The 120,617-nt window shown below is 43.8% G+C and overlaps 2 protein-coding genes across 7 annotated transcripts; both read left to right on the forward strand.

Annotated features, from left to right (window-relative positions):
• The first annotated feature begins 13,082 nt into the window (after window positions 1-13,082).
• Window positions 13,083-35,224, forward strand: WDR44 (WD repeat domain 44). Its single transcript, XM_069868082.1, has 20 exons — window positions 13,083-13,219; window positions 19,259-19,292; window positions 21,053-21,127; window positions 21,604-22,234; window positions 22,837-22,967; window positions 23,065-23,157; window positions 24,077-24,213; window positions 25,229-25,312; window positions 25,588-25,694; window positions 26,677-26,828; window positions 27,069-27,207; window positions 27,303-27,367; window positions 27,823-27,936; window positions 28,753-28,875; window positions 29,803-29,994; window positions 30,148-30,249; window positions 31,320-31,435; window positions 32,770-32,897; window positions 33,564-33,695; window positions 34,136-35,224. Exons 1-20 carry the CDS (start codon window positions 13,143-13,145, stop codon window positions 34,228-34,230), a joined length of 2,727 nt encoding a protein of 908 aa, XP_069724183.1. The 5' UTR covers window positions 13,083-13,142; the 3' UTR covers window positions 34,231-35,224.
• Window positions 35,225-42,094: 6,870 nt separating this feature from the next.
• Window positions 42,095-117,588, forward strand: DOCK11 (dedicator of cytokinesis 11). 6 transcript variants are annotated; one of them, XM_069867628.1, is made up of 56 exons: window positions 42,095-42,237; window positions 59,474-59,590; window positions 59,814-59,903; window positions 60,610-60,692; window positions 61,811-61,880; window positions 63,751-63,846; window positions 66,900-67,034; window positions 68,235-68,412; window positions 68,861-68,940; window positions 69,484-69,567; window positions 70,481-70,621; window positions 71,317-71,526; window positions 71,699-71,821; window positions 72,796-72,878; window positions 74,062-74,184; window positions 74,362-74,438; window positions 75,071-75,255; window positions 75,348-75,413; window positions 75,584-75,676; window positions 76,081-76,204; window positions 77,144-77,265; window positions 77,472-77,558; window positions 78,777-78,866; window positions 80,106-80,224; window positions 82,079-82,148; window positions 82,226-82,351; window positions 82,591-82,662; window positions 83,052-83,198; window positions 83,673-83,756; window positions 84,246-84,357; window positions 86,440-86,478; window positions 87,985-88,163; window positions 89,838-89,954; window positions 90,574-90,649; window positions 90,950-91,053; window positions 93,005-93,116; window positions 93,245-93,311; window positions 93,822-93,869; window positions 94,071-94,136; window positions 94,376-94,518; window positions 95,128-95,243; window positions 97,029-97,166; window positions 102,096-102,278; window positions 102,959-103,072; window positions 104,806-105,021; window positions 105,103-105,160; window positions 106,591-106,697; window positions 107,580-107,702; window positions 108,817-108,930; window positions 110,647-110,793; window positions 112,011-112,221; window positions 112,552-112,742; window positions 113,347-113,447; window positions 114,465-114,603; window positions 117,006-117,018; window positions 117,110-117,247. In XM_069867628.1, the coding sequence occupies exons 1-55, from the start codon at window positions 42,136-42,138 to the stop codon at window positions 117,009-117,011; spliced, it is 6,204 nt and encodes a 2,067-aa protein (XP_069723729.1). In that variant the 5' UTR covers window positions 42,095-42,135; the 3' UTR covers window positions 117,012-117,018; window positions 117,110-117,247. The 6 variants fall into 6 exon arrangements, with proteins under 6 accessions (XP_069723729.1, XP_069723723.1, XP_069723724.1 ...); XM_069867622.1 differs by lacking the exon at window positions 117,006-117,018 and having other exon boundaries at window positions 117,110-117,588; XM_069867623.1 differs by lacking the exon at window positions 117,006-117,018 and having other exon boundaries at window positions 77,475-77,558; window positions 117,110-117,588.
• Window positions 117,589-120,617: the final 3,029 nt, after the last annotated feature.

Genomic DNA, 120,617 nt, shown 5'->3' on the forward strand with positions numbered 1-120,617 from the left:
CAGGAGGATTCTATCTTGTGTTTCCAAGTGTGTCGGTGGGATACACAGCCTGCAGCCAGAGGGGAGCAGCTCCAATACCGTCCTACTCCTTCAGTGCAGTAGGTTGTATGTCTTACCATGCCGAATGGCACAGTTGGAGCATTGCTGGCTGAGCTTTCATCTGTCCTGCTTATGCTGCAAGATTTTACATTTAAAAGCAGTGACAGCTGTACCTTCTAGGAAGCAACAGAAAAAAAACCAAGGTCTTCCAGAGAAGCATTTGACAGAGGAAATAAAAACCATAATTAGCATAATTTTCCATATGATGGAAGTTACTTTGTCTCTTTGTGCTCCCCAATCGCAATTACAACAATGCACAGAGGTCCTTCAGTTGCAGGGAAATGCGTTGAGCTCACAGGAGTTAAGTCACTTACACAACTGTCCTACTGTAGGATGCTGGACAGAGTCTGGACATCAGTTCCAAGGTTTTCTCTCATATACCCTGTGCTGAGGGCAGACGGTGCATTCACCACTGACAATTGCCTGCAAGCATATCATGGATGAGCACCTGTTAATTTCCACAACATTATTTGGGAGATCTAGAGGTTGGGATGGTTGCAAGAGTCTTTGCTAGGATTATAACTATGCATTTGCAGTAATTTTCCTAGCATTAATGACAGCAGTTGATAAAAAAAAAGTGGTTATAAGCATAAGGCATCCAAAAGACTTCACAGAGTGTTCCCATGTAGCCCACTCACACTTATCCCTGGCAATCCTTGCAGAATTTACTGGGCTGCAGCAGTACCCATACTTCTGATGGTAGTACAGCCCTGCAAGCACTATGCTGGGTAGGAGCAGCCCTCCATGGCTTTGCAAATTGCCTTCCGAATCATTCAGACAAAACTCCAGCAGCCTGTATGCCAAACGGAACATGCGTGGGGGCCTGATGCTGCTTTGACTCTAGAGACAGAACGAGTCCACGGGGGATCTGGCAGCAGAAATACCCCCCGCCTGCAGCGTGACTCTTGCATTCGTACACACTTCGTCTCCCACCGTGGTTCCATCTGCTCATGGCAGTGCTGTGGCACTGTGGAAATACCCAAACCCAGGTGGCAGGAGGCAGGGAGGAGCCCAAGGGGTTATCCTCAGCACGGCACCCACTGCTGGACACCCTCCTGCCTCAGCTACCCAGGGGCTGCTCTGCCCAAGCGATGAGGAAGGAGGGAGTTCCATTTCCACTGCCCAGCCATGAGCTCAGACAGAACCCCCTGCAGAGATGAAGGTGGTAATGGGCTCCCAATTGCCTCAGACCCAACAGTGACAAATGCACCATGTTGTCCCCAAAAGCCAGCAGAGATGTGTCTCTCACTCCTCCAGTGAAGGTCACTGCTGTCCTGCACGCTGGGAGACACAGAAAGGATGGTCAAGCATGCTGCCTTCCTGCTGGAGAGGGCATTTCCCTTCTCTACTAAATATGGGAGCAGACATAAGAAGCTCTTCTGTTCTTCCCAGGGTTGGCTGGGGCACAGAAAATTGTGGAGGAGGTTTTTCCTTAGCCTCCACTCCTGGCCACCTCCCTCCCACTTCTGGCAGGGCCAGAGTGGGTGTGATGGGGAGGGCTGGCCTTTTACATCCTGCTGCTTCAGAAGTTCTCGTTTTCCCTGAATATATCTCCTTCATTTTCACTTGGCTGCAGCCTTTAAAAGTTCAAACTGTTTTTGTTTCTCCTGGTGTTAGTCATACACACAGATTGGGAGTCTAACCTGTAATTCTGGCTTTGCTGCTGCTATAAAACATTCACACTGTGCTCTTCTAAACCAGGAGCAGAAACCTTTAATTTAATTCCACTAGAGGAGTTTAATCTGGGACTACGACATTTCAATTACTTAGCAATGCACATTTAACATTTAGCTGTACACATCTAAAATTAAACCAATAGAAGGAAAAATGTTGCATATAAGCAGTTACAAGGATCTTATTAAAAGCCAGTAAATGCTGCAAATTTAGAATAAAGATCTAAACAAAGACATTAAAGTAACCACTTTTGCCTATTAGGCTGTGTGATTTGTGGAGCTCTGTTAAAAATGTCTGAGATTTCCATTTCTCCATAGTTTTGAATTTTTGGCTAATGAGAGACAAAAAAAAAAAAAGCCTAAAAAATTACAAATTTCCCCAAGATGGGAAAACCATTTTTGTGGGACACCTGTTCAAGTCTGGAGCACACCAATGTTCCTCATCCTCAGGGGTTTGCTGCAGGAAACCAGACGGGTTTGTTCCCATTGCTGCTGAGGGCCAGGTGTGCTGGTTTTCAGTCTAGCAGTCCATAAAATAATGGGATAAACAATATGCCAGTAGTTTTCCCTCTCACACAAAGAACAAAAGCACATTGTTTCCCTCTATGGCTTTGTCTCCTGTTATCTATAGGTCCTCTCTTGGTTTTCAGCGATTTCTGTAGGATGAGGTGTCTCTCACTGTCCCATAATGGTGTAGATGCTGATCCAGTGAGGCTGCTTATCCAGAGGTTGGCATCACTGTGCTGCAAGACATGAAGTGCTCGATGCTTCAGCTTGCTCATATAACAGCATCATTAAGAAATGCCTTCAATTTTATAGTCTTTAACACTGCTGCTTTCTGCATCCCCATAGATGATTCTTTATTGCCCGCTGCCAGTGAGGTTTCTGCTCCTCTATAAAGAATGCACATTATATCAGGCTCTTTTTTTTTCTGTCCAGAAGTTATTGCTGGATAAGGCTTGGTTTCATAGAATCATAGAATCACCAGGTTGGAAAAGACCCACCGGATCATCGAGTCCAACCATTCCCATCAATGACTAAACCATGTCCCTCAGCACCTCATCCATCCATCCTTTCAACACCTCCAGGGAAGGTGACTCAACCCCCTCCCTGGGCAGCCTCTGCCAGTGCCCAATGACCCTTTCTGTGAAAACATTTTTCCTAATGTCCAGCCTAAATCTCCCCTGGTGGAGCCTGAGGCCATTCCCTCTCATCCTGTCCCCTGTCACTTGGGAGAAGAGGCCAGCACCTTCCTCTCCACAACCTCCTCTCAGGAAGTTGTAGAGAGCAATGAGGTCTCCCCTCAGCCTCCTCTTCTCCAGGCTAAACCACCCCAGCTCTCTCAGCCGCTCCTCATAAGACTTGTTCTCCAGCCCCCTCATCAGCTTCTTTCACATCCATGGTGGTCGGTGCTGGGGATCTCCAGCCTCTGGCCTCACAGAGCATTGCAGGGGAAGCCCAGATGCAGCCATGGCCCTGAAAAGCCCATAGAGCAGGCGCCAGGCATGCTCGGGTGGTGAGTGAGCATGGCAGAGTTGCTGACCAGCCAAGGAAAACTGAGAGTAAAAGAAGAAATCCTGCTTGGCTGCAGTGGTTTGGAAGCAGCCCCACGGCAACAACTGTTCAGGGGGAAGAGAGGCTTCCTGGCTTGGCCTTACACACACACCAGCCCACCATGAGCAGGACTCAGCTGGGTTTCTGCACTTCCTAAATATTTCTGGGATTATTGTTTTTTTTAAAAAAAAACGACACAGGAAATTAAGGGAGATGAGAATGGCGGGGCAGGTGTCAGCAGAGGAGGTGCTCTGCTGTTTCTCACTCAGGGTGCAGCAGGGCCCTGGAGCTGCTGGGTAAGCCACAAGCTGCTGTTACAAACGACTGCTGATGTCTCCATTAGCTGCCACAGCAGATATCGACACGCGCAGAATGAGAGAGATTTATCCCCGCTAATGATGCCAGCAATGGAGACTCTGATGATTACTGTTAGCGTCATCTAAGAATAAAACAGCCAGGCCACACAGAGCCCTTCTAAAGCTCAGATGTGATGGTTGTGCTAAAATTCACCACCAGGCTGCTCTCCTGGCTGCCAGAGCATACAACAATGTTAATGTGGTCCTCTGCAGTCTTCAGTGGAAAAATAAACACTAACTCTCATTAAATATAATAACTTATAATAATCTGATATTCATTTACTTAATGTTCATGCTGTTAGGAGCAGATATTAACCCAAATGTGGGAATAGCCTTATCCAATGTTCTATCAACTACCATTAATCTTTATCACCTTTGTGGCTGTGTTCAGGAAACTCCCTCGGGTATGTTTCCTGGGCACCGCTAAACAAATGAATTGTTTCTGCTGGCTATAATTAAAAAAATATATTCAGCAGTAAAGAGGCACAAATGGAAGTGTAAATCAGGAATTCATTGAACTCAGTGTTATCCTTCAAATAGAGTGCAATGGTAGAATAAGGCACGCTCCCTGCAGGCAAGGAAAAAGCAGAAAAGAGAAAGAAATTAAACACAAACTAGCTGCAGTGTAGGCTCTGGGGTGCCCCAGAGATACCATAGTAAATACTTTGCTGATATGGGAGGGCTCTGGCTCATTTTTCCCCAGCACCTCTGCTTTCCGCTCTGGGACCTGCAGTCCAACAAGAGAAAAAGCAGCAGCAGAAGGCACTGGAAGTAAATAGAAATTATAATCAAAATACAGATATGTATATATATAAACTGGGGTTAAACTAATACTAAGGTTGAGGCAGAAAACCATGAATACATGGGAATTCAGATGTGGGGCTGCCATGGCAACCCTGGGCATTACAGCATTTCTGTGGGACCTCCCAGAAAATGCTAACGTTCGCTCAGCCTTTTATGGACATTTTAGGGACAGGTAATGGAGCTGCTGGGGAAAGCACACGGTGCATTTGTGGAAAAGGAGACAAGTTTTGGGGAAGGATTTGGAAACCCAGTCCTGGAGGGTACAAATAGGTGTACCAGTAAAACCAGTGTCACAGGTGGTGTCGCACAATAACTCCTAAGCCCTCAGCCCCAGCAAGACTCGGGACACTAGAAGTTGGTTAGGAAAGCAAAAGTTTTAGTATTGATACTAGGGACACTGAAATACCAACTGCAAACCGTAAATCAGAGCCAGGTCCAGCACAGATCTTGCCTACAGAGCTACTAACTTAAGCTCCCACTCTGCCCAGCAGACACTTCCGTGTGATAAAACAGCTTTATTTTTCCACAAGTAAAGTTCCTCACAGTCATTCTTCTCTTCATGCAATCAAGTCCTGTCAGCAATTGTTGTGTGGAGGAGCAGAGCCTAAGCCAGAGCCTAAGCTGATAAAATCTTAGTTAAAACATTGACCTGCTGCTTGTAGCTCAGGAGAGTCTGGGTTCTCCCTGAGCCACATCAGAGAGGCACCATCCAGGCAAGCAGCTAAGGATTATTAAATACAAGCATGAAGACAGGAGCTAGGGAAGAAGTTTTCTTATGACAGACTGGCTTTGAGTTCATGGCATACATAAAGTTATAACTTCCAGGCACCACAATACTTTGTGGTGCTGTTATACCTTTAGAAATCTAACTGAGTTTTGTGAGCATTTTTAGAACACAACCATTTTGGTGTGAATTTGGGTCCCATGCCAAAAATGAATGCAATATAATTCTTTCACTGTAATGTTATTTTCTTTCCTATTTCTACTTTCCTTTCAAATGCAAGAGTGTTCCATAAAACCCCGTTAGTCAAAGCTACTCACTTTTTTTCTCATTCAAAAATTGCATCAATTATGGATTCTTTTTAATCTTCACAGGTAGCAAACTGCCTTTTCAAAGCTGACAAAATTCAGTTCAAAGCAAGCTGCTCACAATTCTTCCTTACAAAAACAGCAAATGCATCCTCTTTTAGTGTGCATTGCTTTCATCTTTTAGTGAGCTGCAAGGAAGAACAAAGTGGCTCTCCAGAGGAAAGCATAACTCACAGCTCTGCTATACAGCGATGTACCAAATCTGATTCATAAACTAGCAGTACACTTGTAGGCATTTAAAGTCGGAGCATAGAGAAAACAAAAAGGTATGAATTGTACATGAAAGCATATGCATCCACTGAGCATCTTCAGACAAAAATAAAACATGGCAATTCGGAGGACAGAACATTTGCATTGGCAAAAGCTGAGACACAACTCATCTGCACATGCAGAAATTGTCAGTGTGCCAGGAAGAATGAATAAAGAGCATGTCTGTGTAATTAAATTGGTTTATTTGTGGGAGCAGATGATGTAGTGCAAGTCAGAGCAGCAGGAAAATTCTTTGAATACAAATCCATGTGCAGTCTGAGTTTTGGGGGGGCATTTCAGGAGACAGATGGAGCTTTCTGAACCATTTCTTCCTCCATCCTGCTTCATTACTTTGGGTAGCTCCCCATAAAAATAACGAGGATATTTCTCTTCCAACAAACCAGCTTGATGGTTCTGGATGGAGGGAAAACCCTCAGACATTGCCATTTTTTGTCATCCTATCCTGGCTCCTCCTGGTGAGGAACCAGCTACCACTGTGCAGCTCCAGGCTCCACATCCCCACTCCTGCGGGGTGGAGGCAGGGATGCAGGCAGGGGCCAGTCTGGGCTCACCCTGTGCTGGGAGCAAAAAGGCACCATTCTCCTGGTGGGCATTAACTCCTCTTCCTCCCATCTCTTGGGCCATGGATGCTGCATTTGCCCAGGTTGGGACTAGCCTTTGCAGAGAAAAATCAAGCCAACGATTTCAGCTGCATAAAAAAACAACATGCTGAGCACCTCTGGGTGTGGGAGGCACAGCCCTGTAAGGAAGGAGGCTGCAGCCCTGCCTGACTGCTCCTCTCATGCCTGCAGGGCTGTGCTGGGACTGTGGAAGGACCGGAAAACTCATACGATGGGAAAGTCTCACCACCCATCTGGAGTCATCTGTGTCTCAGGTGATGTTTTTCTGGGATATAACTCTTCTAGCCTGTTATCTCAGGAATAATGGGAAATCTGCCTTTGCTTAAGACCTCCTACTTTATCATAGCTGCAAACAGAAGAAAACCAAGACTAAAGAAGGATTCTGTAGCCTATCTTGTGCACGTGGTTCAGTGTGAGCCTGAAACCTCCAAAATAACCAACTCTGTGAAGTCTCTTTATGTCAGAACACTTTTTCCTCTTAATCATGACAAGAAAAGACTACCCAGTCTATTCTGGAAAAATATTTTCCGCATCTGCATTTCACAGCTATGTGGGATATCTTCTTTCCTACAGCGTGCCCGGTGCTGAGCACTTCCCAGGCTTTCAGAAAGAAAAGACACGTCTTCTAGCACCTCTGTCAGCTTCATAACCTGCATGAATATAAACCTGTTTCATCACTGCTGGTGTAAACAGCCCAGGCACAAGTCTTGCAGCGTGACTTAATGATCAGCAGCCACTGAATGCCACCGTCTCTGTTTCCACACCCGACACACACAGTCACAGCCACAGTCAACACTGCCACATCTCTCTCCCCTGACACACCTTCTTCAGAAAACATTTTGCTTTATACATTTTTGTCAGCATGTTTGCAATGATCTGATTTGGTATTTATGGGAGTTTTGTCAGTGTTGTTACCTGGATGCCTGGGGAGGATTGTGTGGGAGCCCCCAGCTGGGTACAAAGCATTTCCCAGCACAGGTTTTCCACTCCTCTGTGCCTGAAGGCAGGTGCTGAACCACATTCCACCGATTGTCCTCGTGTTTGCATTTCTCAGCACATTTCTTTACCCCCTTGCGTGATAATTTCAGCTCCTCCACAGCGTTTGGCTCCCTGCTCATAGGGATCCTCCCTCCCTCCTCCAGTTTCCCATTCCCTCTCATTGCCGATACTCTGCCAAAGCTACTTGCCCCTCCTCGTTCTCCTGCATCCGTCTTGGCTCTCCTGCACTGTTTTGAGTGGTGGCAATTACTGGAGGTTCTGTAACAGCCTGCAGCAATGAGGTTTATTAACACGCTGGGATAAAAACTAGGAGAAGCATATCTGCTGGGCCACCACCTAGGACCATGGTGGAGGAAAAAGAAAAGAAAGGCAAAAGGAGATAAAAGTGATGGAAATCCAGATGAAAACACACAAGTACCTCTGAAAAGCTCTGTCCAACTGCCCAAGCAACGCACAAGCAGCAGTGGGATGATCATAGCTGGGCCACAGCTCCTCATGGTCTGCTCAGCATCATGCTGCCTTGCTCCCTGACATGTTTTCCTGGCACGAGCTGTAACAACATGTTGCAAACATGAGTGTCTGCACACCTACATGTGTGTCTGTGTGTGCACCTATGCATGCACACACACAGAGGATGAAATTTGCTGCAGCAGAAGCCACAGGACACCTCTAGGGAGAGGGCCAGGCTGTTGTTAGCTCGGTACATAGTCAAGCCTTACCCTGTGTGAACACCATTTGCACAAAGCTGCCTGTGCAAGACAGTCGTGATCCCACCAAACCTCCCAACAACCCTTCTCCTGGGACAGCGTGGGGGCTGGGGTGCTGCCACATGATGGCTGTGGTGGCAGGTGCTGTGGGAAGCTGCCTGAGTGGTGGTGGTGAGTCAGCGGCGGTTTGCAGTCCTGGGAAGGAGCAGTTCTCACAAGGAGAACCAGAAATCATGATTTACATCAATGGGCTGTCAAATGAGTTGGCACAGATAGATGCTCCTGCATGCGTGCTCAAGGTATGTAGCTTTTCCTGTTTTCCTGGCTGAGACCAGCGCAGGACTTTAAATCCGAAGGAATCACTGCCTTTTATCTGACCTTGATGCCATTCCCAAGCCACATCACAGCTCTACATAGTAATCACTGCTGGTCATCTTTGCCACTCCTACTCTCACCAAACTCTGTATCCCAGGGGAGCGAGGTCACACAGATAAGCATCCCCAAACCCTGGGATGTGATGCAGGAGGTCTCGATGCAGTTCTTGGTTCAACTACACGTTTTGGGCTTGACTTTGACCCTTTTTTCCCTGCAGATGATGAAAGACAAGCTGTTCTTCCAGCACGTCTCCTCCTTGCCTCTCCCTGTGCCCAGAGGAGAGGCAGGAGATCGCCCACTGGCTATCCTGCTGGAGGGAACCAGCTCCAAGTTCTCTCCAAACATAATTCTTGCCCGTATTTTATTAATGCAATGATAAAAACAATTTTTTTGCTTTAAGAGCTTATGTTCCCAGGTGACCAGATGAATCAGGAGACTGGTAATATTTTGCAGATGCTGCAAATCTACCCTGTATCACTCTGCAGTGAGTATATTAAGATCTAGTGGGAACAAGACCTATCTGCCAACATCAGCACTGCTAGGAAGTGAGCTAGGAAACAACGGAAAGGGACTTCTTTGTTTTCTGAGCTTCTGAACTAGAAAAGCAGCAGTACATTCACTTAAGCAGACACAACCCTTTATGCTAGGAATCAGCCTGGCAGGGGCAAAAGGTCAGAAAGCTTCACATCAGCAGTGATTTTGGTAGGATGGTCCTGCTGACACTGCAAGGTGCTGGGGACAAGCTGACATGTGAGCTCTGATTCACAAGGATCCTTGGGGGAAGTTCATGTCTAAGCCAAAAAAAATAAGAACTATCATCAGCCAGCGAGGAGCAGAGTGGGTATGTAGGACTTTCAGGAACCGAGCACAGGGCTCAGCCACAGGGTACTGGGAAAGCACTGGGACCAGTTTGTGCTAACTTAGGTGTGTAATGCCCAGACTATCTGTTAAGCAGTACATCGAAGCCAGAAAATAATTCAAGTAATTCAACTGTGTATCATTTTATGTTAGAAAATCCTAGCAAATGTGCTATCCATTATGCCATTATAAGGATATGTACCTAATACCTCCTCTTCTTCCTCACGTGCTTTTGGTTTTTGGGACAACTGGTCCAGAGGTGATGTTAGGCATAAGTCTGAGGATTTAACAGCCTTAACATAGTGGTCCATTGCAGTCCCTCCAAGCCAAAGCTCATCACTTCATGGCAAGGCAAGATACGCCTTTGCTAGCGCTCATTGCCACCCTGGTGCTCATCCCTGCCAGCAGCCTGGGAAACGGCCGTGCCAATCCTGCAGAGAAAACGCCTGGGTAATTTGTAAACACTAATTATAACCTTTATCATCTCTCTCTGGAAACTTTGTCCCTGTTACACCTAGTTGCCCTCTTGCTGATCTCTACGAGCAGGAAAGTTAAGAGCACTGAGCCCTGGCACTGCTCTGCAAAGCGCTAGCAACACCGTGCAGTGTTCCTAACTCTGGAGTGTAACCCCACCAGCACAGCCACTGGCAATAACGCTGTTCTGCTCAGGCTCTGTCTTGTCCAGTGGGTTTTTTGATGCTTATATAAAACCTTCGTAGACAATATTATATTTGTCTCCATGGACAAAGGCAGTCTGGGCTGTGTCACAGTGGAGCCGTAGTTATAATCCTTCTGGTCCAGGGTTTTAATATCCTCTGAGAAGCCGCTCTGATGCAAAAGGCAAGTGTGTTTGGAGTGGGAAGGCCGAGATCACTGCACTCAAGCTGAATTTTAATCACCATGTAGGCCTGACTAAATGCCACAATCTGGCTTTTATTTGACTGTTCCTCTATTCTGCAACTATATAATTTCCTCTGCCTAACAAAACATTAAGTCATACAGCTGCTGTCAATTACTGACAAACTAATAAACAATTCAAGATGCTTTTCAATAGCATTTTTTTTCCCAGTTTCTAGAGCTGCCTGCCTTCCCAGCTAAGGTTACATCATCATTGTCTTTAATAATTTAGAGACCATCCTACTTACGCTAATGCGGTTGTCGTGTTTGGCTGTCAATTAGAACAGGAACAGTGAGCAATAAATCGCTTTTGCCGTTCTACTTATTTGCCCAAATTCTTCAATGTTAAGAGCTTAAGGTTACACTAGGCTCCTGCTTCCTTGTTTTTAAGAGGAATCAGAAGAATTATTCATGTGTTTCCAATTTTTTCCCTTCCTGTCATCCCATTCTGCTGGTTTGGCTGAGAAGCTTCATAATTTTTTAAGGGAATTGGAGAATGTGGCCTCGCTCCATGTGCACGGGCAAGGGCAAGGGGTAGGGGGTGTATGCTTGTATATGTGCAAGCACCTCTCCACCTCTCCATGGAATAATTTGACAGTGGTAGCTGTGTCAAATATATTGATCCATTTTACAAAAATAAGTGCGGAGACAGAGAGCTCTAGTTTGTGTCACTGTTTCGGGGAACCATGTGCTTATTATAGATCAGAGAAGGCACATGAAAAAGAGCTGTGATTCAGCTAAGGGTGCCAGAGGGCAAAAAGGATGGGAGGTCAGCACACAGAGAACATTGAGGAAAGCCTGAAATTATAATCAACTTGTCTTCGACACACATGTCAATAAAGGAATATGCTTTGGCTCAGAAACAGGTACTTATCGCAGTGCAGATATTAAAAGGAAAAGCATTTCAGGTTTCAAAGGGAAGTCTCTGCTTGGTGAGTTATTGCTATCTGATCATCGATAATTTGGCTGCAGAAGAAAAATGAGTGGAAGATCACACGACAATTTACTAGAAAGAAAAAAAAAGGAAAAACAAATATGGAACCATATAATTTTATTTCTGCTACCAGAACAAAAAAAACCAAAAACCATTCATTCATTACAGAAGTTAATAAGAAAAAACTTCTCAGCAATTCGTCTAATAGAATACCTTCATTCTCTGTCATTTGATTCTCACTATTACCTTCACTCTGGTTTCCCTCTATGGCCAGGCTGATAGAGCAAAATCAGATTTTAGAATGGTTTGGGTTGGAAAGGACCCCAGAGATCATCCGGTTCCAACTGGGGTGCGTGGTGCTACACAGGCTACCCGGGGTGCAAGGCACCGCGCTCGATGCACGGCGCTGCATGGGGTGAGTGGTGCAACACAAACCACCCAAGGCTCACGGCGCTGCCCCCGCTGCACGGGGCCATACAGTGGGCACGGTGCTACCCTCGGTGCACGTGGCTGCACAGGGTGCACTGTGCTACACAAGCTACCTGGGGCACATGGCGCTGCCCGTAGGGCACGTAGCCGTATGGCATGCACGGTGCTGCATGGGTTGCTTGGGGCTCATGGCGCTGCCCCCAGGGCACGTAGCCGTATGGTGTGCACAGTGCTGCATGGGTTGCTTGGGGCACGTGGCGCTGCCCCCAGGGCACCGTATGGTGTGCACGGTGCTGCATGGGTTGCTCGAGGCACATGGCGCTGCCCCCAGAGCACGTAGCTGTACGGGGTGCCCAGTTCTACCCTCGGAGCACGGGGCACATGGTGCTGCCCTGGGGCACGTAGCCATACGGGGTGCCCGCTGCTGCACAGGATGCCCGGTGCTGTGCCCGGTGTACGTAGCCACACAGGGTACACTGTGCTCCACGACCTACCTGGGGCACACAATGCTACCTCCGGGGCACGTGGGCACACAGGGTGCATGGTGCTGCCCTTGGTGCGCGGGGCGCACGGCGCTGCCCCCAGGGCACGTAGCCGTATGGCGTGCACGGTGCTGCATGGGTTGCTCGGGGCACATGGCGCTGCCCCCAGGGCACGCAGCTGTATGGCGTACACGGTGCTGCACAGGTTGCTTGGGGCACATGGCGCTGCCTGCAGAGCACGTAGCTGTACAGGGTGCCCGGTTCTACCCTCGGAGCACGGGGCACATGGCGCTGCCCCCAGGGCACGTAGCTGTACGGGGTGCACGGTGCTGCATGGGTTACACAGGGCACATGGTGCTGCCCCTGGGGCACGTAGCCATACAGGATGCCCGGTGCTGTGCCCGGTGTACGTAGCCACACAGGATACACTGTGCTCCAAGAGTTACCCGGTGCGCACGATGCTACCTCCGGGGCACGTGGGCACACGGGCTGCACGGTGCTGCCCCCGGGGCACGTAGCCGCAGAGGATGCACGGTGCTGCCCTTGGTGCGTGGGGCGCACGGCGCTGCCCCCAGGGCACGTAGCCGTACGGAGTGCACGCTGCTGCACGGGGTGCCCGGTGCTGCACCCAGCGCATGCAGCCGCACAGCGTGCACCGTAAGCTACTCGGGGCGCACGGTGCCGCCCTCGGTGGACGGAGCCGCACGGTGCCCACGGCGCCGCCCCCGGGCCACGTGGCCGCGCGGGGTGCACGCCGCTCCCCTCGGCGCACGGCGCTCGCCTCCCCGGGTCACGTGGCCGCGCGGGGCACACGCGCCACCCGCCGCCCCGCCCCGTGACGTCACCGGCCGGGCGAAGCCCCGCCCCCCGCGCGCCGCCCGCACTTCCGCCCGGCGGTTGGGGAGGGGGGGGCGCGGCCGCTCTCGCGAGACGCGCGCGCCTCCCCGCCCCGCCCTCCGCAGCGCTGCCGGCGGCCGCGCCCGGCCCGGCGCCGCCATGGCCTCCGACAGCGACACCGAGGAGTTCTACGACGCGCCCGAGGACGTGCACCTGGCGGGCGCCTCCCCCGCGCCGTGAGTCGCCCCCCCCCCTCCCGCCCCTCGGCGCGGCCCGGGCCCGCCTTCTCCTCCCGCGGGCCGGCGGGCGGCCGAGCGAACCGCGGGGGCGCGGGCGGGGCAGGAACCGGGGTGTTCTCGCTGTGCTTTCTCAGGGGGGCGGCGGTGGTTGTGACCCCGGTGAGCCCGTGTCCGCCTCCCCGGGACGGGCGGCGCGGGGCTGTTGGAAAAGGCGCTCGGGGCGCGTCCCCGGGATGCGCTGGAGCGGCGGGTTTGTGAGGAGAAGGGAGGGAGCGCGCTCCTCTAGCAACAGGCTGGGTATCGCCGCTCCTGGAGCGGCCCCGGCCCTGCCGGCCTCGGGCTCTAGTGGCCTCGCTTGGATGCTGCTCATGGTTCTCTGCAGTCAAGTTCAAACAGCGTTTTGTGATGTAGATTCCCGGTGCTGTTACCCCTAAACTGACCGTGTTCCTGTGCTGTTGATGTTAGCCAAAACCACTCCCTCTTTTTAAATTGTAAATATCTCTTTCCGTTTGTGTGCTGAGCAGGTTATGGCTTGTGTTGTACTTTTTTTCATGGTGTCTGGACCAAACCTCTCCATTATTTGAGCCTGCAGGATGAGGTTTTGTGTAGCTTTGTTCAAAGAGCGATAAGATATGGATTGCGGGTTCCATCCATTTGAAGCTTTAATAATTGACTAAGGGCTTGTTTTAATCTGTGTGGCAGTGGTCGCTGAATGCCTAGAACAAAGGAAAAACTAGGTCTCTTCTCCTTACCCGCACATCCTGTATCAAAGCTTTTCTGAACTTAGCTTTTTTCATAGGCTGGTGAAAAGCATGTCTTGGCAGACAGCTCTGTGAGATGTGGTAAACCAAGTTAACAGCTCTTGTGCTGAAACGAGGTTTTCCTCCAGTTCCTTACCTTGCTCTGGCACCATTGATCATCAAACTCTCCTATGAGTTGCTTCAACTTAAAGTAATTGCAAACTGGCAACAGCAAAAGCTATTAAATAAGTTAAAATAGCTGGAACTTAGCAGAGTGAGGACAGGAGAAGGTGAAGGTATGGGATTGGTGTAGCTAGCAACCACAGGCAGGAAAGGAGAATCAGACCTTTTGGTAGGAGTGAGCTTTTAAATCTGGCCAACTGCACATCCTACCTTTTATTTGATAGTGATAATGCCATATAACCTGACTTTGCAGGTTTCCCCTGTATCAAGTCCTGTATCTAAGCAGGACTTGATAATATGAAATTACTCACTAGAAATTAAAATGGAAGATGCTTTTAATTTTTCTATTATTCTTCCATAGCTTGTAAGGATGCATCACTGATTCAAGCTAATAGAACTCTGTCAGCTTGAGTAAGGTAAGGAGGGCTTAGTTTGCAATACAGATACTGAATTTATGCTTCAGTCTGCTATTGAATCTTCTAACAGTAGGAGAGTACTTTCTCTAAATAAGCTTTGAGATTTTTCAAGAGCTAGTTTCATCTCTACATTGGGCTCTTCTTGGAAACAGGCTTGTAGATTGTAGTTTTGAGACCCGTGCATGTGTAATGGGACACACACACAAAAGGAAAAAGCAAAACCTTCTCATGGGAGAAAACTGTAAACAAGTGCTTACTGCTCTCTGCAGTTCGAGGCATTTCCTTATGCATTCAGTGTCCTGATGATCAGCAAAACCACTTGGGAAACCTTTTTGGCAGCATATGCTGTAGCCAGTTTTTAGCAAAGCGATGTAGCTGTATTTGCCCTCATTAAAAATGTGGGGTTTGTAGTTTCCTGTCTTGAGTTCCATGTGTTTAATCACTGCTAATAAAGAAATTCTGAAAGTAGAGACAACTGTTCATGTAAACTTTCTCACTTCTTTGCTATTTTTCTGCTGTAGATCTTGCCTTTTGTATTTAAATTGACTTCTGACAGGATGTGTGGAGAGTGGCCTTGTGTTCAGTAACTAGGTCGCAAACAATGGCTTTTTCTATATGATTTCTAACCCCTAGAAAAATTATGTGGCTGCCTGTGTGGACCGGTCACTGGAGGTATTTGTTGTGTAGCCAGAGGAGGGGAGAGGTAGTGTGGCAGCAGGTGCCCTTCTTTAAGCTCTGTCATTCTGCTTTCAAAAGACTACAACCACGGAAAACATTTAGAATAAAACTCTGAAATTTAGAGGAATGAACCATACCGTGAAAGAGGATGTCAGTTTTGAGAGAAGGAAAATACGAAGTAAGGCAAGCTTAGATGCAGGCATGTGACAGACTCTTATATTTTATTTATAAGAAAAATGATCCACCCACTCTGAAATCAAGAACTGCCAAACCTTATAGTTCAAACATCATATGCCTAACAGTACAGGGCAAGTTTGTTCCTAGTGTACTCATATTCTAAAAATTATTATGAGAAAACTAAAAGGCCCTGGATTCAAGAGATGGTGTCGGTAATGAGAAATATCCTCTGGTACCTTAATTTAAACTTGAATTTAGCTTCAGTAGTCTGATCTATAAGTTGCTTTAATGCTTTTCTTGAAGAATCGAGTTTTCTTCTATGTAGGAAGCTAGATGATGTTAAATTGTGCCCTGTAGACACATGGGACGTGCTTAGTGCAACTTTTTTGTTCATTTATATTTTAGCCAACATGCAAAACTGATCTTGGCAGCAAACATAGGGAGTGCAGGGTGTTAGTTATGTCGTTATAGTGACTTGCAACACTGTGGACAAGTTTCTGCATTCCGAGTTAGCTCAAGTTCCCAAACACTTTCCAAGAGCAGCCCAAACAGTGCGTTTTAGTCATGAATCTTTGTGGTTTTGAAAGTGTGGACTGCCACGGAGAGCTGCAGCAAGAATAATTGTAGCTTCCAGGCCTGCTGTAGGTTAGAGGGAGGAACACATCGTGTGCAAGCTGAAGGACAGCGGTAAACAGAGTTACTGAGCTGACTGTTGAACCTGTATGTTCTGTACAGCGTGCTGCTGCTATTCCTGCACTTTAAACCTCTTTCATCTGCCTGTTAGCACATCTGCTTTGTAACAGTGTACATCCTCCAGGAAAGCAGACAGTGCAGTTCTGGGATTTTACCAAGGCCACTCATTCATATAATTGTGAGGGGTTTTTTTTTAAGATCTAAATGTTTTCTGTCACAAAACTTAGCACGTTGAAAATGTGAAGCATAGTTCAACTAGTTACTGGGTGGGAGCTACCTGATAGTGGGAATGGCAGCTTCCTATAGTCTGGTAGGTATTAGGATGAATTTGACAGCTGAATAAATACAAACCAAAAAAAGTTCTTCATAATGTTATTTGACTTGCAGATTAACCAGACACCTGGCTATGTTTATGCAGGCAAAATGGGATTTTTCTTGAAATTTTGTTTTATCTTTGTAGAGAGCCTTGAACCTCTCATTTGTTAAACTCCTTTAACAGTGGTATCATGTAAGAAAACTTAAGTTAGAAGTTTTTGTGAAAAACAGTCTGTAAGATCTCTTGTTACCAATTTTGAAATCGCAGTATTTACTAAACAATCACACTAGACAACAAAATTAAGGTTTTTTAGCGTTACATTTTCTGTGGCATATGTCAGTCTTCATGTTTTACCTGCCAACCCTCTAAAGCTACAGATCAGTGTTTGTTCACTGGATTGATCTTCATAAATCTTTCCAGGCAGTTTTAGCACTATATATACTTTCTAAAAAAATGCAAGCATTTTGGATACTGTGTCCATAACCTAGTGGCCCTTAAGTAAAACTGGGAAGTGGAGGACACTGGGAACTTCAGGTTGTTGCGAAGGCAAGACCGTTACAGAGTAATGTTGAGCTAGAAGAGACTTAAGTTACCAAATTTAGTCTGTGATTGACTTTGTCTTTATAAATGTAATGGCATATAAACAGCAACTAATCACTACTAAAGGAGTGACAGTGCTTATAAACACATAGCTTGGTCTCAGGCAAGCCACTAAACTTACTTGCCTGTGAACTGTTATGAAAGTAGTGTTATTGCCAAATAGTTGTGGAAGCTTTGCAATGTTTTAAAAACATGTAATGTCAATGATAAAGCTTCACCTTAAAATAAGATGTGTATGTGTGTTTTATCAGCACTATGATATATTATGCACTCGCTAGCTCTGCAACCTTTATCACTTGAGCAGCTTTTTTCCCAAGGTATTGAGTAAAGCACGAGAGTGGTAAATAACATCTGTTTTAGCTTGAGCATGGTTTTTTCCACAAAACTTAATTGGCCAAAGAAGTCTGAAAGGGTACCATTGTCTTTTGAACCTTATGTTTTATGTTACCAGTACAGGAATGATTTGCTTATACCAGAATAGAAAACTAAAGTATCTATTTGCAGTTGAGGGATTTGCATTTTATTTAGGTTGTAAAGTCCAGGCAGTGCCTTGTATGGTAGGACCCTACACCTTGCTGAAGCCCAGGTGTTACTGTTGTAATTATATATTTCATTGCTAAAGTTATCTGGTGGATTTAGAGAATTGACATATATTTCTGCCACTATTTATAATGAAATCCAAGAGTTGATAGTGGAACTGAAAATGTTTCAGTAACCAGCACTTCAACGCAGGCTGTGGCCTTTCCTGGCAGTGTATATTGGGAGAAGAAAGATGTGTTTGTTTTACAGGTCAAAATACTTGTTTTGTTCTTTTTTGTGCATTGGAGTCAGTGCCTTCTGGGAGCATTATGCCTCAAAACACTGTTATAGATACTCTGCATCTTAAGGGTCGGTATCTAGACAGAAGCATCAAGATTTAAGGTATTAGTTACAAATTATACAGTCTTGATATATCAAGCCACTGTACTTTCTTGTTTATTGAACTCTGCTATATAAATATTATCTTTTCGTTTTGTGATTAGGTGATTTCAGGTAGTAGAGAGAAGAACTGAAATTATTAAGGATGAAATGGAAATAACTTTTTTTTTCAGAAGGCATTGTCCCTTGACACCATTGTTTTGGAGGCAGGAGGTGCAAATTAGCCTGAGATCTCCATATTTGTCTGTATTGCTCTGCACAAGACAATACGCAAAGTTGTTGAGTGTCACTGACCTTGGTAGCCAGCTGGGATGCTTCTGTGGTCCAGGTAGTCGTTCATTTGATAGTAAGCTTTTAAGGAAGTAACTGGGAACTTGGTCTATGCTTGTGACTGACAAACTAATAGGATAATAGAAGAGCCCACATGTAAAGGGACCTCGAAAGATCATCTGGCTCAACCTTTCACCTTCTTCATATGATTAAGATCCTGTAGTCAGAGTAAGCAGCGTGACTCAATATTTAAATATCTTCTAGAATTCTGAAAGTCTTGTGGAAAATGAAAGTTCAGAATATAGTAAGAGTTGACTGTTCGCTGATTGGATTCAGTGGTGACCTGAGGAGAAGTAATTAGTTGATACCATTCCCCTAAGATACCTTGTTCGTGTAATTAGTGAAATGAGAGGTTATGTGTGAGTGGATGTTAATGCAAGTTCACTGTTTCAGAGTACACATTCTGGAAAGTAGTGCAAAGCTGGTTCCCTCTTGGTTTAATGTGAATACTTACATTTATACTGAGCATCATGATTAGAAACAAGACCTCATGTTTACCGGGGAGGCTGAAGGGCAGAATGGCTGTGCTAGAGTTGACCCTACAGGTTAGGATTCAGGCACTTCATTTGCAAGTTACTAGAGGTTGGGGTTGTACTTCAGCTTTCTGAGAGTTTTGATTTCTTTGATGTCCACTCTGTGCTTCCTGTACATGCTAATTTTGAATACTCTGTAGTGCAAAATGTTTTTAAACGTGTACTTGGAGTAGCATCAGTTTATAAGAAAAGAGTGGTAGAAATATGATTTCTAGATTCTGCTGCGAAACTTTCAGGAATTGTAGAAGTTGTGGATCTGTGTGTTGTAGACAGTTGGGAACTTTATTTGGACCCTTTTAAGTAAAGGAGTGGTATGTGAAACATTCATTTCGTCGCATGTCTAAAAGTATCGAGTATACGTTCACTGGGCAGGAAGATGCTACTATGGTTTAATATGAAGAGATCTTTTTTTTTTTTTCCTTGTACCTGAATCTGTTTTCTCTTTCTAACAGGTCACCAGTGAAACTTGGATCCCATGCATTAAAAGTGAGTTTCTTCTTAAAATCAATCAAATGCTTGTTGACAAACAGTGCTGAATTCTACCTCAAGTAGGTGTGCTGCAGTAGTCCTAACATCTGCACAGGGGTGAAATTGTAGGCTTGCCTTGTAGGTAGCAATTGTGCTTATGTCTTTTGAAGTTTTCACTTTACTTTCATTTAGGGTACGTTAACATGTCTTGAAGCTAATTTTATTCTGAAATGTATACGTGCAATATGATTGAGCTCTGCTTAATTACTAGACTATCCTCTTTCAAGTGAGTTGTGATTATTAAGCAAGTCCCTGCAGCCTTGGGTTTTGGTCTTGATTTATATGAAATAGTTGGCTATGTTCTCTTCTGTCTTAAAAATAAGAAAAATCTTAGTGTTTGTACTTCGAAAGCCTTCCCTCTAGGTTATGTGATGATAAAACACTATATTTAGCATAATGAGACAGCATTGCCACTTCCCACGCAGGTAATTGGTATGCTGCATCTGTGCATAGTGACATTGCAGCTGAATCTGGCACACGTTAGATAGGCAAGGAGTTGGAACCTTGTACAAATAACACTGTCCTCCTGGTCTCAGAAGGGCCAAAGGCCATGCAGTGCAACACGTTTACATAAAATAAGAAGACTTGACGTTTTGTCCACGAAGTGTTGGGAAATCATAGTGAAAATAGTGTGTCTGATTTATCATTAGCACTCTGCTCTCAATCAGTGACCTTTTTACAGTGATGCCATACCTTACCTCTTACAGAAGAGACATTTACCCTCTATTTTGCGTTCTGTTTAATGTCCCTTTAATGATTAAGTATTACATGTGTAAGCCTTTCAAAAATGTCACTCTAGCATTCTGACTAAATGCAGTCAATGAACTTCAAAACTAACTTTATTGTCTTGTTGACTGAATTATTAGCTATGAAGTTCTGTATGTTGCTTGTCCAGTTCTTAATTTTTTTACATATCTTGCTAAGTAACTTGTTCAAAGCTAAGTCTTTGAAGGTAGAAGGTGTACTTCTCTGCTTATCAGTTGAGTGAATGTTGTGACTAATGGTATAGTTTGTCTTGGAATGGGTAAGAAATATTTCCTGAGTCCAAAGTTTAACAGGTGTGTGAGTTATATGTCAATAGAATTAGAAATTAATAGAGCGGGCTTCTGTAGGCACTGGTTACACTTCAGTATTAAAGTCGTCATACCATTGAAGATAGATTTTAGTAATAAAGCAAAGTAGAACTTGCATTTAGACTAGAAAAACTTTGTGGAAGGAGGGGGAGGGAGTAGAGAGGGGAAAAAAAAATTCTGTAATTGCAGCTGTCTCTGCAGATGTCGTTTCTTAAGGTCAGAGCTCTTCTTAAAGATGGATGTCTACAAGAGTTGTGAATTTTTTGCAAACATTGTATTATGTGAACATGCTATAAGATTCATTTTGATTAGCCAAGTGTCTAAAAATAGTTTAAGGAGGAAAGCTTCTACTATATGTTGTGATAATACAGTTCTTGCATCCTTTTCCAGCAGCTGGTGTGTTTTCCTTGCTGCAGATGTGTATGTTTCTCTAAACAGGCTTTCTCTCTGTTTATGGTGGTGTGGAATACCCTTCATGTGTACTGTGCATTACTGTTCAAACATCTGTCTGGCTGCAGTACGGTGTGAAAATGTAGCAGAGTTCTTGACCTTTATGGTATTTAATTCATTGTAGCTATGTTTTTGCTTCATTATGGTACTGAAGGACTTGCTACTATCATCTTATCCCCTTTTTTTTTCCCATAGGATACAGACAGCAAGCTGCACAAAACTGGAAATGAAGCCTTTGTGCAAGAAATGAAACAAGATGATTCAAAAGAGGTTAGTTAAATTTGGTTTGCACTTCTAGCATCACGCTACAAATATTAAATAATTTAATAATCAGTCTTCATGCTAAGCTGATATAGGTTAGACTTTGCTAATGTTAAGAATGTCCATCTAAAGGGTAAATATGCTTTCTAAAAACATATTTAGGATTGTACAGTTTTGAATTATTTGTTTAATTTACAGGATTGTATTTAGCAGTGCGTGAGAACTCAGAAAAGTGAATAGCTCTTGTTTTCAAACTTTCTTTCAAAGTATGTTAAAGAGAAATGGAAATTAGTCAGTTTGTTTTATTTTTCTATTATGCCTATTTCTGCACCTAGGTCTCCAGAATTTTTAAGCAAAATATATTTTGTATACAAAGCAACTCTTCAGTGGAAGAGTTCTTGTGGATGTTGTACAGACTGATTGGTAAGTGTACCCTAGAAGTGCCTTCTATTTAACCACGGAATGGTTTTGGCATTGGTTTTCAGATCATTGACAGTATTATAGAAGAAAGCCAGAAGGCACAACAACTGGATGATGATTCTTTAGCTTCTAGAGGAAAAGAAATGACTGTTGCAACTTCAGATGCAAATGCTTGGATTTCTGGAGCGGATGTTATTGGTAGTATTCCAGAAGTATTAGCTGCTAAGGTGTCATTACAAGAAGACCCTGGAGAATCAGTGTATCAGAGTGTGTGTAAGGACACTGAATTGGTGTCGGGGAAGCTTTTGTTTACTTCTGAGCAACAGGAAACTTGTGAACTAACAAAAGTACCAAATGCAACTGACCATAAAATTGATGAAACTGAAGCACAAGAAGAAACATCAAAAAAGGAGGACACAACAGACAAGAAAGAGGCAAATACTTTAGAGCAAGTAGCTTCAGATTTATCTACCAAAGACCTTTGTACAGCAGAAGAAATGCCTCCAGCAAAACCGCCAAGGCAGCTTACAGTAGAACCTGATATAGTTGCTAGCACAAAGAAGCCTGTCCCAGCACGACCACCACCTCCAACAAATGTTCCTCCTCCAAGACCACCACCCCCTGCACGGCCAGCTCCACCGCCCCGGAAGAAGAAGAGCGAACTGGATTTTGAAGTGCAGAAACCTGGTTTAGAAGGCAAGTGTTCTATTTTAGATGACTTCAGTTACATACATGCTTACTATTTTTGTGTTTTGAGTGAAGAGTCATTCAGTCTTGTGATTTCAGTTTAGTTAACATCTGAATGAGCAACAAAAAATTTTTCAACGATCTCATCTTATAGTGGAGAGACACCTTTACATTACAAGTGTTCCTAATTCATTCTTTCTTGTAAACTAACACTTCCTGCCAAAATAGTTACTTCTGTAGCAAGGAGAAGTTGCCTCACCAATACAGAAACTAAGAGAAGTTACATGCTTCAAATTAAATGCATGCCTTCTGTATTTGCATAGAAGTAAAAGTCAAGATGTAGACTGAGGTCTCATGAAAACGAGTAGTCCTAGGTTATTGCGGAAAAGACTAAAATAAATTGTTAATAAAACTTGGGAGGACTAGGTGTGAAATTGTTCCTGTGCCTCCAACTGAATGTGAAATATGTAATTGATAAGGCAGATTTATTGGCAGTTGATGTTTAGAAGGTCAAACTTATCAGAAAGGGTGTTCAGGATGCTAGGATTCTAACAATCTCTAGACTGTATATGGCAAGTTTTGTGCTCTTTTTAATATGAATCTCTTTTCAGTTTCTCGGGAGAACTTTACAGCTGGTGGTCTTTTAACTCCAAGTACAATGACAGAAGGCATGCCCAAAGATTCTCAGCCTTCTTTGGATTTGGCGAGTGCAACTAGCGGAGATAAAATCGTCACTGCACAGGTATCGGGAAATAAAGATTTTAAGTTCAATAACTGTAACATGTTCTATCACTTTAGCGTTACACTAGAAATCATGTGTTCTGTCTGCAAAATTTCAGGAAAATGGGAAAGCAGCTGATGGCCAAACAAGTAATGAAGTGCTTGGACCACAGAGACCCAGGTCTGATTCTGGAAGAGAGCTCACGGATGAGGTATTAATGAATGTGGTCTGCACATGGTACATTCTTATGTTTGCTTTTCCAATCTGTCAAGGGAATTGGAGTAATCACACGCCACTCTCTGTGGTCTGAACCACAGTATGCTGTGACCAGGGGCACAAACAGGAGCGATAGTGTGCTGGCTTTGTGCACCAAAACACTTCCCTGTGTCATATGTAGTATTAGTGTTTGAAAGTATGAACTGTAGTAGATCTGAAATGCTATGAGTTTCTTTGTAGCTATGCAGACGTTTTATAAGGTTTCAATGTTAGGGAACACCAGCAAACTTGACGTTTTGTTATGTATCTGAAAGGGGAAGGAGTCAGCAACAGGAGAATGATTTTCCTTATGTTAAGAAGTAGTTTCTTCAGTTAATAACTTCCATTAATCCCAATTATGTTATCGAGTTGCTGCCATTTTTTGTGTTTATCTACATACAGCTTTTTTTGCTGTTGCTAAACAGATGTACGATCATCAACACGTCATGAGGTGCTCAAAAACCCCTTTTCCTTTGTGTATTAGTAGTTAAGTCTAAATGCTTTTTCTTTGGAGATAAAGGTTGTCTTTGGCTAAATCTAAGCTACAGGTGTTAGAATATCTGAAAGGTAAAGACTTAGAAATCTTTTCATTACATAATATGTTTGATATTGGCACAGCAGTGGCTGATATCTGTACAGCTGCACTTCTGATTTATGAAGCTGAAGCTTGTGGTGACATGTAGTTGTCCATCTGTGTCTAGTGGTTGATGTTTGCACTAACACACTAAAGGCAATTTTAACTTAAACTTAGTCTTTGTAAAATAAATATATAGTGAGCTACAGAATTTCCCATTAAGATCAGATGATTTATACTTTGCTCTAGGTTTTGGAGTCTAATCAAGTCATCTTGATTTCACATCTTATTTTTTCCGTAGGAAATTCTAGCAAGTGTAATGATAAAAAACCTTGACACAGGTGAAGAAATACCCCTGAGTTTGGCAGAAGAAAAGTTGCCAACAGGCATTAATCCCCTGACTTTGCATATCATGAGGCGAACTAAAGAATATGTCAGGTATGAATGACGATAACTTTCGGCTCTTTCTGATACTGTTCTGTCATAGTTTTTGCATACATGGAGGGAGCTCTTATGCAAGTAAACCAGAGTCCCAATACATCTGTCTGACTAATTCCTGGTTCTCTATGAACTAGGCTGTTTATTGAATTCTTTCAAGTTGACTAAAAGTTTGATACTGCTGGAATTTGACAGGCAAGTATTTGACAGGATATGAAAATCCACCTGGACAGCACTTAACACTTGGATGTGTTAAATGTTGTCATTTCTATATTGAATTAAACACAATTGATGTTCAAGTACTATGTTATTCATGCTACCACCTCCTGTAGCTTTTTCAGTGTTTAATTTAGTAGACATTGGTATGATGAAGATTTGTGGTCATCAGTATAGCTGATAGGTTTTCCTATCCTCAGCAGGGCTTTAGACCCTTTTAATATTGAAAGCTGAGTCTTTTTGTAAACTTTGATAGAAAAATACAGTTTCTTAATGATTAGGAAATTGTGTTGGTATAGATTTCTTTTTCAAAGACTTAAATTTGTGACTTACACATTAGACAATTTTAGGGTGGTGGTTTGTTTTTTTTTTTACATTGCTATATTGTAATTGAAAACTCACTTCTGTGCAATAGTACTCTTCTGTGTACCAAGTTATGTTTCAGAACTAGCTAGTATTGATTTCTTCTATGGAAAGCAAGGTGGCATTTTACCAGTTCGTGGTAACATAATGTATTTTGTCTGCTCTCAGCTTTCAAAGCATCACAAAAAGCTCCAAATTTTGAATTTGTGGAAGGGAGTAATCTGTCTTTGGCATCTGGAGTGTGTATACAATTTCACTATCAAGATGCCTAAGAACTGAAAGATCTTTTTCACTACGTAATTAACATCATGTCCATGCATTTCCAATGTGTTACCTAAAGGGTGAATCCTAAAATGCAGGTCGTACTTTAATGATGTTTCATTCAATTTAGATTCACTATGATTTTGTGCTAAACAATCACTTCTGTATTTTCTAGTAATGATGCAGCACAGTCTGATGACGAAGACAAAATGCAGACACAGCAAACAGATTCTGATGGAGGGAGGTTAAAGCAAAAAACGTAAGTTGTTGTTTCGTGTCCCTGTAAAGAAAAGGCAGGTTTTGTTTTACTAAGCTGAAGTCCCTTGTGACTTCTGAACAACTTACCTTTGAAGTACAAGTAATATCTGCTCTGCAGTTGAATTTATTGTGACTGCTGGCAGGGTAAATGCTTATTTTAAGAAGCAGTAATGGGAAGCAATAATATTGCGTTTCAAGTCAAAACTGCGGATTCATAATTAGAAAAATGAGAATTTTCCAGTGTTATGTATTTAAAAAGTTCCCTTGCTTTTTAAGGACCCAGCTGAAAAAATTCCTTGGCAAATCTGTAAAGCGAGCAAAGCACCTTGCTGAAGAATATGGCGAACGTGCTGTAAATAAAGTTAAGAGTGTTCGAGATGAAGGTCAGTGACACTGACTTTTTACAGTTGTTTTTTTAATAGGATAGTCTGTTTATCATTGGACTTCTAGGAGTCAAAGCTATCTGAGGGGCTTATACTGCTGTGCTCTTGCTACTGACATGGCTTTTTAGAGTTAAAGCTTATAGCTTAGTCGGCATTCTGAGACTAGCAAGTTATAGGGATGAACTCTTGTAAAGTAGTAGTGGAGAGATCTTTTCAGCTGAACCAATTGAATACTATAATTTTTCTTGAAATCTGTCTGGATATCAAAATGTAAACATTTTGGAAAGTTACTCCAGCAGAGGTAGAAGTTGGGGTTGTCTTCATTACCTTAGTAAAATCATATCGGTTTCTGATAACCAGTGCCACCATTAGAATTCTTATGTAGCTTGAACTCCTATTACATTTACCAACTAAAGAAATGTATTCTCCTCTTCTTGTTTGATCAGTTTTTTTTTCAGACAGACTTCTAGTACTGCAGTAAGTAAATCCAACCACAGCCTGAGATATAAGTGCCATGGAACTGCTGCACTTTAGCATCTCTTGTGTTGCCACTGGCTGTTTGCACTAGCTCTTTTACAATTCTTACGCTTCATGGGCAAATCACCAGGCCGTTTCAGCATATTCAGTCAGAAGAAACCAATGCAATGAAGTGGATGATTTTCAGCAAGCATTAAACTGACAGAAATCACTTACTGCAGGTTCTGCTGAATGCAAGACTCAGTGCAATGAAAGAGGCAGAACAAAAATTAGTATCAGCTCTTATTTTGAGTGTTCAGAGTTTAGGTTCACTGCAACCTAAACTTAGTGTAGATGTATTTTTGGACCTTGATGTAACTGTTCTTATTTTGCTTTAAGATCTTAATATTGACTGTAAAAATTTGCTAATGCAAGACTAATCTGCTTCCAAGAAGTATTGACAATTGCTTACTAGTAGATTAAATGTGTGCTGTGATGTGTACTGCTGAATTTGTGTTCTTCTTAGTCTTCCATACAGATCAAGATGATCCCTCATCCAGTGATGATGAAGGGATGCCATATACAAGACCAGTTAAGTTCAAAGCAGCACATGGCTTCAAGGGACCCTATGATTTTGAACAAATTAAAGTTGTTCAGGATCTCAGTGGAGAGCATATGGTAGGTCTCTCAAATTTCACCTGTGATTTTGTGTAATGTGTTCAGCCCAAGATTCAACTTTTAGTTTTCATCTACTTTGTGGCCTTTAGAGAGGACTGTCAGGTTTATTCTTCTTGAAGAGCAGTTTCATTTTGGAAAATAATTTTCTGGCAAGAAATGAAATTTTGGCTGGTTTGATGAGATCTTCAGAAAAAGTGTTCTGTAGATCCTCAGTAGATATTCATCTTCTTATTTTGACAGGGTGCTGTTTGGACAATGAAATTCTCTCACTGCGGTCGATTACTTGCATCTGCAGGACAGGACAACGTAGTAAGAATATGGGTTTTAAAGAATGCTTTTGACTATTTCAATAACATGCGAATGAAGTACAACACAGAAGGTATCTTTCTGTGCATTCCTAGAGCTCTAAAACACTAGAAATCCTAGTTCTTTGGTGACTTAAAGTTGACCATGATGTTTCTGCCTGTGTTCTAGGCCGTGTCTCTCCCTCCCCGTCTCAAGAGAGTCTGAATTCTTCGAAGTCTGATACTGACACAGGGGTATGTTCACTGGATGTTGGCAGAGGAAGAGGTGGGGTGGTTGCCTTGTTCAGTAATGCTGGATCTTCATTGTTGCTTCATCCAAACATATTAAAGAGCTTCTGGCCTGTGTCTGAGGCATGAACAAACTGTCTTCACCAATAGACATCTTCAGTCAAATCCTGTTACCCCAAGTTAGAATTTCTGTTGTGCTTTTGTTCCAAAAGCTTATCTTAAGATTTCTGCTTAAATAGCTGTCAAGCTTATGTCGTTAAATAAAAACTGTACGGAAAATGTAGACCTCTTAATTTTGGAATTTTAAGATGATGTTTCACAGCTGATTGTTTTTGAAATTTACTTGTGTTGTTTATCAGTTCTTCAAATTGTTAATGACTGTACTTTTTGTAGCAGTAATTGTTTTATTTTTAATTCTTCCAGCTAATATTTTCTCCTGTTTCTGTACACTTCTCTGATAGATTTGCAGTGGAGTTGATGAAGACCCAGATGATAAAAATGCCCCATTTCGTCAGCGACCGTTTTGCAAATACAAAGGGCATACAGCAGATCTTCTTGATCTCTCGTGGTCTAAAGTAAGGCACCTTAATACAGACGACACAGCTGTCCTGTATTTTCATTATTTTTGATTGCCGTTGGAACCATACACCTAAACGATATGAGAGTATCTTTGAAGTTAAGAGAAAAGGTTTATAAAGACAGCCCTTATTTCCAACTGAAGTAGTTGGGATAAAATTAACAAAGTTCTTGGGCTCTTCTAATTAAAAGTCTCTTAAAAAATTAAAATCAAGCTAGTAACAATTACAACTTTGTATTTAATAGTGGAGTTAAGTTGTTTAGAGTGGAAGGAATTACCACTTAACTGTATGATTTCTAATGTATGGTATTATTGCTTTTCTTATCTTCAGTATGCTTCACTGCTTTTATGCAGTGTACCATTTTTGAAGTTGCTGAAAATATACAAATATCTTAAAATTAGAAAATTACCTTGTGTTTAACTTTCAAAATGTTTCATGTAAAGCTTTTTCAGTTAAATATCCACATTGGAATACAGCTGTAATTTTATGACCACTGTGTGGCTGAAGGATCCTGGGCACAAATGGCTTTCACCCTTTCTCTGAAGCCTGGTGTGCTGTTTCTTCTCTGGATATTTCAACTACTCTCAAGTTAACGTTTCCATTGAAATTCTTGCAGAATTTTATTTGTTACTGAGCATCAGTGGAAGCACCAGTCAGTAATGATAATTTGGGTAAAACATTTAATATGAAAAGATAAAAATGTTGAATTTCATGGCAACAGAGAAGTTGGTAATATTTTATGAATCAGATTGCTTCTGGATTTCCTGTTACTCATGTGTCTATTAATAACCACAGAATTCTTGTATTTCACAGAATTACTTCTTGCTTTCTTCTTCTATGGACAAAACTGTCAGATTATGGCATATATCAAGAAGAGAATGTCTTTGCTGTTTCCAGCACATAGACTTTGTCACTGCTATAGCGTTCCATCCAAGGGTAAGTATAATTGCTCTTTCTCCTACAGAGGCAAAATTAGGAAATACAAGAGCTCTCCCCCTTTATTTTCAAATAATAATAGTAATTATAATTTTAAAAAAATACTTTGTGCATTGCAAAAATGTCCTCATTGGATGATATTCCAAAACCTGAAGTGTTCTTAGCTTTAAGTTCTTCACTGACCTTCACAAGGAATGTTCATGTGTTTTATTTTAAGCAGTTGTAGGCATGATGTGGAAAGTGAATTGTGTGTAACATCTCAGCTGATATAGTTTTGAGTAACTTTATGAAAAGTCAGAATTTCCAACGAGAGATGTTGTGGTTAAATATTGTTGGAAAAAAATCATAAGGAGAAAGAATAAATTATCTAGAGACCACAAAATCATTGGGAATTTTTAAAACTTTACAGGCTATAACCCTGAATAGCCTAATCAAACTTTTGAGGCTGTACTTGCTTTGAGCTGGGGAGGTGGATCAGAGACCTCCACAGATTCCTTCTAATCTGTCTTATTTGATGATTTCTAAAAAAGACTGATAAAGCTTCCTAATATCAAAACTCAAGCAGAAGAAAATAGTTTTTCAATGTTCCCTGAACATCCGTAACTAGTAGATATCTCGGGAACTCTGAAAGGAGATTTCAGCTCCTGACAAGGTTAGTGTTTTTCTAACTTATGTTGAGAGGGTAAAAATTAACTGTGGTAACAACACACAATTTCCTGACTGTAGGTGACTGCATGTGTGTAAGCTTGTCAAAAATCTGCAAGAAATGTTGTCTTTTCAGCCTTCTTAAACATTATTATCAACTCCTCTGGGAGCTCTTATTTGGGAGGTTCTGGAGAGAAGCTGTTTGGGAATGGGGCAGAAAAGTTTTGAAGAAATCAGAGCATACTTGTAGCACTCAGAGGTTAATGTAGTTTGTCTTCTCAGGATGACAGGTACTTCTTAAGTGGTTCATTGGATGGGAAGCTCCGACTCTGGAACATTCCTGACAAAAAAGTGGCATTATGGAATGAAGTAGATGGGCAGACAAAATTGATTACAGCTGCAAACTTCTGTCAGAATGGCAAATACGCAGTCATAGGCACGTATGATGGAAGATGCATCTTCTATGACACAGAGGTAGGAAGTTTTTGAGACTCTGTTTTTTTCATGTTAAATAACAAATGGATTTCAAAGTTATGCTTATGTAAATATCAAGAAACAAACTTAGAACTTGAAGCAAACTAAGTTTTTACGCATTTCAAATCAGGATAAATGTCAATATCTTTTCAGCACTTGAAATACCATACACAAATACACGTGCGTTCTACCAGAGGCCGAAATAGAGTTGGAAGAAAGATTACTGGCATTGAACCCTTGCCTGGAGAGAATAAGGTACTGTGTTTCAGTGCAGCTTTTGTTTGGTATGGGAGGCTGATACTTACATCTAGTGCTTAGCAAATTTGTGCTATGTCTTTAAAGTCACTGACTTAACTCGGAAGCCTTTTAGCAGTACTCAAATGAGCACTACTCTTGCCTGATTTAGACTAATAGAGTACTAAATAGTGGTAAAATAGTATTTTTTTTATTATTATTTACGTTATGCTTTGGCCAGTGTAAGGTTGATTAAAGTGCTTACAGATGACTTTCAGTGAAAAGTTCGTTGGCATAACTAACCTGTCTTGAATTTCACATTCACTTGGAAATACACTTCATACAGAAGCTGAAAAAATGCTGAAAGCTTAGGTACTTGTACCCAAGTAAGTGTCCTGTGCTGTTTAGAATCTCCTTTTGTTTGGCTTCAGTCTAAACTGAAGCCTTCTATTGAAAGGGTCAAATTCTCATCATGCAAAAAACCATGGTATTGAGTATTAAAGTCATAATCTAAAGCTGAAGAGTTTCTCATTTGCATACAAAGTTTCAGAAGTGATGAGTGGTCAACAGCTGGCTCTATTACAGTAGCAGATCACCAGCTGTTATCACCTATTAGTATGTTTAAGCTTCTGATCTGAAATATGTGAAGAGGAAGCAAACTCATATTAAGCAAGAGAAAAGTCCAGTTTGCTTGTAAGTAGTAGATAGTATCCTCTGGATGGTGCTTTGTGATTGATAGGTCACAACTCTTTAGAAATTCATCTCACTGGAACAACTGTTCTGCTATGTTATAGCGGAATGTGTTCCAAAACAATTTTTGCAAGTTGATAACTGTGCTTTGAGCCCAGATTTTACTTTAGTAAAGAGAATCTGTTCTGGTTCAGACCGGTCAGGATGATCTTGATAGTGAAGTTGTCCTGCCCATTGACAGAAAACTGGAAAGAAAAAGGTTTGGGGGCTAAATCTTGTTCTGCTGCCGTGTTACATTTTTCATTGAAAGAACAGGAATTCTGACTGTTTGAATGAACTCTTCTTCTTGGGCATGCTAATGGTTTCCACTTCTAAATTTTGTTTCTTTATTTCATTTCTAGATACTAGTGACATCAAATGATTCCAGAATCAGATTGTATGACCTAAGAGATCTCTCTTTATCTATGAAATACAAAGGTTACGTCAACAGTAGCAGCCAAATCAAAGCCAGCTTTAGGTAAGACGGTGTTGTTGGATTGGGGAAGTAGTGTGGCTGAAGTACAGAGGCTTTTGTTTGAAAAACAGCCTCTGAAATGTCACTTGGCTAGGATTACAAAGGTAACTGAAAGCTCTGTTTAGGAGTGAGAAAGCTGCCTAAGGTCAGGGAGACTCTGTGAACGAGTGAGACCTTTTGTATTAATAGTATCATGCATGTCCATTACTGTTGCTGTAAATGCAGGTACTGTGCTAGAACTGGTGGGATTGGAATACCGCATCTTTTCTCTCCTCGGTGATAAGTAGCTTTTATTTCCTTAATTTTGTCAGACATTGTTGGAGATGTGTTGGTTGACCAACTGTTGTTTGAGGCTGTTGGTCACTGCCTGTGGATCGTCACTGTCTGGAAACTGACAGTTTGGTTTTTCCTCTGTACTGGCTTTTCTGAGTTTGAGTGTATTACCGTGACTGTCATGGAAGTACTGGTTTTAGAGTTAGTAAAAGAGAGGAAGTAGAAGGCAAATTTGTTCTGTTCCCTCTGAGTCTTGCAGAAGCCAAAGGGGAAAAATGCTTGGGTATGTTTAACCTGTGTGTCTGAACAGAGAAGAGCAGCAGTGCTTAAGGAATAATGTGAAGTTTGATCGTGATTGTCAGTTATTGACCTTTGAAAGCATCTTTAAGGCTGGCTTAGTATTTCACAGAATGGCCAAGGTTGCAAGGGACCTCTGGAGGTCATCCTGTCCACCCCACTGTTCAAGAGTAATTTCCTAAATTAAGTCAACTCTACTTACAGGGCTGTAGCATAGTTAGTGTTAGAGTTTAGATATGTGACATACTCATGCAGTAAGCAAATTAAAAGTAAGTACTTGAGTTTGATTTGCAGGTACTGTTTTGTCAGAGTGCATTATGCAGTCATCTGGTTAGTAGCTTTTCATCTTCCACCTATGTAGGTTTCTTTTTGCCCCTGATTGTATTGTAAACAATTCCTGTTACACAGTCTTGGGTGTGCATACAGGTTCCAAGCTCAAACAGATGCAAATCGTACTTAAATTATGCCATTTTCTTTGTTGCTGAGTATTGCTGTTAGACTAACCCTCTTCTGTATTGGAAGCTGTGAGAGAACAGGTGTTGTGCGCTCTTCATTAGAACTCCTCTTTCTTCTGCTTGCATCAGGAAGCTTGCATGCATGTTCATTGAGGACTGTATCTTTTTTTGAGCTGCATTCACTAAAATAAAGGTTCAGTTTGAATTGTGAACTTAGCCCGATTGCACTCGTAAAGCTGTAGGTCACCTGGAGAGTTATTGTAAGGGTTGCTTGAACAGTTAAGTAATGTTTTGCTATCTTTGAATCTTTAGCCATGACTTTACCTACATTGTAAGTGGTTCAGAAGATAAATATGTTTATATTTGGAGTACATACCATGACTTGAGCAAGTTTACTTCTGTAAGAAGAGACCGTAATGACTTCTGGGAAGGCATTAAAGGTAAAAACCACCTTTTGATCTTTGTTTTATTGAAGCTCATATGATATAAAAATAATTTTTGATCTTCTGTTTTTTATTTGCTCAGCAGTGCTTTCATTTAGTTTGAACAAAGTACTAGCAAGATGCATTGTAATTGGTAGATTTTCAGTAAGTGGACTCTGCCCGAAAACCCTGTCCACAGGAAACTTTCTACAGATGCATGATTGGGATGGCAAGAGACAGAGTACTTTGTCCAGCTTCACTAAGAAATTCTGAATAAATGTAATCTTCCCTTTTGGAACATGGTTGTATAAGTGTAGTAATCGAAATAACTATCAACCCTTAGATCTTTTATGGAAAAGTGGCTTTGAAAACATGCAAACTTTTTTTCTTTCATGGCAGGATTTAAAAAAAACAAACAAAAAGCAACTATCATATACATACAAGCAGTTTGGAGGGAACGTGGGACCATGTTTTGGAGCTCTTGCCAATTAGTTTTGGGCACTTACAGGAATTTCTGAGATCCCTAAGCTTATAAAAGGATGGCAATTGCTCCTTGAATTATGAGCTTACCTTGTGCACTAGCACTGAGGTTCTTGGGTGTTTACTAAAATCTCTGCCTGCTATTCTTGTAAAAATAACAACTCCTTGAAACACGGTAATCAAAGTTGAATTATCTTTTTGAAGCACACAATGCAGTGGTCACATCTGCGATTTTTGCTCCCAATCCTGGTTTGATGGTATCACTGGAAACTTCTGAAAAGCAAGAAGCTGAAAGTAAGGGAGAAGATTCTGAAACGTCAGACACTATACCCTCTGGTAGGTGTTTAAGATGAGCTCTGCTTAATACCATGATCTCAGGAGGAAAAGATTATAAAGAATACCTTCAGTTTGGGAGGGAGGTTTCTTGGTATCAAAAGCCCTTGCAGTGGCATGGTTATATTCCTACCTTAGCAGTTGAACATTTTGGCAGCTGTTGCACTCTTTAAAACCTGGGAGGATATGAAGTGAGTGGCATAGCTCTTGTCCTGTGCACTTTAGGATGGGTTTTACACATAAGCTGTTACTGTATCTACATAGAACGAAAAAGACTCTCTCCTAGAAATGCAGGTGTTGCTTGAAGTATTGGCTGGATAACAGGAATGTGATAGAGGATAGAGGAAGAAGGGTGTCACAGAGACAGCTTATATTTTAATGAGAGCTTGATTTTTAGTTTTATTTTTTAATGAACTAACAACTTATTCTCCTTCCTTATTAAGGAGCTTTGAAGATGGATCACACGGAAGTGCTGTTATCAGCTGACTTTACAGGAGCCATCAAAGTCTTCATTAACAAAAAGAAAAATGTATCTTAGTTGTTTTGCAACTGACAGCATAAAGCTATGGTACTGTGGGATTAAAATTCCATAAATAATGCGGGCAAAAGCAGAGTATCTAATATAATAATGTTACAGGCTGATTTATTTTTAAATCATCATTTTAAGGCTACTCAGATATTGGATCTTTGGAAAGCAGTGTCTACCTATTAACACCTGGGCTTGTAGAATAGAAAGGAATGTGTAAGAATAATCCTGCCAAACATGAGACTTTGAACTTTCTAAGAACAGTTGTTTTGCAACGTAATTGTGAACCTGCACAGGTTTCTGCACGAAAATGTATTCAGACATGTGTGTGCCTTTTGGTTACATGCACTAATTTGAACATATATCGAAAGGATTTTGGTGGTATTTGTGGCCACTAGATGTCAGGAATGGCAATGGGAAGAGAAGGTTTGGAGGTACAGCTGGAAAAATGCTGAGTGATCTTATATGATCTTTGCACAAAATTCCATTTGAGAAAGATCTTGAATTTGTAGTAGCTATTGTTCAGAATTTTAAGTTATCCAAGTTTTTGATGGGTCAGCAACCATATGTAAATGTTTTTATAAATTTCTCCACTTCAGGACGTGAAAATTTTTTTGTTGTCTTTTAATTGTTGTGGACTTTAGATTCCTTTCTTGTGTATAATTTTTTGCACACTGGAGCACAATACTTGTGTAAAGAATCCTCTCATTCCTTGTTCACAGGCACCAGGATATATTCACCTTCCAGATAAAATTAAGCTGCATTAGAAAGTTCTTATATTTTACAACTATGTAAAATAAACTGTTTACATTTTTTAAGCATTGTAGCTTAAAGTTTTAAGTTCTTCTTGTTTGTTTAGTGCCACTGAATTTTGAAAGTCTTTGTAAATATACATATAAAACACCTATGAAGTAACATTTTGGGCATCATAACCCATGAAATGTTATTGATGGTCAAGTGTTTAAGAGAACAGATATGTCATTAAACTTGGTCACACACTTGGAAATTGTTGATTCTTTTCCATTTTGGTTTATAAATTTACCTTTTGTCTAAGTAATTTTTACCTGTTTGTCAGATCATTGGTGCCGCATGCACTTTTGTTAACTTTTGAGTTATAGAATTATGTTCAGCTGACATGCTTGGAATGAGTTTGACTCATATTTGAAAGTACCCATATAGATGAAACAAGCTAAATTCTCAAGAATGTTTTGTTACTTTGAGCTCCACTGGAGTGACAGAAGTGAGGAGGTAACACAAGAAGACATTTTGTTTGTGACTCTAAAAATTAGTTTCTGTAATAGGTTATTTATGTAGAAGACAGTAATTGACTGTGATTCCTGTGAGTTGATCCCCAGGATTCCTGTCAGTTTGCTTATAACTTAAATATCAATTGCAAAAACTAATAATGAATAAGAGTAGGAGGGAGCACTTGCTATAAAGTGGAGAATGGGTCCTAGCCCAGCTTTTCCAAGTGATCAAAGACCTGGCTCCTGTCAACATAGTGTTTAATGCTTGTTTAGGACTGAGAGGGCTTCAGGAGGGATGCTGCAGCATTAATGGCATATATCTTGGCAGGTTGTTTTTCATGTTCTAAACAACTTTCTCCTCTGTAACCTCTTTATGATCTGAATGGTTTGGGGTTTTTGAAGATTTCAACATGACTGCTTTGTAGACCCGAGTTGAATTGTAGTTTCTCCTTACAGCTGTAAGAAACTCTATTAACAACAGGTCTGACACAACTCAAAGCATTCAAGTGACAATAAAAAAAGGCTATTGTTTTTCATTATCCAGGATCTTGCCCAGGCAGTAAACAGAGCAGATCTTGAGGAAGGTGTTTGACTTCCATATATCTTGATATTTAGCTTTTAGCACTCTCTGTTTTGGAGCCCCTCTGCAGGGATCTTGTATTCTTTTTGGGTTTTTCTCCAGCTAACTGTGCTGCATGTTTTTAACGTTCAGAAATCAGTGCCTCTTTCCCTCTCCTTCCAAAAGTTGCATCAGTTAAGTGGTACTCCAGTCTGAGCAGTGTTGAATCCTGTCTCATCTCATCCACATTTTAAGGAGTGTCTGGTACCTTACACGACTGGGTTCTGCTTTTGTCTAGAGCCTCCAAGTTCTCCTTGCAGGTGAATGTTAAGTTGCAGGTAAACATCAGTCACTCTGAGTCTGTTTTCTTCAGTCTTCACTGTGTGTATTTCAAGTAGTGTCCTTGCACTGGGAAGTGATGTTCCCTTGAACGCAAGCAAAGCATTGGTGAAGGTCTGTTAAAATAAAACACTTCCTCTTGTGCTGGAGAGTTCCTCTCTGGACTGTTTCTTCCAAGGGCCTACTTAACCTTTTGTTCTTTAACAGAAGTTGTTGACATCCATGTAATCAAAATTCTGTTTACAGAATATGATTGAAAATTCCTAGGAGGCAGAAGTGAGGAATTGCCATTGTAGAGGACCTTGGTACAGGAAATGTATGAACTAACTCAGTCAATCCCCAAGAATCAATAAAATTAACTGAGTGGAGCATTACACATCATTTAAACTCCTTCCTTCAACACCTAATCTCTACTGTAACTGGCTCCTGTTGGCTAGTTCTGGCAGCAGGCAGCTGTGAGCAGAAACAAAGCTGTTTCTCCATCATCTTTGTCTCTTTCAGTGCTGGGCATCAAGCCAAGCGCATGTGCAGATGACAAAAACAACAGTCCAAGTGGATGGATAATGCTAAAAGCAGATCTTTAAATGCTGCACAAATCGTGTTTTCTCAAGTGAAAAAGGGTGGGGGCATTTGTTTCTTTAATTTGGTGGGGGTTTTTTTGGTTTTTTTTAATTGAAAGCAATGCTGAATTCCTGCCACTGATGTGATGCTAATGCCATTAGGTATAAGAACATTAGCCATAGACATGGCAGAATCAATTCATCAGGCACAGGGAAAGCAGCTATATAGGGTTTTTTGCCTGCCATTAGTAATTTGCTGCATATGTGTTCAGAAAATGTTGGAAACTGGCCAAACTTGATTCAAAGTCAACTTGCAAGTGTGAGTGAATGCAAAGCTGCTATGTCCTGAAGCAAACTTGTGTACTGCCTTGTACTGGGATATCAAGAAATGCAAGTTTATTTGTATTTTGTCAATTGCAGTTTCCTATATTTTCTCTCTTCCTGGTTATATATGTGATACCTTATTTGTTTAAGAACCACGTGTAAGCACATTGCTTTGTTTTGTGAATGTGGGAGCAAACTAGAAGGTCATAGGGAACTGTTGTCTAGTTCCGATGAAGTGATACTGGAGTTGTGATACTAGGGTCGTTATGCTAATAACTACAGCTGCTACTTCTGCTTTCCTAGTATTTTGCTAGTATGGCTGGCGGCCAAGATGCTACAGAGACTTTTTAGGTCACGTGAGTAGAAACCAATTGCTTTTTCCTGTGTGCTTTAGTGGCAGGGCTTCAGGCTTTTGTGTGGAAACCTGGTCAGAGTATAATGCTAAGTAAATGGAGCACAAAAAACTAGTGAAGCAATGTGCTACGTACAAAAGAACAGACAAGGGGCCATTCAGAAAAGGACCCAAGTACTCGTTGAAGCTTGTGGGTTCATCTTTCTCTAACTGCAGTAAGTGCTGAGCATATGCTTAGAGCTGTGTGAATAAGTTTGTGCTTCCAATAACTAACTTCTTTGAAGGTTTTTTTTTTAGGATTCATGCATAATTTAAGTATATATTTAAGTACCCTGTTTCGCATTTGAAATCATGTTTTCTCCAAGCCTGACTGTTTTAAACACAAATACCCAGTAATTTGCTATGAGAAAAAAAGGAAAAGAAATTTGAATTAAGTAAGTGACCACATTCACTCATCAATTATTATTAGTTTCTGTTACAGAAGAAATTAAAAGTAGAGAGCCAAATAGTAACACAATATTGTGACATGGTTTGTGGCAAGCAAGAAGAATCTTATACCTGTGCCAGATGACAGAACTAGAGAAATACTGTGCCTTTTTGGAGAAATCTCTGCCTCCTCAGACAACTCTATCAGCTATGGCAAAACACCAAACATGTCTGACACTCTGCTCACCTCCAGTGCTGGAAGAATCACCACCATGGGTACAAGCATAAAGCCTACCAGTTCACCATGTAATCTGGGGGCAAAACAACCCCACTGCTGTCTCAAAACTCACAGTTGCGCTGTGGATAATTCTGTTTCTAGTAGTGTCATTAATTCCATGCTTGTTGTAAGGATGGTTTGGGTTTTTTAAGGCCAATAGGACAAAGTCAGAGGTTGCTCAGGCTGGGTGTTTTGGATCAGCCAAGAGTTTGCTTTTGCCAGTGAACTCAATGTTGTTTCTGTGCATCCCCTTCTTTTCAGTGCTGAATCTTCTGCGTTTTTTTTTTCTGCTGCTTCTGATGCTGCTTCTTTATCTACTTTTTCTACTGCTTGTTGTTCTATTGCTTCTTTTTTTTCTGTTGCTTCTTCCCCCAACACACACACACCCCACACCCCCCCCGAGTTGATATTTATGTTTTATTGAACTTTTGGGTTGGGTGGGTTATAAAGCCTCCCAAGTAGCAGAGAATGTTTCTGTTGAATTTGATTTTTTTTCTGATTCCTCAGAAAGAGGAATTTGTTGCCCAAACTCTGGGCGTAGACGGTGACAGACAAAGCAAATAGGAAGAGTAGCCTGTCCTAGAGACAGTCTCAACCTGCAGCAAAGAGACTGTTTCTTCAGAGAACCTGGTATTTATTGTAGTTCCTATGCTTCCAATAAATGCCTGGGGCAAGGGCAGTCAATCCATGGGCTGTAATCCGTCGGCTGCAGAGCCTGGCACTCAGGGCTCTTAACCGAATATGCTAAAGGCAGCAGATAGGCTGCAGCTTGGTACCCAGGAAGAAAATGAGAGCCATTTGAATGATGCTATGTTTTGGAAAGGCCTGGGATCAAAATGATACCAGGGAGCTCAAGGCTTTAGTCTCAATGAAGAGGGGAAAATGAGGCAGGCTGAGTTCAAGAAAGCGTTACCTGAGGGAGTGCTGTTGTCTTACCTCAGTACTCCCTGTGCTCGAGACTCTTATTCTGATGTTTAGTCTTCCTGAGAGGGAGTCACAGCTTTCTGCATGTTGTTTTCATGTGATGTGTCCTTCCCATTGCTTCTATTTTCCTTTTGTTTTCATGCTTGGCTCAAAGAAACCAGCCTTACTGTTCGCTGATCTTCCATGGCTTCTTAGCTCAGTTGAGTAAGAGGCTTATGTGCAGCTGATTGGATGCAGCCCCTCGCTTGGCGCCACACCAAGCTCATAACCTTAGTAGGAACTTTCTGCTTCTGACTGGATAAACAAGGGGTGGGTGCTCTAGGGATGATTTTATTTCCTGTCAAGTGACACATCACAGCCCTCTTCTCCTCAGCCCCTTGGTTCTCAGGGTGAATGGGGCTCCCTCATCCTGTCACAACCATCCTTGTGCTCCCCGTCCTCTCCCAGCCAGGTGAATGAGACCTAAGTGTGATTTACTCACTGCTATAACCAGAGCCCAGCTTGTTACAGTGCAGTCACTGGGGCTGTGTGGTGGGACAATTTGAAGTGACTGGTAAAATGCTTGCAAGGACATGCATGGCTGTGAGGATAAGGAAATGAACCTCAGTCGCTGCAGCTGGAATTGTGCATCACAATGATTTTTTTTACTTCTCAATTTAGACCGATTTGGGAGAGCTTTGTGTTTGTGAAAATGCCAGTTCTCTGGCTTGTAAACACTTGCAATTTTTGCTCCTCCCCAAACAGCTATTTGATAATTAACAACAAGCTTTTACATTTGTTTTGCCTGTGTTGTAAAAAGTCAGAGTGATGTTTAATATGAAATGGTGTCTGCTGCCCTTTCTGTGAACTGCTAAAAAGGAGAAGAATAACTGGCTTGCATGCTTTAGGAGCCACAAATAACATTTCGAACAGTTTGGATCATAATAGCTGTATTCATTATCCCCTACAGATTAGCTCTCATAATCCAAACAATTTCTCTATATGTCGTATGACTGACAGCGTGCCTATAATTCCAGTGAAGTCCTTGTAGATAGTATTTCACCGCCATATGGCACAATATGTGTAAATTCTTTAAGACTATGACTACATGGTAACTTTATCCAATTCAGTGTCTTGCTGTGAAGACACAGCCCTCAATGAAATAAGTACAAAGATTTAAAAGTAAGGCTTTAATGTACAAAATGTAAAGGATCAATGGCTTTCTACTTCTATTATAATTTCAAAATCAATATTATAACAGTGGACAAAACAAGGAGGACTAGGAATTCAGTCCTAAGGAACCTTCCTTCCATATCCTTACTTCTTTTGCAGTCAGGCAGGTAAAGGAGATCATAAAATAGAATCATAGATTTGTAGAACAGTTTGGGTTGGAAAGAACCTTAAAGCCCATCCAGTTCCAGCTCCCATACCATGGGCAGGGACAGTTCGCACTGGATCAGGCTGCTCAAAGCCTCATCCAATGAACCCTTTAACACCCCCAGGGATGGGACATCCATGACTTCTCTAGGCAACCTGTGCCAGTGCCTCACCACCCTCACAATAAAAAATTACTTCCTACTATATAACCTGAATGTCTCCTCTTTCAGTTTAAAACCACTCTCCCTCATTCTATCCTTGCACTCCCTGATGAAGAGCTCCTCCCTGGATTTTCTGTAGGCAGGATCACAGCCTCTCTGATCAAAGAACTTTCCTGTAGCAAGCCCTATAGGTTGGAGATGCTCAGTAGTAAGATCTTGTCCTGGATCCAGCTTAGCCTTACGGGAACACAGCTGTTACAGCAGGAACACTCCTTGCACAGAGCTGCGTGGAGTGCACGGTTCTGCAGGGACCACTGTCCCACTTGGTCCTAGCTTAGCCTTACAGGAACATAGTGTTATAGCAGAAACAGCCCTTGTGCAGAGCTGTGTGGACTGCATAGTTCCACAGGGACCACTGCCCTACTTGGTCCTAGCTCAGCCTTACAGGAACGTAGTGTTACAGCAGGAACACGCCTTGTGCGGAAGCTGCATGGAGAGCACCGGTCCACAGCGACCACTGTCCCATTTGATCCTAGCTCAGCCTTACAGGAGCACAGCTCTTTCAGCATGGACATCCTTAGTCAGAGCTGAATGGAGAGCACTGGCCCACGGGGACCACTATCCCACTTGGTCCTAGCTCAGCCTTACAGGAACATAGTGTCATAGCAGAAACAGCCCTTGCAGAGCTGCATGGACTGCACAGTTCCACAGGGACCACTGTCCCATTTGATCCTAGCTCAGCCTTACAGGAACACAGCTGTTTCAGCACGGACATCCTTGCACAGAGCTGCGTGGAGTGCACAGTTCCACAGGGACCAGTCCCACTTGGTCCTAGGTCCTATTAGTCCCACTGGGTCCTAGTCCCACTTTGCCTTACAGCAAAACAGTGTTCTAGCAGAAACTCTCCTTGCATAGAGCGCACAGTTTTGCAGGAACCACTGTCTCATTTGTTCCTAGCTCAGCCTTACACAAACACTCCTTGCACAGAGCTGTGCGGACCGCATAGCTCCACGGGGACCGCTGTCCCATTTGTTCCCAGCTCAGCCTTACAGCAGCCCCGCTGTTCCCGCACGGACATCCTCGCACAGAGCCGCATGGACCGCGCGGTTGCACGGGGACCGCTCCCTCCGGGTCCTCGCTCAGCCTTCCAGCCGCAGGGCTGTTTCAGCGCCTCCATCTCCCTCGGCTCCCCGGGGCAGCATCGCTCCCGGCGTGCCGGGGCCGCCTCCTCGCACCCCAGCGCCGCCGAGGGGGCAGCGGCGGCTCCGAGCGGCACCTGCCGCGGGGACAAAGCGGGGCCGGGCCCGGCGCGGTCCCTCCCCGGCGCCGCCCCCGCCGCGCCCGGGGCGGGGAGGCAGCGGCTCGGCGGCGCTCCGAGGGGACCATGTCGCCATGTCGGAGGTGAGGAAGTTCACCAAGCGGCTCAGCAAGCCGGGCACGGCCGCCGAGCTGCGGCAGAGCGTCTCGGAGGCGGTGCGGAGCTCCTTCGTCCTGGTGAGCGGCTGGTGCGGGGCGAGCCGAGAGGAGAAACGGGCTGGGGGCGGGGGGGGGAGAAGGGGAGAGTCGGGCAGGGGATGCGCAGAGCGAGGAAAGAGAAGGAAAAGGCTGGGCAGGGGATGGAGAAGAGGTAGAGTTGGGCTGGGGGTGTGCGGGGCGAGGGAAGAGAGAAAGGAAAGAGCTGGGCGGAGGATGGAGAAGGGGTAGAGATGGGTAGAGCAGAGAGGATGAAGGAAAGGGCTGGGTGAAGGATGGAGAAGGGGTAGAGATGGGTAGAGCAGAGAGGATGAAGGAACGGGCTGGGTGAAGGATGGAGAAGGGGTAGAGATGGGCTGGAGGTGCGCAGAGCGAGGGAAGAGAGGCAGGAAAGCACTGGCTGGAGGATGGAGAAGGGGTAGAGATGGGCAGGGGATGCACAGAGTGAGGGAAGAGAGAAAGGAAAGGGCTGGGCAGGGGATGTGCAGAGCGAGGGAAAAGGAGAAGGAAAAGGCTGGGTGGAGGATGGAGAAGGGGCAGAGTTGGTCAGGAGACGTGCAGGGCGAGGGAAGAGAGAAAGGGAAGACCTGGGCAGAGGTTGTGCAGGGCTAGTGGAGAGGAGAAGAGGGCTGGGCAGGGAGTGGAGAAGGGGTAGAGTTGGGCTGGAGATGCACAGAGCGAGGGAGGAGGAGGAAAAGGTTAGGCAGGAGATGGAGAAGGGGTAGAGATGAGCAGGGGGTGTGCAGGGTGAGGGAAGAGAGAAAGGAAACACCTGGGCTGAGGATGGAGAAGGGGTAGAGATGAGCAGAGGGTGTGCAGGGCGAGCAGAGAGAAGGAAAGGGCTGGGCAGGGGATGCGCAGAGCAAGGTTAAAGGAGAAGGAAAAGGCTGGGTGGAGGATGGAGAAGGGGTAAAGTTAGGCAGGAGATGTGCAGAGCAAGGGAAGAGAAGGAGGAAAAGGCTAGGAAGGAGATAGAGAAGGGGTAGAGTTGGGCAGGGAGTGTGCAGAACGGGGGAAGAAGAGAAGGAAAGGGCTGGGTGGAGGATGGAGAAAGGGATGCATAGGGCTGGGCAGGGGTTTGGAAGCTCTCGGCAAGGGTGGGCAGGGTGCGGCTGAGCAAGGCAGGGGAAGGGGAAGGGGAAGGGGTAGGGGAAGGACAGGGGCCAAATTCCTTCTTTGGGTTCTCCTCCATATGTGTTGTGTCACTCCATCCCGCCTTCCACCCTGCTTGCCACCTGCATTACCTTGTCTGAATGAGCACAGTTTAGAGATGTGAGGATCGCAGGAACACTTTCTGCACTGAAAGGGTTCTCAGGCACTGGAACAGGCTGCTCAGAGAAATGCTTGAGTCACCTGGAGAAATTTAAAAGACAGGTAGATGAGGTACTTGGGGGATATGGTTTAGTAGTGGACAGGTACGGTTAGACTCGGTGGTCTCAAAGGTCTTTTCCAACCAAGTGGTTCTGTGAACTGGCACTGTTAGCGCCTGGGGTTAGTTGTGCAGCAGGAGTTGGAATTGAGGAGAATCTGTCTGTGCAGAACATCAAGCAAACAGGTAATGGAGCTCGCTCTTTTTGGGGTGCGGGCAATATAAAACTGACAAATAAATAGGGCATGACTGAAGGGCACGGCGGGGCAAAGTGAGAGAGAGACATAAGCATTGACATCAGCCGGGGGGGCTGGTGTGTCACAGGATTCACACTCAAACATCTCAGGTGAAAATCATGTGCTTTATCAGATGCCTTTCATCCCTGCGTGTGGGATGCTGCAGCAGGTTGTCTTTGTTGCGCTTGCAGCTGTGCAAACGTTGGCTGCTGTGCCCTGGGTGGATGCTGGGGTCAGGTCAGAGCTTCCCTGGGATTTGTTGGATGTGTTTCTCTGTTGCTCATTGAATTACTCTAGCGTGTAATCGACTTTGTCCTTGACTTTGATAGAAGGTTAGTCAATGGGATATGTAGAAAGTGCAGTGCAAGTTCATTGAATAGTTCCTGTTAGTTCTCTGCTTATATGCTGTTAAATAAATGGAGGCTTTTAAACAGTTCTTTTAAAAACATCATTTTCTCATCAGTGTACTGATTTCTAAAGCTGAAAATAACCTGAGTCTCATTTCCAGTCTGATTTCCTAGTGCCGTGGCTATTGCTTCCTATATGCAGTTATTCAGGGATTCCTATGGGATCCCATGTGATTTTCTTTCCCAGTTTCATCAACAATATATAAAGGCAAATGCTTTGTAAAAGCTGATGGCACCTCTCATTAAAAATGAAATTGTTTGTTGAGGACTTGAAGAGCTTTGATAACCTACAGGCAAATGGTTACTCAGTGTCTGTGCCAGGTGCCTTCTGTCAGAGAGGGAAGGGATGGGTGGGACTGCAGAGGAAGATGAATAAATCCCTGACTGCAACCCAAAGGAGCTGGCAGAGTGCAGCATCTATCAGCAGCCACTCTCTTCCTGATCCTCTCTAGGGTTTCATTGCTCACACTGTCTCCGCCAACTCTCTGTTAGACAAATCCCTAGAGCTGCTGTGCCGCTTAGTGTGTTTGCAGCCAAGGGCTGGAGAAGGGTGAGGGTAGGTGTCTCTGATTCCCAGGTCTTGGCAGAGTTTCCTGCTTTCAACAGTTCATCAGCGAGGGATCAATCCCAGCACCTTTGCCTCACTAGGAAGAGCCAGAGACACTGCAGGGTTCAGGGAGGGCGGAAGGAGGTGGTGATGGGGCCCAGTCAGCACAGGTTCACGAAAGGCAGGTCTTGCCAAACTAACCTGATCGCCTTCTATGACAAAGTGACCTGCCTACTGGACGCATGAAAGGCTGTGGATGTATCTTCCTGGACTTTAATAAAGCCTTTGACACAGTTTCTCACAGCATTCTGCTTAGGGAACTGTCACCTCTAGCCTGGACAGGCGATCGCTCTCCTGGGTGGAAAACTGGTTGGGTGGCCGGGCCCAGAGAGTGGTGGGAGATGGAGTTAACTCCAGCTGGAGGCCAGTGACAAGTGGGGTTCCCCAGGGCTCAGTGTGGGGTCCAGCCCTGTTCAATGTCTTTATCAATGACCTGGATGAAGGCATCGAGTGCACCCTTAGCAAGTTTGCAGATGACACTAAGCTGGGTGGAAGTGTCGATCTGCTGGAGGGCAGGGAGGCTCTGCAAAGGGATCTGAACAGGCTGGACCGCTGGGCTGAGTCCAATGGCATGAGGTTTAACAAGGCCAAATGCCGGGTCCTGCACTTGGGGCACAACAACCCTGTGCAGGGCTTACAGCATTGTGCTCCTGCACAGCCAGCCCCAGCAAGCATTGTGTCTGGCACAATCCAGCTCTGAAACTGCTGTCCTGCAGGTGCGGTGAAGCTCATGGCCTGTTGTCTCTGTTCCTGGTTTTTCATCTATGCTTATTTAGTTCCAGGAGAATATTTGCGCTTCTCTTTGGTGCTCAAAGCTGAAGCTGGTGGGAATTTGGTCAATGACTTCTGGCAGAGCTTCACTCTTCTGTACCTGTGAAAGGGGAGCCTTGGATATTGTGGTGGTCAGACATCAGCAGAAAAGGAAGATTTGTCCCTTTCCAAGGTGTCTTGGGGTACCCATGTCCTGCCATTGCCCTTTGGACCAGCTGCTAGGATGCAGTCAGTGCGGTACCTGTCATGGCTGAAGTGGAGCTGTAGCAGCGAAAGTAAGAGTAGGCTGTGATAGGGGGCTTAGAGGCACTTTGGTCCCTGTGGATGAGGAAGGAGCTTTCACTCTGTGCTCTCATTTCCTCTTACTGCACTGGTGCTCGCAGCGTCCCTGCTGTCATTCTGGCCTTGCATCATGTTTGTAGACAGGCTGTGTAAGGGAGGTCTTGGTGAGGAAGAAGAGTTGAGTAGGAATTCCTTGAAAGCATGCAGAGCCCTGAGGGGTGGAGTTGGGAGCACCAGGGGTGCCACAGGCATCTAGGTATGTGAGAAGCTTGGCTTCTCTCTGTGCTTTTCTTTGCAAAGCTGTAGAGCAGCTTGTAGCAATTTCACCTTTGAATAGTCCATGATGTGTGCTACTGATTTTAACTTGTGGATGGAGTTTGGCAGAATAACTGGCAAACAAGGTCACTGTTTAAATAAACAGACAAATTTAGCAAAAGCGTTAAGTTGGCTGGTGAGATAAATGGCACAGTAAAAGATGAAAGGAAGTTTTAAGATTATGTTAAAGAGAGGAATAGTCAAAGCCAAAGTGTGATAGCTTAAACCGTTCTTAACCAAGAGATTATCTGCGGCTTAAACCTTAGGGCACCGAAAGAAAAATATTGAGTTGGAAGTGCAACTTCAGAGCCAGAGTACATAGTGTTGATGATACCTGGGAGAGACATCTAGGCTAGACCTCAAGGAGAGCATCCAGGGACCTTTGGCAGTGGATAGACGTGGGTGATTTTGGCTGAGACCTTTAGTGCAATCTCCCTCTTCCCGACTTTTCCTCTCTGAGGATGTGGCTGAGTATTAATGGGAAAGTTGTGTGGCAAGGCAGGAGAAACCTGCACTGAGGTGCTGGCTAACACAGGATCTGGGTAGTATTGCGAGGTGGGGCTCAGCCCTTGCCAGGAGCATACACACGAGTGCTTTGGTGTGCAGTCCTCTGGTCTGGCAGAGGTGCCTGTACACCTCTCCTTCACCCCATCTTTGTTTCCCCCAAAAGTGCTGGGAGGCATTGTAGAGCCGAGTGGTTTCAAAGCGCATGTGAGAGAACGGGATCTGTAATCCTGGATCTTGTGGCACTGCCAGGAAAATAGCAAAGGTTTTATCTTCTGCCTCAGGACCTAAATCAGATGCACATGGTCACTTGTTTTCCCACATGCATGTAAGGCCAGCGCTGATCCATAAGCCCTCTGTGCCTTGCCCTTCTCTCTCTGGGAACGATGTGCCCCTGCAAGGAGAGGGCTGTGTCTCAAGCCAGTCGCTAGTTTTCCAAAGGTGTCGTTGACTGTGTTGTGACAGAGAAATGAAATGTGTGATACATGAGATCAGAGGAGCAAGTGACAAAATCCAGACAATCCATTGTCCCACTGTGCTGCCAAACGTTGTCATCTGGTGGAAATTCTGTCTCCCACAATTACTGATTTTTTTAGATCTTTTCTATGCAGATTAACTGAAGATACATTTACTCCTTCACCATAGAGGTTTACAAAGGATGAAAACCCAGAGCACCTCATCTGAGAAGGGGCAGCTGCACAGGCTTTGCCCACGCTGAGGGATGCCCCAAGGTGCAGCTTGGTGGTACCCAGGCACACTCTCAGCTGCGCATCTGCTAGCACGTGGACTCCCAGCAACTGCAATGTAGGAGAACCTCCACTTGCACACAACTGCATTGATACCTGATATTTGAACCATTAGTCTGCTCTCTTGTGTTACGTGGTGCTGTGGGATGTGCTCCCTGAAACCTCGTTGTGAGACCATGGGAAGCGTGCCAGAAGATGGATCTTGTTTGAGCCTGGCTGGGCTGGGCTTGTGTATGCAGCTCAGTTTCAGGCAGATGCAAACCAGGAGATAAAAAGCTCCTTAATGGTGATATTAAGAAGATCTTGATGGAAGGCAAAAAGGTGTTTTGTTCTTTTTGTGGGTTTTTTTTCAGCTTAAACTGTATTAATAGTGTCTGAATTTATACTCATGCAGAGGAAATCAGCTTTCTGCCTAGAATCCTCCTTTAACAAGCTAAATTCACTTTGATCAATGCAAAGAGTGTTTATATGCAGCGTTTGTAGTGATCTTGGTGCTCAAGAGAGACACAAAATATATGCATGTTGCCCCTCGAGTGTAGTCAATACTCTGTGTTTGCATAATTGACGTAGAAAGAGGAATGTATAGGAGACATGGGAGGAAATTCTGCCCCTGCCTAACTGAATGGGGGTGTTGCTGTTGGGTCAGCCAGAGCCCTCTGTGGCAGGTGCCTCTGGAGTTGGCCACTGCAGCTCGCTTGGGTGACTTCTGTGGAAGTGCTTATGGAGAGGTTATTGCTCACAGGGCCTTATTTGAGAAAACAGTTAAACGCAGTCTTAAAATGAATCACATGCTTTCCTGAACTGGGGCTCATGTGCTGCAGGGGGCTGAATTTAGCTCAGTGCTGGCTGAGTGCCGTGACGTAGCCCTGAGCAGCCCATGTCATGGAACTGGTCTGGTTTACTCCTGCCTAAGCACACACTGGTTGTGCAGTGGAAGAAGGGCACCGTTTTATGGAGAGGAGTAAGCCCCCAAGTACACTGTGCATGCATCTATTTGAGGGGCACTTAGTAAATCTCAGAATGTCTCCTACCAGTATCCAGTCCAGAAGAGATGAAGCAGTACCTTGCATCCCACGCACACCGGTGTGCTGAGGAATGGGTGCTATAGGATGAGCTGTAGTCAATGTGTCCATTTCTTGAGGGTTTTTGAGGCTACAACAAGCCTTCGATGGGCACCAAATCTTATACTTCCTAAGATATCATTTACTTATGTGTTCTCCTGCCCATTATAGGAAAGCTCTAGGAGCAGAGAAGAGCATCCAGCCCTTACACACATGTGCATATTCCTCTTATCACGTTTTGCTAGCTGTGTGGCCTTGCTGGGCAAGGTTGAGAGTGGTTTGTTCTGTGCCATAACCAATGTCATGAAAATGCAGATGTCCTTGCATTGACAGCATCTGCCCTGACCTGCCATCCTCAATGCAGTAAAATGCCTGGAACAGATGGTTGGTGGTGGTGCCCGCGGCTAATGCCAGCAATGCGGTTGGGGATTTTGTGCATTCAAAATCCAGTGAGGGAATGGCTCTTGGTCTTTGTTTCCACCTCTTCTGGTGTCTGCAGAAATTTAGAGGCACTCCCCGGGACTAGAAGCTTTGAACCTGAATTGTCTACCGTAGTATCTTTTTGTACATGCAGCTTGGTGGCTCTTAGAGCATTTCACTCAGCCCTTTGCACGCTGATTTATTATCCCTAATGATGCAAAATTACGCAAAGCTTTTGATATTTCTGTGGCCTGAGAATGCAAGTCACAGTCACACGCAGCAGCCAAACAGCAGCCAGGCTTGGGGCACACGTATGCTTTAGCTTCCCTGGTTAATTGGCCTCCTCATTCCTGTTCTGTCCAAAGAAGAAAAGGGTAGTTTCATATGCCTTTGTGGGCATCGCTGTCATCTCAGAAGTGCTGAAGTATGTTTCCCTGCCACCATCTCCCTCCATCTCTTTCATTCCCATAAAAAGTACAAATCAAAGCTGTCTTTTGCTGGCCTTTCTTTCCTTCAGCACAGCCCTGACTTATCTTTACAGCTTTTCCCTGCCTCCTGCTGCTTCTCTAATGGGGTCAGGTCTGCTTGTTCCTGACCCCCTTTTCACCCCTCTCTCCTTCCTTGCTGAAATGCAATTTTTTCCTCTCCCCTATTAATATCTCCTGCCACAGGGCTGTCCCTGGCAAGCGGCTGCAGCTAGAAGGAGACCCTGCCTGTTTCAGTCCAGAGTGCTCCCTGCTCTGTCCCTGCTTCTGGCTCCATGCTTGGTGACATCCCCACTGCAGCCCATTCCCTTCATCCCAGAGCCAGTGATACTGCACGGATGCAGCCAGAAAGACATTGCTCCTGTGCAGTTTTAGGACCTGGTCACGTCAGCACTGCACGTTGCTCTTTGTAATAGCCAGATTTTAAATTGTATTTTAGCAGTGGTCAGGAGCCTGGGATGTGGGTTGGAGATGCACCGCAGTGTTTGTGTGGTGCAGGGCACGTCTTCTGGTGGGTCTGGAGGAAGCCACAGCTCAGGATGGCAGCTGGCCCCGCGTCTGCCAGGGCTCTGCCAGCCTGCCAAGCCTGCGGCTCTGTGGCTCGGCCCTTGGGGACACGAGGTTAGCTGGAGCAGGGACTCAAGGGAAGCATTGTGCCGGCTGGAGAGGGGTGTAGGGGCACAAGGGGACGAGAAGCTTGGCAGATACCAGGTTTACAATAGGAAAGGCATGGTCAGGAGAGGAGAAAGGAGCCTCCATCCATCTCTTGGAGGGAGATGATGGTGCTGGCTGATGTGGACTAAATGCTGACAAAGCTGGTTCTCAAGGAGGCAATTCCAGCTGCCAACAGCCAGCCAGCCTCTTCGCATGGCAGTTTGGGGGTCCAGGAAAGTCACATTTGACTCGGGCAGGTCTCCCTTGCAGTTCAGCCTTTTCCTCTGGGGAGCAATAAGTACTCCCTTGTCCCTTTGCATAATGCTGAAGCTTGTATGAATGTCTTCATCTGGTGGAAACTTTGAGGTGCTTCCGTCGACAATGGCGTTTTGACTGCAGGTGGGTTGAGGCATTGCAGAGCCCGTCTGTCGTGGAGTCCGTCCATCGCAGAGCCTGTCCACAGCCCCTCCTGCGTTTGCTGGGGAGAAAAGTCTTTAACTTTGCAGCCACTGCAGCCGCCTGCACCTGCATCCAGTGCCTGCAGCCTGAAGACTGAGCGTAGATGGAGGATGAGATAAACAACTTCCTGACCTGGTTAAACCACGGCTGACATCTCCGGGCTTTGACTTTGCTGTTGGGGTTGTTTGCTGTATTGCTAAGGCAACCCAAAACTGTCTTGTGACTTCCTGCTCTGTTTTCCCCGGTGTTGCTCTATGGGCTTGGGCAAGATTCGTCACTGTTGCCTGGCTTGGTTCATGCCCCAGCGAAGCCAAGGGGTGTTTTGACTTCTTGCCTTCAGGGAGTGGCTGTGCAGTTGGCTTGGCCCTGCGCGCAAGTGGTTTTTTGAGTGAAAAACAAGAGGTTTTAAGAGCAGGCAGGAAAGGGAGGGGTTCTGCTTATGTGCAATTAATTGCTTTAAGATGTTCTGAAGCTGGCTATTGTGGAACTGGATGCTAAATATAAAACTGATACTACATAAATAAATGATGAAATACCAGTGACATCTGGAAAGCACTTTGGGATGCTCCAGTTAAGAACTTTTATAAATAACATGTAGTATTGTCACTGTAATTACTATTTTCCTTTTTTAGCATTCCTGTGCTTACAGAATGTTTTGAGAAGTCATATCTGGCAGGAATTCAGCTGTCCCATAGAAACCAGTACCCTTTTGCCAATTTCTATTACTGCTATTATTTTCAGAGGAGAAAATCAAAGCTGTGCTGTGTTTTCACATCTCTCATGCTCTGTGGCTGATGCTCAGCTGGATGCAGGTGCAGCTCTTCTGACGTAGAGCTACGCAGATCCCTCCCTCTGCTCCTCACGCAGAAGGGCTGGATTTGAGCCAGGATATACCTGAGCAGGCAGGGACAGGCAGGGTTTCAGGTGTTGTGTCTGGGGACTGGAGGTGCCGAGGCAGTCTGCACAGAGCTGTCACTGGCATCTCTCACACAAGGAGCACTCGGTGGTGCTGAGGAACATTAGAGCGCAGGGGATAAGGGTACTGAAAGCAATCTCAGGGGCTTGCTCTAATTAACTGCCACGTGCAGAAATTGTGCTGGATCACCTCGAGTGTGTGCTTATGCCAGAGATGGGCCATGCCCCCAGCCACCAATCGCCTCCAACAGTGCTTTTCCATTTGACTCTGCACTTGTTCAGGGCACCTTGTTCAGAGGTGACATGTGAAGGGGCAGTGCACGTGGGCTGGAACAGCAGCATCGCCTTGCAGCCTGTGCTGCTCACATGTTGGCTGTGAAGTCCTACTACTTCATTGCAGCACAGCTTCTTTCTAACGACCATTTCCTTTGCTTAAGTGATTATGCAAGAATCTCAAGCTTTCAGGAAAAAACAGCATGACTGGTCCTCATTTCAAAATGTGATCTGCTAAAGGCTCTGAAGTATGAGTCCACTTCTCCTAAATGAGTGGAAGGCAAATGAAGAGCCATACACTGATTATCCACACTTCCTGCAGTTTCTAAGCCAGTTTGAAAATGTTTCAAGACCCGACTTAGTTTTATTTGCCAGGCCTAAGCAGTAATGACAGGTAAATGTTTGTATGTCTACATTGACATCAACTTTTTCACTGTTTACAAGCCTTCTCCAAGCTGGTGTCTCGCACCGATGCTGTGGTGCTCTCGGAGACAACTGTGACAACTGCAAACACTTGTTTTGTCACTAGGGAATTGCACTGCAGGGGAAAAAGGAGACACTGGGGTGCCCTGTTGAAGGCATTGCCTAACTGCTTCTTGGGGAGCCCAAGCTGCATGAGGGAGGATCTGTCTGCTGCTGAGAGAGGAGAGCCCTCAGAGGACTGTGTCCTGCTTTCCTCTTTCTGCTCTGGGCGACAGAGCATCCACATGCATCTGTGTGCTGTGAGCGTCCATGCAAAGCCGGGCTGCTAGCTTTGTTCTGGGATGCAGGATTTGTGTTAGCAGGGAGTGGGATGCCGGATGGGCTGTCCTGAAGCAGGCAGTGCCCGTTGGCCAGGCACGTTGAAACAGTCAGGAATGGTGCTATTTTGGACGTTCTAGCTCACTGCCCACAGGAGGGCTGTGCAGAGCATTGCTCTGAGCTGTCTTGGCACTGGATCTTTCCCTGTCGTGCCCCTTTGCCTCACCTCATCCTTTGTCCCTTCCTGGTTGCCCATGGGGCTTTTCTCTCCGGTAAGCAGCACACATACACTCTGCCATCACTTCTCAGCCTCCCTGTTCCCATCTCCTGCCTCTTACAGCCACACACCCCCAGCCTTTCCACAAGCCCTACTTCCCATGACATTGTCTCTACACTTACCTGCTTCCAGCATGGCCCCATCCCCAGGTGAATAAAACCCCCATCCCACCTTGGACCAGCTCCTGGCACGCTTCCCTCTCCCTGCTTCCCTTGCTCCTCTTCCTCGGGAGCTTTTCCTCCTTTAACACTTCACAAAATGCTTGAAGGGTTTGTATGTCCATCCCACAACCTGTCTTTCTTGCTTGTCCCAGGTTGCAGCCATTTCCCCAGTGGCCTCATGCTCAGCATTTTTGTGCCTTCAGCACAGCCAGGATTCCTGTCCAGCTCCCTACTAGTGCATCCAGCCGAGTGCTGGGATTGCAGCAGGCTCATGGGCACGAGCTCCCCATCACTTGATGGCAGCTGCTTCATCGCCTTTCCTGATTTCCTCTCAAAATGTGGCTTTGCTGAGAAATCCACAGAGCGCTTGGCAGCGGCACCGCTGTGTCGTGCTGTGACTGCTGCCATGTGTGCTGACTCACACTGTCTCCCTGCTTGCCTTTCCTCCCCCGTTTCTGTTTCCACCTCTGCCTTCTCTCCTGTGCCTTTGAATGCGAAGTCTTAGCGGCAGAGATTTATTTCTGTCTTTGCGCAGGGTTATGGCAGTTCCAGGGGCTGGGCAACCAGGCTCAGGGCTTCCCACTTTTCATTGTGCTTTCTGATGCTCGGGTTCCTGGGATGTGTGAATCTCAGCGTTTTAAAATGAAGCTCTGTGACCTTCCTGCAAACTTGAGCTAGAACATGTAAATGAGATCAGATGGCAGTGCAGGAACTGGGGGCAGAAATAGTGAAGTCATAAATGTGTTATTTTACAAAGAAAAAAAAAAAGCAAACAACTCTTAACGACAGCACAATTTGAGAGAACCCTGACCTGAGATCTTTGAATCCCTGGCTTTGGAAAACCTTTTCTGTGGGTAGAAATTCCTCAGTTTTATATGCCTATATGGTTTGCCGAGTGAGTTTTCCGAGTTCCATTTAAATTCTCCCACGTGCTGTCAGCTCTCACAAGCAAAACTAAAAATGGGGAGTTCACTTTGCTGTCTGTGAGGTTCCTTAGCATTTCCAGATTACGTGTTGCAGTAGGACGTCATCTGTCCCTTCTTGCCCTGGGCTGCTGGCAGTCTCGGTGAGCTGCTGCTGTTACTAGTATGTCAAAGGATAGTTGTGCACCTCCTTTTTTTTCCTATCCTTTAGCTTTTAATCAATTCCGCAGATTCAATTTGCCTCCTGTTTTCAGTGTGTTTCACCTACGTGGTCCTTTGGGAGTTTGTTTTTTTAATTTGAGCTTTGCCAGGCTTTCCATGTAAATTCATTACAAGGTTGCAACAGGTGAGGCAGTAAATAGGCAGTAAAATGTTTGCTAAATTTTGGGGAACAGTGAGTTGTTCGGTCTGAGGCAACATGTCCAAATGTTCGTGTGGTCCCTGCTGTTTCCTCATCTTTCTTCAGGTGCTTTAAAGAACCGTTGCTTTTAATATTCACATAGAATCATAGAATCACCAGGTTGGAAAGGACCCACTGGATCATCGAGTCCAACCATTCCTATCAATCACTAAACCATGCCCCTCAGCACCAATGTCTCTCTACTTTGAAAGCGTGGATGCACGTACGGGGTTGAGCTTCGTTTCTGAGGAAGTGAGAAAACACCATGTCCCGGGTGCTCCCAAACCCACAAGATTTTCAGTGGAAGGCGCGGAGGAAGCGTTGGAGGGCGGCTGCACAGGGCAGAGATGGAGCAGCGTGGAGTGGGGGTGTGCTCGCTGTTAGTGCTGTGAGAAGCGAAAGCTGAGCATTTTGTGGCTCTGCACAAGCTGGGGCTTTCTCTGGGTTTGGCTTCCGCCGTGCAGTGGGAAATGCCACGGGGGCTCACGCAAAGGGCCAAGCACATTGCTTAAAGTGGAGCCAAGCCAGACACATTTGCCTTCAAATTATTTTATTCTCTGGATATTTTTTGTTATAAGTGAGAGCCAGCATGCAAGGACTGAAAATACAAAAGCTTGCTTTTTTTTTTTTTCCATTGGCTGCTCTTTTAAAAAAAATCCTCAAATGAAATATTTTTCCTTCAGTTTTTGAACATTCACATCATTTGGATTATACCTGTTTTAATTCTGTGAGAAAAGGATCTTGGAAAAAATTTCATCATATATTTCCAATAAAAACATTGGCACGTTTGTATGGTATACAAGAGCATTAGAAGACAGGTGGCTCTGTTTTTCAGGCAATAAAAGTTTAAAATAGAAATGGTCTTTCCTCTACATGAGTATCTCCAGCTGTAATTGTAAACTCTTGTTTATAAAGCAGATACAAGGAATTTTTTAGGCTTTGCAGATGGATACAGAAAGGAGATGATTTAATCTGACTTCTAAAGATTCTTCCCACCCCCCACCATCTTGGTCAGTGGATAAATCCCATGCAAAAACAATTCATTCAACCTCTCTAGTGGTTTCTGTCCCATGTGGGCTTGTGCTCGCGCTGGCAGAGGACAACGGGACAAGCAGGATGAGGACCTTTACTTGGGTTTTCCTTGTGCCAGGCTCTCTGTGCTTGCAACTGGCCGAAAGCAGAGCCTCGCGTGGGTGTTTGTGGGCATGTTTCTGTAGAATTAATTTCATTGAATTTCCTGTTAAAATGCCAGCCAACTTGCTTGCTGGTGGAGAGAGAACACTCTAATAGATAGGCTGTTGTTTCGCCTGTGCCATTGTCCAAGTGGAGCCTTGTGACCCAGCCTGCTGGGGGCTTGGGCACGGCTGACGACACTCGTCCTCACGCTCCGTGTGCCCTGCAGTCGGGGCAGAAGCAGAGGGACAGAGAGTACAACGTGTGTTTTTGGGAACAGGCTGGTGTGCAGGGCCTGAACCAGTGGGTTTTTTGAGAGGGCTGAGTGGGAGCGTATGCTGCTTTCCTGTTATCTTTTGGTTTGAATGAAGTTTCCGTATATTTTTCCACTATGAGATCTTTCCGATGAGGTTTTGATTTTTATCCTGCAGCGATAGATTGATTTTGTTGCCGGCAGCATTTCTGTGTAGTTGGATATTGGCTTTCCCTGTGGAGGAATTTGTGGTTTCTTAGACTCTAATTGCTTTAGTGTAATAGTTTTCCCTCTGCTTTCATAATGACTTCGGTGGATGCCATCTGCTGTTGTGACAGCACTGGGCAGTGCGAGGCTGAGCCCTGGATGCTGAGAGGTGTGTGCTCTAACCAAGCTCCTGAGAAAAATGGAGATTGAAATCTGATTTTCAGGGCTTAAAGCTTTTATCTCCAACCTCTTTGGGACACCGGGCAGTAGGGTGGACCAAAGAGAGAAAAATATTTGTGATGATTCCCTCCTTACTCCACAGGTCTGTTTGCAGGGGCGTGGGCTGTAATGAGTTATTTTAAGGAGCTTTTTCATATCTATGGTGGGCAATGCTGTACAGGTTTTGAAGCCTCTCCTGTGAGGATGTGGAAGCCTTTCAGTCCTAACCCTTTAAACGTCATCAAATCCCATGAGGGTCACTGCCAGGACTTTGTCTTGCTCATCATCAAAGGTGTCAGAGATAGAGAAGAAATGTTACAAACTCCCCAACTCTTTAAAAGAACAGCTTTAGCAACAGAGTCCTAGTTTCAGGACCACGTTGCAAAATAAAAAAGGACTAAAATAACTGTGTAGTTGTAAGGCCCAAGTTCTCTGTACCCAAAGCCACTATTTAATGCCAAAGTGATGTGAAAGGCTCTTAGAGGGAATCTAATTTACCTTTACAGCTCCTGACGGGTGAGGTGAGACAGGGAGCTGGTATAAGCAAGCGCTTGGGCTCACGGCACTTCTTTAACCAGCTTATGCTGCTGAATTTTGCTGGGATTGCTGCAGTGATTAGCAGCAAGAAGAGTAAATGAGACAGGTCAGCAGAGAGGCTTGTGTCTGGTCTGTAAGGTCCTGCCTGGTTTCATGGTATAGCCAAACTTTGGGGATGCCAGCCTGGCCCCAGACCTGCAAATGGGAGAACAGCTCATGAATGTCATGTTAATTCACATTAATTTTGACAGGGCTTGGCAAATTTTCAGAAACTCATAGTGTTATCCTGAAATAAAAACAGTGTTTCAGATGATTAACCAAATTCAATTAAGCATTTAAAGAGCATGCGACTGAGAGAAAATGTGTTCCTATTCTCCATCTCCATGCTGGGTTTTTGGGACACTTATTTTTCAGATGATCTCTTTCTCTTTTGTGAGATTCCCACGTAGCTCAGGTCCTGGAGGCAGGAGCACTCGACGTGCACGAGGGCTGGAAGCATTTGCCATCCCATGCTCCACATTCCCCGTGGCCGAGGAGCCAGGCAGCACCACCCAACCCCTGGCACCTGATGTGGGCTCTCTGATGAGCCACTGTTCTCTTTCCCTCTGGTCTTCTTGTGGGTTTCTCCTGCAATGGCTGCAGCGCTTCTGCTGGTGCTAACGCGGCACCAAGGCTTGCAAGGTTTCTTTCAGGATTGTGCAAGCAGTAAAGCTAAATTTCCAGAGAGCGATTAAGAGGGGACTGTTTCAGATATCTGAGCTAATCCATGCTGGATTCCTGCAGCATGGAAGAGGCCTTTTGAATGCAGAACTGTCTGGAACAGGCGGTGTGTCTTCCCTGGCCAAGAGTAAGAGGCTCTTGGTGGACACCATGGCAGAGCGGATGCTAAGCAAAAGGCTGTGCAGAAATAACTCTACCCAGAAGCTTGTATAGGACTCAGGCATCGCTTACTTTAATAAAATGGGCCTTAATTGCACACAGGTTCTGTGCCATCCTCCATCGAAGAGGTGCCAGGACGCCTTTGTGCTACTGGGGTGTAGCCCTGGGAAACATGGTGTGAAGTGTACCTGCATTTCTAAAGTGCTGTGGGGAAAAGTTTTCATCTCAATTTGCTTTTGGGATGTACTAAAAACTCACCAGTCATGCACCTAGGACAGAGGATTGGCCTCTGCTCGGTGGGGCTGGTCCTTTGGCTGAGAGAAGCCACAGGCAGCCTAAGAGAGACAGCTGCCTTCGCTGTTCCAGCTCAGTGGACCATCCATGTCCGCTGCAGACCTTGGTTTTTATTCTCTTTCTGTACCAGAGTATAGCAAAACTGGGAAGAAATTTTTTTCAACAGTTCCTTGAATTTTTAAAGGTGCTGGTGTACGAGAAGGTATCACCATACAAAGATTTTCTGAAGCTTTTTAGAAAAATATTAAAGCAAGATTAAAACATGACCATCACCAAATAGCTCCCGCCTGGCTCCGTTACCCCCTCGCTTGACAACTGCCTCCCTGAAGTCCCAGCACCAGCTCCACTTCAATGCAGGAGATTGTCAGTTGCCTTTAAAGCAAAACCCTGGTTCGCATTTGCTGCGAAGGACTTGAAGACATTACTTAATGCATCCCAGAGACTCAGGAGCCAAAGGTGCAGGACAGAAACCCTTTGATTATGATTATTTTTGGAAGGCTAATGTTGATTTCTTGGCTAATCTCACCTATCACATGCAATATTGAGCTGTTTGGATACTTGGTGCTGTGGTTGATTACCCAGTGGACTTACATGGTGTCAATCTTTTCATCCTCCTTTTCTCAGGCTGCAGATTTTGCTGTCTTCAGCAAGAGACCTTGTACATGTCTTATTTTTAATTTAGGGAATTAAAACATGAACAGTTCATCCCAGCTAAACCAATCAGCTGAGTGGTAAAGTTTGCTGTGGTGGGGAAGCGTGTTCCTCTTCAGAGGGTGGAGAGACCAAACACAGCATCCAGAGGATCATGCCATCCTGGCATCACGTGGCTGCTGGAAAGATTCATAAACACAGCCAAGCATCACCAGCCTTTTGCTCAAGATTCAAAACAAGGCAAATTTGATGTATCTGAATTTGCATTCCCATTTTATTACGGCCATTCATGTACAGTCATGGACTTAAAACACAGACAGAAGTACTGCAATAGCCAACAACATAATGACATTCTCCTAATAGTTTTTGCTTGTGACTCCAGAGATTTTGGAAGAGTTCATCTTCCTTCCCAGAAATGTAAGTCAGAGCAAAACCGGGCCCTGGATTTTTCCAGCCTTCAGTGTGATTTATGGAGAAGGCTTTCCTACCCTTCCAGAGGGATGCCGCTCTTCCTTCTGTGTGGTGAGATTCCTGCTCTGGAGGGTGATGCAGCCGGCTTGCTCTCACTCGCAGCAGTGTGTTTCCAGAGAGAGCATGACTCCCATCAGCTCCTCTAGCAAAACCGGCTTTGAGCTGAGTGGAGCCAGTGTATTTCTTCTCAGCTGTACGGATGAGCTCCTCATGCATAAAGACTTTGAAGCTTGCAGCTGTTAAAGCTGTGGCCTGTCCAGGAGGATTTCTTGCTCCATTAAGAAATTAGAGACTGTGCTTGGATGAGAGCAGCACAGCCGCGCGTTGTTTCTGCCCATAGCTTATTATCAGGCACAAATAACTTAACCCCTTATTTCCCTCTTGGCAAAATATGTACATCAGTAATTAACTGCTTCACATCAGTGTCAGATTGCTGAATTAATAAGCAGTCCATTGGTAACACAGTTTGAAATTGTCAGGCTAAATCATACACAAGATGTGGGTTACTGGTTATTTTATATATTACGTATATTACATACATTTTTTCATCTTCTGCTTTTTCTGCAGGAAAAGACCAAAGTGGTTGAACCCTTGGACTATGAGAACGTGCTCCTTCAGCGCAAAGTTCAGATCTACAGTGATCCCCTCCGGGATCTGCTGCTGTTTCCAATTGAAGATGTATCTGTGAGTTTGCACTGTCTGTCTCTCCTGTTTGTGGCTCTCTCGTCTCCAGTCCTGCTTACCTTGGAAAATTTCCACTGTTAACCATGTGTTAATTTTGACTGCATTTGACACATAAATCCCAAATGAATCACTGGTGATTTGGACCCACCACATTTATTTAAAGCAAGTATCGAGCCCTGAAGACCCGGTTTGCACTGAAATCTTGTTCTCCTTTCCCCTGCAGATCTCAGTGATCAGTCGTCAGAGAAGGACTGTCCAGTCTACAGTGCCAGAAGATGCTCTAAAGAAAGCTCAGAGTCTCTTTGTCAAAGAGGTAGGGGCAAAAGTCCACAAAACGCCTGCCTTCAGTGCTTTCTCCCTTAGGCAAGATGCTCTGCTGTAGTTCCTGTTTTGCGAGGCTGCAGATCACTTAGTTTTTCCGATGTGGGAAGCATCGGTCACTGGCAGGCTGGCTGCATGAGAGAGTTCTTGCGTGTGCCTCTTCTGTGGTGTTTCTTTCCAGTGAGTTTTGTACACAGCAGATGAGGTGTGTGGCTTTGCACCATCTGGCTGAGCTGCAGGGTGCAGGCATGCAGCAGGGCAGAGAATGAACTACACAGCCTACCTGGAGCATCCTGAGAGCCACAGGTTTATCCTGTAAGGTGCTCCTCTCTAGGACCTTTCCCTCCAAGTGCAGTGGATCTAAATGCCAAGCAGTGGTCAATGTCAAGTCAGAGGCACTACATTTCCAAGGGCAGAAAATCGGTGCTTTCTGGCAAACAGCTCCCTGCCAAATCACTGCTCCTTTTTTAAAGCCTTGGAACAATGTCAAAGGAAAATCAGTAGCTTTGTGGCAGGCCAGATGCTGTGCAATTTTGTCTCTGTACTGAAAAGGTTCTGTATAAAATTCCATATTGCCATGCAAAACAAGTGAAGCAGCTTGTGGTTACCTCACCCAGCAGTCTGTAACGTTTCAGACTTGTGCATGGTTTTGCTTTGCTTGGTGTAGCTTTCAGAGAGCTGTATTGTTTTCCTTTCAGTGCATTAAAACCTACAGTTCAGACTGGCACGTGGTAAACTACAAGTATGAGGAATACTCAGGAGACTTTCGGATGTTGCCATGGTAAGTGTCGCTCTCGCTTGGAATACTAATGCATGGTTACAGAACTGGGGTTTGATTAGGCTTAGGAAAAACAGTCTGCCCTTATTCCTGATGCTTGTCTGACAGTGGTAAATCATTCTGAAGGTTACAGAGCCAGAGATTCGGTTATCACACCATGGTCACTCAGCTGTGTCAGGGACATGCTGACAATATTGCCAGCATGGGTCATTACTTCACATCCCATCTGCCTATGAGCAAACAGCCCCTTCCATCTAGGATGAGGACGAACCACAGTCTAGGCACGTGGCAAGATAGCGTTGATGGTGTCTGCTTATCCCAAATCAGGAGCCTTGTTGTCCTCCTGGACCAATATTCTCTGTGTGCTAGACACAGTGTTCCCTGCTGAGCAGATCCTCTTTGCACCCCCTGTGACTGAGATGTTGTTTTACAACTTCATTCTAGTAGTGTAGTATCAGCTGGCAGTGCTGGCGAGTTACGTGCTCTGAAATGCCAGGCTGTGCCAGTGATTCCTGCCCCAAAGCTAATCAGGTTTTTAAGATAGGTGTACACGTCTCCAGTTTCTGCTGGATTGTTGTTTTCTCAGTGGTGGCACCTACTCTACTCTTGCTCCCCATGGTCTGTGCATGTCTGGACCACAGTGCAGGTTGCTTGTTTGCTGGCAGCTTGTCAGATGCTTTTTCTTGTCAATTAACTGAAGTGGGTCTGTTCTGAAGATCTCACGGGGAAGTGAAGCTGCAATGGGGCAACACTGTTGATCAAATCGTATTAAAATTTCTGAATAATCTTGCATCTAGCAAGATGGGAGATAGACTGGCCCGCTGCATCTCTGTGTTGCATAAATGCAAGTCAGCAAAAGCACTGCAAAATCAGACAGCTAACAGGGAGAAAGCTAATTACATACCGCTTTTGCTTAATTTCCGTGAAATGCACTCAGAAGATAGCCTCCTTCAGCTGGAGAAAGCTGTAATTCTCTAGAAATCTGTCTTCTGCAGGAGGGCAGTTCTGCTGTGCTCTCTAGTCTGCAGTTTAGCTATTGGGTCTGGGTCCAGCATCCACTTGCTGGCTTGGAAGCCCCTTGTTTCCCATTCATTAAAAATCAAAATGTTTTATGATTCCAGCAAAACTTTTAGGCCAGACAAGATTCCAAGCCATGTGTTTGAAATTGATGAAGACTTTGAAAAGGATGAGGTAAGGAGTTGTTTGGGGGGGAGGGTGGTTAACATTTTCTGCTCTAAGATCTGTTAAAAACTAGAACACACAAGGGAAAGTCAGAGTTTGGTTCCCGAGGATGATTTTCTAGTAGGATGCTTCATACTGTGAAGATAGGATCAAAAGTTGGGAACAAGACAGTGATTTATTTCAAAGTATGACAAGATAATCTTTTGGAGCTACGGGTCTCCTAAATTATCTGAAAGATTAGCCCTAACATTTTTCATGTCTTCTTCACTTGAAATGCTGCAGCAGCAGAAGAGAAAAAAAAGGAAGCCAAACAGTTACTAAGTAAAATTCTTCATGTCGAGAATTAAAAGTGGGCAATTTGGTTTTTAGCTTGTGATGTCAAGGTTCTCCTCTTAAAACATTCTGTACTCTGCCACATAACCTGCAGTTCTTCATCAGTCACTTCTACCCAGTTTAGTTTACCGTGGGAAGAGTTTAGCCCAGCCGTTTAAAATCCACACGGCACCAAGATGCTGCTGCTAAGGAACTTAGAGGAAAATGGAAGTTTCTTTCTTGTAGAGGTGAAGATAAGAAGGACCTGTTTCATGCATGTTTTTCACAATTGCTTTGCATGTCCCAGCACACCCCTCAGGTCTGGACTTGGGATAGCTTTCTCCTAAATGGAAATGTATCTTCAAGTTTGGCCTTTATTTTTTTTGGCTGTGTTGTTGGTTTGCATTACAGTCTTAACTTGAGCTGTTACCTCTTTAATAATAGTATATAATCTGGGCTGGAGACAGAGCTGTGCAGTGTGTTGTCAGCATGCCTCTGAAAAAAAGCAAAAAGACAAAAACATCCAGTTAAAATTTCATGGAGACAAGTGAAGTTACTGATGTTGGTTGTTGAAGTGTATTGCTGGTGCTTTGTCAGGTATTTTGGCATCTCTCTCTTTTGGCATATCCACAGCTAAAAGATTCTGTTATGGTTTCCTGCTGGAGCATTTACGTTAGAAATACGTAATGGAAATTCAAATATAAGAAATCTCTTGATGAAAAAAAGGTGAATCATTATAGAGGAGAAATCATGGGTTGTTTTACCCAGGGAAATAAAGCATTAGAAAATCTACTTTGTCATTGGAAGTTTGACAAGAAAAGAGTGAAAACTTGCCATTTGGGATGCAGAAGGTGATATAAACCAGTTCTTTCATAGCTTGTTGGGAGACATTCCAAGTCCACCTCTGCTGCTGAGTCACTGGAAGTCCCAGGGTGAGTTTTTTTCACCAGTCTGGGATCTTATTTTCCTTCCTCAGCAGTGGAGGTTGCAGTTAGGTATGGAGGGTTGTTCTCCCTTCTGGGACTATGGGACAAGAACAAAGATGGAAATCCGAGTTCATATGTCACTTGAGACTTTGTTTTGATAAATGTGAAACCAGTTAGGTTTCAGCTATTGGGGTTTGATGGGTTTTGCCTAAATTTAAAATGGAGAATAGATTTATACAAAAGGAAATGACAAAATAAGTCTGGAGTTCTGCATTTCGAAACAGACCATTTTGATAATTTCCTTCTTCCCCAAGTTTTTGAAATACTGCCTAAGATCCAACATGCACTTCCTCATTGCCAAATCAGCTCTATCAGCATAGATATAATCTTTCTTGGTTAAAGATAACACAAACTAGCTTGTTTTGCCTTTTTTTTTTGGAAGGACATAACCCTGATTTTTTTTGTGATAACACTATATGTGTAGCTGAATGTGTTACATATACATTCTACATGTTTACTGTATCGCTGTAGTTAAAACTCTATTGCTTTCTGGGGTGGATATATTCCTTGTGTCCAAGGGGAATTCTGCATGGGAGGCAGTTCACCTGATCTCCTTTTTCTGATCTTTTGCACTCTTGCAGGATTCCTCATCCCTGTGCTCCCAGAAGGGTGGTGTGATAAAACAAGGCTGGCTGCACAAAGCAAATGTAAATAGCACAATCACTGTTACCATGAAGGTGAGTTTGATCCAACATTATGTTAATTATGAATGAGACATGAGGTTATGTTCAGACCATACCTCTGAAGCTAGCAGGAGTGCAGTGGATGGGTTTAGGTTTGGATGGGTATCTGTCCCTCTTGTAAAGTTGGACTGGAAAACCCAGTCTGGTAAGAGCTTTGGACCCTTTCCTCCCCAGAGTACGAAACCAACTTCAAATCTTGTCAGGTAAGCTGAACAAAAAGGAGAAGTATGTTCTAGTAAACAAAGATTGCTTTCTGAATGAGCAGCTGAGGCCCAGAAGAGGAAGGCAATTAAAATAACTCAAACAGCTTCCCTGCAAAGAAAGACTTTCTGAATTGGTGGCTTCCTTGCTAGTAGGAAATATGTGTGGAGGCCAGCTTTAAATTGAAATGACAAGTCTTTGCTTTAAAATCGGGGATGATATCACTGAGGAGACAGAGCATTACTGACCTAGAAGCAACAACTGCGTTATCTCCTGTTCTCCACTGTACGTTATGCAGCATGATGTTACTTACATTTTGCATGGGAGTTTTTTAATACTTGCACCACAGTTTTTTGCTGTGTCAATGAGCCCATCTGTTGTTCCTCCTTGTTCCAGCCTGGAGAGAATGTTAGGGAGTTATACTGAACAGTGCAGCTGAAGGATGTCTGCAGTGAGGCTTGCTGCTTTTTAAAGATATTGGTAGATCTCAAAAAGCTCGGTTGTCCTGAGGCTCGATTCAATGATTTGTGCATTCATGAGATGTGGAACAGGACATTTCATAGAGCAAATATTAGTTTGAATTTTAAAATGACTCCTCTTGAGCTTGAAGGTGATAGGCAGAACAGGGTTTTCTGATCCTCTGCTTTTCCAAGCAGCAAGATTGAAACAATTTCTACTCCTGTAACTTCTGGAGGAGGTGTCATACATGCTTAAAGCAGTTAGTTGGCTCCATTCTTGACAGAGCCTCTTGTGATATTGTTGGCCTCAGTGCCTGATACCTCAGACCCACCTTTCGGAGATGTTACATGAATTATGCTGTTTTGATTAATAAGATCCACAGAGTCTCTTGTGAAACTCAGAAATCAAAATACCGAAGATCAGTAGCCATTTTCTGAGTTCATCTTGGTCACTTCTATGTCTTACAAAACACCTCTTCAGGTATGTGCAAGAAATCTGAGAGCTTTGAACATCTTCAGCCTTATCACCACTTTGAGCCGCTGCCGTGTTATCATGGAAGCACACATCCATCTTTTGAGTGCTAGTTCTTTCTTTCCTGTGCTGAGCTGTTGGTACCTCGCAGTGTTACTAAGCACGTTCAAAGCACGTATTTTGTGGAGAGCCAGGCCATGAGCAAACTGTAATCAGGCTACAGCTGCCAATCTTTACTTTAGAGTAACCTTTCCATTGCAGAGAGCTTCCCTAGTCTAGCCTGGCTCTCTTGCTGTCTGTTTTGCAGTGTATTGGTGTACTGCACAACAGCCATGGTGCCAGGGTTTTCTCTCTTTCTTTCTTTCTTTCAACTCTGCCCAAATGGACTTCTCCACTTCTCTAGCTGTCACAGGGCAGTTGCAATGATTGCCAATAGCATCTGTAGCCCAATCAGAGGGGATGTTCTGTCTGTTCCTAGGTTTATAGTATTCATTTCAAATGATCATAGCCTTCTGACAATTATTTCTGGCAGCAGTGCTTACAAGGGGGTGAGATCAGAGGAACAGCATTTGCTGCTTGCTTTTACATTTCCTTTTGAACAGAATACAGAAGATGCAAGTGGTTTAGCGTGAAATCCCATACCGATGAGGGATATGAACCCTGTAATATATAGAGAGAGATCTGTCATGGGTTTCTGTAGAATCCCCTGCCAGAGTTTCTAAGATTAATTCATTGAAGCACTAGATCAGTGTTTAAGCTAGCTTAATGCTTAGCATACTTAGCCTTCCATGTATTTTTGTACTTTGTTGAACTAGAGGTTTAGGTAAATCTTCTAAATCTTAAATCTCAACAACTTTGGAGCATCTCTATGACTAACTAGTCATCTAAGTGATACCAGAGGTTATCTTTCAGAGGTCTTAGGTTACTGTTCAGAGTGCAATGCTCCTTTCCAGTTCTGTACAAGCGGGTGGTTTTATTAAACTTATGCTAGTGTCAGTAATGATGAGAGCAGGAAATTACTACTAGTCTCCCATCTGGGATGAAAAATACTGTGTTTATTCAGAGATTATCCAGATATGCAGAACAGTGGAAATAGAGTACTGCTTCCCCTAGCTTCCTCCGTGATTCTTCTAGTACAGATATCCAGCAACTGTGAATTGCACCCTGGTCCTTACAGACCTGACAGCATGTGGTTCTACTGTAACTGTTGCCAAAATGTTCTCCTGAAGTGTAGTCCGGTGCCTTTTGGCTAACAAGCACAAAGGAGAGTGGTCTGAGATACTGGAGAACTTTTTTCATAAATATCAGTAGCTCAAACATAGGAACACTTCTCCCAAACTTAGTGCTGTTTGAGGTGAGAATTGAACACTAAGCCAAAGCTAGTTCATGAAAATATGTTTGTATTAAAACAACAACAGTAACGAAAACACACAGAAAAAGACAAGCAGTTGAGTGAATTACAGTGTCCCTTGGCTTGCATTTGAGTGCTAGGAATTTCCACATGTCTGTTCCAACGACTTACGGAGAATTCCTTTGTAGTTCTAACTGAGATCTTTATCAAAAAGGCTCTGGAAATACCTGCTCTAGGGTGGGATGAATTTGTAAGCAATGTGCTGCTCTGAATTTACCAGGCAGCATTACTTTGTAAAGATAAATTAAACTGGAGCCAGATGAGAGTCGAACTGGAAGCCTTGGGGCTTTGCTTTAGATGGATGAATTTATAATAACAACAAGGACATTAAAATTAAAGAATATGATGAAATCTCTCTTTACAAAACCAAGTCGTACTCAAAGGGGTGAATCTGCAACACTCTAGGGTCATCAACAATATCTTCTCAATAGCAGGAGGGCAAATACTGAAGCCGTGGGTGGGGTTTGTGATACATTTGCATGAGCAAGACTTTGTACTTTTGCAGGTATTCAAGAGGAGGTATTTTTACTTGTCACAACTCACAGATGGCTCCTATATTCTTAATTCCTACAAAGATGAGAAAATTTCAAAAGAATCCAAAGGCTGTATTTTCTTGGATGCTTGCAATGATGTTGTTCAGGTAAGAGTGTTTTCTTCATGGCTGCAAGACAGAAAAGCACCTCCAAGGTCTGTGCCATCAAGGGGTGGAGGTACAGATTTTCAAACTAACCCAGAGCTGGTTTGCTCTGTCAGCCCATCTGATTAAAAGGCAGGCAAGGGGTTACGTAAGGGTGCTGTACTTCTGGCCAGGAAAACAACAAGTGGAGGAGCTACTGTCAGAGGAAAATGGAAGCTTTTCATCACTACCTCTTATGCTGTCTCTCTGCTCTCTCTGTCTCCTTTACCTGGTTATCATAGGTTAGGTGCCTTCCAAGACACCCTGAAAGGTGAAGCTAGTAATTGGTGTGACTTAGTCTTGGACACCTCCCTTCTCTGTTTGCTGCTCACATCAGCTTCTTGTTTCTTAAGTTACTTCCTAGTAGGTTCATGCAAACATGCGGCCACTTGGGATTTATGACCTGCAAGGGACTCATAAGGTTTTAGGTATTTGTCCAGGGCTTAAACCTGGGTTTACTTTGTTATGCTGGGAATAACATGCAGCAGTGGAGTGCTGCTGCGCCTTCTGTTGATGTTGTCTCTGCGGAAGCTTCAAGCGCAGAGCGTGGTGGAGCTGGTACCGGGCAGCTTAAATTACTCCAGCAGTTTGCTTCTGCATGGATGAGTCAGAGCTGTGCATTTCCATTTATCTTTCTGAACACAGTAAAAGCAGTAGTGCACACACCTCGGTGATGTACAGGATGTGCATCCTAAGTTGCACCAGAATTGCCTTAGCTTCTGGTTGGAAAATGCTGTTTGAAGGCCAGCAGAGCTCAGAAGAATTACGTTGAACCACTTTTAAGATAGGTGCCTCTGAGTGTCCTGGAACGCAACATTGCTTACTGTGTCAGACAGATCCAGTTTCTGGCTTCTCTGGGTAAATATTAAAGATCTAACAACATAAGAAGGAGCCTGCTCCTCAGTGCAGTGTCTGTGGTTCAGTCTGGCTTTCCTCCACTCAGGGTAGCTGGCAGCCGTGGAGCTGTGCACTGCCTGATCGCAGCCGAGGAGCCTGTTGTGATTATTGCAGGAAGGGCACTGTGTCAAGAAGGGTGCTTGCATCATATTTCACGGGATTTCAGTTCAGGCTTCTTTCACAGAGAGGAGCCTTATGACAGGTACTGTGCTGAGTCATTGAGGAAAAGATAATACAAATATTTCTCTTTCTCATTTGTCTGTTCAGTGTCCTAAGATGCGCCGTTATGCATTTGAACTCAAAACAATAGACAAATACAGCCACTATCTCGCAGCAGAAACTGAGCAGGAGATGGAAGAATGGCTGGTAACGCTGAGAAAGATCATTCAGAGCAACACTGAGAGTTTGTTGCAGGAGAAGAAAGATAGTGTGGAATCTGTGCAAGGTCAGTTTATAAATAAATACCTACCTTCACTCTTCTCCAGCGGGATGCAAGTATTGTGCCTGGAGAAGTGTATACTTTTCTTTCTGGATTAATTGCAAGAACTGTGGCTGACATAATGTCATGCAAAAGGGCTTAACATAATGTAGACAATAGTCTGTGGAATAAAAGTGGAGGGAAACATGACCCTTCCTCTGGATGGGAAATCCATGGCAGAGTTTCAAGGCTCCTGGAAAATTGGCTCTGAGCTGAAGATCTGCTTTGGAAAGACCTAGCAAGCTGTAATAGTACACCCTGGTACTGGTAATGGATGGAAAAATCTTACTCCTGTGGAATGGAAAAGTCTTTGTAAACTGTTTCTGTGCTATTGTGAGGAAGTACTGCAGGATGCTTTCTGGCGGAGCAGTGCTCCTGCAGTTGTTTTGAACATCTGTTTTTTGTGTCCTAGCAGATGATGAATCAAGCACGCAGGGAAAAGCAGAGAACATCCTGGAGAGCCTGGAAAGGAGCATGCATCCAGAGCTGATGAAGGTGCTGAGATTACTCTCCAAGGCCATAGCTAATTCTCTCCACTATGTCTCCACTTTCTGTCTTCAGCCCTGCAGGAGCTGGACAGGCACCAAGTGCTGGTGGGATCTCTGTGGTCTCATCTGCCTCACGGATAGAGCTCCGTGGTTTAAGGCCACATGCTCCTCACCTCTAAGTGTGGGGTCCTTAAGGAAGAACCAGACTTAGAGTGCGTGAAGGGCTGTTGCGGTCGATACTGCTCATTTGTGCTCAGCAGGGGTGACCATCCTGGCCATGAGAGCAGACGGGCAGATAGGTGACAGCCACCTCCTGTATGATCCAGAGTGTGGTTGCCTGCTTCTGTCTACTTTCTCATTTGGCAAAGCCTCATCACTTTACTGTCACTGCACTGTGTTTTCTCAGCTACAGCTGAGAAACGTTGCACTGTCTCATATCACAAACAGAACCTGAAAAATATTTATTTTGTTTTGTTTCCATTCTTTCCGAGTAATGAATATTTGTCTCTGTACAGCCAGGCACTAATATCAATGCTTTCCTTTGTCCTAGTATGGAAGAGAAACAGATCAGCTGAACAAACTGAGCAGAAATGATGGAAGGCAAAACCTCTTCTCTTTTGACCCAGAAGTCCAGGTAACCATCCCCATGTTTGTGAACGCAAGGTTTTGCTCTTTGAAAGAGCTCCCTTGCAACATACTTTCCTCATTGAAAGAAAATAGGGGAAACATTGGGAAGAGTTTCCCAGAGTTGGATTAACAATTGCAGCCTATTTTGCTGAAATTACTTGACTGTGAGATATCAGCGCCCTGAGTTTGGTATGCAGGTTTGTTCAAGATTTGTGGGGGAAAACTGAATAGGACTGTGCCAGAGTGTTGCTGACAGATATGCTGGTGTTTAGGGGTGTTTGGTAGCTCTGTCTGCAGAGTCCAATACAATGGATGTGATGGGGGCTGAGGATCTTTATCTGGCTGATGGTATTCTGGTCTGTTCTCCGAGAAGCGCAAATGTCGAAGCACAGACCAGGCATGGGTGTTCTGGGTGAGGAAGGAGCTGATTATAATCAAGACAGTTTGGATTTCCCAGATGGCTCCACAGACTGTCTTTGTTGTTGCCTTCCTCCTCAGGATGTTGCTCATGATGCCTATGGCAGCTACCTTCTCTCTGTTTCAGGCACAGGGAGCATCTCTTGAACTAGTCAGATCTTCAAAGTGAAGATACTTTTCTGAGTGTAAGGACAGCTTATGTTCCGCTTTCTTCCCCAAGCTGTAAGTGGTGTTTGGGAAGATCCCCAGCATTACAGCAAGGCAGGAAGGAACTGAAATCATACTGAGGTTTAGTTTTCAGTGCTCTACAGAGAAGATTGCTAAAAATTGATACATCCCCATGAACATCACGAAATGGCACTCACTTGGGAATGACTCGTACCTTTTGTACCACTTTATAGTCAATGCTGTCTTTAACAACTTTTTGTAGTGTGATTCTTTCACATTGTTTGGGGGGTTATTTTCCATTTTAATAAGCCCAGATTTGTTTATTTGCTGTCTAGAGGCTAGACTTCTCGGGGATCGAGCCAGATGTGAAGCCGTTTGAGGAAAAGTGCAGCAGGCGCTTTGTGGTGTGCTGCCAGGACTTCTCCCTCAACCTTCTCGCTCAGCTCAATGACAGATCTGAAGGAGGACCCACCAACGTAAGGGGAGCTCTGGGGTGTCCTGATTTCTTTTTTCATCAGTGGGAAGAAAAACCCTTGACATATTCATCTGGGTGGATAAAAACACCCCGTTTTGCCATGAACTCCAGTGGAAAACGGCCTCAGATCATTGCAGAATTTGTCTGCCTTGGCATTTTGGTGTTCCAAAAATGTATTTGGTGAGGGCATCTGTCTGTGATGTGCCTCAGCCTGCCAGGAACTGGGACTACTGGGAAACCAGCAGTTCAGAGACGTAGGGAATGGGGAGCGTGTTTCTGCCACGTTCTGGGTCCCTGTGAAAGTTCTGTTGGTAAATGATTAAGCCCATCTCCAAACCACTCACTGCTGTGTTTTATTTCATTTCCCCTAATGGCAAGGGATTTCCCTGTTCTGAAACCTTCTGACTCGCAGCCTTCATTGCCACTTTTATTATGTGCATTTGTTATTGTGCCAAAGTTGTGCCTTAGCTAAAAAAGCTTTTCCTTGTATTTTCTGAGCTTCTGATGCCTGAAGGCAGCTCCTCAGCCCCTTTTTTCCAGGCTGAACAGACCAGGCTCCTCCAGTCTTTCCTCCCAGAACTAAAGGAACAAACAGATGCAGAAGGCCAACCTAGCAGGGAAAACAATACATGTTGATACTCTTGAGCCTGTACCATGTATTTTTTTTTTGACACACATATTCAATCGAATTTCCAGGTTGAGCCCTTTTTCCTAAGCTTGGCATTATTTGACCTGAAAAATAATTGCAAGATTTCAGCTGATTTCCATGTGGACTTGAACCCTCCATCTGTCCGTGACATGCTGCTGGATAACTCTGCATCTGGAGCGGAGGGCACCAAGGGACGTTCACCAGGCGAGAGCCTTGTGTATGGAGTCCCTGAGTCTTGCTTGCGCAACATAAAACGGGTAAAAACCTGACTTTCTCCTCATTATGTATCCCTGTTGAGGCTGTAGCTGTTCAGTAGCCCGTTCGCAGCAGTACCTAGGGCTGGGGCTGTGTGGGTTGTGGAAGAGGACAGCAAGATGATCAGTGCCAGGGTGTCCTGCTCTCTGACAGTCTACTGTCTATCTATTGCAGGGCGTTTTCTCTGTGACTGACCCTCATGCGGAGATTTTCTTGGTGGCTCGTGTGGAGAAGGTGCTGCAGGGCAGCATTACGCACTGTGCAGAGCCATACATCAAAAACTCGGACCCGGGAAAGGTATTGGATGGGGCCTTGAGAGTATTTTCTCAGTGATGCTGTCTGCTGCTGTAGAGAGTAGTGTGGTCTGAAACATGGGTTGTTTCTGCTACTCTTTATCTGCTTTCTGGCTCATACTGGTTCATCGGTTCTGCTACTTGCGTTCTTCCCAGGTTGGCTTCAGCTGGGCTGTTCTGGGAGAATCGATTCCTTCCCCTGGAGTGAGACAGAGGATTTCTTTAGAAAGATGAAAGCAGTTGGGGCAGGGAGAATTTCCCCATTACACTCCTGCCAGGCAGATCCCGGTCTAGCAGCAAAAAAAGTAGGAGGATTCATTCTTAGAGAAAAGAGCTGCACTGCTAGGCACTGGTGTGCAGTGTCTTGGACTGGTCCCAGCTCACACCAGCTGGGTACGATGATGTTTTAGTAGCAGCAAAACCTGGGCTTCACCCTTTAAACTGCTTGCTCTGCCTCTCTCTTGCTCCATGCAGAGTGCTATGATCTTACGGAGGATCCTACACAAAGAGTGGTCATTGGTCCTGCTGGCATGAGTCTGCATGCCAAGTGCTGCAGCCAGTCAAAAGTAGATCCTGGAGAATCAGTGGATGGAAAACCTGGTGTGTGATTGCATTCCCTCGGCACACTCTGTAAATCTGTACAGGGGGAGCTGATTAGGGGCAGTGTTGGAAAATAGCTACTAATACCCTTTGCACAATAAAGTACTAATACCCTGATAGTGTAATGCAGAATCAAGAGGATTTTTAATACGGCCATGCCCACAACGTGTTTGCTTTGCTAAAGTAATGAATGTGCATGGTATCAAGTAACAGGGACCTCTGTCAACTGCTTTGGCGACTGTTGTACTATGTGCCTGGGGAGCTGTGCATTGTGCAGTAGTAAGAATTTCTTCTCCCTAGAAAGTGCAGCACTCTATACCTCTTTGCCAGGCCAGTGTGGAAGCCGTAGCACTCACTAACCTCTTTTGTGTTTTCCAGACTGCTCAGAAGGTCCATAAGGTGGCCAAGCAGGTGTGCAGCCGTCTGGGGCAGTACAGGATGCCCTTCGGCTGGGCCGCCAGGTTAGTCATCTCAGACTGTGCTTTGACCCTGGTGGGATGCTGCAAGTTATCTGGGATATGATCCGACCGAGTGGGCAAAAGGCCAGATCACTGAAGTCAGTGAAGTTGCAGCTGAGGACAGAATCTGGCTCCAATTCCCAAGACGGAATGGTTGGCTTGAAATGCTTTATCTAGAATTAGAAACAAAATATTGAGATGTAAACACTGCTGGGAAGACAGTAGCCTTTCTGCTGACCTGTAGCTACTGCTGTCGGGGCAGAACATTCCTGAGGACAAATCTCCTGCTACCAAATCTTCCTGCTATCTTCTGCACAGGAATCTGTGTAGAAATTCCCTCCTGGCAGTGGGAGTCAGCTGGATTTGTCTCCCATCTTAGACACTGCTTTAATTAATGTTCTTGGGAATGACTGAAGACAGTGATCCCCATCCCCTCACTGTTCTTTTGCTGGGACTGATTAAGTACATTGCTCGACTTCACTACGGTATTTCTGGGATGCAGCTTGCTGCTGGGAGCCAGCACAAAGCCTGTGCAGTGCCTCAGCCCTCTTTCAAGTGGTGTCTCAGCCAAAAGTGGGCTCTGTGTGGACATTGACTTTGATGGGCTTCAGGTTTGTACCTTCTGGGTTGAGACCTGCATGGAGTTTGGATGCTTTAATGTTCCTGCTGCACAGAGGCACTCACAGCCTTTTTATTCAAGGGCAAAGATGCCAAGATTTATCCAGGGCAGACTCTAGTCTCCTGCTCTGGGTACAAGAGGAAGCTGAAATATGCTCTGAGACTGGTCTTCCTTGCGTACTCCTTTCCTAGAAGGTTTTCCTTGCTCTGAACCCATTTCTAACTAGGAAGATACTTTACCAGTTGGTGTTAGAGGGAAGGGATTGAAGGGTGTTTTTGATTGTGGACCAGGCTTGGAACTGGGCTGGGTGTGTACTTCTCACCTGCCGGAGAGAAGGGAAGTGGGTGATGTCCCACTGTGTTCTGTGGGACAGTGACACAGTTGATCATAGCCTTTGTGGGGTTTAAGCACCACCTGGGGGTGAGAGGGTGAGGGAGGTCTGGCAGTGTTCAGAGCAGTCACAGGCTAGTGAACCTCTCACCTGATAAACTGCCCTTCAGCCTGTCAAAGACCTCAGTGTCTGCATATTTACTAACGTTTAAGAAATGCATCTGTTCTTTTCTGCAGACCAGTGTTCAAAGATTCCCAGGGCACTCTCGATGCTGAAGGAAAATTCTCGCCTCTGTACAAGCAAGACAGCAGCAAAATCTCGAATGAAGATATGCTGAAGCTTTTAGCAGAGTATAAGAAGTAAGTGTAAGAGACTGGTGCAGAGGCTCAGCAGGCATTTTAATATACATTTTTAAACAGTTATGCTTAAGCACGAGTTGACAGTTTCTAAAATAGAGAGTAACAAAAAGCTCTGCTTATGCATTCAGCACCTGAGTTTTCAAGGTTCACGCTCTTGTTCCTTTCTCCTTAATGCAGACCAGAGAAGACAAAACTACAGGTCATTCCAGCCCAGTTAAATATCGTCATCAAAGACATCCCACTAGACTTCACAAGTAAGGATCTTGGATCTGAAAATAAATGCTGATGGCTCTAGCCTCAGGAGTTAACACTGCTATGGGGAATTTTGCTGTTTCATTAACAAGAGTATCTCGGGGCTGCAGTGAGTAATTCAACACAACCCCTGACTTCTAGGTCTTTCTGGTGGATTCTTTGGAGGGGTGTGGTCCAAGTGCTGAGATTGGGCCATCACATCTAAGGCTAAAGGAAGCCACCTGCCCACTTTTGCTGTGATTATTACACCAATCTCATATAACATTTTTGATCCATAACACCAGGGGGCTTCACGAACATGATCAGTGTGATTCTTCACTTGCATTTAAAGAAAGGACTCGTGATGCGTCCAGTGTCACTCCATGGTGCACCCATGCCTGTGCACCCATCTTTTCTCAGTATTGCTAGTGCAGTTGGGTTCTGCAGATGTTGCATAATCAAGGGGAGAATTTTCCCTTAGTTATTTCAGCAAGAGTGGCCCAAGTGCTGCCTCATCAACACTCACAATCCTCTGAAGTGAACTGGATGCTTGAGAGCAATGGCAGAGTTTCAGACCCGTGCATTTCCTTTCGCATGGGCTGTTCTTCCCATGTTTGTGGGGTGTGCACTCATCCAAGCTTTCCTTCTTTTATAGATTGTGTCACAGCTTCTTACATTCCCATAAAGCCCTTTGAGAAGAGCTGTGAGGACGTTGCAGTTGAAGTGGAAGAGCTTGTCCCAGAAGTTGCAAAATACTGTTATCCGTTCACTGTCTACAAAAACCACCTCTACATCTACCCCTTGCATTTGAAATATGAGAACCAGAAGGTGTTTGCAAAGGTGAGTGAATTGTAAAGCCGGCTGCACCCTGGTCTGGGATGATGCTGCTGACCTGTGGCAATGCCTCATCCTCCTGTTCTCCCCCATTTCAGGCAAGGAATATTGCTGTCTGTGTTGAGTTCAGGGATTCAGATGAAGCTGATGCCAGGCCATTAAAGGTGGGTACCTGCTAATGGGGCTGCCATTTGCTCGCCTCTCTGTACTGTGTGCCAGGCAGGCTGAGCAAGACAACAGGAAAGCACTCAGTTTCCATCCTTGCTGTTTTAATTTGGTCAGCAAATTTAGGGTGGCAGCAACCCTGAATTCAGCTCTTCATTTGTGTTTGCAGTGTATATATGGCAAACCTGGAGGCCATCTCTTGACCACAAACGCGTATGCTGCTGTGCTGCATCACAACCAGAGTCCAGAGTTCTATGATGAGGTATGGACAAAGTGGTGGGAAGTAACAGTTTTTCCTGGACACTACAAAGCCAAAGGACCTGTCGGAATATCTCTTTTTCCAAGGCTGAGTGAAATATGAGTAAGAATAATCATCCAAACCTTTGGCTCAGTAGAAGGGCTCAGCAAAGCCAGAGGCATTGTCAATTTTTAATGCCAGTTTGTTTTCTGTTGTCTTTACTGTCACGCTTTGTGCACTCCAATCACACACCCTCATTAATAAGAAATGTGCAAATGTGGTGAAAATGTTAGCCAGGAGTTATTTAAGGTGGGTAGGAATGTGTCTTGTGTAACTGCATACAGCATAGCATTTGTGAACTAAAACAGAATTTAAAATATTACTCAACAATTAAAAATACAGTCTTGTCTATCATGATATCATTTTAGATTAAAATTGAGCTTCCAATTCACCTCCATCAAAAGCATCATTTGCTTTTCACCTTCTATCATGTCAGCTGTGAAATTAATACAAAGGCAACATCGAAAAAACAGGACACCGTTGAAACTCAAGGTATGTTCACTGCTTGAATTACTTCTGTTGGAGTGTAAGAATCCAAGGTAGAATAACTGGAGGGACATGAAAAAAAATTGATTCAAACATTAGGCTGTCTGGGTTTTATTTTTTTAAAGCAGCCCAACACAAATCATGGGTCTAAACTGTAATAAAACAGAGTCATAGGATAGTTTGGGTTGGAAGGGACCTTAAAGATTCCTGCCACGGGCAGGGACACCTTCCACTGGATCAGATTGCTCAAAGCCTCATCCAGCCTGGCCTTGAATGCCTCCAGGAATGGGGCATCCACAGCTTCTCTGGGCAACCTGTGCTAGTGCCTCACCACCCACATAGTAAAAAAATTCTTTCTAATATCTAATCTAAATGTCCCCTCTTTCAGCTTAAAACCATTACCCCCTCACGCTATCACTGCACTCCCTGATAAAGAGGCCCTCCCTATCTAGTCTATACTAAAGTTCAGTTTTTTTCTGCAATCTGACAGCTATTTCTGCATGTTCTTGGCTTGGCTTGCATGAATGGGCTATTGTCAGTCAAGTCACCAACAAAAACTTGATGCAAGATCCAGGGTCTCAGGGGCTGATCCTGCCTGCACTAGGCGGGTATAAGAGGCTGAGCACACCCAGGTCCCGCTGGTTGGGAAGCCTCTCCATTCAGCCAGTCCTTGTGTGACTGAAGGACCCTTGTCATGATGCATAAGACACCCCATTTCTGCCCCTCCAACCCAGTCCTGATTGAGCTGTGCCTGGATTTCGTTTACGAAGTCACTGGGTAAAATGTGCTTTGACAAGGCTGACATAACCAATCTCAACCTCAGTGAAGCTGCTTACACAGCTGCGGGTTGGATTTTCTCAGGATGAAACACAGGTGTCCAAGCTTGGAGCTTGAGATAAACGTCGCTGTGTGTCTGCTAAGTCGTGTTGCTGGTTGCCTCCACAGTGGGATTTGCCTGGGTCTCGTTGCTGAAGGATGGACGGATTGTCACTCTGGAGCGGCATTTACCGGTTTCATCCAACCTTCCACCTGGCTACCTGGGTCTTGGGGACACAGAGTCACGAAAGGTAGGAAGGCCAGTTAAAATGGGCTTAAATGTAAAGGGAAGAGGAAAGCTGAGCTTTTGTTACTGCTCTAAGGTCTGGGCTTCTGTTGGTGCTCTGCTCAGCTGGAAAGTTCCCTACAACAAGGTAGCTCCCAAAGCTTAAGGTTCTTAGGAGCCACTTTCTCACCACAGTCTGAAACCAAATATTTGAACGTTATCTGTTCACAGCAGCCCAGTGTGGATGCAAAGTGGGTGGATGGAGCAAAGCCGCTGTTTAAAATCAGAATGCATTTGGACTCAACTGTTTATACCCAGGTAAGTCAAACACTTCACTCTTAAAAGGCTTTCAACACAAATGCAAAGGAAGCGATTGTTGTGTCTCCACGACTGCTACACTGTAGGTGCTGTGGGATACAGGTGCCTGCGTTTGCAGAGCAGCCCTGAGATACTTCTATAGCAGCAGTTCTGGGATTACTTGCAGGGCTCTGCTCTGTTTTCCTGACAGTTGTATTGATATTGAAAATGCTCAGTGAATGAGCCTAGGGAGATGCTGATGCTTTCCTAGCCAATTGCACTCTAACTGGCAGGACCAAGGAGACATTTGAGCAAATGAACTGCTTTGATGTTACGAGAGACCTGGTGGAAATTATAGGTTTTTCCAAATATCAGACTGTTTATTAAGTTTTAAAAAGTTAAGTTTTAAAAAATGTTTTCTAACAACAGCAGACACAAAAAAATGAATCCTGATTTTCCTTTGAAATGAATTCAGGCTATTTCACCAAGTCCTCATGTGTTCTGTCATCTTATGGTAGGGATGGACTTGCCAAGCTTCATGTGGCGTGCAGCAAAACTCCCCAGCACAAGCTCTGGGGCACCTCCTGTCAGCACTGCTCCTGGGGAAATGCCACTGAGAGGGCTTGTTGCCCTGTGCTGGATGCAATCAGCTGCATTTATGTTCACAGCAACTTGATTTTGGCATCATCTAAATCTGTTTTAAGGTCTTACTGATTCTGTACATCACTGAGAGCAGCACAGTAGTTCCACTCATCACCACATTCCCAGATGCTTTTCAGGGTTAAATAAGCCAGTAATTAAATTTAACCGAGGAAGAGAAGGGAGAGGAATGGGAGGGAGAGCCTGCTTCAGATGGACAGTAGGAGATCAGTGCAGATAGTGAGATAGTCCAGAAGAGACACAACTGGCAGAGAAGGGCTCCTGCTTCTCCAGGCTGGTGTTGGGTGGGGAGTGAGGCACAAGGTAGTGCAGAATTTTAACACTACTGGCAGCTTTATGCTTAGTCTTGAGGTTAGTTAGGAGCCAGGAGATGGGCAGTGGCTGGATGTGTTGGAAAATGCAGGGAGCAGTGCTGTAATCCTGGGAGATGGCAGGTGGGGACCAAGAGTGCCACTAGTAGTGACATGGGGCTTGCTGGTGACACGACAGGTAATTCAGCAGATTTTCAGGTGTGCACTGCAGAGCAGGGGTTGACAAATATCAAGGCTGCTGCACTGAACTGTTTTTCTTCTCTTCCAGGACATGCACTTGCACAAATTCTTCCAGTATTGCCAGGTGGTTCAGGCAGGAGCTAAGGAGGTCCCAGGAGAGCTTATTAAATACCTAAAGGTGAACAGTGCCTGTTGGTGGACTTTGTTTGTTTCTGTGGATCATCAGTAAATACCCAGGCCCCTGCCCTGTAGGGATACACGCTCGCTGCTGTGCTGGGACCAGCGCACTGTGCAGTATCCTTACCTGTGCTTACTGACACAACTGTCCGCTGGCTGCATGCTGCTTCCCACTGCCTTTCACAACAGATAAAATAAAAGCTTTACTTCCCGTGGCGGGGATTTATCATGACAAAGTTACTGGGTGTGTTTTGGATAACGTATAAATATTTTAAGAAATAGAAATAATGGCAGGTTTTGAGGTCAAGCACTAAAAAGAGCAGTTGCTTTGCTCTGAGCACTTCGTCAAGGGGGCTGGGTAGGTCCCAGTCCTGCCCAGCCATAACAACCTTGCTGCAGCCTTCAGACAGGGAGTCATTTATAAGCAAACCATAACTGAGGGCTTCTTACCAGGAACACCTCTATAACTTGAGTAATTTAAACACCTAGATACAGACATAAGAAACTTTAGTTGGGTTTGCACGTTTGAAAACTGAAAATAAAACACAGTCTTTCCTAGACATTTATCATAACATTCAGGCAGAAGAGGACTATGAGATGTGTGGAAGATGTTCACACTGGATGGTTTTGGCCTTCACTAGGTCACTTAAATTCCATTAAGCAACCTGACCCAGTGGAAAGTGTTCCTGTCCATGGCAGGGGGGTTGGAACTAGATGATCTTTAAGGTCCCTTCCAACACAAACCATTCTATGATTTCCAATAGCAAGCTAAGCCCTTTGTAGAAAATTCTCACTGTAAGTCACTGGGCATCAGCTTTCCATGCTCTGAAGGCATTTGTGAAAATGGGACTTAGTCACTTCAAAAAAACTGTCACAAGTGACGAGAAAAGTTGGGAGCAAAACTCCTGCCTTACGTTCTGTGTTATTGAGGTCAAATCATAGCATGTGGCCTCTAATTAAGTCATAGCTGCCTAAGCACATCTGAGAGGAGGATTAACACCTGCCGTGAGTAATTCATGTAACTCCCTGAAGGAATGCAGCTGGGATCTGTCAGCTGGAAGGCAGGCAGCAAGCACTGCTCTGGGTCCAAGTTCTCCTGTCCTCCAGCGGCCTGAAGCCCACACCCTGAAGCATTTGCTAATGCCTGTCCTGTTGCCACAGAAATGTCTCTGGACTATAAGTATTTAACATCTGCAAAATGTTGAACTAAAAGTGTCTGTGTTTTGAACATTTATTTTAGTGTTTGCACGCCATGGAGATCCAAGTAATGATTCAGTTTCTACCTGTAATTCTTATGCAACTATTTAGAGTCCTTACAAATGCGACCCAGGAAGATGAAGTAGCTGTCAACTGCACCATGTAAGTGTCTGGTAAACCATCCAGTTTTTTTCAGTTACAAATGTAAAGCCACAAACTACAGTGGGAAGCAGGGTGTGGTTTCCCAGTACAAGGTGCTAAGTGACAGCATTGCTTGTCCACTCTGCTTGCCCCCGAGATGTGAAATAGCAGCTCTGTCTTCTTGTGGCATGGGGCAGAGTGGGGCCCTTGTCCTGGGAGCTGCCTGGGGAAAAATGTGGTACTTTAAATACTCCTGCATTGTTTTTCAAAAGAAAAAGAGTTTCCTGGTGGGGATGACTCTCTATGTTCTGCCGTGCCTGCAGCCCCAAGAGGGCAGCAGCGACCAGCTCCTGGTCCCAGGCTTGTGCAGAGTCTGAAAAAAGCAAAAAGTGCAAAAGCATTTTTCCTGCCTGGCTTTGTCCACGACACGCCTAAACTGGTGGATGCATTAAAACATCCATCATCCTTCCCTGGTCTTTCCTCTGACTGCAGGAGGTACCGTACATCTGTGGACGAAAAGCAACTCAATCCCATGAAATGGGAGGTCAGAGGCTGATCCCCTAGAGATGTCATGCCTGGGACCTGCTCTCCCTGAGATGCAGGGCCCGTTGCAATCCCAGTTTTGCACCGTGTGGTGCAGGCTGTGGGGTCCCCCTTGGATTGAATCAGCAGAGGGGCAGGACAGGGGAACATGTGACTGATGACCAGCTTTCAATTCCAGAGACTTTTCCAAAGCTTGGCATTGGTGCTTTCCAGTTTGTCAGTAGCTTTCTGTTTAATAACAACTGTTTTCTCATCCAGACTGTCAGAGTGGAATTTAAACCCTACTTTATCTGATAAATGGCTTGCTAGGTCCTCCCTGTGGTTTGGCCTGTGGCATCTGTGACAATGTGCAATAGTTTGTTGTTCCCTCTGGCTGGGGCTAGAATGTAAATCCTCAATGTTGGCTGGGGAAAACAGGCGCTTGCTGCCTTTATCAGCTGCCTGGAGCACTTCCAGAGGTCTGGCCTGTCCTGAGTGAAGTGCAAGGCAACAGCCTGAAAATAATCTAGTCATGTACCAGGGAGCAAGAGAGGATACATATGATGTAAATACAGTAAAAAAGAGCCTTCCAGACTTAATGAATTCATGGGATGCAGGAAGGTACCAGTAAAACAATGATGAAGAGGTTTTTTCCCTGCGTCTCAGCAGAGATTCTATAGAGGTTTTTGTGTTCGTTTATGTAGTAGAGTAGTTGTTAATTGTCACTTGTGCTGTTATTAGGAAAGGGCTCCCCATGAGAATAGACTCAGGACATGATAAGCTGTACAGTGTGATTGAATCTGTAGCTTGGGCAGGAGTGGCAAGCAGGCTTGCTCACTGTATAGCACATCCATAGATACAGCCAAAGCGAACTGAGCACAGAGCTGGATAATTTAACGTCTTTGGTTTCAACTTATCTAACACCTGAGCACTGTTCAGGTACCTAATGCTTGCTGCAGCATGAATTTAAGTAGTAGCTGGCTTTAATCCTGGCATGTCCTCTGTCACAGGGGACAAAGAATAGGGTTGTCCCCTGTAGAGAAACGCTCCACCATGCTGCTCCATGCCGGGAGCCTCAAGCATTGAAGGCAAGTGGTCTGGGTGACACCTGGTCCAGCAGCAAAGTGGAGAAAAGGTATTCATCAGATATGAGTGCTGTGGCAAGGATCATGCAGCTGCAGGAACCATGAAAGGTGCCAGTCTGCAAGAAAAATGGCCCTTTGTAAATAGGGCCATGCCAGCAGTCAGGCTTTTGGTGTTGTGCAGGATAGAGCACAGATGATGTCTGGTTTTGTGAGATGGAGGAACATGCCCTGGCATCGCATGCTGAACACAAACCACATTTCTCCCCAGGGTCCTTCTGCACATTGTGTCCAAGTGCCATGAAGAAGGTCTAGACCACTACTTGCGCTCCTTTTTAAAGGTCAGTCATGACACACCGCTCTGCAAAACTCCCTACTGGGAGCAGGCACACCACTGACACTCTTCTTCTTGCCTCAGTACGTTTTTCGAGCTGAGAAACCCAGTGTCACACAGGCGAAGATGACCCATGAAACCTTGGTCCTTTCCATGGCCACAATCCTGAAGCAGTCGGCAGATTTTCTAGCCATCAATAAGCTACTCAAGGTGAAGTATTGGCAGTATTTGGCTGCAGAGAGTGGAAGGGAGGAAAGGGGGGGTGGTCTCATAGCCCGACACTCCTCCAGATAGCAAAGGCACTTACGCCAAGGGAGCTGTGCAGGTACAGCCACGCTTACAAAATGCCGTTTGAATGTGAGCTCTCCCTCCCACACTGCTGCATCCCCACACAGACGAACATGTTCGATCCTGCTGAGAAAAATAATAGTATTCTTCTTTTATTCTAGTACTCATGGTTTTTCTTTGAAGCACTGGCGAAGTCAATGGCAATGTACTTACTGGAAGAAAACAAAATCAAGGTAAAAATAAACTTGTTTGAAGCTGCATTACAGAGCTATCACAAAAAAAAATCTCCACCAAAAGTTGTTTTGAACAACTACGTTAATCTGTATTTAAAAGAAAAACTTGACAGGCTGAACAGCTAGCCAGATCTCTCTTCTTATTTTTTATACATTACTTTTTCCTTCTTCCCTTTTTCAGTCTCAATTGTAGTTTAAAAATTCCAGATCTTCTTATGGCTCATGCAGCCCCTTTTCTGTAACCAGCTGCTGCAGTCACAGCCAGTGCTTTCTTTGTGCCAATGTTTTATTAGGAAACAACGTAAACAAATGCTAATTGGAACTTGTGCCTGGGTTGTCTACAGCTGCTTGCTTGCAACACTGAGTTTAAGACATGCTTTTGGTTTCAGCTGCCCAGAGGCCAGCGGTTCCCAGAATCCTACCAGCATGCTCTGCATTCGTTGCTTCTCGCAATCATTCCTCACGTGACCATTCGCTATAACGAAATCCCTGAAGAATCCAGGAACGTCAACTTTAGCTTGGCTAACTTCCTGAAGGTCAGCAGCTTCTTTTCTTCTCCCAGGCTTTTCTCAGAGAAGAAAACAAAAAAACCCAAACCAACTAGAAATAAGCAACAAGCAAACAAATGTGATTGTGCTTTATTTTCTCTTTGGTTTCTTCAATGATGAAAACTCTGGTGGGGTTAAGCTTTCCTAAGAAAGAGACTTTCACTTTTCAAGAGAGAGACCACAATTCGCTGTATGTTATCTAGGGTTTTCAGTCATGCCTAGCAACTGTTCAAAACCTGAGAGGAAATATGTGTGCTCTGATTTTAAATGTTTATTGTCCACTGGAGACTTAAGTAAGGTCACTCAAATGATTTCAGAGAAACAAGATTAAGTATGTTTTGGAAAGTCAGCAGCAGCCCAGAGGATCAAATCTGCCTGCTGGTGGGCTGCTAGGGTGGAGATCGTTTAGAATAGTTGCATTTATTTTTAATGATTGGTGATATGTTGCTATTTTTTCTCCAGCGTTGTTTGACCTTTATGGACAGAGGGTTTGTTTTTAACTTGATAAATGATTACATTTCTGGATTCAGCCCAAAAGACCCTAAGGTAAGCAGTATGTTTCTTGAAAGGTGATTTACAGTTGTATATACCTACATCGATTAAAGCTCTCTAGTGATTATCTTCTGTGACTCTTGGAGGCCTTTTAGATGCTCTTGCTGCACAGTCTTCTGGAGGCAGAGGCCTCTTTGTCTGGGCCAAGAGCCTGTATGCAGCTAAGCTTTAAAACAATGTGAAGAGACAAAACTCAAAGAGTGATTGATTGATAGTCTAGATGAAAAAAGTAAAGAAGTCTCAAGTGACTGCTACATGCATGCTACACGGTTGGACTTGATGATCCGATGGGTCTTTTCCAACCTGGTGATTCTATGATTCTATGCGTGTTTAGGGAGAACAACACAAAAATTTGCCAATTATGAGTTTCATCAAATGCTATTTAGATTCCCCAGTCCTTGTGCAACAAACATATTGAACGGGAAGCAAATGAGTCAAACTGAAAACATAGTTTGTGTTTGTCTTTTCTTTTTTTTTCCTCAGCTGCTGATCGAATATAAGTTTGAATTTCTTCAAACCATTTGTAATCATGAGCACTACATTCCTCTGAACTTACCAATGACCTTTTCCAAACCGAAACTGCAAAGAGTTCAAGGTATGTCTTTTCTTAAGAGATTATGATTTGTTAGCCTTGGTGGCTTCTGACCAGATGGAATTTGACTTGGTGATAAAGAAATTTGTCCTGTTTAGCTTGATTTACATTAACCTCAGAAAAAGATGCTGTTCTGGTCAGTCTACATAATTTTGCTCCAGAATGGTATGCAATCAGTCATTTCAGTATTCACTATATTTAAGTTTGCATGGGATGAACAATATCTGAAAGAAACTGCTGTTGTTTCAGTAAATACACAAATTGTAGAAGTGTAATTGTTTGTTTCCATGAGTGTCAGCATCCTGAGAAGTAGGGTGTCTCATCCATCGATGCTGTAGAGAATGGAGATAGAGACTAACAGATTGAATTCCCTGTTCCACTGCCAGCTCCCATGGTGACCACAAGAAGGTGATTTAGGTTACCTTCTGCTTTCATTTTGAACAAGAGTATCGTGGTGCATGGTGCGCTCAAGCTTGTACTCAAGCCTGGGCTGAAGGCAGCCAGCAGAGAACTTGAGCCCATGCCAGTCCTTAGTGCCTACCAAGGGCATACAGACTGTGGAACCGTCATGTGTCCAGGCTGCTTTTGCTGCCACACTGTGGCCCCTGATGCTGCTCACCACAGGACAGTTTGCAAGGGGCTGAGGCACTGTGCAAGTGTGGATGGCTGCAGCTCTCCTACCGACAACAGTGCAGACCACAGCGCTGAGCCTAACAGCGTGCCTCGCCGGCTTCCTAGGACTGCTATAGACATCACCTCATTCTATTTAGGTCCTGATTTCTCATCTCTGCTAAATAAATACAGTAAAGATTGCCAGGTTTGGATGCTAATAGCCTGGCAAGATAAATACTGCAAAGGAGAGTGAAGTTTGGGATTCCCCTGTGTGAAAGCTCAGTGGATTTATTCTCATGCAGGCAAGGGAATCTTTAGTTGTGCCTCAGGGTGCAGCCATGCAAATCCCAAAGTGGTTGTCTTTACATCCACATAGCAGATGCAGCAAAAACTGTCAAGTTGTCCTTATTTTGGTATGTTTCTGATCACTCAGAGCTTTCTGGACCAGCTGCTAATCTTATGCTTACATGAGTTTGGCTACTTGCCTGGCATAGTTTAACAAAACACATTGCTAGAAATGGCTGAGAAAAGCACACAATGACAGTGTCTCCTTGTTGCTTATTAGTGGCACGATAACATAAGGATGCTCTTTCTTGGTTAACATTCACCTTTTCATCTGCAGTGGTTAAACTGAAAAGCTGGAAGGGCAGCTTATCTTTCCTCCACTGTTTTACTGTGACTAGGTCCTAAGAGCTAAAGTTTTATTTTTAAGATACGTGTTTCAAAAGAGTGGTACCAATTGTCATTCATGCACTTCTCTTGACAGTAGAGCAGCCTTTCCTCTGGTAGGTGAAGTGCCTTTGCAGTGGTGTCTGTGCTCTGCCTGCCATTGTAGAGCCATGTAGTGATACATCTCCATTGCAAACTTGTCTGTTTTTATGGACAGACCTGTGATGACAGGGGACAGCAGGCTTAGAGACGGGGAGGTATGGTGTGCACATCACCAAGGAGGTATCCTACTGACATGCCTCACCTCTTAATCAGCTTACTTGAATGATGTGCCTGGCCCTCTAATACTCTGGTTCTAGGAAAAGGAGGAATAGCCCCCAGGAAGGTGGATAAAGAGGGCTTCTGCAGCAGAAGCTGGTGCAGATAGGCCTGCAGGCAGAGCACATTCCTCTGACCACATCCTGTTGACTTGGAGCATTGCACCTTGGAGCAGTTTCTCTGAAACACCTCAACTAATAAGACTGGTTGCTGGTCTGCATTGCTGTTGCCTCGCCTGGGGCACATGTGTGTTTCATCAGCTGAAGCACAACCCTGAACTTGTCCTCGCAACCAGCTGTTTTTTTGCAGTGTTGTGATAGCAAAGAACCCAAGAGATTGACAGAAACTGGGAGTTAAGCAATAGCCTTAGAAGTAATATTAAAACATGACATACTGCCCCGTTTCTCCATGATTTAGAGCATTATTTATTCCTGTTTATTTTTGCCATCTTTTTATTTGTCCATTTTCTTTTTACACATGAATTAGATTTCTTTTCATTTGCTGTGGAACGGTTCGCTTCAGTAGGTACGTCCAACTGGCATCACTGAATCTTCTAATGCCAAATTAAATACACAGCTTCCAATCAATTAGCTTGCATCCAACTAATAGAATAACCATGATCTGTGACATTTAGGCATTTGCTAACATGACTAACAATGAAAGCTAGATAATGCTCCAGATTGCTTTCTCTTTCCTCTGAATCAGACTTTCACAAACCAGTAAATGCTGCTTATGAATCAACGAACTTAAAAATATCTTTTGCTGCCGCAGAGCTGTTGGAACCTTTTGGCTGGGATTTTCAAAGCTGTGTGTATGCACCCCACATTGCCACAGAAAAACTTTTGCTCTTGTGGGATTAAAAAATAAATAAATCTAAGCTAAGTACACGGCATTTCTACCCTTCAGAGGAAGAATGGGGTTATCCCTCTGGCTGGGAGGCTTAGTGCCAAAACGCAACAGTCAAACAGTGCCTGTTGTGGCTCTGATTAGGCATATGGGTAGCCTGACAGAGATAAAGGTGTCAGGGCAAGGTCATTCATAACAGCCTGAGTGTACACACACCCTGCACTGAAATCTGTCTCTGTCGGTTCTCTGCTGTGTTATCCAGGCAAGTCAGTGAAAATGATGCCTCATCCTTTTAACAGCCATTCCTTTGATCATAGTACATAGCCTGAATCCATGTGAGATGCAAGGTACCTGTTAAGTTAACCAAGGTGATTACAGAGCTGCCTTTCTGCTGGCAGCCAGTGCAGCTTTAAGGAGCTGAGTTCAATATCTGCTGGTGGGGAACTAATGGAGTCTCACAGTTTCTGGCAAGCAGCTGCCTGGAACCCTGCCACGGCTTCCTGGTCCTTGAAGGGGACTGGAAACCCAGCTGTGTAAACTGCTGGAAGATGCAATAGTGGTCAGTTGGCACCATGTCCTTGTTTGCATCCCTCATCCTAGCAGGTGTATTTGCCTCTTGTCTGCTCTCTGACCTGGTGAGAAGGAATGAGGGTGTGGAACAACCTGCAGAGATGGCGCTGCGTGGGCTGGGTAACCATGAGAAATGCACCAATTTCACTGCTCGTTACCAGCCTTAGAGCTGCTTGGTGGAGGCTGGCACCTCTGCTGCCTGGGTAGTTTGGGGATTTACAGGATAACGACCAGTTAGGAGCAAACAGCCCCTAGGCAGTAAGTCGTGCTTGTCCTTCCCTCTTTCATCCATCTCTGACTTTACAAATTACTCTTTGGAGTGCTAAGCTTTATAAAGCATCACGCTGCAGGAATCCTTTTAGCTGCTGCTGAAACAGTGAGGGCTGAAATTAGTGGTTAGTAAGAACTGGAAGATGCCAAGTTCTTCGGTATGACTTAACTCAGCGGTGGAGAAAACTGTAATCAATCCAGGCTTTATTGAAAGATCAGTGGATCGTAGGAGAGTGAGTGATAAACCGTATTCACAGGCTGTTGGGGCTTACATGACCGTTATGTCTTGCTCTGGACAGATCCTGATAAAAGTTCCCTTAACTATTGTCTTGCTGTTTCTTTCAGATGTAAATCTTGAATACAGTTTAACTGATGAGTATTGCAGGCATCATTTTCTGGTGGGGATGCTTCTCAGAGAAGCCTCTGTTGCCCTGCAGGACAACTATGATATCAGATGTACAGCCATCTCGGTCTTAAAAAATCTCTTGATAAAGCATGCCTTCGACAACAGATACCAGCACAAGGTCAGGCGTACTTTATTGGGTTTTAAACATAATGTTCTTGATTATTATGAAAAAAAATGCACATCAGAGTTTTAAATCTTGCATGGTGCACCAAGGGTGTTCTTATTTACTTTTTAGGGGATTGTTGTTAAGTAACTGATAGTTCTGGCATAGCAGTAATAAGGCTGAGAAAAGATCTAAAACCACAAACAATACAGTTAGATAACTGCAGCACTCTTATTCATGCTAAGTATTTAAGATAATAAAGTCCTTAGCCATTAAGGAACTTGAGAATGTCATTAACCAAGAGGCTGGGCAACAAAATTAAGCAACGTCAGTGTTGTTCTGGTCTTGGGTTTATTAGTATCCTGCATTAATATACTGTAATCAGGAAACAGGACTGATCTCTGTTACAAGTCGGCTGCATGTTTTACTAATTACTGAATCGGAGGAGAGGATATGTGGATTCTCATGAGATGCTGGGTTTCTGCTGGGTGGCTCTTGGCTTTCTTTGAGCAGAGGCTCGGCATGTGATATTGCTGAAAGAGCCTGGGGATGGACTTGTTTTCTTCCTTGATTCTACTCTCTGCTAACCTATATGTCCTTGAAAGTGCCTAGCTACCCATGCAGACAGTATGTGTCCTTGCTTTTAGGCTGGAAACATGCCACTGCATAGAGTTCAGGCCCTCAAATTCTTCCTCATGTGCTACATTCCTGCGTTATATCTGGGAATGTGGATAGCCTCCTGGGCATGAAGGGCGGGAGCAGTGACCTGGATATGCCTGGGTGTCTTGTGGTCTATATGGACCCAGAGCTAGTTTCTCTCCCTCCTCTGCTTGTTAGAGAAGGCTGAGCAGGAGGTGAGCTTGCTTTCCTCTGCAGTGAGGATCCATGGTGACTTGCACAGCCTGGAAACAATTCTGCAGCCCATCATAGTTAGCAAGATGATATTTCAGGAGACACTTGCCAGCTCTCAACCAAGACTGGGTCAGGAGCAGCCTTTTCCTGCTCTCCTGGGTGCCTGAAAACCCTGACACTAATTCAGGAACTTTGTCCCCTCAACATGCAGCACTCTTCCTGCCTTCTCAAAAATACCACCTTTTAAGATTGTCACACTGGGGTTTTGAACATATTGTGCTTCAGGCTGCGTGACCAGGAAACTGCCTGGAGCCAGGGCAGAACGCCCAGCTGGTGTCCCAAGACACCAAAGCAAAAACTCACGTTACAGGCAGGGCTAGCTGTGTAGCAGGGTTTCATGCTGCAGTCTAGCTCCATCCAAGGAAACCCTGGCTCTGTCAGCGGCTGAGAGAGGGTTTTCTCAACCTGTAGGCATTTTCAAGATTTCCTTTGTTGTATTGATTCAGAAGAAAAAATTGGGTTCTTGTATTGGTCAAAGTGTGCCATTTGGTTCCAAATGACTGGGCATTCCCAGTCATTTGGAACCAAATGGCACACTTTGACCAACTCCCTGTATCCCTGAGCACCCTAAGCTTGCTGCTAGAAGCGTAATACCTGGCAGCTCTGGAAGTGGAGATGGGGCACCAAACCCACACTCTATATGTCCTCAGCCAATATATAGAGTGTGTAATTATATATATATATGTATGTATATGTATTTTAGCTCAAGAGTTTCTCATCTTGGCTCTATTGAAAAGTTGGGCTCTTACCAACATTTTTCTCCCTGTCTTTTTTCAGAACCAGCAGGCAAAAATAGCTCAGCTCTACCTGCCACTCTTCGGGCTGCTCCTGGAGAACCTCCAGCGAGTGGCCAGCCGCGAGGCACTCTACTCCTGTGCAGCTGCCTCCAGCCCTGTGAGTAAAGCCCAACGATGCCTTTTTGCCCTCCTTCCAGTCCTTCACTCCCTGCACAACCCCTGTGCAACTTCCACTGCCTGCAGCCAGGCTGAACTTTAGGAATAAATGTGGTTTTCTTCTCCCTGCAGCCCCTTAATGTGCTTGTTTCTTTTAATTTTGTTTTTCCTATGGCTTTGTTCTGTCTGTAGCACTGCATACCATGTCTCTACCCTTTTTCTTGCTATTGTTTCATATGTTTCTTTATGGTATGTGTAATGCCATGAGGTGACATAAGTTCCTCCAAGTGCAATGAGTTACAACAGGACTCGGCCTCGGACTCCAGCAGTTGTTGCAGGCTTAGCCTTGCAGAATAGACTCCTCTTTGTTCAAGGTGAAACAACAACATAAAAGACATTTGAGAAAAACAATTCAGACTTTCAACTCAAATGATGAAAACCAAAAACCTGCTATGGCTTCCTTTAATATGTTCTGCTGTACTTTGTACTCCTTGTCGAGGAAGTAGGGAAATAGAATTTTTTTAAGCTATTCTAATTTGCCTTTTTTATTTTTTTATTCTTTTCTATAAGAAAATAGATATTGTCTTCCATTGGTCACAAAAACTTCATATGCTTTACAGGCATCTAGGGATGAATTCATGTGTGGTTTTGCGTCCCCCTCAAATACTTCCAGCCTGATTACAGACAAAGATCCAGGTAAATTAATTTTCTAAACTTTAATTTTCCCATTTATTTTTAACATAACTCTTACCAGCCCCCCAAACCATTACCCAAAACCTAAAATAGTCGTCTGCCAAAAGGCTTCTTAGAGTTTGCATGCTTTTCCCTGGCTGTGGTGGTACCCCAACTGTCCTTTCTAGATTAATCAGCTTTTGACATGGGGCTTTGGGAAGCCCCATCTCTGCTGCCAGAATCATGTCCACCACTCCCTGTCCCTGATGAGCCGAGGAGTGCTGATGCAAAGGGATTAATTGTGGCATTTGGGGTTTTTTTCAGCCTATGGAGCAGCACTTCCAAATGGCCACGCGATAAAGCGAGAAGACTCAAAAGGATCCCTAAGCTCAGAGGGGGCAACCGGTTCCCCAGATCAAAGTGAAAATGTAACGTATCTGGGGTTAGAAAGAATGGTGCTTCCTGCACTGTTCTGTGAGTTATGTTAAGAAAGGGGGACGGAAAAGGAGTTCCCTATGGTAATGCTCTCAAATGCCAGTTTATAAACACCTCTGACTGATTCAAAGCAGAGATTCATGTTTAACAGAGGAGGTCAACCTCACGTATCTAGCGTGCTTTCCGCCTTCAAACATCTCAGGCAAAAATACAGCTGTTGACAAATGACTTATCAAAGATGAAAGGCAAAATCCATAGAGAAAATCTCTGCTCCTGTGGTGTATTTATCCATACTCGGGCATGCTCCTTGTGCATGGGTGGGTCTCAGCCAGGCCAGTGTCCCGTGCATGGTGCTGGGAACTGGGTTTCACACATGGCTGGGAGGTAAAGCCCTGTGATGTGAGATTGCCAGAGAGTGTTGACTTAAAAGAAATCGGGGTATTTGTAGGAAAATCAACCCAGGCTAATAACCACAGCCCCAAACCTGGCAGAAGGTGGCCGTGGTCACTCAACGAAGAGCTCTGATCCCAGTATTCAGACAAGGTGTACTCTCCTCATTCGCTGATTGCACGCCTGGAAGTACAGTATTTGTACTAACCAGTCCCTGGTTTTCCTCAAGGTGCTTTCCAGACTCTTGGGTTGATGTGAATCATTGATGCAGCTTTAAAAACTTTGGCCCTTGCAACAAGCAAGGCAAAGATTATCCGGGCTACTGCTGGCTGTGTCCTGACATGCTTAGGAGAGGTGGGGCCTTTAAAGCCTCTCACATGAATCATGAAGCTACAAGACCAAGTACAGCCAAACACTTGACTATCAAACTGTTCATATTCAGCAAAGCTCTGAGCATATGCTTCAACCCTGTTGGTGGGGTTTGCAGAAAGTGCTTGCAGCTCAGCTCTTCTCCACAACTAGACATGTTCTTTGTCATCGAACGTATGTTTTTTAGAGTCATTGAAAACACCTTTTCTGTTAGGGAATACAAAATCCACAAAACCATTTAAAAGCAATGCCATGTGGAGGAGCACAGCTTTAACACTGCTCTGCACAGGTAGACTTTTTTAATTTTTGCCTGTTCCCCTGGTGTGAGTTGTGTGCTAACTTGATAGTTTGGCATAGTCAACAGCAAAGTACTGGATATAGCCCTGTATCTCCAATTCCAAACTTACGTTTAATTCTGTTTTATTGTGACTCACATGCATAGCTTGTCCCAGGATAAACAAAAACAAGATATGTGGATCGCTGTCCAAACATGTGAGGCACAGGTTTAAGAGAAGCATCCTGCTTAGATCTTAATCATATCCATTTGTCATAGGATGCGGCTAAAGTGAGCACAGAGAATGCAAAGAAAATGTTGGTAAAGCTTTATAAGTTTTGTTTCCCACCACACGGTGCTAAAGCCTTTCCCACACAGATTGACTCACCGTCAGGATTTCATTTGTCTTTGCCCAGGTCACCAAGTAGGAGGGAAAATGAGACATTTCTAAAAATCAGAGGGAAAAAAAAGTTTTTTCCTAGGCTAAAATTTCCTGGTTTTTTGTTAACTGACTTTTTGTTTTGAAGTGTACATCTTAAACAGAAAGTTAAGATTCTTACTTTAAACTGTGATAGCTAATTAACTGTTTTGTTTGACAAGAAATAATTTCAAAAGTGTCCAGGAGCTCAGATGCTGCAGAGAGCAGGGGAAGTGAAAGCAGGGCTGTCGTGTGTTTTGCTGGATGTGCCATCACTCCCTGCCCAGACATATTTTTTTCTGGACAGAGAAGCGTTTGGCCATGTGTCCAGGGTTTCCAGACTGCTCATCACTGGATGGGCAGCAGCCCCAAAGGATGAGATGTCTCCAGAGCATGGTGCTGTGACAGTGCACATGTAGAGGGAGAGGAAAAATGCTCACATATGTGTTATATGCTGTTTGCTGGTCTCTGCATCACATCTGTGTCCTGTTAGATCCGCAGAAGCTCCACGAGGAGCAGCGTGTCACACTGCAGCCGGTTGGACCAGTTTGAGATCCGGACACTCCTCATGTGCTACCTTTACATTGTGAAGATGATCTCTGAAGGTTGGTGGGTCTCTGAATGTTGGGGTGCAGCCAAAAAGACAAGAGGCCATCACCATTGGTTTTGGTCTGTTAGGACCTCCTTTTATGTTTTTTAAACCTCAGTGCACTGGATTTTTTCTTTCTTTCAGATACTCTTTTAGCTTACTGGAACAAATTCTCTCCCCAAGAGCTGATCAATGTCCTTGTGCTTCTGGAGTGAGTATCATGAGGCTACAATTCAAACACTGCGCCTTTGTGCAGGCAGCATTGGCAGAGGGGATTACGTGAGAGTGATGTGCCTTGTGCACGCAGTCCTGTGCAGCACTAGGGGTGTCTGGGCAGGGTGTAATGAAATACTTTTCCTCCCTCTGATAAGAAGCAGGTGTACATGGAGGGAGCAAGGTGAAGTGTCAGTGCTTTGTGCTTGATCCAGGCTGCGCAGAGGGTGTCCCACCACCCCCAGGTGATCAGAGCTCATGGTGCAACCTCCGTCATAACAGGCACAACCTCTGCTGTGCAGCAGGTTCAGTGGGACAGACGGGTGTGGAGACAGGGATGTGCTGTAAAGGCTGGAAACCAAGGATATGAGGTCAAGGAACTTGTAAATATAAACCCCAAACCCTCATGCACAAAAGAGTGTGACTGCAGACAAGGGCAGGATAGATTTTAAATGTTCCCTGGATTGTTCCTCATCTGTAATAGATACCTTTTTTTTTTTTTTCCTAGAGTGTGTTTATTCCACTTCAGATACGTGGGGAAGAGAAATATTGCCAGGTACTGTATTCTTCTGGCCAGAGCTGGGGTGAGAGGTCCATGCTATGCTCTCTGCCACAGCTGAGGCAGGAAAGGAGCATGCGCGTCCACGCCGGGCAAACCCAGGCAGGCAGTAAGCCTGCGATTCTGGGACTCTGCTCAGTGCCATGCTGCAAGCAGAGTCCCCTCATCTTAGCACCCTGCCCCTTCCCTCCCCTCCAGCTCCTGCATGAGACCCCCAGCCCCTGGCCCGCACCGGTTGGCAGCGTCCCCCACAGTCGGCTGCAGGTGAGACACGAGTTGCATCTCTACTCCCTGAGCAGCAGCACTGCTTTTTCATTAGCTCTAGGACTATTTGGTGCAGGCAAGACCAGGGTGGCTTGGTCAGTTTTGCTGGGATTGTCTGGAATAAACCAGATTAAGGAGTTGGAGGGAGGCCAGATCTCCTTCGTGGTGCTTTGAGTAATTTTGTAGTGGTGTGGCTGCTGTTACTTGTCCAAACCCGCAGTCTTCACTTCCCCTTGCAGGGTGCACGATGCCTGGTTATCCAAACACACAGGAGCCGATAGGAAATCCCAGACAATGCCAGCGCTCCGCAGCAGAGCTGGGGGGATGCAGGTGCGGCTCCAGCATCTGGGCAGCTTGGAGACCTCCTTCACGCTCAACCACAGTATGTACTGCAGAGTGAGATGGAGTTATTAGCCTTTTCCACTTGTTGCTTCAGGATATTCAAACTCTTCGTAATGACAGTGGTGGCGGGGTGACATTTGAGCCAGCCTTTTAAAAATCACCTCTGGGAATTAGGACTTGCGTGGCTTTTTTTTCTCATCGGTCTTGGCTCAGCTCCTTGGCTGAGTGTGTGTTCAGGTGGTGCCTTGGTTTGGGTAGTGAGCAGGACAGGCATGAGAGCAGCCCTAGGGCTGCATTTCAGCCCTGCACAGAGACTTAGGCCAAAATCTGCTCTAAGCCTCTCCACGTGAGTGAACATTGCCCCATTGAGCATCTTGCCATCTCTCCTCTACAGATAAAACTTGGACACCTTGTTCTCTGTCTGGCTTTGAAGACAGTGAGATTAAGACACTGACACTGTTTTTACTCAGTTGGCATCAGGCTGAGAAAGCTCTGAATGGAGCTGGCAAATTCAGTGTATTACTATTCTTACCTCATCTCCCAAACCAAATGAAGTGCAAGGGGAGAACCTTATCTGCATTAGCATTTAGATCTTGTGGGACCTGGAGTCCTGAACACTGTTTTCTCCTGATTTACTTTCCATTCACAGATGCAGGCACCTCAGAAGCAGATATTGTGCACCAGGCGTTACTGGAGGGCAATATTGCCACCGAAGTGTGCCTGACGGTCCTGGACACTATCTCATTTTTCACTCAGAGTTTCAAGGTCAGCATTGAAATCAAAAGTATTGTGGAAAAGTGTACAGTATTTCTGTATGCATGTTGATTTTGGTGATCTGTTCTCCTAGAGTGGCAGATTATGGAAGGCTACAAAAACAAATCATTTGCAGTTTGTTTATTTTCCAAAGTGCTGAGTGTTTCATGAAGTCTCAGAGTAATTGTGCGCTTATGCAATCTTGTAATTTCTTCAAAACTGCAAGAACAGAGAAAATTACATGGACATAATACCATGAGTATAGGCATTACAAAAATAGAATAAGGGGAAATGTACATCATATAGAAACAAGGGGCTAGAGGAAAGGGAAATAAAGGTCTACCATTCTTAGAACAGTGACTGTTTTCTACCATAAATTGCCTAGAAGTGAGGCCTGGGTTTCTTTGAATTGCTGTACATGAATGTCTCTGGTGCTTAGGCATTGCTGCTGTGGTTACCAGTTCAGATAGGACGACTAGCACTGATAGAAATTGTCTTCTCCCTGTGGTGATTCACACTCCCAGTAGTCATTGCCTTCAACAAGAATCAAAGCCTCTGTGGTGAAGAGAATTCCAGGCTGGCAGCAAAATATTGCAATACTCTTCCTTGAAGTGTGGGTGGAGGAATCCTGCTCATAGCAGTGTGTCTTGCACAATGTCACAAGTACAACCGTAGATTTCAGACTAAACATAATGGAGATTTCCCTTTTACATGTACTGAACAATTTGAAGACAAAGATCACCTTATTCTGTGCTTCGTATCCTTTGTTCTTTTTTGTTACAGAGCTAAAAAGCCTTCATGGTGCATATGTTAAATTGCTCCTTAGTAGTTCAGCAGGAGTGGAAAGATATAGATGCAAGAATTAAAACTTGCATGACTTTTCACTTGCCACTTTTTGAATATGGCTGAACCACAAAACAATGTGATTTTCAAACCACAGGATAGACTGGATTCCCTTCCGCTTTAATGGACTTCTGCTTTGCTTTTATGGTCGTACAGTGTTACCACACAGAAGTGTGCTCTGTATTGCAATAAAAGTGCTGATGCTGTTCTTACTGGCAAAGTAAATTCAGTTAAAAAGGATGGATCATAAACTTAATCTTGTACAAGATGTGTATAGGATGTCAAAAGACAGTTCCAAACCAGCCTAGGGATTGTTTTGGCTGACAATAAGATAGGGAATACTTATCTCCTGCCAATGTGGGACGTTCACATCCTTGCTGGGTGGCCACGATGTGCCAGGCTTTCTGCACAGTGGCTGCAAGGATGGTGGCAGACACCACCAAACCTCTCCAATTCCATTTTACTATGTCTCCAGAAGGTGCAAACTGTTAAAACTTTGCAGGAGACAAGTGTACTGACTTTACAGCTACAAATATGTCCAGTGAAAAGATGTGATAGTCTTATTCATTTTCTCTTTCTCACTCTTTTGAGCAGCGGATGAAACGCAAGTTGAGACAAATAAAAAGAAGTGGAAAAAAACAATGTCATAATTATGTTGAAAACAGCCTGTTTTACTTAAAATAACTCTAGGCAATGGATTATTGAGTTAGGTTTTGGAATTAGTAATGCAAAAGTGATAAAATATTTTTTGTTTATTCTCTGCCATAAGAATAGCCCCTGACCAACTAGTGTAAGTTTCTTCTGGTTGTCACATTTATTGATTATATTTATACTGAAAGCCCCATTCCTTTTCTGGCTTAAGAGTTGATTTGTTTAATTGTGCAAAATTATCTCTGTGATTTCTGGCTTCAGACACAACATGTCTGCAAAATAAACTCTCTTGTTGCTTTCCAGACCCAGCTTCTAAGCAACGATGGCCACAATCCACTCATGAAGAAAGTTTTTGATATTCATCTGGCTTTTCTAAAAAATGGGCAGTCAGAAGCAGCTCTTAAGCACGTGTTTGCCTCTCTGAGAGCTTTTATTAGCAAGGTATGTAGTACACAACTCCAGAGGTGCAGGAGTATTCATATAGGTATGGCAAAAGAGACCAGTATGCTTAAAATCCTGTTAAACTGATATTTTGTGTTGTTTGGAGATGTGTTTTAGAAAACAATTTTTTCACTGATTTAAAAACCAGCCAGATTAAGCTGTCTGTTTCAACAGTTATTTATTGTTCATTAGATATCGGAGAACAAAAGGAGAAATTGTGAGGTATCCCCACACTTGGTCACTACATTGCTGTTCAAGATTAGTAGCAGTTCGACCAAAAGCTACTGCTTCTTGAATCTTTGCCCCACACTGTCAATATTGCTAACAATACTATTGCTCAAATGATTCTTGTACTGACAAGCTGCTCCTCTCCCACTGTGTTTGAAAGAGGGTAGTACTTATTAAACCTCCTTCTACACTTTTCTGAGCCTTAGTAGGCAACGAAGCTATTTAATCCCTTGAGCATGAGTAGCGTCAAAGCTGCAGCTAACCATTTAAGAGCAGCGAATGATGACATTTCCCTTCATGCTTGTCAAAACCTGCTGCTTCTCATAACTACATTTTCCAGACCAGATGTACATGCAAGCTCTATTCTTTCCAAGCTGCATGGTTATCATAAAGTCAAAAATACTTGGAACCTCTCAAGTCACTTGAATGCAACACTTTATTAATGAGGTAAATCCATGTGGCATGAGATTACAGCCAGGCAGAGCACATTATGTGAATGATATGCAACAAAATGTTACTTCCAAAGGAGATCTTGCCCTTGTTGTTGAGTAAAGTTTGATTAAAGAAACTGCTAAGTTGTTCTTCAAGGGTGGAAAATGTCTGTGCTATGTACTTTTTACCATAACCCCACAGCAAACTTAAGAGCTAGTCTGAGTATGGCCATGGCTGAATTTGGGGTTTGTCCTAAACAAACACATCAGAAGCAGAAAATGCAGAAGTCTTCCTAGCTACCTGCCTGACTCCAGACAGTGTGGTCTCCTATGATACGATTTTCCTTGGGGCTTCTGAAAGCCTGCCAGATTGGCAACCACCACTCAGGAATCACTCAGTTTTTCTGCTGGGGCAAATACGTGATCATTGCTTTACCTTTCTTTTGAGATTTCTGGTTGACTCTGATATGCTCAGCCTTGAGATCCATCCTGCTGTAGATCAGCACACAGCCAGCTCAGACGCTTTCTCTGTATGTCTCGTCCCCTTGCTAGTGGAAAGTTTGTTTAGCCAGAAATATGTTTTGTGCCTTTAGCAAATAAGAGACCTTCCTTGCCTCGAGGCAAATTTTCTGTGATTGCGTAAATGCAAAGCCAAGCCTGCACACCTGCTCAATTTGATCTCCCTGTCAGCCTTCAAAAGCCAGAGCCCTTCAGGGGTTCCACGCTTGCTTTCCAAAATGCTGATTGCAGCAACACGGGCTGTGTTCTTGGCTGCTGCAAGGATGGGCAGTGGGGTCGATTTCTTGGATTTGTGCCTGCCTGAATCCTTGCTGAATTTGGCATCGTGAGTCTTCAAAGATATGAAACGTTGATTTCAGTTAATTTCTCACATTTCCACTATGACAGGACACAGTGTTGCTTCTGTAAAAGCAAGATATGAGCCCAGCAGATGGTATCTATAAGGAAGTGTTTTCTTTGCCAACCACACGAGTCCCAAACTTCCTTCTAAGCCCTCTGAAGGGCTTTTGTAAGGCCCAAAGTGACAATAAAAAAGCTGAAGAGGTGTGTGTCACTCCATTTCACGACAAGTGCAAGGATGGCTTGTTTTCCTGCAAGTTTGTTTTGGAATATGAAGGCTGCACTGCTTTGTTTCGAGTTGCATATCACTGTTAGCTATAATAGAGTTAACTTCAAGAAAACCTAAAGTGAGTTATATCTTTGACACAGCTAGAATGGACAATTTGTCATTTTTATGGCCTTCTGTAGCTAATAATTACAAGAAAAAGAACCCCCCTCTTATCTATGGTCATAGGAAATGTTTGCTGCATGGGAAGAAACTCCTGATGTTTATTCTGCTTCTCAAAATCTGTCTTAAAAATAGCTTGCTTTCTGCATTAGATCTGTTTACTTGCTGGCCAAAAGACTTAAAAAAAAAAAAGTAAGAAAGAAAAAAGAAACATCACAAGAAAGCAAAGAACAAACAAGGTCTATAATAGTGTGCATGTTTAGTTTTGGTTTTGGAATGAATCCTGCTTGCATGCATGTGTGCTGGGGATTTGGGAAGAAAGCTGTGTCTGTTTTACTGACTTGGAAGAAGCAAGCAACAAAAGCTAGATTGCTCTTGTTTTACACACTAGGTTTTGTTAACATCTAAACCCTTCTTTTCAGATCATCACTTACAGGTAGTTACATATTTCCATGCTTGGGAACGGTCTTGAAATTAAAGGTTACAAAGGAAAACATGCACAGACGAGGGGGCTCAGATAATTTGCTCTGCATTTACGAGCAGCTCAGACCTGTAGATGTGAGGCTGATGGAAATGCCATGTAGCTGTCTGCTCCGTGCTTTCCTGTTCCTCGGTGCGTTGGATCTAACAGGGCATGATAGAGGCATCACAAATCCCAGGCCATGGAGGAGCAGGGCAGTAGATCCTTATTCCTCTCCTACAACAGCCGACTTGGGAAGCTTTTCCCTGTCCTGTTAGCAATTTCCCTGACCTTGTCAAGCTGGGCTTTTCTCCCTATTAGTTCTGTCAGGATGCAGCACCATTACAGCCTCCTGTGCAGCTGTGAAAGGTGTTTGACGTGTCCTGCCCCACACTTTGGCTGCCCTGCCCTCACGTCCCTTTTGTGCTGAGGCCTCTCTGGGGGCTACTCACTGTGTTGACTCCTGCTCTGGCCAATTAGTGCTAGATTGGAAATGTGCTCCTCCAGCGCATGCAGAGTTATAGCTACATGTGCTATTCTGCAACTCTTCCCAGCTCATTTCTCCTGCCAGCTGAAGAGATGCAGTCAGTACCTGGCCAGATTTCCAGCAGGCGTACGCCCTGGCGTCCACTGCCCTGAGTGTGATGCCAAGAGTGATTGCATCTGCTTGGACTTGGTTTCCTGAAGGCAGCTGCCTGGGGACCTATGAACAGGGCACAGCTTTTCCTCCCAGAACTGGTGCAGGCAAGCAGTGTTCCCTGCTGAGAGCGAGTATCAGCCATATCTTCTTCAGAGCCCACGTGCTGCCCGTGCATGCCCAGTCACACATCACTGTGGCAAACTCTGTGCTAATCCGAGTCTGAGCATGACCCCGTCTCGCTACAGGAGAAGGATTGCATTACGACAGGCAGCAATTACTTAATTACTCCCTTCCCAAGTGCACACATGATCCTCTGGTGTTTATTTGCTTCTTTTCTTTCTACCATTTTTTTTTTCTGAAAATATTTTTGGCCAGAGGCAGTGAACAGCAAATATTTGGGAAGCGTCTTCATACCGCCTTGTAACCTGTGTGGCTCAGTGTAATCCCAGTGAGGTAGTGTTGCTGGCCACAGCTCCTAGATTCCTGTTTTGAGACCTTTCACCATCACGCTATGGTAGTGGCCACAGCAGTGCATACAAGCTTTTATGAATCATATATACTTAATGCAAGTAGAGGGCCACGATTACAGCTCCTGGCTCTGACTCGGAGGAGGCAACTGAATGCTCTTGCAGTATTCACTGTCATCTGCCCTGGGGAGAAGGCAGTGGGGCAGATAGAAGGTGGCTTATGGGCTATGTCCCATGAGGATTACTTGGTCTTAAATGAACTGGGTACATCTCTGAACAGACAAAAAGCATCTGTTGCCTCTTTGTGCCAAGAAATTCCCTGGGGCTGCTCCCCAGCTGCAGCAGAGGGAGCAGAATGCCACTGTGCAATGCTCTAACAGCTTCTGCTCCCTCCAGGATGTATTGGCATCACTCCTCTCCAGCCAGGTCTCTGTGTTGGCTGCAGAGGTGGCTGTGTGCCAGCACGAAACCCTTCCTTATTCTGCTTCCCTGTACCCAGCCCTCTGTGGTTAGGGTGGAAGGAAGCCGTGTGCAGTGCTCTCTCCCCGCCAGCCACCACTCGTGACCGTTGCCAGACAGACGTGCGCTGATGGTCCGTGGCTCTGGCCAGCCCTGCGTGGAGGCTGCTGCCCGCTGGAGCAGGGCACCACTGCAACTACCTGCTTCTCGGGTACGGCTGAGCTTGCCCCCGCAGACATGCTCAGAAGTAGGTGTTTGGTAAGGCAGTAGGTGCACTGTGGCCGTACAGGGTGCTGGGCTTCTGCTTTTCTTCACCCTGCTGCAAATCTCCAAGTCCTGTTGCTAACAGAGATAGCTCTGACAGAGCTCTAATAGCTCTCACAGAGATAGTGGTTTGGCTTGATCCTGCAGCTCTCTGGAGCAGACACTGGGGAGCCAGAGCAGGTCACTGTATTTTTAGGCTTTCTGGGACAAGCAAGTCTCTTGTTTATGTCCCCGAGGGCAAATATGACTTTAGGCTTTACTGTGAGGACATGTAGCAGTAGCCGTATGAGCATCGCAGGTCACGTTTCCCAGAGAGGTCAGATTTCTGGATGGGGTTCAGTGGATTCTCTGATGTTCCACGTGGCAGCCTTTGGTGGGAATGTCCGTGGGACCTCCCCTCTCTGCCCTGCTGCTGCTGTTTGTGGTTGTTGTGAGAACACAAAACTTCTGTCTGTCCAATTTGGTGAGAATTTGCCAATGAACCCAAAAGATGTTGAGGGAGGTGATCAACAGACATACATGAGCACATTCTCAAAAAGTAGAGCAGCAAAGGTGATTAAAAATAGGGCCAGAATTTATTCACACAAATGCTCTCAGGCTCAAAACTCTAGCAAAAGCTTTATTTAGGCTATCTGGGCTGGAGCCTCATGTATTGCTCCATGTCTTTGCCCATCTGAGCCATATAGGTGTCATTTAGTGTTGTATTTCCTAATGTTTGTGTGCTTCTTGTGAAGTTTCCCTCAGCATTTTTCAAGGGAAGGGTGAACATGTGTGCTGCCCTCTGCTACGAGATCCTGAAGTGCTGCACTTCCAAGGTGTCCTCCACAAGGAATGAAGCCTCTGCTCTTCTGTATCTCCTGATGAGAAATAACTTTGAGTTCACCAAAAGAAGAACGTTTCTGAGGACACATCTTCAGGTCAGTGACTGGGGAAAAACTAGAGAGCAGGACGCCTCAGATTTAATGAACAGATGTATCAATATAACTATGTCACCTCATATCTGCTGAGGATCTTGCCGTTGTTATATGGACAAAAGTCCTCCAGACTTTGCTTAATTCCTGTTTCCAGCAATTGGTGCAGGGCTCTTTCAGTAAAATACACTGCTGTCAAGTACTCCCAAGTTGTTCAGTTTTTTAAATCGTAGGCGCAAGACAGATCTCTGCCCTGGGGGCTGGCCAGAATGGGGTGATGGGGTAGAAGGGGTGGCAAGAAGGGCTGCTGTTGAGGCAGGAGGAGGGATTTTTTCTGGAGCTTCTTTTGCTCATTATTTTTTTTTAAGCAAATGTCTATACCCAGTGGAACAGGTGAATACCATCTGGATTGGAATGAATCACAGAGGAAGGTAACTAACCTGCAAACAGGGATTTGTATTACAATTATTATATTGTTAATTCTGTGAGCTTGCTGTTCCACAAAGCAGTTTGGTCCTCTGGGGAGTATTTAGCCATGGGAGATTTGATGCTAAAGCCACAAGAACAACTGTTGCTTACATTGTGGGAAAGAAGCGCTGTTTTTCTATGAATGTTTTATGTAACTATGACAATAAAACTCCTCTATTAAGGCTTATTTAAATAGTGCCCCTACCCTGTTCCAACAGATAATAATTGCAGTGAGCCAATTAATAGCAGATGTGGCACTCAGTGGTGGGACGAGATTTCAGGACTCCTTGCTCATCATTAACAATTTTGCAAACAGTGACAGGCCTATGAAGGTAAGTTGGAGAAATTAAATCACACTGAGTGCTGTCAGCCATTAGTGCAAGACTGGGGATGCACTCAATATAATCTTGTTTAAGGCTAATGATTTGAATTATAATATATAAGCTTGTACTGGGGCCGTGTTTGCTCAGTAAACAAGTATTATGCCAACAGCAACCGGGCCAGGTAGGTCATACTCCATCTGTGAGGCCTCACGCCAAGAGGAGGGAGGTCTGCAATTCAGGTTACACTTTGCCAAGTGTGCTGCTTGCAGGGGTATCCAAGGAGCTTTTCAAGAACTTCCAGCTTTGAGAAGAATGGCACAGGAGAGTCTGGAACTTCTGTTGCCAGAGGGTTATAATTAGCAGGAATTAATTTTAATTAATTCAGTGTCAGTAATATTAAGAAAGCTGTATTTCATGGAGATTAATGGTTGCATTACTTTGGAAAACATTGTCTGTCTTTGCACCAGAATTAACAGCTCCTACCCAACCCATTAAACAATATATCATCACTGCAGATTGCTCCATTGCATAGAGTGCAGCTGCCAAAGCAGGATAGAGTTCTGTGGTTGACCTAAAGGTGGATTGAGAACCTCAGTTAGGTGTTGAATAATGACCTAACAAAACTGTAATTAGGGTATATCTTGCAAAACCCTCAGTTCTCTTCTGCACACAGATGTTCGTAAGGATTTCACTGAGACATACTTTGCTGATTATATTTCACATTGTGAGACCATCATTATATCCAGTTTAGAAGCAAGAGTACAAGAGAGATTTCAGTACACCAGAGAGAATGCTGTGCACAAGCACAGAGATAGCTAGGGAGCAGGAATATGAACCAGACTCATCATGGAGAAGAGGAAGCTGAGGGGGGACCTATCTGCTTTCCTGTACCGAAAACAGAGGCTGCAGAGACGAGGAGGTCAGGCCCTTCTCAGAGGTGTGGTGTGGCAGGACAAGAGGCACAAGTCGCTACAAGGGAAATTGCAGCTTTACTTAAAGAAAAAATTATTTTACAAGAATATGGTGCAGCCCTGGGGCAAGCCAGAAGGAAGAAGGAATTCTGTCCTTGGAAATTATAAAACTTGGACAGACAAGTCTTGCTCTAACTCGATGTTGACTCTGCTCTGAGCAGGGGATCAAAATGGAGCCTGTGTTTACTTCTCTATTTATTACATTCCTGTGGTGGGAAGCTCTACAAATGCCTTTGGTGCTTTAGGAATTAAAGAGTGACCACATCAGAGACTAATAAGCCAGATGTTGAATGACATGAAAAATTCTTCAGGCATAGTTTACAGTCCTGTGGCGTTCTCACGCATGGAGCACCTCTGTCTCGCTCTCATAGTTTTGGTTTAGTATTTGATAGGAATGGTTGGACTCGATGATCCAATGGGTCTTTTCCAATCTGGTGATTCTATGATTCTATAGCAGATCCTCAGGGCACCAAAGTGCGTGTTTCACTGCAGCATAGGAACAGCCGGCTTGGCATCCTGCACATGAAAAGAGAGACTGGCCTTATGCACACCCAGATTAAAATGCCTCTAATTGTGTATAAAATACTGTACGCTGCATACAGTGTGAGTTCAAGAAGGAAAAGCTGGTCAGTCTTTCCTCCTGTACTCAGCATTTTCAGATTAGCAGTAAGGGGAGTGTCGGCTGACGGGGTAGCAATGGCTTTGCTTTGGCAAAGCCTGGAAGAGCATTTATTTCTGTATTTGCTTCTAATTAGATTTGTTTTGTGTCAGGCAACTGCTTTTCCTTCCGAAGTCAAAGATTTGACAAAGAGAATTCGTACAGTGCTTATGGCTACTGCTCAAATGAAAGAACATGAAAAGGATCCAGAAATGTTGATAGATCTACAGTACAGTTTAGCCAAATCGTATGCAAGCACCCCAGAGCTCCGGAAAACATGGCTTGACAGTATGGCAAAGATACACGTAAAAAATGGAGACTTTTCAGAGGTAATTAATGTAATTAAAAACATGTTACACAACAAGACAGCTGTACAGATGACATTTTAATTTTCCCTTTGTACTTTGCAGGCAGCCATGTGTTATGTTCATGTAGCAGCCCTCGTTGCAGAGTTTCTGCACAGGAAAAGTAAGTGTGTGCTGTTTGGGAGGCACAAGGACAATGATGCACTGATGGGTTTGGGGGAGATCAGAATATTTTTGAAGAGACATTTCTCTCACTTTGGTAAATTATTATTGTAGAAAAAAAATAATCTGGTAGCTAAAGCTAGAAAATAATGAGTATTTTTTAAAAAAGGTATCCAAGAGTTCAGACACAGGCATTTATTAGGCTGGCCAGGACTGCTTAGACAGTCATACTGGCACTCTGCTGAGTAAAATAAGAACTGACACATCGTGTCTCAGTTTAAATGTTCAGTTGTATTTTACATTAGGAAATGTGCTTACAGGGGAAGCCCCTGTTAAAAACTGGATGTCAATATGTTCATCAGAAGTATCACTATAGGTGGTACAGAAAACTACAGAATAAAGCAGTGAGAATTCAGTCCAAGAGTGAGAATATCTCTCTAACTATACAAATAGTAAAAGAACAGTCAGAATGTTGTGGCTTAATGCAAAAGAGAAAGGAGAGACAGACTTTTGTGTTCTCTAATAACACTAATTTTCAGTTTTTCTTTTAAATATCTGTTCCACAGTTCCTATATTGACCCCATTGCTAATTTCCACGTAAGGGAGTATTGTTGAAATGGACACATTTCAGAAAGTTAGGGCTGCATAAAAACTGATTGCATGCGCTTCCTCGGCTGGAAAGGTCTTAAGTGCCTTATTCAGGGATCTTGGATTCCTTCCAAATTCTGTAGTTTGTATTACCTAAGTGTGAAAAATGAGGGCTTGGTTTTCTGATACAGATACAGATTTCGTATGGATGCAGAGGGGAAGGTATTGTAAGTTGGCAACTCTTTATTTATATCCTGGAGGCTGCTTGCCACAACCAGTGCTAAAGAAGAACTAAAAAAGAAGAGGACCAAACCCAAAAGAATATCAACTGAATACACTGTTATCTTTGTCGCTGGCATTCTTTACATATGCATAGGCTGGAAAGGATTCAGTAACGGCTGAACCTACTCAAAGGTTTGGGGTACATAAAGAACTGTGCTTTCTGCTACGAGTGTACAGTCCTATTCACTTACTACCTAGCTCTTCAGAATCCAGCAACAGCCTTCTCCTTGCATCTTCTCTGCAAAAATAGACCCTTGTCCTTCTCTTCTGGCTTTCATTTGGTTGCAGTCCATTAGGTTGGTCAAAGATGACTTCCAGACAGTACACTGGAAAATCTGTTGTGCTTGGTATTAGATGTGTGCTAGGAATGACTCTCATGGCAAATGGCTGAGGAGGTTCTGATATATTCAGTCTCATATAGTAAATCAGTAGCAAAGATGGAAGTTAGATCCCGTCCTACTTGTAGGACTTCACTATTAGGTAGGCTTCCTCCCTGGCCATTGAAGCATGACACGTTTGACACATGTTATCCACAAATCTGTTTGCTTTTCTCTGCTACAGAACTCTTCCCCAGTGGATGCACTGCCTTCAGGAAAATCACTCCCAACATTGATGAAGAAGGTGCAATGAAAGAAGATGGTGGGATGATGGATGTACATTACAGCGAGGTGAGATATTTTATAGCTGGTTAGGATTTAATTTTAGGCTTTGTTCATGTGAGCTTTAACAAATTATAGTTGTGCACTGGCTTATGTAAGGAAGACTGTTTCACAGCAATTCCCCAAGACAAGTATGCATTGAAGGATTTTCTGTTTGCAATTTAATTGGCAAATCTAGTGTAAGTCCTTGGTTCCTTTGAAAGGCATTTCTAGCAGCGAGACTAAAAAAGCTACACCGTGATCTTGGCCTGCCATTTATGCAAACACTAATTCTGCCAGCACAGGGCAGCACAGCATGGGACAGAATGCAAGTCAAGCTCTGCTGAGTGAGAGGTGAGCTTAGGTTCCCCTGAGTTAGGGCTGTGCTGCAGGGCACCACATTAGCTGAACAGTGCAGAAACCATAGCAGGGCACTGGGGAAGTGGGTAGATGCTCCCATGAGTCATAAAGTCTCACGATTACTTCTACAAGATCCCTGTACAACTGTGTTGAGAGGGCCCTTCAACTCAGCTGCCCAATTGCCCGTTCATCAAGACTAGGCTTAGGGATCCTTAACATCACATTCCACTGCTATTGCACATTTGTTTCTTGAATGTGTTTCTTAGACAGGTACCTCTGACTTCCAGTGCTGTCATCTCCATACCCTCCTAGAGTTCTGGCACTCTCTTGAGGAGGTAGCTAAATAACAAAAACATACTTGCTGGCTATTGTGCTAAAGATTTGTTAAGAATGAAAGTTGGAATACATTTGAACAGGCCAGGAACACACAGGGTTTACACTTATATAACTGTGGCTACTTATTTTGGGACCTGTGAAAGTATCTGAATTTTAAATGGTTTTCTCCTTTAATGTTGACTGTTATTAACAACTCCCATTTGATGGATCTTATAGGAAGTCCTGGTGGAGCTGCTAGAGCAATGTATAGATGGCCTGTGGAAAGCAGAGCGCTATGAAACAATTTCTGAAGTTTCCAAGCTAATTATCCCTATTTATGAAAAGCGACGTGAATTTGAGGTAAGCATTTTGAACTGGTTTGCATCTTTCGGGTAATTTTCCAAATCACTAGGAAAACAAGAGGAGGCATTTTTAATTTTTAAGTTAATGGATTGGTGTCAGTAAAGCACACGCTGTGCTTTGTTGCTGGTCGCTAAACACATGGGTGAAAGCAGTGATCTGGAGGTTAATTATTAAAGCTAAAGATGTGGAAGACTTGTATTAGTGAATAATTCCCACCATCCTTCTCCTAAAATAAAGCTGTCACTATTCCATACATTCATAAAAGCCACTGGTTCTTTTTGAGACTTGGGCATCTTAAAGGTTAAAGACAGTGTGACGACTGTTCAAATAAAGGACTAGATCTGCAGGTAATTCAGCGGTAAGTGGAGAGGAAGGAAGGAAGCTGCTACCAGCCCTCCGCCTTGCTCCTTCCCAACACCTTCTGTGACCAAGCTTCAGTGAGGCTGTTGCTTGACTGCTGAATAGTGCTCCTCTTTCCTTCTCTGTCCTGGGGAAAGCCTTAATCTGTTTTTATATCATAAAGCTGGTTTTAATAGATAAAAATAATTTCTGGATAAACTACTGCAAGCTGCTCTACCCTTAAAGGCTCAGTCAGGGAACATGGAGCCATAGAATCATAGAATGGGTTGGATTGGAAGGGACCTTAAAGATCATCCAGTTCCAACCCCCCTGCCACGGGCAGGGACATCTCCCACTACACCAGGCGGCTCAAGGCCCATCCAGCCTGTCCTTGAACACATACAGGAATGGGGCAACCACGACTTCTCTGGGCAACCTGGGCCAGTGCCTCAACACACTTAGAGGAAAACATTTCTTCCTAAGATCTCATCTAAATCTCCCCTCTTTCAGCTTAAAACCGTTCCCCCTCATCCTACCCCTGCTCAACCTTCTCTTTAAGGATAGTGGTCTTATTGCAGTCTGTGGCACCTTTCAGACCCAAAGCACATGCTTAAGGCTGAGGTTTTTCAAAGAAAACTACATAACTTCAACCTGTTTAGAAAGCTTGAATTCTCCAAAGGATTGTGTTCAGCTATCTCAGTAACTTCCAGTGTTAGCTAGAATTTCCTGCTTGCAAAATTCTGCTTCAATGATGTTAAGATTTCGTTTCCAGAAACTTACTCAGCTGTACAGAACGCTTCATGGAGCGTATGCTAAGATATTGGAAGTAATGCACACAAGGAAGAGGCTTCTTGGAACCTTTTTCAGAGTGGCCTTTTATGGACAAGTAAGTATATACATCAGCTACCCTTCACCAAGCACCCTGGCCCCTAAAGCAGCTGCTCTCTCAGCCTTTAAGCTGAAAAGCCTGCCAGCCCCTCTAGTGCAGCCACTGGCATGTCTAGATGAGCGTTTTTCTATTGCAACTTTGAGTTGAGGGTTTGTTTCTCTTTCCAGCAGCTCTTGATTTATTCTAGAGTTTTATTCTGCTGGTGGGATTTTCATAAAAGAACTCAGCGTTTCAGAAATGGCTTAGCAGGTTCAGAAAACACCAGGAGAGTGTTGTAATTATAGTTATTGTTACAGAAACACAATTTAGTGTGTATAGGATATAACCAGTAACAGTATATAAGGATTGTATATAAACAGTGTTTTCTTCTATATAAACAGAAATATTCTTCTACAGACCCTTGCTCCTCCCCTCTGGGATTAGCAGAGTAGATGGTTACTGGAGAAAATGGAGGCAAAATGTGTATCAGTGTGAGTTAAACACTTGTAGAGACAGATTTTTTTTGTTAGCTGAGGTAGCTGGAAAAATGGACAAGATCTGGTGCTCATGGTCACAAGAAGGAGCATGGTCTTATCATTTCTGATGAAATACGCTGAGCCTGAAAGCAGGTGGAATTTTTTTTTTCTTTATTCTCCGTCTTTAAACTACCTCCTTCTGCCTATGGACCCATAACCATGGGGGAGATGCAGGACGCCTCTTTAGAAAATTCTGTGTAAATTATATTAGCCCTGCCTTTCCTGGTTCCTTCTTTTAGAGATGGTGAATACCCCTGAAACCATCCTGTGTTTGTATCTTTGAACACACACACACACACAACATATCTGAGCATTGACTTTTGCTGCACCAAACATACATTTTAGTTTGTCCTCATCTTCAGCTTTTGGGTATGTAAAAAGTAAATAAAGTTAGCAATAGATAAATGGAAACAACTGCTAGCTTGGTTTTCTAGGGACTGTAGAAATAACTGAATCAGCTCCTAAATTAAGCTATGTATCCTATCATCCTCCTAAAAACTAACGCTTGATCCAGTTCTGTGCTTCAAAGTTTTGCTGGCTTTATATGCCAGTTACACAGATAGTTTTAACACTGTTGGAATTTCTGACTGGAATAGCTTGCAAATAGGAAGTTTTCATGCTGTTTCCATTATAAGGAGACATGCAGGCATAGCCTTTAGTGCAATTTTATCTCTACAGCAAATACACTGAGTTCCACTTCCCTGAATGCAAGAGGAATCAAAGCAGAGGAAACATTTATTTATCCATTGCTTTAAATAGACTTTATTTCAGCCTACACAAAGTCCTTCTCTTTAGACTGTTCACTTCTCTCAGGGTTTTTTCAGTATATGTGTCTTTCCACTGCTTTGTTTTTGTGTTCTGTTCTCCTGCTTGTGTCTTTCCAGCCTTTCTGAAAGTCAAATACTGGCCAAACCCCTCTTCCACATCTAAAGATTTCTCACTGGTCATACTCAAACCTTTGTGCTCGTGTTTGTGTTGATTAAGGAAATTTATGGGGTTTTTTTACACAATTTTGAAGGAAGCTATTGAACAGGCCAAGTTCAGTGAGTCTTTATGCAAGCCATAGCTTTCTAAACCTTTTGACTTCCTGAAATGTTAGTAGAAACTAGCTTTCAAAGTAGGAAATATAAAGTAAAGCTTTTTTTTCCAAGCAAAGAATCACAGCTATTCCTCACTACTTGTTTGTGATTAATGCTAGACATTCTTTGAAGAAGAAGATGGCAAGGAATACATCTATAAGGAACCCAAGCTGACAGGCCTCTCGGAGATCTCCTTCAGACTTGTTAAACTTTACGGAGAAAAATTTGGGTCGGAGACTGTAAAAATTATCCAGGATTCTAACAAGGTAGAGTTAAACTGCATGAACTAGCTAACAAAACACTATTAGTGGTGAACCTCAGGGCCACATACAAGAGGATGCACTAACAAGCGTGACAAAAATATCGAATGTATTCTAATAGTGTTCAGAGCCTGGGACTGCACTGCTCTAGGCACTGTGCAAATGGAGCACAGAAGGATGGGCTTTGCTCTGTGGAGCTGAAGATGGGACATAACAGAGCATCCCTTCCTCCTGCCAGCAGGAAAAGAGGAGCAAGCCCTCTGTTTCACCCTCTTACAAGCATCTTGCTTCAAATTGTCAGTGGCATCCTCATGCTCCTGTGTGGACATGTTGCACAGCTTGACAGGTTTTCATAGAATCATAGAATAACCAGGTTGGAAGAGACCCACCGGATCATCGAGTCCAACCATTCCTATCAAACACTAAACCATGTCCCTTAGCACCTTGTCCACCCGTGCCTTAAACCCCTCCAGGGAAGGTGAATCAACCACCTCCCTGGGCAGCCTGTGAAAAAGGGTCATTTCTGTTTTGGTGCTGGTCTGGTTCCCAGGTAGAAAAAAATGAATTGGGAATTATGGATGGGAAATTGCAATCCACATCTCACTGTGCCCTGTTGTTGGGAAGCACTAGGAGCCAGCACAGAGGAGCAGATGATTGGAAGTGGAGTTACTTGTTGCTTTGACACTGCAAGTCTACAAGAAAATCTTTTGTGCCCTTACAGCCATAGCTCCTTCCTTTCCTGTGAACAATTAATGCTCCCTGCAAGGGGTGTTCACACCCTTAGGTTACAACCATGGGTATGACTGGGTTATCCAGAGTGATACTGGTGATCCCAAAGCTTGCTTTATTCAAGCCTGCAGATTTGCATGCCACGGCAGAGTACTGTGTGAACGTTAGCTCATGATCTGGAAGCAGTATGGTCATGTTAGAAGGACTAAGTAGCTCAGGCGTGTACTCTGTTGATGGATGAAGTGGTGTGGCTACATGTTCCTGATGCAGCTTGCTTGGCACCAGATAACGTATGTCTTGTGCCACACCTCCTTGTGAGTCTGCTAGCGAATGGTCTAGACGTTGCAGCTGAGGTCAAAGGGAATGTTTTGTGTGTCATTTGCTTGCATACAGTGGGGCTGGGTCAGCAGGGAATCAGTCTAAATCACTTCCCAGTACATAAAATAGGCGGTTATAAGTTTGTCCTTCTAGTGAGTAACCACCTTATTTTACAGGTCAATGTTAAAGACCTTGATCCTAAGTATGCCCATATTCAAGTCACATACGTGAAACCCTATTTTGAAGAAAAAGAAATCTCTGAAAGAAAGACAGAATTTGAAAGGAATCATAACATCAACAGATTTGTATTTGAAACTCCTTACACTTTATCTGGAAAAAAGCATGGCAGTGTGGAAGAACAATGTAAAAAAAGGACCATTCTAACTAGTAAGTAAAAGCCTGTGAACATGACACAGTTTGAATCAGCAACTATTTTTAGACTATTTGAGCTCATGAAAATATCAGAAATTCTCTCAGCTTCTTAATCAGAATTGTGATACAATATTCTGGTTGAGCGGGGGAATTTACCTTATATTTCTATGTGCAAATGTTTACAAATTAATAAATTGTGCTGGTAAATTATAGCCTTGTTCGGGATTTCACACATACAGAGTTAAACCCTAAGGGCAAGCGTCTGCTTGTATATGTTCTATGAAGAGTACTTTTACTTGCTGCATGACTTTTCAATCTGTAAACTTCCTTTGCTCTTTCTGCTAGCTTTGAATTCCTTTCCATATGTAAAGAAGAGAATTCCTGTCAATTATGAACATCAGGTTAATTTAAAACCAATTGATGTTGCTACTGATGAAATAAAAGACAAGACAGCAGAGCTGCAGAAGCTCTGCTCTGGTGGTGATGTTGACATGATCCAGCTGCAACTCAAGTTGCAGGGCTGTGTTTCTGTGCAGGTAAGGCTCAGTGTCCATTACATTCACATACACATCTCCAGGTGACTCATCTTTTCACAATGCAACGTATTTACTTTCCAGAAATCATTAACTCCCTTGTTTGCAGCACTGCAGCCGTCAGCCTGCTAGCGCAGCTTGTCCGGCCACGTACATTAGCAGGTGGCTCATGGTAATTAGTATTTTGTCTGGTAATGTTTACAGTGTCAAGTGCAAATGTAATTGTGTATTAGTTGGCTGTGGGTGAATGCTGAAATATACACTTAGTTCTTGAAGACTGTACTGTAAATATCAGGCACAAATAGCCTTTTTGTGAACTTGACTTTTCTCAAGCTTGATAAATGACTTTAAGACTCGGACCATACTGCTTTTCCGAACAGAAATAAGAGGAAAGTTATGAGGAAACAAATTGCATCTCTCCTTTTATCTCCATTTATCTTTCAGTCTTAAAAAAACCTAAATGGCATTAGTGATGCAGAGGTGATGACATACAAATAGGATGCTAATGTTTTTTGTAAAAGAAAAAATTGTTATTCCCTTCATAATTGCCTTTAAGTAACTCAAAAGAAGTTCTACCATAAATGGTTTCTTACTACTTTGGTTCTAGGTTAATGCCGGTCCCTTGGCCTATGCCAGAGCTTTCCTAAGTGACAGCCAGTCCAGCAAATATCCTGCTAAGAAGGTGAATGAGTTAAAAGAAATGTTCAGGTAGGATTTCTAATGTAATAAAAATTAGCCAGCTAGCTGGAACATGGTACCTGCTTTGCTTCTATTTTAGTCTGTCTCCAAAATCAGCAGATGCTGAATGCTCAGATGCCCTTATAAAGATCCAGGTCACACAGGGCTGTGGGTGCTCAAACACGTGGAAAAAAGCCCGGTGTAACTTTTTGTCAGGAGTTGCCAAGCTTAGGGCTGTGATCTCCGTGGGATGGTTTACTTGAACGCCTGTGCCAATGGTTTGTGTGCATATTTGAGGTTATAGTGAGAAGACAGGGTAATGTCTTTGGAAACCAGAGGTCTGACAGTTCAGGGATCTTTCATATTGTGCATTGTTTCCCAGTCAGAGGGAGAGGGAAGGTGATTTTGTTTTCCAGCTTTGCAGTGCAAACGGAAGGACAAACACAATCTCTATTTCATGCAAAAAAATCCCCCAAAATCCCAGTTGTGCTTGAAATGAAGCTAAGGAAATTAGTAACAGTAACCAAGATAATATTACAGTTCCCCATGATCTCAATTTTGTTCTAGAGGGTGTGTCTGTTAGCAACTTGACCTCTCAAGCACATGTGCTATATATCACATACATCCAGATCTGTCAAGCCCTGCTCTATTAATTTCCCTCTGTACCTGACTATGGCTTCCTTCCATTTTGTGACCCTGCATGCAGCTTGTTGGGCTTACCTGGAATCTCCAAGCTATGTGTGGTGCTACAGGTTGGGGAGAAGGTGTGAGACCACTGTCTTGCACCACAGGTGCATGTGTCCCATCTCCTGAGGATACAGACTCAGAGGAGCTCTAGCAGAAAGCCCAGTCCTGTGTTGCAGTCCCTCCCCATTCCTTGATCCACTGTGCCGCGGATCCTCTTAGAAAGTGACTTGTCCCAAACATTGGAGAAAAGAGTCAGGGGCGGGGATTGCGGGGAAGAGATTTGCTTATCTGTTTGGTTGTTTGCCTTGGTAGAAGACTTTGACTATTGCAATGCCCAAAGTTCATTCCTTTCCTCCCCAGGAAGTTTATACAAGCCTGTGGAATTGCTCTGGAGCTCAACGAACGACTCATTAAGGAGGATCAACTGGAGTACCATGAAGGGTTAAAATCAAACTTTCGGGATATGGTGAAGGAGCTTTCTGACATCATCCACGAACAGGCACGTACTCTGTTTGGAGCCTACAGAGGTGGTTTTCTATGCTTGAAAACTAGCTAGTGCTGAAACCTCATTGAAAATGAAGTGAAAACTTGATCACTCGTCATGCTGTTTAGTTAAATATAAAAAGGCGAGTAACTGTATGTGAGAACTAAATTATACACTTGGTGGATTCCTCAGACTGGTTTCTGTTGATTGTAAGTCTCAGCCTGGTATACAGCTTGCTTCAGGGTGGAGTCTTTGGTGACACATGCCATTAGTTTCCTGGCTGCTGTGGTCATCAGAAATCCTGTGTTGTGTTTTGCTCATCTTTTCTGCACTGTAAGAATCCTATGATAAGCCACAGGTTGAAATTCTCTGGCAAAATTTCTATTTCCTCTGTTATATCCATCTTAAGGTCCTTTTTTCATTATTTTTCATTAAAGGATGTTTTCTTTCAATTTTAGCCTGTTGCCAACATGCTCTATATATGCACTGTTAAAATATTTGTACTAATTTATCTGGCCTGTGTTTTAATGTTTTCTTGGATATTTCTAGGAAAATACTTTTGAGTAGTAGCATCAGAGAGGTCAGAGGTTCAAAGAACAGTTGCACTTCTAGCTAGCATCGTGCTGTGAAATTAGATAAAAACTGGCTTTCTGAAGCTCTGCTCTTTAATTTTGTCATCATTATGAAAAAAGAAAGCTCTTGGTAGATTTGTAGTATCAGGAACATAAAGTGAATGGTACACACTGCATTGTGATTCATAGCACCTGAAATTTAGAAGAATGTTTTCAGGATCTCCCAGTTACTCATCCTACAATCCATGTGTGACTATTAATTAAAAATGCAACATTTTAAGTCACTAAAAATACATAGGCAAATTCCACAATAAGTTAAGCAGGCTGCCATGTGTGATTTAGGTTTATTTATGATAAAGCAATGCTTACAGAAATCAAACAAGGTCATGTTTTGGAAGAATACAATATAATTTCAGGAAAACAGTATGTACAGTATCATGGTGGGGCTGAATTTTGTTCTAGGAGTATAAGGGGGGATCCATTTGAGAATAGGCGACTGCTACATCCCCCTTACATTTGTTAGATTTCCCTGCTATTCTGCTGATGACCACAATTTTCTTAGTGTGCAAACTACTAATTTTATACATTTGCATACTCATTTTTTTCATGTATGCAATATGTACTTCACTACTGAATTTTGCTCAGCGATGTTCGTTTATAGGAGTTGCCACCTGCTTACTCTAAGCTGTTTGCAAGTAAACCTTTCCAAGACATTTCATTTGCATGCAGCTGCTGGAACTTTCATAGTTTCTCAATTCTGCAATATTCAAATCAAAACCAAATCACTCAGTTCTGCCCTGTGTCAGTACAATAGTTAAGATTATCTTAAAACAAAGAAGCATTGTTAAAGCACGCTTATCTTGATAGGTTTACAAATTCACAGTGATGTTGCCTTCAGTTAATGGACAAAATATTACAGCAACCAAAATATCAAAGTGAAGGTCTCACTGGGAAGGATACACTTTTCACTTTCTTCTTGTATTAGATCAAACGACAGCTTTAAAGATCGTGTTTACGAGCAGCATACTTTATGGTTGCCCAACATTATGTAGATAACTGCTGACCTGAACTTTGTATTGCCATCAAATGACCTAAGTGTCTAACAAATTAAACTTACTGGAATATATTTTCCTCTTCTGCAAAATTACTCAATTAACCTTAAGAAGCATATTACATTAAGTTTCTCATTGCAAATAACAGGTGTTTTTCTAGATAGTGTCAGTGCCCCAGAAAAACACAGACAGCGCGCTTTGTTTGAGATGGCAGGACAGATGGGTAGCTCACTCGGTCAGCCTGTGACCTATCTACAGATATTTTAAGTTAGAGAAATGTAAACGCGCGCACACAAAAAAAAAAGGATAAAATGCAGCGGAAAAGGTACAGGAAGCCTTGAAGACCAGCAGAAAACTCAGCGTCAAAAAACTGTTTATGATGGCCAGTGATCAAAGTTTCACTAACGAAAATTCAGGCTAATTAACTTGTTGACTGGTGAACCACAGAGTGAAACCCAAATACCTAATCAGCTCTTGAGCAGTCCAGTTAGATCCTGTGCTGTTAGACCATCCTTTAGGTTATAAAGTACAAAATCTTGCACGTGGCACAATGTGGTGAGTGTTTGCTGTATCCAGCTGCAGGTACTCCCTGTGCCTAACAAAGAAACTATTAGAATTGTGTTACTGCTGAGATATAATAAATGCCATATGGAGAATTGCTTCTTGCCTATACGGGATAGTTGTAACTAAAAGGGATCCAGTAATACACAGAACAGTGTATATATGAATGCTACAGAAATTGCTAAATTACTCTTCTTTCTCATTTCTTTGTTACGCTGCCTTTGTGAAACAGCTTTGAAGACAAGGTTGGCTCTCTCTTTTGCATACCTTTTTAAACAGCTTGATTCTTATGAACTGGTACTTTTACTGAATTTGTGGCTGTTTTGTTTTGTCTAGATCTACCATGAAGATACAATGCATTCGCCATGGATGCATGACTCCTTACATGTCTTCTGTGCAATCAGCGGAACATCTGGTGACGGAAGTTACTGCTCACTCAGACCCACTGCTGAGATATAAACATATCAGTCATATTTTACAGAGCTTTCTCAGGAATACTTGGAACTGTACAAAGGATATTTAAAAAAGTCCATGATGAGGAAAGATTCAATTTTTTTTTCCCCAAAAAAAAGTTGCCATGCTTTCAAACAGGGTGCTTGCTTATTTTGCTGAGCAACATTGAAAGTGCCTGGACATTGCACCACTGTGCTTGTTTTCTACTATTTTTTTTTTTAAGCTAAATGTATAACAGGACATGGAAAGGCGGTAACCTAAGTATGTATTGAATTGCTGAACTATGAACTGAAATTATAATGGTACTATGTAAAGTTGTACAATGGAATATAATAAAATGTAAAACTGCTTTGTAAATAGAAGGAGCATAGAGAAATTAGCATTTTATCATATTTGCTGCTGAAAGCTTTGTTGGACAGGGGACATGAAGAAGAAATTTCAGTCACTAGTAAGAGACCTTCTGCTTCTAAAAACCAACTTGGGGTCCAGATGCCACTATTGCACTCACAGCATGAGAGTAAACTTTCCCTAATATGGAATAAGTAAAACCTAATGCAGAAATGATAATTTTCATACGTACTCTAAGCAGATAATTCTAAAGTAACCTCCATGAAAGCTGAGTTTACTGTAGCCGATTTCAATGTTGGGTACCTTTTCACAGCTACAGGGAGGTGGATTCTACTCACTGAGGACAACCTAAGAGACTGGTCATTTGATATGAGATTTTCTTTTTGCCACTCACGGTCTCACACAAATACAAACTCCGAGGACACCTTATAGTGTGTTGGGAATTATAAAGTGCTTTAACACCTTTCAGAAATGAGATGTGCTTTAAAAAAACCTCTTGCAGTGCATCAAAATAACACATACAAAACTGAGGTTTTTTTCACATCATATGACATGCACGTTCCCTCTTGTTGAACAGATCTGTTTTCTGAAAGCCCATTATTTCTGTCTGACAGGTGGTTAGAGAAAATGTATTTTCCAGAATTCTTTTATTTCTTCTTCCCCTCCCCAAAGCTTTAATACATTATCTCTGTCTGGTTTTAATAAGACACTTTCAGATGCAGGAAGAAAAAAACAGACTGGTAATTCTTTTACAACATTTTTAACATCCATGTTTTTCAAAATCCCATCAATTGTAAATATGGTTCCAATAGTTCACATGGGAAGGTCAGGGTTTTTAATGATATGTAACAAAATGCCATAATAAAAGTACTCCTGCTGGGTATTTAGCCTGTCTATAGTGTCTATAAAATGTTAAACTTAGTATTTCTGTAACAAAAATTATCTTCAAATAGTAACTGGGCCACATTTCAAAATGTTTACTATGCCTGATTCTAAATACCTAAAATTAATTGTCTTCTGGGAAAATAATGTTGTAATCTGTAAATTCACACATTAGCTGTTGCAAGCAAAATACAGATGTGCCTGTGTAACAAAAAGGCCCTATTTCTGCTTGTATGTGCTTGTATGCCAAGCAACCTCTAAATTTAGCATAAAAGAAAGAGGAAGAGAGACTGGTGAGTTTAAATATGGTTGCTACCTTGTTGATTTTCATCTTTAAAAAAAAAATATTTAATGGCAGGTAGTGAGAGTTCTCCAAATTGCTTTACTAAAATGCGGTGAAGCTGTTTAATAGTGGATACGTTACAAGATTTTTTTGAAGCTAGTTAAACGCTGCTAAAGGCATATTTTTAACACAATTGGGCATAATAAAATGTGGACATCGAACAGCTCTTGGACTATAGCTCTTTTAAATGCTATAGCTAACAATCATATTCCTGGAATTGCAGCAAAATGGGGATTTTGTCTTTAATGTTGTGAGAAAACAATATTGGCTGAATTTTCAGTTGCCGTTCCTTATTTTTACTGGAATTCCAGTGAAATTCTTACTCGTATTTTTTATGTCTTTAGTGATCCAAAGTGAATTCTTTTCTGAACTTCTCACTTTATTGTTCACATTGGTGTTATCCTGTCATTTCAGTTTAATATAACGGAAAGTTGTCTCAGTAATTCAGCCAAAAGAAGTATTTAATACCCATCCAATTAGAATATATACAATCAGTACAGGTCAGAATCCATGCGTTTTTCTGATGAACAACAAAAATTATCAAACCCTAAGGACTTGCCTCCTGTCCTGCAGGTAGTGTGACTGGATTTTTAACAGAAAAATCTCACAAGGAATATATTTCTCATTTTTAGATGGGTTGTGGCAAGACTGGCAGCTTGGGTTTTCTTTACATTTTCACCAATCTAGAAATGACAGGTAATTTACTATTTTACAGCTGTATCTGGACAACAGTGCCAGGAAAATGTTCACATATTCTTTTACTATTTTTCTCCTATGTAATTGTACCAGCTTAAAGAAGTCCTCCAAATTTTATTCTTATTTCAAGTTTAAATAGTTTATTGATAGATATACCTGGGGAGCATACTATATATGTGCCTGGGTTTTTTTTTCACACTGGGTACTTCTTATTTGCTACCTTTTTTTGGAAGAATACAAATATTTATTGCCCATTAACACTTTGTTTTTTCTTATACTACCTAAGGAACGACAAGAGTTTTTTCATCATTAAAAATGAGTATAGACGTATTTCAGATTACAACCTGGCATGCTCTTTTTCTATCTATCAATATAGCTACACATACATATTTTATATATACACCTCTAATTACTTTTGCTGTAAAACTGCTGCATAACGTGTCAATTCTTCAGAAGGGATGCACTGGTAATTTTGCAATCGCTAAATTATTTGCATAAAGGGAGAAGAACTGGGATCTGTTGGTGAGGATTAGGAGTACTTGGCTACTCTCAGTATCAGGACTGTTTCGGACAATGGTCTGTGTTAGAGCCAAATTGTTTGCAAGCAGGACACAGGGTCTGCCAACGCTTTATATATGAGAACATGCTTTTAGAGATTTACACACCTAGACAGAGTGAGCATAACTGTACACGTTTACTCTCTGCTTTGACTTGCTGCTTTTCTCTCTGCAGAGATTAGAAAGTAGTATTTTATGACAATCACTTTGGAGTTACATTTCTTTCCCCAAAAAATCTGCAACACGGAATTTACTGCAGCTAAGTATATACCTTTACATACTACTTGATATTTTAAATTTCTTCTGAAAACAGAAATTTTCATGAGATAGACCAAGAAATGGGAAACCATTGACGTGAGAATGTGTGTAGTGCATAACGTGTTTATTTTGTTTCAGAATACTTTGAACTACATAGTATTTTGATATAGAATAAGAGTTAACGTAAGCATAATGCCCCATATCTCAAAGGAGATCAAATATATTTGTTTTCCCTTATGAAGACAGACTCCCATGGACTTCACAGCAGGCTTTAAAATAACCCCATAACTTGATGTAACACAGCCCG

This window comes from Phaenicophaeus curvirostris, chromosome 13 (genome assembly GCF_032191515.1).
Source record: "Phaenicophaeus curvirostris isolate KB17595 chromosome 13, BPBGC_Pcur_1.0, whole genome shotgun sequence".
NCBI classification, from domain to species: domain Eukaryota; kingdom Metazoa; phylum Chordata; class Aves; order Cuculiformes; family Cuculidae; genus Phaenicophaeus; species Phaenicophaeus curvirostris.

What these genes read in the sequence shown, in the direction of transcription:
- DOCK11 (XM_069867622.1), top strand. Translation starts at nt 42,136, where the DNA reads ATGTCGGAGGTGAGGAAGTTCACCAAGCGGCTCAGCAAGCCGGGCACG. An exon ending in AAGACTTTGAAAAGGATGAG is followed by an intron (nt 61,881 to 63,750) that starts GTAAGGAGTTGT and finishes GCACTCTTGCAG; the next exon opens with GATTCCTCATCCCTGTGCTC. An exon ending in GATTACAGACAAAGATCCAG is followed by an intron (nt 90,650 to 90,949) that starts GTAAATTAATTT and finishes GGTTTTTTTCAG; the next exon opens with CCTATGGAGCAGCACTTCCA.
- WDR44 (XM_069868082.1), top strand. Translation starts at nt 13,143, where the DNA reads ATGGCCTCCGACAGCGACACCGAGGAGTTCTACGACGCGCCCGAGGAC. An exon ending in CGAACTAAAGAATATGTCAG is followed by an intron (nt 24,214 to 25,228) that starts GTATGAATGACG and finishes TGTATTTTCTAG; the next exon opens with TAATGATGCAGCACAGTCTG. An exon ending in AGTCTGATACTGACACAGGG is followed by an intron (nt 27,368 to 27,822) that starts GTATGTTCACTG and finishes CTTCTCTGATAG; the next exon opens with ATTTGCAGTGGAGTTGATGA.